Here is a 144,179-nt window from a genome sequence, read left to right on the forward strand (position 1 = left end):
ATTTATAGGTGAGTTATATATTATTTTTATCACTTTATTTTGAATATCTTAAAATAAAATAAAAATTACTGGTGTTACTCTACACCTAGCAAGCGTATGTTATTACTGGCTAATTAATTTTATTTTTATTGATAACGCGCTTCTTTTGATAAATATTGGTTTTAAAGTCGCAATGGCAACAAGCCCGTTGGACATATGTTCCGTTATATGTTTAGTAAATTAAATCATACATCAGGCCACCATTAGTTTCAGATTTGCTATTTTTACCACTCATTTTGAACTTATACTCTTTGTTTGAGTACCATATTTAGTATCACTATCATCTATAGATTTTATTTATTTTTAGTAATGTTACACACATGCAGTCTAACATTAAATATAATTGTTTAATAAGGCCTTTAACTTTCACAACTTAATTAATATTTGTTATGCCTTCAGAAAGTCTGACTATATATTATTTTTCTATTTCATATATTTATTAGTTGCTGATCAGCTAAAAACTGCATATCTTGTAAAACAGCATTAATTGATATTATATATGTATTTAAAAAAATATAAGCATTAGGTTAAAAAAAATATATTTATAATAACACTTCCATCAATTTATTTTCTATTGACATGTTTACATTTAAAGTAGCCACAACAATTAAATAATTTTAAAAAATGTTACATGTTTTTTTTTTAAATAATCGTTTTTCAAGATTTCAACAAAATATTTATTTTTTAAGGTTCGGTGATTATTGCGCACTGCGAAAATTTTAAGCAACAATAATTCTGATCCTATATGATCACAATACACATATAAATATATATTAAAAAATATTAATATGGTATTTATTTTAAAAAAATATTTTTATTTTTGCTGTGTGGAATTTTCGTTTCCGAAAATTTCTTTTGCATATGGTCACCATTTTTTAAGACTTGATTTAAAAACGCGCAAAAATTATTTCAATCAAATTTTATAATGAATATTTTTTTAATATTTCATAATTAAGATTAAAGAGCATGTGTATTATAATTAAAAAGTGAATGTTTTTATCAAAACATTTACAAAAATTTAATATTATTATTTTACAAAAAAATAGTGTTATGTAGAATATGCATATAAATATTATTTTGCTAACATGTATAGTGTTATTTTTACGGCTAGCTGTGAACCTGTGACGTTTCAATATATTAACCCTTTCATCGCGAAGCTCATTATATTATGTATCGCGAAACGTTAACGAAACCATAGACATAATTGGTTAATAACCATAGAGATTAAATATTAACACGGCGAAAGAATTAAAACACTTGCTTTAGACTAGATATTATTTTTTTTATAAATATGCAATATATGATTTTATATATAATTATTATACAAATATAATTATTTGCCATTAGGTACAATTTTTTTTCTTCAATTTTAATATTTCACTCGATTACAACTTTTTACGACATGTAATGATTTACTTTATTGATTTAAAATACATTAGTTTTTCATAGTAAATATGACTTTCTTACTACAATTGATATTATAAATTTTGTCATTTATTAATAGGCAAAATATTAATAATAAATAACTAGCATTTAACTGTAAATATAAATTATATAATGTAATCTTTGTAGTAAAAACATTTCCAATACAAAAAATAGCAGATATTAAATTTATTTTTTAGTCTATATATTGCGTAAATTATACGGTATATTTATCATTTTTATGTTGATGTAAATCCTTCTTAATTAAGTCTAGTCTCTACACTTTAAAAATTCACACGCATATGAAATGTCTTCATCTAAGAGACACAATCACTTATTAAACATCAATACATATGATAAAAAATGGACATTAAAAATACTTTGAATTAAGATAATTAAGACAGCGTTAAAAATATTATCTTATAAAAAAATGTACTTAACTTCAGAAGATAAAAGTTTGGATAAATTATATTACAGAAAGATTTTGATATGATCGGAAAATTAAATCTGATTCACAAATTGTATAAGTATTTAACCTTATCTCAGATAAAGATGATAATTTTAATGTTACAAAAGTTTTTGCTCTTATTCTCATGTGAGTTTGAAAAATAAGTGGTTGTAGATATTTACTAAATAAATTCATTCTAGAAATAAGGTAATAAAGTTTTTTTTAAATAAATAAATAATTTATATTGTTAATGTATATCATTTAAAAAATTTCACAAAAATTTAGTTTTACCTTTTTTAGTAATTTAATTGTAAAAGGGTCTATTGTATGATAATCCTATGATATTTTTTAGTAAAAAATAAAATTATCATAATTAAACCGATTGTAAAGTAAAAAAAAATATTGTACAATACAATAGGTTCATAATTGAGAGCAATCCGTTATCAATAATACGATCTTGTATAATTTAACAAGTCTTAAAAATCATTATTTCTTAAAATGTGTAGTTTTAGAGATAGCCCTCCTTATATCACAGATATATTGTACATACATATATGTATGACTGCATTAAAAAAAACATAGTATTTTTTATAAAAAAAAACACATATTCTACTCAAAAATTTAGAGCCTAAATCTTCGAATTTTACTGAAAAATTCTAAATAAACTGACGATAATTTAAATCCAGACTTCATATTTAAAACAGCATTAATTATTTTTTTATTAAGGTTATATTATATGTTTAGTTAATAAGTATGATAAGTAACTTTGCCATAAATGTTTCTGATTGCAGTTATTAACCCATCATAGGTGTAGTAACAATACCAAAACTTATTTATTTTTTCTTTATTACTCAATGAATTATATAATTTTTTTTAAATCATATTTTCATTGAGCCATTTAATAATGAATTTTGATAACAACATTAGTCAAAATATAACTAAAACTTTAATTCAAAAATAGATTTTCAATAAATGCCAAACAAATAATCTATTTTAAATCAATGCATAATTTTTCAATTAAATATTTCTTGCATAAGAAGTGCAAAATAAATATCCAATCTAATGACTTTTTTCATATAATAATTACGATTAGAAAAAACGCTTTTTTTATGTATAAGATATATTCAAAGTTATTCTTTATACAAAAATTATATAAATACACATGAAAGGCATTAAATTGATTATGTTCCTATATGCGTGTATATTTTTTCGATAGACACACATTAATGTGTAATCAAATTAAAGTGTCGCACATTAAACAGTTCGGTGTTGTGTTTTAAGTAACCGGCAATTGGTGGGTCTGTCCGGGGGTGAGTCGTTTTAATTATGTCGGGGTGGGAATCGGGGCGGAGGTTCGCCCCTCGGGTAGGGGTAGTAATTCAATTTGACACTCTACAGTCCGCCATACAGTGAGCAATCTATTATCTCTCTGTTTTACTACACGGTATTTAATTATTTTAATTAATCGACTACCGATAGACTGAAGAGCTCTGCTTTTATTACTATTGACCAGCTATGATTAATAATAATAAGGTTTGACCACAGAATTGGAACAACGTACTCGAAACAAATATAATAGTCACAAAAAATAATGTAATACAAAGGGTAAAAAGTATTGCTTAGCTCATAAATATAACAACTAGCATTTCCTTGATAAAGATTTTATTAAAAAAATAGTGCAGTAGCATATTTAATAAATAAAAATTAATTCAAAAAACTCTTTGATTGAATTAGATTTATATTTACTAGTTCTCAAAGTAATGTTTTATAAGCTCAATTAATTAACATAAAAAAATTGTATTATTATTTAAATGATAACCTGAAATATTATGATGCTATCAAATACACAAGATACGTTTTTATATATTAAATATGAATTTTCAATTTAATGCATGACATCAAAATAATTAATTTCAATTTAAATTTAACCATTCGATTCAATGGCAAAATTTGAAGAGTTATAATAAATATTGAACCACGACGATTGTCCCAAGTTAAACATCGTCACTCCCGTGTCTCTCTCTTAAATTTTATGCATTGAAACAATAACAAATAAATCTGAACAAATTCGCAAAGCACGGAACGTTAATATTAAATTTGTTTCCAGTCGCTGAATTATCCTTCTTTAAATATTCAAATTACCCAAAGCGAAAAGAGGGCAGCCCGTCTCTTTCTAGCGTCTCGTTTTTGACTCGTTTCCATAGTCGTTATTCTGTAGCTATTCCCGCTTTCGTTAATTCTTTTCAATTCCCAGAGAGATTCCAAAAGTGTGTGGAAATTGCTTTATAAATACATCGAACATAACAGAAAAATCTAAGCAATTATATTAATATTTTTAATTTTTTATGTCGTTAATGTAATTTTTATAAAAGCTTGGAAAAATCAGCACAAAAATATTTTTGGTTGTATATATTATTATTTTATTAATTTATTTAGCTAACGCAACTAATTGTTTATACACTAAACAAATGTAATCAAAACATACACAAAAAAACATCAAACTTAAAGTCAAGATTAATCGCATTGTTGTTAAAGCAGTTCCAAAAAAACATTTTTATTACATGCCTAAAAAATAATTTTAAAGAAATGTCATCTATGTTTATATTATATATTAAATATGCTACCTCTCAAAAGTCTGGTTCTGATGTTGTAACTCCTCTTTATTTAACGAGTATATAATTTATGCAAATCACAGTGAAGACAAAAAATGACTACTAATACTAACAGATCAGAAAAATATCACATACTATTTAAAACATTACTTACAATTTAGCCAATATTAACCACTACTAAGCGGGTGTTTTAAACAGCAAGAACAATCAAAACAAAGGTAAGAACCAAAAAAAAAAAAAGTGTTTATTTTTTATATATATATTTTAATAATTACAATAAAAGTTTGCTCATTTTTATAAATTAATTTTGAACTGTTTTCTTGCTTTAAAACCATTTAAATATATTAAGTCTAACAGCAACTATCGCCTTTAAAACAGGAAAAAAAATATTGGTATTGAAATATGAAAAAAAAATCTTACGCGTTAAAAGCGGCATAAATTATAACTATTAGTTTTTATGATATTGTTATGAATACTGAAAGTAACAACTTGAAGATTAGCTAAGATCATATTTTTATGCAAAACAATACCATGTGGAACCTTCTGCGATGCTATTTTATTACATATATTGTATTGAGAGCACATTGGAATGCAAAACGACAAGTCGCTAAGTTGCTGGTTCTCCAACCTGTCACAATAACGATCACGCAACACAAAAAATGTCTGTAATAAAATAGACGGATTATAACTAAATCAATTACACCCTTAAATCTACATCATTGTCTCTCACAGCGAAAATTGCCTAGCCAAAACTTTCCTCAAGCGAACTATACAGCACCTAAAACTACACTTTTTTTAATTCGCTTTTGACAATACTTTATCAAAAACTTTCATTTGAGATTTTGTCCGATTTTAAATTAAGTAGAACTACGCAAACAGTTGTCAGAGATGAAGAAGACTGAGAAAACAGCCGCTTCTCTCTTAAGCACAATTATTTTTTTAAGACTTTAAGTATGTATATAGCAATAAATAAACAAACTGTACGGGAATTAACTTAAAAATTGTTAAACAAAAATTTAAAATATTATAACAAATTTATTTTGTCATTTTTTTGTTTTACTATTTGCTATTTTAAAAAATGTAATCTTTAATCAGAAGAAAGCTTATAAATTTACAACTACAAAAATAAACATTTTATCACAAAAGTAAATTATTAGTTGGGAAGATACATTTTTAAATATTAAATAAGCTCTCCCGCTTTGCGTTCGCATTTTGAGAACTTTTGATTTATGACGTGTCGCCGTCGGTGTTCGTAGCAATTTCTCGACTCTCCGAAGCGATGACAAACGTCATTACGAGTTAATAAAAATCTCATTTCGCAGAATTGTCTGCTGAGAAGGTATATAACGTTACTACGTAACATCATCCCCCCGCTGCTATGCAGCGCCATGTTGGGGGATGAAATTAATTGAAAACGAAAAACTCAACCCTATAAACAAAACTTTACAACCGTGCCGTTGTTTCGCATTCGATTTACTTAAAAACACGATGTTTATATCACATTTAATTAACTAAATGTATTTTAATTAAAATAATGCGTAATAATTTTCATTTTATTTTGATATAACAATACTGTTTTATTATAACAAACTATGTTTAATAAATATATTAAATTTTATTTTATTATATTAAATCATATTATTAAACTTAGTTTTAAAAGTTATACATTTATGAGTCAATAAAAAAATGATAACATCATTATCAACAACTTTGATAAAATCGTAAGGAGCAAAAATATTTTAGCTTAAAATTGTAGATTCATATACTGTAATACGCTTAAATATAGTGCCTAATTAAACTTGATTTATAAAAAATTATAGCCACTATATTACAAACTTCAAACTAATAGTCAAGAAAAGGACCAGATGGTGATGCAGTCCCAGTTTCTACATTATTGCATTAACTCGGAGCAACTCTATACCATCAAAATACAAAATTGAATCCCGTCTACGATTGTAAATTTCCATATTTACATTGGGTTATAATTCGTCGGTTGTTCACGGTTGTTTCGCTCCTCCATTGTTTCCGCTACACTCGATTCCTCTTGCATTCCTCTCTGTTTGTGTTTCAATTATGCGAGTACCCGAATCTCATCCCCGGCAATTCGCCGCCCCGGAACACGGGTAAACAAGATTACGAAATTAGGGCCGCCCCACGGGGACTGAATTAAATTACTAAATTATATATGTCGAAAGCCTGATATAAAATTCAATCATACCAATCCGGTCCCGAGTCGCTCTCATTCGATTGCGGTAACAACGCTAACCTGAATCTCCCGTTTATACGTTGAAAAAATCCTTAGATAATTTCCACAATATTTTTTTTGAAAAGTTTAATAACAAATCTTTATTATTGAAAAGTATAATGTTCAAATATTTTAATTTTCTGACAGTTTTTAACGTTTTTACATAGGCATGGTATTAGATTGCATTTACATTATGTGCTTAGTTGAATAAAAGCTACAAGTAAGATTCAATATTGTTATTTTTACTGTTCTCCTTAACAACCTTATTGCTTATTTTTACATATAATTTAATGTTTACAAATATTCCTTCTACGACATGTTTTTGAAAGCCATTTTCTAATGGTTGTTGTAATTTTTAATTCTTAAGTCTTTTTTCTCACATTGTATAAGATTCCCCTTAATAAATTTAGTACTTTAGAAAATATAAGAGTCAGCAGAAAACACGTATTTTTGCGTTGATTAGTATTGAATGATTTTTGAAATTTTAAAAATACGTTTTAGTCTTTTTTTATTCACAAGAAAAGAATTCAGGGGTAAGGAGCTTTTGTGCTTTTTATTTGTCCTAATTTAACGATGATTAGATTTTATAGTAATACATCAAAGCTCTGCTTTGCTTTACATTTTCAATTTTCATTATGGCTAAGAGATCAGAATTAGTGATTATAATATAAAACTTTATTTTCTTATTATCAATAATTTTATAATATACATAAAATAATAAAAAAGTTATCCAGAACAATATTTATTTTTTATATATGTGCCATGATGATCATTTTGATAAATGAAATAATAAGTTTAGGAATACATAAACTTATTATAGATCCTCTCACTACAATGTATATTCTAAAATAACGACTTTTTAAATTCTTATTGTCTGATTTTGTCTGAGTAGCACTTTTTGTTTAAAAAAATTTCACTGAAGCTTATTATAAGTATAATTATAATATAATTTCATAATTAAATTTTTGTGTATACACAAATAAATTTTAAGATAAATAGTTTTAAAGAAGTCAATAAATATTTCAATGTTACAGAGCACTAATTAAATAGTCAACGAGAATTTAGTTTGACTTGATCATCATCAAAATAATCATTGATCAATAATTTTTTAATATTTAAAATATCATGATGAATAGATAAAATTACACCAGGTCATTAATATTTGCTTTAAAATATCTAATGAAGAGCTAATTCTGTTCAAAGAGAAATTCCATCTCTTTATATCTAAGATTTCGAAAAACATTTAATACAGTACAAAACTATTTTTTCCTCTTTTGGACGTGCAAATATTTTTTTAATAAGACTTGTTTTTAGATAATGTTTATTTTTCTTTTTTTCAAAACATGCAAAAATCATGTTTAATTTTAGTTTTTTAAATATGTATAATATATTGTGATGCTAAGTACAACTCCAACTAATTAAAAAATATTTGTTGCGCTCAATCCAGTAATTATAAATTTTTAATGTTAAAAAAGCGAAACTTTTAGAATTAAGATTGATACACACTTTTCACTTTTTTCTCCCATCCCCACCTTCCTACTTATTTAGTGATTTTCTTAATATATATTCTCAAAATAATAATGAGAAAAAAATTTCGGTTTTAGATTATTAAAAATTGCCGTTATAAATTTCTGAATCAATCTGTACTTGTTCCTTTTACGTTCGAATTTTATTCCGTGCCATAAAAATCTAAAAATGAAGTACCAAAAATGTTTTTTTTTGTTTTTATATAGAGGTCATAATTTCGAGTATATAATACATATCACAAGATATATAAATAAAGTATATAAATAAAAACAGATATTTTCAAATTTATTAATATTAATTCACAATTAAATCAGGAATGAAAATGTACTGAAACTCTTTGGAATGTCGTCGTAAAATATTCAGAATTGGAATACTGTTCCTGCTTAAAAATATCGAGTTTTATATTGAGATAATTAAAATAATGACTTATTATATGAAGCTCATTTTTATATAAATTTTAACATATTTGTATAATGCTGCAAATGTTGAGAATAGCACGGAGCATTTTTGCCTAAATTTTCCAATTCAAAAATATATGTGAAAGAGTTTTCACGTTAAATAAATAATAAAATATTCAAAAGTGTCGGTTTATTATTTAACGTTCATCTTAAAATATACGTCAATTTTTTTTCTATAGTTCTTGATATGTTTTCGTATTTATTATGTTTTTCTGTGAAACGTGAAGTGGTGCAGGCGTGAAGACATTTATTAGAAAATTGTGAATTGATTCGTCAATGCTGATTTTATTCGAGTAAGAATAAGGGACGCGATCGCAACTCTCTAGAGCATTTTAAAGCTCGCGGCTGAAAGTTAACACCGTCCCTCAGCAACTTATTGAGTTGATGCTACGCCGATAAATCAATTAATTGTATCGCAACACTAATAGCAACAATGTACTAGATTACAAATACGGATACAACCCGTATTTCGTTTTGTAAAGATATCTCAGAAAAATTCTTTGAATTCTCTCTAACAATGGAACCATATTTGAAGAAGCTACGAATTAGCTTATTGCACAGAACGCAAATCAGCAATATATTAATAAAGTAACATGCGCTCCGCATAACGAAGCCGAGCATCATCGACGCCTTAACGCAAATTTTTGAAACATATATCAGCTTAAAACACCTCTGCCTAAACTGTATAAAAATTTCACCAGAAAAAAGGATCAACAAAATGTGACACTGTGACACTTAACGATGCTGAAAGGTAGTCGCTTGTTGATCGGCCACATCCACAATGACTATGTCTGTAAAGGGAGTAAATCCTAATGTGTGCGAATATTATGAAATACTTTTAGGACATCAGCATATAATAAATACCGTGAATTATTAATTGTCGCATATAGTTTTACATTACCAAAACAAGGCTGATTAGAGTAGTTAAGAGAACTGTAAACAATTTTTGGTCATTGAAATACTAACGATTTAAATTACAAGCTTCAAGAAAGCAAGGATATTTTCAAACATCTGGCATGGACCCACTCTTTTTTATGCAGCGGTTGTAACAGATTTAAAAATATTTAATTTTTAACAAAAAAAGGCTCTTTGAAAATTCTTTTCATTTTTATCGAGTGATAATTCTCGAGAAGAAAAATTAATCCATAAGACATTTTTTCACTTTTACCTTTGATTGCCATAATGGCTGCCGTTTCGTATTAATTTTATAATTGTATTTGCTAGGAGTAAGTATATATTGTGCTAAAAAATTTTAGACACAATATTTAAAAATATATAATTAACTAAATAAGAGCAATGTGAAATTTAGTAATTAAATTAATTTTTTTTATGTATAAAAATAGTTAAATTACATAATAATGCCACTTGGCTCAAACATATCAAGTAAGTCTTAAAAAATACAATTATACATCCCTGAAAGCATTTACTGCAAAATGTGTAATTTAACAATTTCGTTCGAGACCTATAAATCTATAAGTATTCACACAGTTTTTTTTCTCCTGTAAATCTAGTAATTAATTAAAGGTTATCGATATATTTACGTCTAAGATAAAATTCATTTAAACTCATTAGATGTTTCTTCGATATATTAATTTAATATATTTTCACAACGGTGATTATTTTATGCAAACATATTGCATATATGCGTGTTTTTTATGATATAATTTAATATTTAATTTTATGATATTAAAGCAATATAATAAAACAATTATTTTTAATGTTATATCACGCGATGCCAGAATACATCAATATTTCAATATGACTCAAACAGTTTGATTATATCTAATTTTAGTAATATATATTATAGATATCCATCATGTATTTTTTGTAATTTTAAAAATATTCGTGATTTGATTATCCACCATAATGAATTTACCGGAATTTATTATTTAAATATAAATAAATTATTTTGTACAATTTCTATATATTAGTTATTAAAATATTATTTATTAATAGCATTTTTTGCCAATTTATTTTTTAAATACGCAGCTTAAATTGAGACAAGAGACAAAGCAAAATAATTAAAGAGCAAGTAATACCACAGGGAGTAAAACCATTGACCTTTTTACCTTACAGACTGTGAAATTACTTACTGCGAGCTACGAGGCTTTAAATAAATGAGTATACTTTAATTATAGCTACGTTATGAAATATCATAATAATTAAAAATATATTACATATTTTTTACAAGTCTTATATTCATAAGCGAACGTCGACGAAAAATCACCTTAGAAAATAGCCAATTATTTTATATAATATTTGTATTTATGGTACACATATTTTAATTAAAATTGCTTTAAGAATCTAAAATACGCATTCTCATTTTTCAGAGTTATATTTTTATTTAATTATAGTAGGTTATATAACTGTTTTTTTTTTACTATACCTTAGAACCCCCAATAACACGGTAAATTGGGATGTGCTATTTGGGTGCCCGTCACTCTATGTGTGAGTGAGCCAAATCTCACACACGCGCCTAATTAAAAATATTACAAAGAAATTGTATGAATATTTTCTAGTCCCCCGACTACATCCACCCAAATAGCACGTTTTTAATTTACCGTGCTATTGGGGGGTCTACTGTATTTTATATATGCTTTATATGTAATAGAACAATATTTAATTTCCACTAATAAAAATAAGTGATAATAAGCTATTCTCTAATTGTTTAATGAAGTGATTCTTACAAATATTTGCAACCCGTTTTATACATTTTTCTAAATATAAAAAACCTTTACTTTTAAAATTATTCTTATAAATTAATAAATATGTACAGAGAGCCTCGGGAAACCATTACACCTATGTAAATAATTTATAAATAAAACTTAAGTACTTAGGCATTATGAAAAAAATTACATGTAAACTAAATTATGATTTATTAGAAATAGAAATTAAAAAAGCTCACCTTTAATTTTTGCCGTCACCGATTTTCTTATAAGGTCATATTCAATAACCAAAACACTAAGAAATTTTCTTGTAAACAGCGAAACGTTTAAATATTGTTGAAGTATGTAAGTAATTTTCGAGTCAACAGTAATCTACGACGTAACGACTACGAGTCACGAGTTATACTGACCGAATAATCGTAGCTTTAGGTGGCCATAGACAAGGCGTCGCCCCTTTTTAATCAGCGTCCAATCACAGGTCAGCAGAGAGGGTGGTGGGCGGAGTTTGCGAAAAGCGTCGAGTTGTGATTGGTCGATAGCGAAACGTGCTTCTTGGCGGAAAATTTTGTACACAACGTAGCGTACTAGAAAACATATTGCTTTACTTACAACTTAAATGGATTTCGACTGAATTATAAAAGTTTAGCGAATACAAATGATTTTTTTATATCGTTTTGTGTTGTTTGCTGAATTTCAATAATAACTCACAAATTATATATGGTGATATATAGCATGTACTTATTTATTTTATATGTATAAATATTATTCAATAAATATGTATTTTATTTTAAATATTTTTAAATTAATAGAAGGGAGAAAGAGTAAGCTTATAACAGTACAAAAATAATATATTTTATTAAATTTAAAGCAAATAGTATTTAGTCAGAACTTTAAAATGTTTATTGAAAAATTAAAGAATAGCATAAAAAACTTATATTTTAACCAAAAGTTGTAACTCATATTGCCTATATTTGTAGCCCATTATTTTTTATAAATTAAAATACTAAGCACAGCATTAGTTCTAAGCTAAATTGTAATTATTGAGGAACGATTATATTAGAACACCAACGAGGTCTAGTGTAGTAAATACAATACGTAGTTTTATTATTTTTTTAAATATAACAACAATTTATATATGGCTATTATAAAAATAAAAAAATAAGAGTACTTCGGTTGTAATTAAAAAAAAAAATTTAAATCGTTCTGTATGTACCTACTATAGTATTTGTACAACTAAAGAGCTTTTTTAATGTGTTTAAACATTTCATAAATACCTATCACAAAATATTTTATTTTATTCAAGATGCGGTGCTTATGCTTTGCAGTCACTGGGGGGCACTCTAGTGACATCGACGCTTTGGAGGCCGCAATGGTGCACATGCTCTATGTGTATATGAGAGCCTAGTCTCCGCGATGTAGATCTAGAAGCTGCAGTCTCTCGAAAGATTTATAGACCCTCTATAATGCTTTTTGTGAAGGACCAGTCAGGGGCGAAGCCCTGGTGGGGGACCCGATTAAGCTGCAATGACCGTTATCGCCCGTCATCTGGCGAAAGGTGAGTTGACTAGTATTTTATCTCTGTACCTCTAACAAACTTTTCTGTTTTTTTACTAAAAAGAATGGGCACCAACTTTTAAATTTTATAACCCCTAATCTTAGGTTAAAGAATTCCCTTTATTACAAAAAAATCTGATTGTAATATAATTATTAAGCCGTGCCTAATGATTGCATTTAAATATATTTTTTTATTTAATAATGAAATATTCTAACCCATGGATTGTAAATAAAGATCGACTATATATATAGTAGCAATAACAGCTATAAAAATGCATTTGTATTGTAAAAAAGTGAAAAAAGAAAATCATCCCCGTTTCATCAAAATTATTTAAAAATTAGTATAATATCTTTCAATAGGTTTGCATTAATTATTATTATACTATACGTAAATGGTTTGCAAAAAATACAATAGAAACAAAACCCTAAAAAGTTTTGTACCAACCACATGTACTAAAAAATGTAGTATGTAAAGAATATGCATTTTTTAGTATTTATGAAATTTTATTACATTCATGCTTTTATTAAATTTAAATGCAACATACTGATTTTATTTTTCTTAAGACCATAAATTATCAAAAACGTTACAAATGTATTGTAGTTTCATTTTCGCGAACTATTTATTTTTTTATAAAATTAAATATATACTTAATATTTTATTATTATGAGAATCTATTATTTTTAGGAAAATTCACGTAGAATATAATTTTATTGAAACAAACTATGTCAAAAATAAGGAAAAACAGTATTTCCAAAAAAAAATTAAAACAATACCTATATACAATAAAAAACAGTTTTTTTTTAAATATTAGAAAAGTTCTCTTTACTGGAAGATATGTAATAAAATAAATAAAATTCTTTGAAGAACATATAGTAGATATATTTTTTTATGTAGTACTTAAATACCGCAGAAGAATTTAGTTACTCCAAAATAAATAAATAATAAAGAAATTTTCTAAGAACGCATTCCTTAGTTTTTGAAATATTTTTTATAAATCTAATTAATCCATATAGTTTTCCAACAAATTTAAAAAAAAAAATCTAGAACTAGACAGGTAATCTACACAGATAATTATATTAGAAAACACCACAACTTTAATTTTTAACGTTAAATCTGGAAAGTATTCCGTATTCTAAAAAAGTACTCTAGTAATTAAAATCTGGAAATAGGCTACCAAAAATAGCAAAGTTAGTTAAAGTGAACCAGAAAAAGATTTACAGTGTCATTGGTCGTTAGTGTAATTGCCAGTAGAAATATATTTTCACTGGCATTTCAGAGAAATCATATCAAAATAAATTTCAACCGGGAAATATATACTTCTACTAGTAAAAATATAATTTATCTGATAGCTGCTCTAAGATAATGCTTAGTCTATAAAACTCAATTTGACAATTGCGAAACGTATATTTGCTGTTCAAGCTCTAACCAAACCCAAACAAATTAACCCAATAAACGTTTAAAAACTATAGTTAGACATAAACGTTGGGTTTTGTTAATTCATTAATGTAAAATTTGTGTTTAAACAGCGGATAGCCGTTTTAAAACAGTAGCAGTTATTGTGTATTTTTAATAAAATTATATTTTACTTGTATAAACATAATTTTACTAACTGTTTCAGGGAGATTATACCTAAAAAAATTTTCACCAGTGAATATATTTTTCTACTAGTGAAAAAAAAAATAGGCGCTAGTAAAATTATATAATGTTCTAAAATATCCACCGGTAAAAATGAATCCGTGTATGATTTTACTTTAACAGTTAGTGAAATTATATTTATATGTACTAATAAAAGTATAGCTTCACTGAAAATTTAAAAATATAGGATACATACAATTTTATTATATGTTTGTACAGTACTAATGTTTTCCCAAAATTATTATAGAATAAATATGTTGTCATTACAGCCATCCTTTGATTAACGCGGTAAATACGTTCTAGGAAATATCGCGTAAATCGAGGCAAAAAACAAAATTTATTATAAAATAATTAATGTACGTGTACATTTTACCGTTTCTTCAAATTATAACGATGAGTAAACGATCAAAATCTTCAGTAGCACACATGCACACACTGCATGGGCAGTGGAAGAGGTTCCAGATGCAAGTCAAGTGAAATTGTACATCACCGTGCTACACTTATGGAACCAAATATTATTTGGAATATTTAAAAAAATAATGTTGTTTTTCTTAATCTCGTAAAAAATTAAGGGATAAATGTACGCTACTAAAATTAAAAACTGTTATACTGCGATTATAGATTATAAACCATATAAAATTAATTAAAAATAATAATAATAATAATATAACGTAAAATAGATACAATCTCCGTACATAATTTAAAAAAAAATTTTTTTTTTAAATTTTTTTTTAAGAATAACTGAAATACAGTGTTAGATAATATAAGTATTATTTTTTTAGGTAATAATTAGTAACAATAGTCAACAACACTTTTACAAACTATCAGTAGAGATCCACTAATTAAAACAAATTAATTTTAATAAACCATACAAAATTACATAGGATCATATGTAATTTTTGTATTAAAATATTTTATATTAGATTTTAACTGAGCCATTTTATTTTCTACATAACAACGCTTATTAAAATTATTTATTAAATTTTATTTATTAAAATTATCTATTTATCTTATCTATTAAAGTTATCTATTAAAATACCTTAACATTGAGTCAAAATATAAATAAGCACTTTACTTAAAAAATAAGATTAAATATAAAAATATAAACTTAAATAAAAACTGACCGTTTAATTAAATTAATTACAAAATTACTAATTCAATAAAAGCAGGTTAAAATAATATGTAGTGCTTCCATTTTAAAATATGTATATTATCTTTAATTATATTGTTATATACCATATCGATTGCCACTAAATAATATAACGATAAATAAAACCATAGATCGACGACAAAAGCAAACAGTTGTTCAGTGCCATGGTGTGAAATGTAACAATGCAAAAATCTGAGGGTGCAATAATTGACAATATCAATATGCCCCCAAAAAGTCGATGTAATTATGTCACGCCAATGCTTGCTCATCTATTCTGAATTGCAGATTATGGGGTGGCAAATAACGATAATAACAATCTGTTACAAAAAAAATATAATCACATAAACTTGTATGTACAACTAAATTTCTAGTTAATTTCCCACTTTTATCTTAAAAAGTCACAGCTGTTTTTTAAGACACTTTCTCTTACTCCAAACCGCAACTCTAAGTCTAGTAGCGCTTGAAATTACCGCATATAAAACGCTTAAATTTGTCTTAAGATGCTGTGAGACAATGCATATATGTTGACAACTAATCAAATCGACTTTATTAAATTCGTAACGAATGCGACAACTTGAAATGTGCAATTTTGCAATTTTCAATTAATTTTTTTATAGAATGGTTCGAAAAATAATTAAAGAGTCTTTAATCCGAGTTAAAACAGCTTCGCAGTGTTGAGGCTACGTAGCGGTTTATACGCGTCCAAGCTGGTGGTCGCTGAGATTATAAGATGCGAAATTAGTTATCTTATATTTGATAAAGCAATTTTAAAAAATATTATAATTAACACAATAACACAATTGCTGCACGCGATGATGTTTAATAAATTGATTGTGTCGCCTCTGTGTCCTCTGGGACTTCAACGCTGAATAGGGAAGGGACAAAATAATGCATCAAACCAAAACTAAATCCCCCTAAATAAAACGTGAGATGTAATTTAGTCACAGCATGTTGACTTTCACAAAAAGCGGACACAATTATCGACGATGTTCTATCCGGAAACTTTATAAATACCACTGCAAAATTGTGGATACTAATTTAAAATATCTATAATTTTAAAAAGTATTCCATGCGGTAGATATGATAACAAAATCTGAATTTTGTATACTTTATGCACATATGTTGCGATTTTTTGGCACTGAAGATAAAAAGGGGTGAGCGTTATTAATTAATGAGAATTTTTACGCTTCCGTATGTTTAATTTTTGCGATTTTAGTGAGATAACCCAATAATATGTTGCCTTTAATGCAGAAGATGTTTGAAGAAGTTGGAGAATTTGTGAATCAATAAAAAAAATAGTTGTGCTTTAAAATATAATGAGCTATTTACTTATCAAATAGGAAACTCAAACTGAATGTAAAAATATTTGCTCTAAACTTAAATATTTTAAATTAAAGCAATAATATAAATTTTATTTTATTTTTAATTTTTATTACACGTCTTACTTGACGTGTTTTTCCAATGCGTCATGATGGCTATAGGTAATACAAACAATAATTATACCAATAAATATTTAAAACCATCTCACATATTCCAGCTTCTCATAGATTTCGCTAAAATCGTACTTGTATTTGACAAGCTTGTCGAGAAGCTGGATGGCTCGTGCAAGAGGAGCGCTCTCTATCAAGAATAAAGGACGCGATCGCGACTCTCCAGGGTACTTCAAAGCTCACAGCTGAATACACATATTGTATATAAAAGTGATTTGTATTAATAATTAAATAAGATATATTTATTTACGGAAAATGCATTAACATACTATGTGAAATATGATATAAGTAGTAGTAGTTGTAAATCTTCCGTAACATTGAAAAGTAGTATAGAATTAATAACATAATTAAAACTATTTAAATGTAAATTTCATACTAACAATAAAATAAGTTTTGTGCGAAGTAGTTTATTGAATAAAGTACTTTATTGAATACAAATATAATATATTCCATAAAAAAATACATAATATAGGTAAAGAATAGTGTGTCGTTTTTAGCGATAAAAACTATTTTTTGCTAATAAAAGTGACACGTTTTAGGGCGGACTTCATTTATATAACGTTTATGGATTTGCCACACAATAGTTGTAAAAATGTGTGGGAATGTTTTATCCAGTGTTCTCTTGAAACACACTGTACAAAAAAAAATACTATTATTTATCAAATACCATTATCTTTGTAATTTTCCAATTGAGTTATCGAAAATGCAATAAGCATATTATTAATATGCATATTAGTACATATTGCATGTGCGACCCTCTTTTTCCTATTGTATACTGAAATGTAAAGATATATATGTATACTACTACATAATGCCAATAAAACGTTGGATTTTATGTTGTTTTTTTTAAAGAATAAGAAAATATTCAAGAGCATATTTATAAAAATAAATATATTATAAAAAAATATGTTATGTGCTTAGTAGAAACATTTTATTATTAACATTTAAAAAAATCAGTGTTTTTATTTTTTAAATTATATGGTTAGTAGGTAGATATAAATCCAAGCGTTTACAGTCAGAACAAAGTGGTAGTTCCTTAACTCTGCTACAAAATTTTCTTTGATTTTTATTCATAACCATTCCATTTCTAGATAATTTTATATTCAAAGCATTAAATTTTTTCTAATACTCGAGTGACAATTTTCATTTCAATCAAAAAGTACATATTTGTTCTTCTATATTGATATTGTACCTTTCAAAGTAATCCTTATCAGATTGAATACATTCATGCTGGCATTTTTTTTCAATCCGCAAAACATTTGTGAAATTCACTATTTGGTAAAGTACTATAGTATATAAAATGAAGTAGTAAATAATAATTATTAGCTCACTCGAAAATGTATATCCTTCATGGTCGTAAAACGCTGTCTTTTCAAAGTCCTCTTTATCCAGGGGAATAGAAAACCTGTTTAATGAGGTTGCTGTGGCATCACAACGATGTTGTTTTTAGCCATTAATTCCCAAATTAGTAGGGAAGTAGGCGGTGCGTTATCTTGGTGTAAAATCAATGGGTTGTTTGTCCACAATCCTGGTGCTTATTTTCAAACGGCTTAAATTTTCAATATATTATATTAATCCGTATTGACTGTACGACCTGATTATGATATACCGTTATAATTGGGAGAAAACAGTACAGGGACGTTATTTAAAGGGGGCAGGTAAAGACACTTGCCCTTATTTAAATTTGGCTATATTGGATTCATAATCTTAATGAAATCAAAATATTAAAAAAGCGACCACTGACTGGTAAACTTTTGTCTATATAAATAACCTACGAGACCTACGACTGAGTAAACGACCACACTGTCGCAAATTTCATACGCCATCCGGACGGCGGCTTCTGTCATGTACAGCCGGCATATTTGCGCGCGATCGAAAAATGTGCCAAATAATCGCAATTTTTAAATTGTTATATTATTAAAATTACGCTACTGATAATTATAAAAGTTTGTGTGGGCACTCACCAATACAATATCAGTGAAAACTTTTCGGTCGTAAATATTCAATTTACGCAAAATCTTTGCCAGCTTTTGCAAAATGCCATAAGGCATAAAAATGATACTTCAGAATACGAACACCACATCTGTGACTATCCTAGAATTGGTCGCCATCGATTCTACATAAAAATTCGTTATGGTGTGAATTCGTTATTAATAAGGATATTAGAAACCATTTTTTTAACAAAATCAAGTACCAATAATTATTTTTTAATTATTTAATTTTATATGAAAAAAATATATAATAACGATATCTGTTAGAAGAATATACTATCAAAAATACAATTAATCCCTTTTGGTGTCCTAACACATTCAAAGATGTCAGTAAGAGTCTGTTGAAGTCCCCGATAAGCATGTGGTATTATAAATTGACCACGTGACCACTATGCACTGCTCGACATGCGTGTTAACCATAGAACGCCTACGCGCATACTGAAATTGAACCGAGTTACTCGATCTATCTCAGTTTGCGAAATACCATATCATTATCTCTCTCACGCTTGTGACTTAACACGCGAGAGAGAGAAAGGGGAAGTGTCTCACCACTCGCGCTCGATAGAGCAGCTTCGACTTCAGTCCCTTTGACTCGGAAAATAATGCCGACAATGTTCGGAAGCGCTTGAAGCTGGCCAAGTCGACTGAATTACCCCCATTTTATCTCCCGTTCTCGGTAATCTCGACAGATTTTGGAGCGTGCAGAACCGTCCTCGACCAAAGTAACAACTATATTCTCCGTCCTTGGCCAACCTTGGCCAGCTTCCAGAGTGTAGTGCAGGCATATTTTTTTAAAATACCTAATATGAACGCTAGATAATCGAGCGTTTCCACTGCGACAGCGACGGCACGATTTTATTACTTTTGACGTGGATTCTAAACCTTGATTTGGCCCTGAAAAATGCATGTTATTTAATGATAATTGTCAATTTTTATTTTTAGCATAGAAGGATGATTAGTAAATATCTAAAGATCGGTGTAACATTGTTTTACGATTTATTAGTAACATTGTATATTTTTTATAATTCAGATGCAAAGTACAGATAGAACAATAGAGTACAAGATGAAAGAAAAGGTATAATTATTAAATAACAATGCCGTATTACCGAATACAATATTTTTTTCATACATATATGTATATGTATATAATATATATACTGTAAATACAAACACTTCCAATTTAAATCAAACAACATTCATACACATCATTGAAACTATTATATAGTTAAAATAGTCAACATTTAATATAAATATATGCATTATGAACTTATACATAGCAATCGGTAGTACAATGATGATAATAATAATAAAAACACGCATTCACAAACACGTATATATCCTTTTTGAGTATTTTGAAGGCGAAAATATATTTATAATTATATAATAGATGTATATTTTGATTAAAATTAATAGGAATATACGCTTGTGTAGATATAAATGAGATAACAGTTCAATCAGCAGTCAAACGTATATATGTATATATATATATTATAGACATCCATAGATTTAACAACAATAAAGCCTTCGGTAAGAAAAATAAATTATAAATATTTATATAGCATTTTTAAATTGACGGAGCGATATTGCATAAGTACAAAGTAGATTACATAACATAAGTTTTGTACATTTATACTTCAAAAACGATGAAAAGACACACAGAATTGTACAAATATTAAAATACATCACACTGATACATGTTGTTAAATTTTTTTATTTGATTGTAACGGTAGTTACAAAAAACGTTAAACGCATTCATGAGTGTTTGACACTTTTGTAACATTAAATTCAAGCTGATTGCGATTAAAATCCATTGATCGATTAAAGTACAGTACGGACTAAGAAAGATTGGAGGATGTTAAGTGGTAAAATTTTTATTATAAAATATACTTCTTAAAGATTTTTTTATTCAATGGTTAACATAACATATTTTTTTATTCAGTATATTTTTATATGGATTAGGTGTCAAATAAAAAAATCACAAAAGAAATACATATTTCTTCTGATATATTCCTCATGATATTTGTTAGCTAAAATTGAATAGCAAGCAATATTTGCTGTTAAAAAATGCTCATAAAAAATGTTTTATAACTAGCTATAAAATATCGCCATGAAGTATATATTATAATAAGAAAAATATACATATAAAACATCCAACAAGCTTTCTAAGTCCATTTTGAATTTCTTTTATAATATATATTACAAGACAGAGTTAAATCATTTTTAAAATACATTCATAAATATAAATTTTAATTTTTTTTTATTTAGTTGCGATGAAAATATAATATATACTTATGAACACCGATATACATACTTTTTTAATTAATTAATTTTCATTAAATCACTATACTTAATCAAATAGGCGTTTATGACACGCCGTTGCTGAATTGATGCATAAACGATATAGGAAATTTCATTAGATTTAGTTATAATTTATACATATAATTACGCACGATAAGTAGAGCTTAGTTATACAATATTAGAACTAGGTATTGTCTTTTACATATGCCAGATTTTGGGGTCGCTTTTAAAATTTTCGATTGGAAAATAAACATATCATATATTATAGGTACTTGTATATATGGCAAACAATTTATTTTGGTAACATCTTAACTTTTAAAAATAATAAAAAATCTGGCATTTTTTTGCAAATATTTTCAAAACGTCATCGTCGTCTAATTAAATACGAAAATGGTTAACTCGACTGAGTGCACATGTGATACTCAAACGTTCCAAAAAACTGCATACGTACCGAATTCCAATATTTTCAAATTTGAAAGTCATCTTTTTTAATTTATGTGACGACGCATAATCAACCACTACACATCAAGTCTTTTTCTTATTAATCATTTTACATTACAAAATGTTACAAATCGTGACCGTGCTGTTGCATATTATATATTATTTACATCACCTCAAAATTAATATATGTATATATACAAAAAAATAAAATCATCTTTTATATTTTTGAAAAACAATTTCAAAATCGTCTGATGGTTTTGACGGACGCATCACTACTTTTTTAACTATCGACGAACTACGCAGACATTTTCTGATCGGCGATGAACGAAAGCGTTCATTATCACAGTATCAAGAAACTGACGATTCTAAAATTAATAGAGCCTTACCCTTAAAATTGGTACAATGCTTTGTGCTAATTATTATAAAATAAAAATACATTTTTAAATATATACATATTTTTAAATTGCAAATTTGGTGGATTAAATAAAAAAAATCATTGATGAAATAAAAATAACATTTTTTAATAAATTAATATTGCTTTTACAAAACAAGAATATGATATTTTAATATGATTCGATAAATGTCTAATTAAAATATAATAATAAATCAGAGTCTCGTGATTTTTTAAACATATCAAATCATCACAAGCTCGGAATAAACTGGAACAAACTGAAACGCAGCTCCATTTCATGCGAAATTCAAAAGAGTATTTTAAACATAAACGACAAATTCGTTAAATTTTCAAATCCATTAAAACAGTATTTCTTGCTCCATTAATTCTTTCAAGAGTCCAATACACCTTTCATGTAGTGATGTAAAGCACTCCGTCAATAGACAATACATTTTAACTCAAATAAAATGAATGTTGTAAATAAATTTCACGTATTCAATATTATTGCAATAATACACAATATACCAGCGTTGAATTTTACACTACATAATACATAAGAAAAGCTAAGTATTAATAAAAATAAAATATACATAAATCATATGTATTTACATTTCAAAAAAACGACAAACGATGATGCCTTATAATAATAATCAAACGTCAACAACTCTTACCCATAATAACTTACGCACCATCAAAATACAATAACGTAATATGATATTTCAAATGTCGCGCAAACAACAATGATTCAAAATCACAATCGTATCAATAAATCCAGAGAGCAAATGCTTATTTTATGGCAAACAGAATCAAATAGCAAAACACATGTACTTTTCTCACACAGTTAACCATTTTATTTTTTTTATCAACGTTAAATATTATTAAAAGTGCATTTTAATCTATCAAGTTTAGTAAAAACACTATATAGAAGAATAACTGTTTTTTAACGTTAAATTAAAAAATAATCATATCAATACTGTGGAAAACGTATCGTATGGAATGTACTAAATCAGTTTACGGTCGTTAACGCAACCCATGGTTAAAAAATAACACAAAAAAGCAGGCACACGCGTCATGACATCGTATCGTTAATTTATCTCATACTGCCCTGCACTTTTATGGTTAAACACTTAACGCTAATGACTTATGACAACCTCCGACGACAAATATCGGTTAATACAACTACATATTAACAACATTCAAAACTCGATCAAAGCGTTTATATAAAATTAAATTTTTAAAATCACGAATTGAGCAACAATCAAATCAAAAAAATGAATAAGAAAAAAATACGCCGAGCATTGTTTTACGTAAAGATTCAAGCTGCATATTTAAAACTTTTACGACGATAACACATATCATTTATCGTTAATACACATAACACAATACATAAAATAATTAAAAAATACATATCCATATTACTTCTAAATAAGTACAAAATATGATGATTTAGCATTTATACAAAAACTCGATAAAAATAATAATAAGCTTGATATTGTGTATTCATAATAATAGTAATAATAATAAATCCATAGCGGTTTGTCAAACTTTCAAAAAAAAATTTAAAACATACACGAACCAAGATTAACGTAAAGTAAAAAAATAAATCAACTATAACAATACTGTACAAAATAATTAATCTCTGCTCTTGTCGATTTACAAAATTAAATTATTATTATATTAAATCATGGAAACGACGGCAAGAAAAGATAATACATTAGAGATGGCTGTCTGTCGACGTTTATGGCAACGGCATGGTGACCTGGACGTAAGACACAGGAAAATATCCAGTGCGGCCGTTGACTGTGCCTTCGTACCAATTGTCGTCCACTTTGCTCACCAATGTGATGGTATCATTTTCCTGAAAATTAAATAGGCAAATTAATTATATTAAACTTCATAAAACTCTCTGCATTAGTTAACGTCTTATTATCAAATACGCCCTCAAAGTACAGGAGTATTCATGTAAAGCAGTGGTTCCCAAAGAGAATGATCCTACGGACCCTCAGGGGTCCCCGGGATCATTCAGGGGGTCCGTGGAAAATTAAAATTGATTTGGGGGTCCCTGAACGTCAAGGGGTCCGCGTAAGGTTTAATATAAAATAAAAAAATTGTGATACATTTTTATTAATATATAAGTTAAAATAAATAGCAATGAATAAAAAAATTCACAGTAATTGTTATTTGCTAAATGTTTGGAAACTGATACGAAAGATGAAACGTTATTTACTGAATTAAAAAGATTTTTCGATGTAAAAGCTATACCCTTGACTAATATCATCTCCGTTGATACTGACGGTGCTCTAGCAATGGTAGGATGACACCAAGGCTTTCTGGCATACTTAAAACAAGCTATACCTAATGTATTATCGGTACATTGTGTCATTCATCGACATCATTTGGTCGCAAAAAACCTTAGTGAACGTTTGCACGAATCACTACATTATGTCATTAGAGCAGTTAATAAAATCAAAAGGAATGCCTTAAATGAGAGATTATTTGCTCAACTTTATTTTAAAAATGATGATGACTTATGACTATAATCGTTTACTACTTAACACAGAAGTACGTTGGTTATCTAAAAGTGCATGTTTGGATCACTTCTGTTCGCTCTTTAATTCAGTGTTGGAATTCCTGGAGAGTAAAAGACAATGATTTGCGTCGCAATTTAAATATCTCAATAAACGACATCGCTTATATGACTGATTTATTTGCCAGATTTAATGAGACTAATTTGAAACTACAAGGTGACACATTAAATTAAATCAAAACTAAAAGTGTAATATCTGCGTTTGTTGCAAAACTTTTGCTGTACAAACAAAACTAGGGAAGATGAGAATATTCTGTTTCCAAATCTTTCAAAATTGTAAAATAGAGATGAAGATTTATTTGCTTATTGTCAACATTTAACGTCACTTCATTCGGACCTTGACCAAAGATTTGAAGACATTCTTCACTTGGATATTCCCGACTGGGCGTTGAACTCTCTTGCAAATAGTCAAACTTAGAGCACAAATACAGATGAATACATACTCATGCAGTAGCAACTTATTGAATTATCCACAAATTAGGAGCTGAAACCAAGGCTTAACCCTTTCTATGCCACGCGCATCATATGATGCGTAACTGAATCGACTCTCTCGCGCCATGCGCATCATATGATGCGTTCGTTAAAACCTTCGTTTTTTAAAGAAAAAGAGAGGTAAAAGTTGGCAAAATATGTTTTAAAAATCAGTTTGAATTCTTAGTAAACGATTTCAGTGATTTTATTTATAGACTTTGCGATGTAATTAAAGTATATACATTTTTTTAACAAGGGGTACTCAGTGTTACGAAAATTATAGAAGGGGTACACAGATGTCGAGAGTTTGGGAAACACTGACCTAGAAGATCGAAATCTAGATAAACAACCGAACTTCAATTTTGGAACCTGGAATGTGCAATATTGCAACCAGGAAATATGCAAACAATAACGGAAGAAATACAAAAACTCAAGATATATCTAGAAGCCCTACAAGAAATTAGGTGGTAGGGCCGAAACCGATCACCGGTTGTAGTGCCGTGGAAAAAGAAGAAGAATATGTATATATTATAAATTATACATATAATTATATATAGTTAAATGTAACATCGTATCTTGCTATCAAGTTTTATTATTTATTATTTTTATATATAAAGAAATATGACGACCCTCAACAACAAACAATTGCAAATTCTTCTTCCACATAAGAGCGTGTTAAATTCGTAAACACCATAGAGCAAAAACAAACGGTTTGGTTATTAGGGTTATTTTTTGTACGATATATGTGATTTTCTATACATCTAAGAAATGTTGTCGATTTGTAAATTTTTATAACAGGATGTGAGTCAGACGACGAAAAAACGCGTTGCAGATTTATATATTAAAATTGTCAGTGTGGAAGCATGACTCTGCGTGTCATTCGCTTGTATAGTGTCGCGCGCGTGCATGTGTGTGTACGTGTGAACACGCGGGCCGGCCAATTTAAGTGCCTAATAAGTTTTGTTTACTTCATATTACCAACAATACGATGAAAAATGTTTGTTTATTGATATAATTAGAATGATTAAATCATGTTAATCATACATATATAATTTTAAAATATAAAAATTTAGTATTTCAGCTGTAATGATGTGTTAAATAGAGTAAGTAGCCGAAAAATTATATCGCTAAAAACACATGGCGTACAGCGAATAATTAAGAATTTACCGGTCGGCGGTGTAAGGGTTAAACAAGGATACGACAACGTTCTGGTTACAAAAACAGATCCCAATTTTATATCCAGCATTATGGGTTATTGTACAGAAGCTGTTGATTGCTTTTCCGTCTTCCTATTTGGTAGAACGTGGATTCAGTGTCGTTATGAGCCTCATCACAAAAAAAGAAACCGACTAGAAATTAGTACTCGTGGGGATTTGCGGTTGCTTTTCACAAACATTGAGCCGGACATAAATACACTCATAACATCCCATCAGGTTCATCCAAGTCATTTAATTTATTTTTTTTATTTTAAAACAAAAGTTATAATTTTAATAAATACTTCTTCAACAAAATGTTTTATTTATATTTTATTTTTACGTCACCATTTACCATTCAATACATGAAAGTTAAATTTGTAATTTTTCTATTATGCATTTATGTAGTTTTTCGCCCAGGGTCCGTGGGCAAGTTTTGAGTATGAAAAGGGGTCCGTGGGAACCACTGATGTAAAGGAACGCCTAATTTTTGATGTTATTTTTTAATAATAACCCATGACAAACCTTGTCGAAGGCCTTTTCAAAATCTGTATATATTATAAATACGTCTACTTGAATTCCCGCATCGAGAGATTTTGTCACCGTTTTGGTGAAAGACAGAAGATAAGTAACAGTGGAACGGGTGGGACAAATATGTAAGAGTGTGCAAAAAGCTATTTTTAGATTCAACGATTTTAGTTGTAGTGTTTAAATTTTATTTTATTTTTTCATACAGTAATGTTAATAAGATACGGTATAATATAAATAAAGAAAGTTAAGTTTTGTAACAATATTTGTTTTACTATCATAAATTAAACATTAAGCGCCACACTTAAAGCACTCTACCCTAAAGACGTCAATTAGGGCCGGGACCGGGTCCAATATTTTGGAAACCCGATGGGTTCTCAACAACTATGCGGCGAAGTCTCAACAACTATGAGTTTCACTATATCCAGTGAAACCTACGACGATTGTAAAATTTCCGGCTGAATAAATTATAACTAATGATGATAATAAAGAATATCAATATTGTCAAAAGACAATTATTTATTAAAAAAGAATTGTAACAAATGATTACCTTGAATCCAAGTTCACCAGGATTTTCCGGTTCAAAGTCGTATAGAGCAGTGCAAGCAGGCGCTTTGTTAGCAGCGGCCGGTGGCACCATCGGCGTCCTAGCGGGAGACTTCATCGGAGACGGAAGAGGAGACGCTGAACAAATTATCAAAATAATCAATAAACCTTGATAACAGTTTTTGAGAGTGAAATTAAAATTGAAAAAGAATTGCATCAAAATTTTAGAAGTTTGACACACTTCGAAAGACATGCGAAAGATGATGTATCATGCATTATATTACTGCGGACTGTGTCACAAACATTGCTAATTTGGTGTTAAATTTTATGAAATATTGAGATATTAATACAATACACAAAATGTATATTAGTAAAACATTACAAAGATGATTTTCCCAGGTGTCTTCAGTCTTCTGTTTTCATTATTAGTGAGGTGATATCACAAGACAAACACGTAAACATTTCACAAAGTAACAACAAGAGATATATAAAAAAAATACAATTGCACAATAAACGGTACATACAAATATACATTTAGAAAATGTGCTTTAAAAATATATCGTAATAAATTTCATATCAAAATATATCATGTTGACAATAAATATAAATTACATTTCAATGTGCATAAAATTTAAAAAAATGTTATATATAAAATACATCACATTGTACTATTATTAACATATTTGATTAACATTGTTGGCTTAATAGAGTGAAAATGAATTGAAATACATCAAATTTATAAACAAAGTGAATCATATAAGGTTAGAATTAAGCCGATGATATGCCATGATTAAATCTAGAATATACAATACATATTGTGAACAATAAAATTTAATTAAAAATATTGTCTATTACATCTAAATTAATTTTGTATCTATTATCAAATTACATGCAATTGTGATATACAGGAAATATGCTGTAAAATATAATTTCCAAAAATATTTTAATTGCACATTTCAACATAGCAAAATTTGCCTAGCACAAATTTTTAGCGTGTAATATGTGATATTAAAAAGCTGATTTTTATCTAAATTTAGCTCTAAAATACAACCATTAAAAAATAATTAAATAAGAATGCCTCACACAAACTCTCCAAATGACAAAATCATATAATTATACAAATTTTAATCAGATTTTTTAGTTTTGTGAAGCAGTTCCCAAATTCAAATAGTTACAATTTCTCACAGTGCATGCAGTGTCTAATTTTTCACATACATTTTTTTAATTGTATATTTTACAATTTTTAAATATTACAAGTTAATTTTTTTTTAATCAGTTATACAATTTTTGTAACAATTTTACACAATTTTCCAAGCACAGGATTTTTCAATTTACTGACGAAGGAGACGAATTACATAAAAAGTGAAATTAGTTAATGAATTATATAACGTATCAAGTGTTAAAATGAATGCAAAATCTATAAAATTTTGAACATTTATTTTCCAAAAAACAAATACAAAAAAATCAGCAGGTCTCCGAATGTAGTATTTATTATTTTTTTCAATGCAACTACCACTTAAGGACCAAATGGTTTTACGTTATCAGTTTAATGTAAAGCGATATAATTGGCATTTTTATATTTTACCGTTGGTAGAGCGTTGCGCGTTTTGAGAATTTCCACCCGGAAACAGCTCCAAGTTGTTTGGTTTGTGGACAGGAGAGCCAGCATTGGAACCTCCTATGGAACCAAAACACTTAACAACACATTCTAATAACAACAATACGTTGATTTGATTTCCATTTCTTGTATAAAAATAAAAATATCTTTTAAACCTAATTCACATGAGACATATGTTTTTAGGAATGCATTGACACAATCTTTTCATTTACACTTTTTAAATAATACATGATAATTTGACAATATTTTTATAAGTTTCATGGTACATCATAAGATTGACACATTTTCTTTATGAGCACGTAAACAAATAATAAAAAATCAAAGCTTCATAATATACACACGAAACTGGTTTAGAGAAACTAGAAGAAGCTACTCTGTAGGCAAAAATTAAAATTATAGAGCTCGAAAAAAATAAAACGTCACAAAGATAACATCAATACATTCCAAATAAAATAAAAATAATTTCATGCCATTATTTACCGACAGTGAGTGGAAACCTTGATATTATACCGTAAAATAATAATAATAAATAAATTAATAAATAGATAGAAGTAGACTATAATGAAATTTCACCAATTTTTAATTTCGTAAAATTTCAAATACAAATGAACAAATCACATATACGTTTATACATAATTGGGTATACGTTACAGTGAGGAGCGGGATGTGACAACGGGACGTGGAATTTGAGTCTTCACAATAGATTATTCAATTGATCCTTAGATAATAATTGCATTTGATTCGTAGTACATGAAATAAAAAGTATTTGTAATTAATTTAGTTCAATATCATCAGCACTTGGACCCGTGTTCATTGTAATAAAAATAAAAAATATGTACAAATATAAAAATAAAATTACAAAATTTACATAATAATAATAAAATAAAACAAACAATATTTACAAATAAATAATAAAAAATACACTTTGATTTTTTGTATTTCATTTAAAAAAAGTTTCAGCATTTACATGCTCATATTATTTTTTTATATGAGTGGAATAAAAGTAAAAACAGTACTGTACTTCTAAAAATATTTTAACTAAAAATATTATTAACAATATTATTTTTCTTTTATTTATTTGTATCAAATAAAAAATACCACAATCAACGCTATTTTTTGATAATAATTACTGCATGATATTTTTTTTACCATTCCAGTAAGATTAATTTTATGGCATATATTACAAGAATTTAAACCACTTTGTAAAAATATATATGCAGCTATTTATATAAGATTTTAGATTGCTGCCTTTTCTTTTGTACCTCTCACATAATATGTACAAACATGTTTCGAAAAATAGAGAATTTGTTAATAAAGTGTCATAATAATCCATAGATTGTGATCTAAAAAGAAGCGTTATCAAGTGTTGTGCTTATAAATTCATGAATGAGCGTGAATATTAATCAAAAGTGCATATAAATATTTTTTTCATAACTTCTATTTATAAATTTCACACAAAAATATTTGTCAAAGTACAAAAATAATAATAATAAAAAATTGATAAAAATATATAAAAATTATCCCAACACCGAAACAGAGCATTTATTTTTCATTCATGAAAGTTTTGAAACATCACCACGAATCCAAATAACCCGTAAACCAAAACCAATATATGATATAAAAAAATGATATGTGAATTCCTCTAAAAAATTTTTCGCTATTTTTATATAGCTATTATAAATATGTATGATTTCATAAATAAATGATAATAAAAAAAATGATATCGCCGTAAGGAAATCAAAATCAAAATAAAATCACCTGACCACGGATCCAAGTTTAAATTCTGTTGGGCTGGCGGTCGACGGGGTGGCTGTGCCGCCCGCGCCTGCCACGCTACGTTAGCGCCATTACCGCTTCTCTCCCATGGAGTGTTGAACGGATCGTCCCATGCGGCGTTTTTATTAGAATTATTATTAAAGCTATTCCTATTCGCCGCTTTCACGTCGTTAAACGACGAGCTTTGGCTGGTCTTAATCGACGACGAGTTGTTGTGTACCGACCACGCCGTCGTCGCCTGTTTGGACGAAAGGTTACCGATGGACGAGCTGTGCCTCAGGCTGGAGTTGGACGAGGACTTGGAGGAGTTGTTAGGATTGGAACCGAATGTGCTTCCTATATCAGTGTTATTGGGTTTGTGGGATTGTCTACCGTTATTGAAACCGTGCGGAGTATCGGATATGCCGTCGATGTGCAAATCAGCCAGGGTCTTTGGAACGAATTCCATCTTGGGACGTGCCGCAGCCTCATCCATTCTGTTGGAAAAAAAATTTTAGATTAATTACACGGATTTAATCTATACGAGAGTGAAGCAAATGAAAATCTTAAAACACTTCTATTGTCATGTAAATCGAGAGCAGTTTGAAAAGTGGTCGACAGGTTAAAGCCGAAAGATGAAAATCATTAAAATTCATGGACAAATGAAAGTTCAGTATGGTGATGTATGTTGGTCTCTCCAACAAGTGTACAAGTGGAATAGAAAGATTCGAATCGGTCTTTGTGGTCTAGTCCAGTGGTCTTCAGCCTGGTGGTCCGCGGACCGGCACTGGTCCATAAGAAATTATTACCGGTCCGTGAAAACTTTCACCTGATTCTGAGAATACAAAATTCGGGGAATCATCTACTGGTGCAACACAGCCTTAGCAGAGAGAGAGAGAAAACGATTGAAGAGTACTGGTCTATTCAATTAAATATTTTTATATCTATTTTTTCAAATTGGCACAAAACTGTTATGCTCTGCACATGTATTTAAATAAATAAATATAGTTTGAAGAGTGATCGACAAATTAAATTTATAATCAGGGATGCAATACGAAGACACAGCAGTAGCTTAAAATCATCGCCGCACTTGCAATGTGCAGCAAAGTGATGCAACACTGTCATACACGTTTTGAATAGTGAAGGGGTGAAACCCATTGAAATTCATCGACGAAAGAAAGTTCAGTATGGTGATATTCAGTTCTCTACATAGGCGGATCCAAGGGTGTTGCCATGGGCGCCATGCCCCTCCCCCCTTGAACTATTTCAATTTCAAAATTTTATTTTTTCATGTTTAAATAATCACAACAGATTTAATTTTTATAAATATATTTAAGTTTTTATTTTAATTTAATATTCACCGATAGATACATATATATTTTTACCAGTGAAAATATAATTTATCTGGTAGGTACTAGTCAAATTAAATGATTTCCACTTTTTCGTATGTAGTAATGTATACATTTACATACTTAACATTATTTATTTACATGCAATGTATAAATGTTACAGTGAATGCATATTTTTCAGTGAAATTATATTTTCACTAGAGAAGTCCAAATACATTTTCACCAATAGATATATATTTCTACAAGCGAAAATAAAATTTAACTGATATACGCCAGTGAAATGCTGTTTTAAAATGTCCATGAAACTCAATTTTAAAATTGCGAAATGTCCATTTGCTGTTCAAACCCAAACCTAACCTAATGAATGTTCTTAAACTAATTTTTGTTTTAGAACTTTTATCAGAGCAAGTCCAAAATACAAACTAAGCCAACTCATATCTCAAGGGAAAATAAGCGAAAGAATAAGGCCGGTTTCACACGTGCCGGATGGATTCACCCGGCACCGGGCCGGCGCCGTGTAGTGGGGATGGTGTTGTATGGGCTAGTACCTACCATTTCAGACCTGCCGGACGAATCCATCCGGCGCCGGCCCGACGCTGCCCATACAACACCACCCCCACTACACGCCGCCGGCCCGGTGCCGGGCAAATCCATCCGGCACGTGTGAAACCGGCCTAAGTACAGACAGATATCGCATCTCACATATTGCTCCATAGTTTGCCTGCATTTCGATATTATACTATGTTTTAAAAATATGATAGCTATCCTTACCGATATTACTATGGACTTCTAATATAAGAGGGCTGATCAAAATATATTTAAACCGAATTTTGGTCAATAGAAGAGCGCAAAAAACAATTATCCCTTCTCAGAAGTCAAAAATCCACGTCAAAAGCAATAAAATCATCTCGGCGCCATCACAGTGGGCACGGTTTTATTGCTTTTAACATAAATTTTTGACTTCTGAGAAGTGGTAATTGCTTTTTGCGCTTTTCTATTGATCAAAATTTGGTTTAGATATGCCTCATTCGATTCTCACTTACTGTAAGTGGTAATATTATTATTAAAATGTTCTCACAATGGGAGTGATTCTAAGAGAAGCAGAGCGCAACTAGCCGTTACTTAAATCCTCTTTAACGCCACTTTGAAGCTTCCTAGGAAAAACTGCGACTGGAGATAAAACTCGAGTAAGCTTTCTACCATCAACCGGAGCTTAGAATTTCTGAAATTCCGCACACAGCCATCTCTTTTGGGATGAACATGAGATGATTTTATAGCACTAGATTCCCAAAGAGAATATTGCTACTAATACGACATATGAATCTTCAACGAATCATCTAGAAATATCTATGCACATTTGAGTCTAAATTTTCCTTTACCTCGCCCTCGTTTATATAGTACATAATATATATGTATATAAAACTACATTACTTACTTCTCTCTAAGATTAACTGCAAGAGTGTTCAAAATTTCGGTACACTGTTGATGATATTCCAAAAGACCGTCGGTGAAGGACACCAATTGAGCCAATTGTTCTACCTGAAGTTCAATGCAATATAATCAAACATATGACAGCATCAATAGCATTAAAAGAGGAATAATGTCACTCACTTCGTTATCCAATAAATTAAACATTCCCAGCTGCGCTAGTTGTAAAGATTCGGCAAACTTCTCTTCGGCCTGCCGTATCTCATCATCTGTAACATGAGAACCTTATCAACATAATTCCATTCAGATTACGCATAGAGAGGTAGCACCAATTTTCATAATACATCCGTTGAATTTCAAAAAATCATAAAAAAAAAACAAAAAATACAAACCAGATTGTCCGTAAAAAATAATAATAAAGCATTTTACAGGTCCAGATGAATGGGCGCAGTTGTTAGGTGTGATGAATATGTGTTTCCAAAATTATGAATAAAATCCAAAACGATACCAGCGTACAGTAGGGTCCATACAAAAAATTGATCATGAAAAAATCAAGGATAAAACAAAAATATTAGTACTAAGAACACAAAAAAAAACTGTTAATCATAGCGTTTTATAATTTTTTAAAGCGAATACATAAGCAGGCAAAAATACAAGAATTTCATTTTTACATAGACAGTATTTTTACCAGCTTGTGCAAATAGCTTTATTTGTTAGCGTTTTAGAAACTAGCAATTAAAAATTATAATCAAACCTAATTTCATTTAAAAAATATGTATATTTCAAATATAGGAGTATCAGCATAAATTAGAAAATGACGAAAAGAAGGTGTCTTTGTTTATAATGTATTTTGCAAGTAGAATACATATATACATTGCACGTGGGTGTCTTGAAAATTTATACTGGTAAACCTATTTACTTTAAATAAATATGAACACAAAATATAAATTTTAATTCGGGGACGCTTAAAAAAGTATAAAATTGAACAAAACACACTTATTAAATGATAAGAATAATTCATGAATTTACTATAATTTTTCCTATTTTTTAAAAATTATCATACACTTTTTGTGTTTTTTTTTCAATGTTACAACACAATTTATTTACTATAAAAAACATTATAAATTTTACAAAGCAAAATTGTTTCTTACTCTTTAGGTTTCTAGCAATAATCCGAATTCAATTATTCAAGTAATTCATTATAATATAAGGGAACAGAAAAATACAAATAGTTATCGGTATCCAGCATCTAATTAATCTGATATTTTAGATACGAGTGCATCTTTCTATAGTATGTCAGCAAACATACCCTGTCTCGGCACGTTCTGATTATGCGACGGACTGCAATACGGACTGACGCGACCAACTGTCGTACGTGTAAAATTCAAAGTCAAATAAAATCGTATGGCAGTGAGCAAAGTTAACATTATTATCCTGACTGTCCAAAAGCGACATAGATGCGCAAGTGCATCTAAGTATCACCAAAATCGTATAAAAATAATCAAGATTTACCCTTCGCTTGTCTCCTTCGCTTGCAGTCGAAGTCGAGCCGTCTTCCCTGCAGTTTCTTTCGATGGTGCTGAAGTTATAAGATAGATATGAAATATACAATAGACTTAGACACTAGAAGAAGAAAGACTCAATCAACCAACCATGACTTCTTTCAAATCTTTGGTTTGTAAGTGGTGGAGTGGCTCGAGGAAGTTTTGCTTGATGTTGTCGTCCAAGGAATATTTGACATCAGCCATTTGCTTCATGGCTTCTCCCATTTCGACCATGCCTTGGGCTGGAAGAGTATAGATGGTAAGCAACGAAACCTAACAAACATAATACATCTAACATCCAAAGACATACCAAAAAATGTGCCAAAAATGGAATCTTCTCCCAATTTTTTGCCATAGAGGAGCATACAATCTCCAAGGACGCCTTCCGGCTGCGGATAAGTATTACTCTTGGCCTGCCCGGACAGTTTGGATATACCCTTAACGGCGGCCATCTTGGCTCGGGCTGTGGGATTGGGTTGCAAGAATTCCTTGGTCTTCATTTGCAATTCTTCTACTAATTCGACGGTGACGTCAGTTTTCTATTGAGAAATGAATCAACATTTATTTTATAGTTTTAATATATTCCTATACATAATATATTTTAAAAAGTATCATATACCCTTTCCATATCCATAAAGTCCAAATCCAGTTTCGTGCCCTCGGCACCACCCATTTTTTCGGTGACATACTGTAAACAAAAAAATATATAATATTAAGATAATTCACTTTCGCCGGTGAGTAAAATAAATTAATTCTACTGAATATAACGTAACCACTATGGCAAGTGCATGAGTAGGGATTGCAATACCCGTAGTACCGATACTAGTAATACCGGTATTAGAGCGAAAATTAATTTTCAGTACTACCGGTATAACAAAATGAAATACGAGTAGTACCAAAAATTATTTGTTTAAATATTTGTTGAAAACAAAATCTCCACGGCTTAGAACTATAATACAAAACGACGATACCGATATTGCTTGAAAGTAAAAGCGTATAATAAAATCGAAGTAGAACATCAAAGTAGAATAATATTATCTTTTTTAGTCTAAGATGTTCCCAAGGGAAATATCGGCCCACCCTACATATGCGAAAAATCTCACCGGCCGATATTTTAAAAATTTAAAAAATTTAATTTAACATGTTCGATATTTTTGTATAGCGCGACGTGTCAACATAAAAGGAAACATTTGCTTTAAATCAGGCAAATTTAACGACACCTCCCAGTAATTATGTTATGTAACAGAGAAATGACCACGTCCTTTTTTATGATAAGGATGGCTGGCGAAGTGAAAACAAAAATATGTAAACAAACACGAAATTCTTTCTACTGTTTGTACATTTTTCTTTCCATTCAAGTGTATTTTTACCCAAATAGTACATGGAATATGCTTCACTAAACATTAGTTTTAAATATTAGCAATAAGTAAATCTCAATAATCATATTTAAATAAAAAAATATATTTGAAAAAAATGGGTTTACTTAGTAAATAAATATGAAAAAAAATTTCATTGTTGTAACATCTAAATATTATTGCTTTTTATTATCTCACATCATTGTGAGTACACAAAAGAAATTTTTAATTTTTAAAACACATACATATGTATAAAGCCAAATTGTCTGGAACTAAAAGGGTTATGCAGTATTTACGTATTTTAATTCTATAATATTTGCATAAACATTTATAACTCAAATTTAATATGAGTAGAAATAAATACATAGGTAAACAAGGGATAAATCTTTCGAAAATATTTTTTTTTTTAATTTTCTACGCATTTCTTTCTCATATGGTTCTTTAGGATAATCGTAACTGACTAAAAATAATGAGTAATATATTTTATTGGAATAAATTGGCGAATGGTGCCCCAGAAGCGATTGATCAAAGACGATGTTGTCCTTAATTTATTGTTCCAAAAGAAAAAGATTTGGTACGCAAATTTTCGAAAACATGTTTTGTTTATAATTAATGAAAGTGTTTTATTTGTAATTAAAATATTAAATATATCGAAAGAATAGTTACCTGGGTTTTGCTAATCAATAAATATGGTGAATCATACGAGCGGTACTCGGATTTTTTTCGGTCAATTAATTATAATAATAATAATAATGTCAATACCGGTATTGACTGTTTTTCTCTCGGTAATAGCGGTATTATTGCAATTACTATGTATGAGATGCGTCACTACGCCAAGCTAGTAATATATTCTTAGAGAAACCAGAGTATGTGTTATGGATGCTCCGCTTATGGGATTACGACATAAAAAAGGCAATTTTGATCGTACTGAGGGACTGTCCGTGTGGCTTATTTATTATCGAGGTAAAGGAAATGCGAATTGGGAATTGTAGCCGCCAGTGGAATTCTGAGACAAAGCGTCAGCTGCCTCAATCGCATGTGTTTTAAATCCCTGCACAGCCAACCGTGTTCCATTGCAATATGTGTGTATAAAATAAACGTGATGCAACTGGTATCATCTCTTGAATTGAGTAATTGATATAATCGCCCTTTATCCTGATTGGCATGAGTAATCATCAAAGCATCAGAACGTTCTGTAAAATTTTACTTCGCTGAAGTGTTTTACAGTAATAAAATATAATATAGATGATCAACTTTGGATTACAATTTAATTCACTTAATACTTCAATAATGTTTCAACGTGTACACCATTTACATTCAACTAGATTCTCAGTAGATTTACTACTAGTTGAAGGTCATAAAACATAAAAAAAATGTGGGTCAAGAAAAATAAAACAAAAACATTTCCGCCCACGAACAGCGAGATAGTCCTTTCATTCATATCATCAAAGTATTACTATACCCATTAAGAAACAACACGCACGAAAGAGCCTCGTCGATAAATCAAAGGCCTACTTGGTCCTCTGAGCCTGAAAGGAACAACAGGAGCAAAATTGCGCGTTTCATCCCCATTCTCCCCCCCATTCCTCCCATCCCATCACATGAATCCCGAAGGTTCGTGTCACGGTCACGTTGGGAACTAGGCTATCGGGACATGATGAGAGCGTGGAGATGACGACCCTAGCTGCTCGTCCGTCGGGAATACCCTGGTTGCCCACGGCTTTTGCGACTTTCCAATGCATATACAGGTATCTGTGTATATATCCTTGCAACGGCGTTAATTAACGCCTCGTTAAACGCCGATTTACGCTAGCGACGCTATCGCGCAAATTGATAATGGAGATAAGGAAAACGATGGCACATCATCGGTCGTCGATTAAATGTAATTTACGGCGATGGGAGCCGATATGTATATTGTGATTGTGCGATAATTGGTGCGTGGTTAACTAAAGTTAATTCTGAAGACGTGCGAAATAGTATCAATAGAAGAAAAACAGGTTTTGGAATAAATAGTATTGGTGGTCTTTCATACTACTTAATTTGTTTGTAAGATAAACCTGTTTTGCAATCATGGCGTACGAACAAATAAATCAGATCTTAACTCTAATTGATTAAATGCGTGATATGTTTTTGAAAAAAGTAGAAAGAATAATTTGAATCATCACGCAAATATTTTTTTGCAAACGTATACACTAACACGTCAAATTGGCACGAAATCTGATCTAGCACTTTTTTATACAATCGTATGCAAGATATAGTATGTACAAACAGATAAAATATTGCGATTTCAAAATGTTACTACAGTGATGACACCGTGAAAAGGAACTGATAATAAAAGTGATTAAAAATTATTTGCAATATACAAGTTTGAGAAATACTAATTGACTACATATAGCCAAAATAATTATCGACTACTTGCATGCCTAATAATAATTCTCTAATACTATTATTATATTGTTTTATCGCTCACGAACAAGATACATGTTAACACTAAAATATATTTGCGTTAACACAGTCAGTTCGAGAGCTATATTTTGAATTTAGAAAGAGGTGGAAAGTTTGGGTTTTGGGTATTATCCCTAAAACACACGATAGGGATATACGTTCGATATACTTATCATAACTCCGGTTAATTTTTGAACCCATTTATAGAATAAAATATATAAATGTATTAAAAAAATAAGCCGGAGTAAAGATAAGTATATCGAACGTATATCCGTATCGTGTGCTTTAGAGCTAATACTATGAGTGTAAATCCAAACTCGCCATCTCTTTCTAAATTATGAATAATGATGAAATGGGTAGCTCTCGAACTGACTGTGTTAACGCAAATAGTTGGATTTTCATCACAGTTTATAAAGCATTACTGAAAGTTTAGGATTAATTCGATCATGTATACCAGTGATCGTAACATTGTCCGTACCAAGCTGGGCGATTCAAGCTTCCATGGTGGGCGATGGGTGTTTTTGTCCAGTGTTAAAAATGTTGTTTTTCTTTTACGAATCGAAACATTGCTATATAAAAACTTAGCATGTTTGACTATATGTGTATAAATAAAAATACATATCTGAATAAATAATTTTTACAAACCTTCCCCCATTCTAAAAATGCTTTCATACTAAATTGAGTAAATGCAACCTTGGCGGATGGTAATGAAATTTTCCACAATATACAAAAGAGGGCGGTGGGTATAAACAATTTAACGACCCCTGTAGATATACAATCTTTTAGACTTTATTTTATTTGTTTATTTCGTAAATATGATATACATATGTACAAGACCTTATATATAAACGCCAATATGTATTGCACAATATCATTAAATTAGGGTATGATACAATATATTTAACTATTATACTACTCAAACAACATAATTAAAAACTTCACTAACGTCTATGGTAAATATGAAAGATATTTCTTTCAGAAGTCAAATTGCTCTCGTTAAATGAGAGTTAAGACAAAACAGTGTGCAAAAATGCAATGTTCGAGCGTGTCCACGAGCATAAAACTGGAGTTTGGCAAGTATATATTCAAGAGGGCTACAGATTTCATCAGAAAATATAACATGTGCAATAAAGAGATTTGTTTTTCAATACGAGAAGCTCGAGGGCACTGTGTGACATGTATAATCAACTAGTGCGCAGTACACCTGAGCAACGGTGTAGTTAGGGAGTCGGAGGGTGGCAGACCGCCCGGGCGGCACTTCTTTAGGGGCGGCATTTTCGCGATTGTAAGACCATTCGTGTAATGTGGTTCTTAAACTGAATGCGCTAAAAAATACATATCCACGAATAGCTAAGATCTAAGTTAAATATTTGGAAACAATAAACAGTTTAACAAATGCTACTTTTATGAAAATTTGACTAGTTTCTTAGAAATGGTAAAAGTCAAAGTTACGCCAGATGTTCTCCATTGTTTGAGTCAAGTACGTTTAAAAATAATGAATTGCCTGATAACCATTAATTTGAAAACTGTTTTGCACATTTGTGTGTAGGTATGTAGCGCGTCTGGGAAGATGTCAAAGGAGCCGCCTGCCCCGAAAAGTTTTGACATATTCAAGACATGCAATAATTTAAAGATTTTTAGAAGGGTCAGATTTTGTATTAGATTATTGTATTGCAATACAAAAACTAGTTGCCAAATAATGCAACTGATTCACTTTGAATAGAAAATGTCCAAACAGTGATTCTCGGCTAACTATACATAAGATAATATAAATATTGATCATTTTTATTTCCCACAAATTTCCTACGAGATATGCTGGGATATGATTCTCTCGAGTCGCATTGACGTAGTGCTTGAAAAAGCATTTTTTTAGGTTGTTGGTAGATAATATTCACAATACACAAGAACTTTATGTGTGCCATCTAATTACCAGCAGAATATTGTTTGAAGAACCGCATGCAAGAACAGGAGTATTGTACAATTCCCTAATAAACACAGCTATCCGACTTTAGTATTCATTTTTTCTCATCCATGTAATCACAGTTGGCTGACGCGTTGTGTTCAATCTTTATAAAAGTATCTAATAGTTCTGTAAATACATATTTTGTTATTATATATTTTTCCTGTGCAATATGCATTAGCGTAAAGTTCTGCACATGTATTTAAATATACAAATAAAATAAAAGTATATAGAGCAATGTCCCTCAATAAATAGAGATGTGTAGTTTATTAATATCTATGTACTCCTAAAATAATCTTACTTAAATGCTCAGACTTTATTATCCACATGTATTTAGATCCAAATATAGAAAATGTATTATTATATTATATTTTCCAATAATCATACTGAAATTCTATAATAAAATACGAAGAGAGATAATTGTGTTATCACGAATATCACATCACAAACATATGTCATTTATTGTAAATCTCCCGTTGCAACATGACAGGCCTTAGTATAATGCATTACAATGATGGGATGAACACTATTAACAGTAGTGAGACACAAGACTAAAATCAAAGTCTGTAAAATAGTGACATATATTATTAAAACTAACAATCAATATATGTCACAATAGGCGACTAGCTTGACATTTATTTTAATTAAAAGCACGATATTCATACGTGACATTAGGAAAATCTAGGACACCCTAATCTGTAACAATCGATCGATTATATAATTATATAATATCACTAATTGTGATTTCTTAGACACGATACAAATTGAAATGCACTAGGATCTATATGGGATGCAAACTCAGGTCTTTTAGGTATTTGTAGCTAATCTTAAACGGTGTTTTGGTTATGTTATATTAGAAATTTTAGCCTTTAACCAATATCATTCCTAAAATGTTTACATTTAAAAACAATGATATCATAGGAATATATCGCAGGTGTTAGACACTACAAAATATTATATTATAGATAAAGAATCAATAGTTACTTTAATCGATTAAGAATTATTAAATATAATAATATTTTAGAGTTTATACAATTTTATTTATATTGCTTAAATATCTCACATTCTAAGAACGTTTTTTCCCACTATACAGATAATTTAGTAAATAATAACTAGCAAAACCAATTACTAAGACACGATAAAACAAATAAAATAATATTATAATAAAATTCTTGAATACAATTAGTATAATATAAACCGATGTTTTCTTCTGAGACATTGTTTTATAAAAACAAGCGACACTAATTCGATGAAATTTTAGTACGCAAACACAGACACGACACCCAAGGAACAATTAATTATTGTGAGAATTTCCATCTGTTTTTCTAACTAAGCTTAAGCCAACGAACAGTAAGTAAATATACATGTTATAAAATATATTTTATATCAAAGGCGGTACCAGGAACAAGCGGTAAATCTAATTGCTATTAAAATCAATTTCAGCGTACACAACGTGCATTTTGATTAAATTTTCATATGATAGTATATGCAGCATATTATTTGATATTTTATGAAATATGCAGCACGGATTTTATGCACGTTTAAAGAAAAAGTCGCATCGTATCTCATAAAATACACTCGGAAACCTTATCAATTCGCAATTTCCAGAGGCGAACTCTGCCAAGAAAATTTCTACTACTTAGCATATTTTTTAACTCTAAAAATAATATGAGCATGAACACGACTCGTCCATTAGAACGCTATCATACCACACTAAAATTATTCCATAGAACAGTTACTTTAGTCACTGTTAGTAATAATGCAATATCCATTATTTTAATGTATTTTATTTGGATGCTGAGCTCTAAATTTAAATTTCAGAACTAGAATTTCTTAATAGGAATCATCTCAATATTTTGTTTTTCACTAACACATATTACACATTTTTTTTCTATAGTCGATTAATGAGCTCATATATTTACTTGATACCATATATTTTATCTAAAGAAGATAATCATTTACTTTGACACATCTGATAGACTCAGTTGTATGCTTACTATATATTACTATTTAATCTAACTATAGTTTCAACCTAATCATCAAGCTAAGCTGCCTACCTGCAATGTATGCAACTATTTCCATTATATTTATTTATATTGATAAAAAGGGAGACCATTATTATATGAAACTGCTGAAATCTCTTTTCTTGAAATTTCTTGAAAGTGATTAACAAATAATGACAATTCACAGCTACCTGCCATTTCTTTAATATTTGGGAAATGCACGAAAGACTTCATCTGCAGATGTGATACCCACAAAACCAGTTTTGATTTAAATGAGCTTACAGAGCCTATTATTATGCTAGCAACTTTTCCTCGCAACTCCAAGAATTCCATTTTCCAATTCAGATAACCCAAATGCACCAGCCAGCTAGAGTCAGTTGTATATCAAAATTTTTATTTTTGGCGTTAAGATATATTTTTATTCTTTCAAATCAGAGAATTCGAGCTATTATATCGTTAGATTCGAATTCCCATTAAACAAAGTTTCAGTCTTTCAGTCTTATTCTCTTTCATTTCTGGTTGAATCAGATTAAAATAATATCCGCGTCACTCATTATTTGATAATCTGGATCACACCTAGAGATATTTCACTTGTTTCAGGCTCGATAGAATCCAAAAAATCACTTTCTACATTTGGTAGAAATTTCCTCGACGATCGAAAACAATACAAAGACGCAAAGGTGATAAGACAAGACAAGGACGAAAGCTAAGGAGGCAACCGACAGGAATCGAATATAATAAGCACACCCAAACAATTTTTAAACTTAATACATTAAATGATATTTTGCGGGCTAATGTTGGCGGGCGCATAGAAACAAACAAAAACATATTTACATCTCTAGGGAAGATATCAACTGAAGTACCTCAAGGTAGAGTTCTAGGACCGATGCTGTATCTGTTATGTACATGAGTTATCCCGCGATGCGGATGATACTGCTATCTTCTCAATTGTAAATATGATAGAAGAATCCACCAATAAATTACAATGCGTTATTGACAAAGACAAGTGGGTGTGATGTGGCATATCAAATTAAATGAGACTAAATATCAGAACCGAGAAATCGAGAAAATTCCAGAACAAAGTGTTACGTTGTATGGCGAAGGCGCCGCGATACTATATATTTATAAAACATACAGGCTCTATATGAAAATATGTATAATAATAAGGGTTGTCTGCTTGAATATTGTGTCATAATTGCGAATAAATTACTTAATATTTAACATGTATTTTATTTAACACGGTTGGTATGGTACGTAATTTCACAATCTTTCGCTGTGACATTGACGCTGCATGATAAAATAGAGTTACTCTAAAAATAATTTTAAGAATCACTGAACTAGAAATAGCAAAACGCGTGCAATTCTACAAATAGACTAAATAATCCATTCACACCGGCGCACAGTATACGATTTGACTAATCTAGGTGGACAAAAGTCTAAAATTATAATGTTCAGATATTGCTTTTTTTTAATATTACTATACCCTTGAATGTTCCCTACAACCGGTAACGTACTCCAAAACAGTTTTTGAGTCGCGATCCCTTCAATAAAAATGGGCAAAGTTACCGTTTTGGATCTAGGTAGCCGCGATTAGCCGCTTAGTGCAGCTGTGAACATTGACGTTTGTGCTTGGTTTACTGTGTTTTGTGTGATTTAAGTACTTTTTAGTGATGGATTCTTCAACTAGAGGTAATTATCAATCTATCATTGCATTTTAATCCACCAAAATATTCGTGAATACTTAGGAATACTGTCTTAAAATATACCATTTTCAAAACAACAAAAAAAACAAAAAAAATAACTTTGGATGGTCTTAAAGTATGTAGTCAAGTTGAGTCAAGGCATGACAAAGCTCTAAACGTATTCTCGCATCATTATAGTTTTTTAAGAACATAATTATTTTTTGCGATTATGTGCGATTCTAAAGATTTTTAATTTGTTTCATTATAAGTGCCCAAATTTCACGAAAGTCATTATTTGACTTTTGGCGTTCTATCCCTTCCAAAGGCAGATTAAACAAAGTTATTATGTTTGTAAAGTCAAGATTTGTTGATTTGCTCATTACACAAGATCAGGAGAAGCCCTTATGGACCTTTCTGAAAAAAGAATGTGAGAAGATTCGTGTGAAATGGCTTCGTACGATTAGACTTATTTTTAAGTGTCTATGAAAAATGGTTAAATTAAGAATTAGTGTTTTATATGTTCCACGAATAGTCACCGAAACCAAGTTTCAGTATTGGTAGACCGAAAAAGCGTTTTGAAGATAGTTGTACAAAAACGAAAAAGCGCAAAGTTCAATTAGAAAAATATAACGATGCACAGCTATTTTTTGCTGCACAATTAAGTGTGCGAGCCAGTGGAAAATGAGACGCTGCTTATTTAATGGAGGAAGTATCTACAGTTTTACCAAAACGAGCTACTGGTTATAAAAAAGCTCGGAGATGAATTAGCGTGAAAAAATAACAACGGTCTTACACCCCGGAAGAAGCGTTGGCTTTATTTATTGCAAACAATTTCACTGTGCAAATGTATGCTGAAGAAGAAGAAGGATGAAATAAAGGGTAAATTCAAAGAAATCAGTCTCATAGTAGACAAAGTTAAACCAGATTTTGGTACGAGCAACGATGGGAACACCGCAAGGGCGTTTTACACAATTTTAAAGCAACGGCTCGTATCACCAGTATCAAAGAAAATTTAATTTATTTACTATTCTTACAGTCATAGCGTCTGGCTATAAAATGGACCCGGACAAATTTAAGCAATATTGTTTGGAAACACGAGACTTATATATCATCCTATACCCGTGGTATAACATGCCAGCTACATTGCATAAGATCCTGATACACGGAGCAGAAATAATAGAACAAATGTCTGAAGAGGCTTCAAAGGGCAAAAACAAAGAAATTAGGAAGGTCAAATTAGGTCACACATTAAAAACTTCTCGTGTTCGCACAAAATATGATTTATTTAAATATTTATTAATGTCGTCTGATCCTTACATTTATTTGTTACGGAAACTGCCTAAGAAAAGCAGCATAAAAATTTTTTCTCACATAAAAACTTTGTTTTTTTTTTTTTTTTTTCACATAAAAATCCAAATAAATTTAGTAGGATTAACAAAATTGTGTTTTATTTGCTGCCACATCTCTAAATTGTAATTTGAGACCATTTAAAATCCTATACGTCTGATTCTGAGTTTTGTCCAGCTAGATTGGTCAAATCGTACACTGTGCGGCGTTGAATATTACTAGTGCGACAAACACATATACACATAGGCTCGTACGTAACACCAATCAATAAAAGCCGCAGCAGTAAACGCCTCGAGTTCTAGAGTCCAAGAGAATAAAAGTAAAAAATTGAACCGATTGACTGAGAGGAAGAGAATATAAAGCGTTGGGGAAGGAGGAGAACAAATAGCGCAGTTCGCAAATTACGTCTACGGCACGACGACGGTGGAGTATCGCGGAAAACCCCCAAATATAGGTCAAGGGAGGCTCGCCGGGGGGCTAGCGTTGGGGTCGGGGCCGCCTGGAAGGGTGCAAGGAAAAGGCGGGATCAATATAACAAAGTTGGATTTGAATAAAATCATTGAGAAAAAGGAGCTACCCCAGCCCCTCTGCTGCGCTTCCGTCTCGATGGTTGGAACTTTGGCAAACGATTTTTTTAACGTTTCGCCAATTACTTTTATATGGTAATGTGATCCAATCTTAACCTCTATATAGAGTGTGGTTAAGATGTGCATAATGTCACAACAAGAAAATTAATAGGAAAGTTACAAATAAATTAAAGTTTTAAAGAAAGAATGACGTATATATACGTGCTTCGTGCTCCAGTGTTATATAATTAAAATTAATAAAATGCATACACATAATTTAGAGTAACTGTCAAACGCGCTGACTTCGGCGCAATGTGTTTAACGATGAACACTACGCTGACTAGCCACATGCGGCTGTTTTGAAATATTAAATGAGCACATAAAAAATAAATGCATAAGTTTTATTTCATGTTTTTTAATTTCAAACATATTTTTTTTTGTGATACGCAAAATATAAAGTAAAATGACAGTTTGTTAGTAGAACAGATAAACAAAAATTGTGCTGCTCGGTTAAATTAACTTTGATATTTTCGTTAAATAAAATAGCAATTTGTAAAACGGCAATTATAAGTTTAATATAAAAAAATCGCGCTACACCAACAATTTGGCGTTTTAATTTTTGTTAAAAATCAGGTTAAGTAAAAAAAATTACTTCGGGGCCTTTCAATATAGAAAATAATATGGCAGCTTGAGAGCAAAACATCCAAAAATTATGACCTACTCGGATAAATAAATCCCAATATTATAAATAGGTATTGCTCACAAAATAATAAAATTAATAGGGTGCGATTTATCAGGGAATTATTTTAAGAGATATGTGCATTTAAATAAATACTTTGTTCCACAAAAGAATGTAACGTAAATCTTCGGATTTTTTCTCGGAAAAGGATCCGTTGCAGAAAGTTATTTATAAAATGCTCACTATGCTGACTCGCACCTAATCTGTGCACAAACAATTCATTTTATAGAACAATTATTTTTATTAATTGTTCTTTTTCTCAAATGAATATCGTCATATTAATCTAACATTTTTTGGTTTAAAAAACCTTTTAAACTTTTCTGTGCTAGACGCCAGAGATACTAACGAAAGTCATGGCCCGGGAATGGAGCTTTAGTCCTCGCTGAGAAAAGGCTGCGCATCACAGAGAGAACATGCGCTCTTGGGCCCGACGCCAGGGCTCTGCCCTTGGCCGGTGGGGCCACACAGAAGACATTTTTCAGACAGAACCTAGCTCAAAGAGATTATTCGGATGACAGAAGACACTAGACTACGCCTCACCAACCGCAGGCTTAGCTGCCAATGGTCTACTTCCCTGAATACCACGTCTACAGTAGCTTTAAGTGTTGCCGCAAGTCCAAGCTATTTTGAATTAAATAATTTAATGATCATTATATATAATAAAAAAACTTCAATATTATATCTTTTTATATGTAATATATTAACTAAATTTTATTTTTACAGAATTAACTAATTATATATTTATAATATAAATAGTATTGTATAAATTTAGAAAATATTAACTATTTTTGTTTTATAAATTACTTGCTTCTCTAAAATGATATGAAACTCAATTTGACAGTTGCGAAACGTCCATTTACTGTTCAAGCCCAAACCTAGCCTAAAAGTTCTAAAACTATAATTAGTTTTAGAACTTTTATTAGAACTTTCAAAAGGTCAGAATACATTACATGAGCAGTGGAAGAGGTTCCAGATGTAGGTCAAGTGCAAGAAGTAAGCTATTGCGTATTTACATCGCCGCGCTACCAAAAAGCAGGGTCGTCATTTCAGCTATTTCCAGAGGGGGGGGGGTGTAGTCGGCCAATCAGTGTTTTTTTTTAATATTTTCATTTCATTAAGATTCATAACATCGTGCTGTCGCCGACGCAGTGGAAATGCTCTGTTATCTACAGTGCATATTAAGATTTACAATAAGTGAGAATCAAATGAAACATTTCTTAATCGAATTTTGAGCAATAGGAGAGCGCAAAAACAATTATCCATTCTCATAAGTCAAAAATTCACGCCAAAAGCAATGAAATCTTGCCGACATGATGGCGACAGCACGATGTCATTTAATGAAATACTTTGAATCTTAATAAAATGAAAATATTAAAAAAAAACACTGATTGGCCGACTACCCCCCTCCTGGAAATAGCTGAAATAACGACCCTGATTTTTTTCAGCTCTTCATAGCTATCGCAAGCTCGTTGAGAAGCTGGGTGGTTCGAGTAAGAGGAGCGTTCTCAAGCACTGACATCCTAGCCGCGACAGGTAAGAATAAAAGACGCGATCACAACTCTCTAGGGCACCTTAAGCTCGCAACTGAAAGTCGCCAATCTCATATAATCCCGAAATTTAAAATCAAAACCTATTAATTAAAAGTTTACAGACGCCCGCAGAGTTTAAAACTGATTTAAATCTACCCGACATGGCTCTTCTGTCTTAAAAGTTTACTGAACGCTGATCTGGGGGTTTATATACGATATATTATTAAACGAATTACGAAATTTCAATATTGTATAGATATACAGATATCTGTATTAACATTACGTACTTAATCAATGTTTGTCCATCAACATATTTAAATAAATATAATAATATTATTACGCTTCAGTTGCTAAACGTATTTTAATAAAGTCATATATGCTATTATTACATTTTCAAATGCACTGGCACAGTACCAAAATACTACAGTAAACATCTAAAATGCAGAAAGCAATTTTCCAAGGTAATTCAATAGAGCACAAGCCAGCGGTGACCATTTAACAAGTGCACTTTATTATTAATATTAATGCGCGACAATTAAGGTTCCAACAGATGCAACGCACGCGGACTCCCGAACCTAAAGTGTCCTTAAAACACCGCAGATTCATACAAACGTTTTAAAGCGATGCCACTATGTCGTACGATTCCAGTTTAATAATTAAGAAGGATATTGGATGTAACATGCGATGTCTATAGGTAGACTTGACCGGATGGTTTATATCGTCCTGCGATTCTGTAGATTTTGTGAACAGAAAGATATTGTAACTAGAGTCTCCAATTACTCGAACCATCAACTACTCGAGTATCGAATATTAAAATTTTAAAATACTCGAGTACTCGAGTACTTTCGAGTATTTACCAAATGTACCAAAATAGCTATTATTCAAATTCGTGCACATATAAATAAATAAATAAAATACTTAGTATGTTAATTTTTACAATTATTTTAACTTCACGAACATACTTTTTAAAAACAATAATGCAAAAAGTGTCTTGAATTTAATATTACTGCTAACCTTTGGTTTTAATATACCCGTTATGGAATAAACCCTTTCCGTTGCTGTTGATGTTGGACTTATTGTCATTAACGCGTTGGATAAGGCTTCTAATTTATATCTGTTCGCTTTTTATAGATATAAAATTTTTTGAACTCTCTTTTTATGTTCTCTTCTTTCATTCCCTTCTCTGCTTTTCTCTTATTTCTTTCGACTATTGACAAAATAGCATTTTGTAATTCTTCTTGAATATATTTTTTTTCTTAACAATATACAATATTCTACTCCTTTTGATTAATGCGAAGAATTTAAATCTATATCCTTCGAAGATGTATTTGGGTGAATACCTTTCACTCTAGAGCTAAACGGTTCGCAAAGAACTGACTTTACTTTAAATGCCTTTAAAACACACAATTGTTTTGATTTATATTTTAAGTTGAGGGATCAGTATAAACAATTTACAACACTTTACGCTACAACTGCATAGTCATAAAACCTACAATTTTTTTTTTGTTGATATTTCATATTGTTCATTGCCATAAATTAGATAAGTCGGGACTGTCGAACAGAAAACACAAAAGAAATTTCTCCGTCGTACCCACTAACATAGCCGACGACCGGAGCTATGCAACTATGGAACTATGAAAAATTTATACCTGATAGTAACCGCTCTAACTCGGGACTTCGAACATAAACGCCAAAGAAAAGCAATTTTTCAATTTCGAGTATTAATCGAGTAATTTTCAAAATACTCGATTATCAAGTACTTGAAAAATAGACAAAAATACTCGAGTATCGAGTACTCGATTACTCGAATTAGAGACTAATTGTAACATGGTAAAACCGACATCTTCCGGCTACTAAGAGAATCTATCTGACTTTTGATGAACTAGTAATAATTTAGCTCTCAAGAGCATTGCCCAAAATGGAATATTTTAAAGTGATGACAAGAATTTAAGATTTATCTATGAACAACAAAACAATTTTGGCAATGGAAACAACGAAAGCAAGTACCACTAATGTTGCTATTCAAGTGAAAGAAATGGGAAGTAATAACGAAGAAAGTCGCGTCAATAAATATATATCATAAAATAGTAAACTATATTGTAGGCTCTATAAAAAAATATAATATAAACAATGCTGTAATATGTATAAAAAATTATTGATATTTGTGAAAATAGTAATTTAACTAACAAATTCAAATAACATACATTTGTATTACATTTTGAGAAAGGGACAATTCCTGGACTCGTAGAAGCAAAATACCCATTTAAATTGGAACTAATACAACTATTGTATTGAACATGGTTTCAAATACACGAAATTAAAAAGCCTTCATAAAACCATTGGACACGTATGTATCTATTTTGATTAGAAAAATGTTTACCACGCTCGTTATATTGTATTATATAGCAGCTATAACAACACGAGGCGTTTTACGCCCAATAAACTCTAGCGATAAAACAAGAATGATAACAAATATTTTTTATACACAAATTTATTATATGTATTCATACATTATGCACACGTAGATATTAAATAATATACATACATACGAGTATTGTTGGTTTATGTTTTTTCTCGAGATGCTGGAAGACTTTTCCAATTTAGATATTCTTGAAAAAACATGTCAGCTAAAATAGCTTTTATACAGGACGATCAATCTTGAAGACACTTGAATGTTTGTTTCTTCATATCGGACGTGCAGTTCATAATAAATTCGAACGTTACCGCATAGTGTTAAAAATAGACGACTTCACTCCTAACGTTTATAAGCCAAATTAATCAGTATCATAATATCATTGTGCACTTCAACGTTAATGACCTTTATTTGAGATAAAAAGACAGTTTTTATCATCAAAAAATGTCGCTAGTAGCAAAACACCATATAACATAATTTTGTTTCAACAGATTTATTTGAAAAATAATATTCCAGTGGTTTTAATGCAATTTTATATTACTTATTAATATTTATAAACTACCTGTATCGTTTGGATTCGTTCAAACCTACTGTAATATTCGTTAAAAAATAATTTTATGAATTTCTACGCTGCACAGCTTAATAAGTGTCACTTAAGTAAAATAGCAATTTGTTAATAAAGTAAATTAAATAACGAATTGTGCTACCGAATATTACCTCAATGTTACCATTAGACAAGAGAAAAAAATAAATTAGTTTAACAAAAAAATTGTGCGTTTTTTTCTTTAACCGTTAATGTGCCCAAGTAATTTTTCGTAATACGTCACCTCAATGATACGTACTTTTAAAATGAAAATATATATATATCGAGTGTTAAATATTTTTTAAGGGCTTTTATAACTTAAAAGAAGTCTCTGGCTGTCGTTTCAAGCCATTTAAACACTATTTGGGGCTAGGGTTGTCACAACAAACCATTATTGTAATATTTTTTTTATACAGAAAAAAATATACAACTACGATACTATTGCTTCATACAAATTTTATTTGAAAAAATCTAATTCTGATTTAATTATAAATTATTATTAAAAATTACGCTTTATACAATAGAGGCGCAAGTGACTAGTGCAACACTAATTTTACGTTAATCACAAAGATATTTAATTGGTATTAATTTTAAACATGTCTTCATAGTTGACTACACCAAAATAATACTGTAATACTATTTTTTATCGTAGTGAATTTTTGCGAGAGCCCCATACGTGGCTCTTGGCAATACGATCAGAGCCCCATAAGTGACTTGTTGCATTAGAAAGGTTAAATAAAATATTTATTTTTTTAATAAAACATTCTACTCCTCTACAGTGGCGTAGCTAGGGTATGTGCCACTCATGGCAATCCTTAACTTCGACCCCCCCCCCCACCCATACAAAATCTGACTTTCCTAAAAATATGTTACTTAATGCACGTCTTCAATATGCCAAAACTTTTCGAAGCAGCCATCCCCATTTGACCTTCTCCCTCAGCTACGCTACATACCCTTCACATATGAATATGCATATCAAAAAATGTGCAAGGCAATTTACAATATTAATATACATATGTTAATGGTTATCACGTATTTTATTTTTTTAGCACATGCTCGATCCAAACAAACAATGGGGGACATCTGATATTACCGATTCTAAGAAACTGGCCAAATTTTCGGGCCGGTCAAAAATATTTTTATCTATAGGGGCGGCGTTTTAAAGCGGTATGTTTAAATGTTATTTATTAATTTCACATATTCAACTTAGTTCTCTATTTTTTTAGCGCATTTAAGAACCACATTACACGAACGGTCCTACCATCGCGAAAATGCCGCCCGGGGCGGTCCACCCCGTCACCTCCTCCTAGCTACGTCACTGCCCCTCTCTCTTCGTTATTAAATTACCTAAGACCCCAACATTTAAATATCTACAATTATGTTACAATAAAACTAATTATTAATATAATTAAAAGATTTAATAAATATTTTTGCAATTATTCATATTAATTATATTCCATTTTTTAACTTATTTATTATTTTTAATTGCATACAATATTCAAATATATCCAAAGTATTCTTCAAATCGTATCTATTAAGTGCATTATTAGATTAGTAAAAATAGAGATCGCGTCCCTTATTCTATATTAATCGGGAACATAACGTCAGCGCTCACAATCTCCTTTCCGACTCGCGCCATCTAGCTCCTCAATTCGCTATACAGGCACAAATATGTATTTCAGCAATGAGCAGATGAATATAGTGACTCTAATGTACAATATCACTTTGATTAGAACCAAAATCGTGCGTGATAGCAATGCCGCCATTAACCTCCAATGTCAATATTCTGCTCAGTGTATTATTACAGCGATTCAAAGCACGCCGAGAGGTTTTCGAAATAATTTTCATTTAAATGAAAAAATCAGTCTTTCATATAAATTTGTAAGCGTTCTACTGTATAATATATGTATACAGAAAACTGTATATTACGGTGATGTGACGCGGCACGCCACATTCGACCCATAGCCTGCGATAAATCCTCACATTTTGGTCTAGGTGTATAATGGACTGCCGGGCAATAAGCGACTGCCATGACGTGCGGCAGTTTTCCAACCTTTTGACAGTTAGGGGTGATTAAATTTTAAATTATAAAATAATCCACACGTAAATACGCGTAATCTGACGTACCCATTTAGGAAAATAAAAGCACTTCGAAGGCCACATCTTTCGTTGGAGAAAATAAGGCATTTTCAGCATAAATAAACATTAAGAAACGTTCATCTCGTATTAATGAGAATCAACTCTCGTTAAATTGCAACATCCTTCAACCGAGACGACAAATCCTCGATTACCAGCGATTTGAAGGATATGACATAAATACGAGTGATCTCTCACATCGTGATGGCTACGAATAAACATGTAAACGCTTGAGGAAATGAGAAATTAAAAAAGTGTCTCTTTAAATTTGAAAATTAGGAAACGCTGAAGAAAAAATATTGAGTACATGCGAGTTAAGCTTGTGCAGCTTTTCGTAGTAAGATTTGACTAATCAAACTTAATATATAAATGACTTGTGGGAGATCTTATTCTTGAAACTCGCGTTAATGACTGTGACCAAAAAATTATCATTCATAAAAAATTATAAACTAGACAATAGTGTAAACTGTAAAGGATGGGACAACACAAAGGCTCTCGTTACGACTAGACTAAATGTTTCACAGAAATAACACGCAAGGGTTCTCCGGTGCATTGAACGGTCACGGAAAACAATATGACACCGGAAGACAAAAAGCACCACACAAGACAAAAGGCCACAACTTTCCCGTTGCAAAATTCGACCTCGGAGATTTCCATCAAGCAAATGGCACTCTCTAAAGGCGTATACATATTTCTTTGTTCTAAGAAGCGAGTGCAACGATTGGCTGGATGATCGCTGCATGATTGTGATTCGTCGCAAGCTTTGCAGCCTTGAATATTTAAGACTGGTCTCCAATGAGGAGAGGGTAGACACTCGAAGACACTCGCAGATTCGGCCCGCACGGCAAACGCGCCTCTACTGACAGACGCAAAGATACGGCCTGAGACTCCCGAACACGATAATCGCAGCAAGAGGAACTGACCTCCAGAGACTCACTGCCACCTACAAGACCCCTGAGGATCTTCCACGGACATCATCCCTGCGCTAGCTTCTCCACCACTGCTTGGAACAAACGATACTCGCCCATCATAGTAACTCGCAATATATGTAATATAAACTAATAAATTATTAATAGCCACCTGCGTCTTACTGGCTGCGAAGTCACACTCCTTAGGGTTACTAAACCTTAAAAATGTATGACTAATCTAGAGGGTTTCCGTCTAACAATAAATATTTTCCCCATGTGGTCCCGCTTATAAAACGAAGCTCGACCGTTTAACGGGTTTCCGCGGTTTATCTGATTCATGTGGTTTCGGACAAAGCTACACAAACACACACATTCAAAAGTAGAAACAATCAAAAGGGAAATAGAACCGTTGTTTTAATCAACGCATTCCGCGCCTGTCAATTATCGGCAGACGCTAATGCAAACACTAATTTGTGTAAACGGACATGAAAATATAATTGTTTGACTTTGACGCGAACGTCGTTTGTTCAACTAATAATAATAACACCATCGACACATTGACGGATACGCCGTTTGATCCACGGCACGAAATTGATCCAATGCTGTGTTTACACAAGTGTGTCGTGTCAATTGAGCCCGTGACGAATGACGGAGATTCTCAAAACGTGTGTAGTAATTGAATCAATTCATTACTTCCATTACGTTGCGAAATGATGGTTATCGGCATAAATCGGCTGATCCTGGAACTGTGATGAAAAATATGCTAGCGGCATCTTTGACCCATTAATAATGTCTAGAGATGTTGCCAGATGCAACAGTTGAAAGGCCTAATATATTCGTTATAAATGAGATTGTTTTTCCACACTATCTATTAATTTGCGGTAAAAAATCATGTTACAACTCGTCTTAGTTTCTAAGTAGCGGAGCAGAGAAAAACATGTTATCGCAATATTATAAAAATGTCAACAAATCAAAATACAGAGGGGCAAAACGTGAAAAATGGGGTTGAATATTTGTGTTTTAGTAGGGAGTAAATTGAATAACTGCCGCGTGAAGGTCGTCCGGTTGATTTGCTAACTCCGGAAATAATCGCCATTATTGAAGAGGAGATGAAAGAGAAATGACTTAAGATTAGATCTTGGCAAAAATACCTTACGTCGTGCCATGTAAAATTACATTCACGTGAATAACGAAACTGCAGAATAGGCACCAAATCTTCGCTCTTCAAAAACCTTCTGTGTGCTACCGAGTTGAAGAGCTCTGCTTTGGAGATGAGAATATAGGAATCGATAAGAGTAGCGTTATATAACAAGGCTCGCAAAGAAGTTATTTCATAATTGTAAAAAAACAGGAGCGGTTTAATATTTTTTTAGAATGACCTTATTACGTTTTATGTTTTTAAAAGGAGCTAATTACGTTTCCTTTGTACATTAAGTGAAATTTCATAATAAAAAAAACTCAATAAAAGTATGCTATTGTTGCTTATGCCTACACTACACTCTCTGGAAGTTGGCCAAGGTTGGCCAAGGACGGAGAATATAGTAACCTTTCGCTCTCTCGCGTGTTAAGTGACGAGAGTGAGAGAGATAATGATATGGTGTTTCGCAAACTGAGATAGATCGAGTAACTCGGTTCAATTTCAGTATGCGCGTAGGCGTTTTATGGTTAACACGCATGTCGAGCGCTGCATCGTGGTCACGTGGTCAAGTTAAAATACCACATGCTTATCGGGGAATTCACAGACTCTTTGAATATTTTAGGTCCTCAAAAGGGATTAATTATATTTTTGATAGTATATTCTTCTAACAGATATCGTTATTATATTTTTTTCATATAAAATTAAATAATTAAAAAATAATTAGTGGTACTTGATTTTATTAAGAAAAATCGTTTCAAATATCCTTATGTATTTTCCTAGATCGGTTTATATAAATGTCACACCATAACGAATTCTGATTTAGAATCGATGGCGATAAATTCTAGGATAGTCACAGATGTGGTGCTCGTATTCTGAAGTATCATTTTTATGCCTTATGGCATTTTGCAAAAGCCGACAAGGATTTTGCGTAAATTGAAAATTTACGACCGAAAAGTTTTCACTGCTATTGTATTGGTGAGTGCCCACACAAACTTTTATAATTATCAGTAGCGTAATTTTAATAATATGAAAATTTAAAAATTGCGATTATTTGGCACATTTTTCGATCGCGCGCAAATATGTCAGCTGTACGTGACAGCAGCCGCCGTGCGGACGTTGTTCACGGCATATGAAATTTGTGGCACTGTGGCCGATACTCGGAAGTCGGCGACCTTGGCCGACTTCAGTTGAACTTCGGTTCGGACAACTTCCAGAGAGTGTAGTTCAAGCATTATAGTTCTGATATATTGTCCAACGGTTATTTTATGTTTTAGAATTAAATGGCAGAAAATAGATATTGAGCTCCATTTGAATACTGCGATAATACGAATTACTTAAGTATAATAAATCACCAAATGTTTTAACGAACAATTATATAGAATAGAGTTTTTAAATGAAAATTCAAATATATTTCCCGACAAAAAAGCTGAGTGCGCAGTCACTCGTGCTACGCCTGCTACAACTCTTCTTCAGACCTGAACCTCTTGATTCTCGAAGTTAACATATGCAAAAATCATTGGGGAGGCAAGATCTTCAAGATACTTTAAGGTCAGATGATATTTGATAATTGCAATCGTTAATATTTGTTTTCATCCAGGTGCTTGCAGTCGGTGGATGCATTGTGGTCTAGACATTTTATATATAAATTTATTTAATTATTTTTTTGTGCATGAGCACAAAGCTTTTATGCCTGCAAGTGTATTTAAATTAATAAATGAGGCCGAGCAACAAAATACCTGTTCACGTCATTTTAATGCACCAGCGGGGGGGTCTGGACCCCCTCCCCCTTAGCGGCATTTTATGTTAATTAAATATAAAATAAAAAATGATCTTGCCTTTTTTCTTGACAACCCCCCCCCCCCTTGACAAAATCCTGGCTACGCCACTGTATAACACTGGTGACAGGGCCCAAAATAACATTCGTCCAGCATAATATTAGATATAACGCGACGTTTCTTGCTCGGTTTCTTGTTTTCCAGCTAGTAGTAATGAGCCCAGGTTTCATTTCTAGTATCAATTCTACTTGTAAAGCCATAATTTCCATTTCAAAATGTCTAAACGGCATGCCGTAATTAATAAACAGTTACACTTAATCATTATGCCTCTTATTATTCTTGATTGCTAATTAATTAACAGGATTGAGCCTTTATAAACTGTCTGGTCCACTCATACACTTGCTAGTGTTACAAACATGCATCACATTACTGAACTATCATTCTATTTATTATTATAATACATGCATTGCTAATACATAGAGCAATAAAGCGATGTTTTCAATCTTTATCGCACTTTTGAGGTTTTAATTTGTCCTACGTCGTATTTAGCGTTTATAATTAAGTCATTTGACTCAAATGTTAACACAAAAAATAACCGGTAGTCTGTTGATTTAACTCAAATGCCTCAATTTTGAATAAACAGTAATATGAAAAAACAAACATTTTCCTTATCATATTTTAATTTGTGTTAATAATGTATCTTTCGTAATATACAGTGACTACTATATTTCGTCTATGCCTTTTAACCTGGATAGATTTTTTTATTGATTAAATCGTCCTTTTTTTTGAAGCAAATACAAAAAATATATCGATTATTTGCCAATCTAAAGCCCTTTTCTAATTTAAAGGACAGCGTTTTTCATGATAGAAAAAACGCCGTTGATTTTATCAGATTAATCCTGCGGATTTATACGTTATATCTATAGCTGTAGGTTAATAATCTGCGGGGTGTTTCTCTATCTATTTTTGTTCGGTACATACTATTTATTTATATTTTCTCTTCCACGCCAGCACAGAAACGTGACTAATAAATTTATGGAATAATATATTACTCTACATATACATACATGTCCGTGTATTTGAGGTAGCGTTTAGGTTCATACAAGACTTACATAATACTAACTAGCATCGCATTTATAATATCGTGCTATGTGCCCGTAATTTAAAATGTCTTCCAATTGGTAAAATCAAATTAAACAGTTTAAATATAACTCAAAATAAAATTATCTAATAATATTAATTAAAGGAGAAATTCTCTTTTTTAACAATAGAACAAATAATCCGTTAAATTTCATACGGAGGATTAGATTGATCTTTATCAGCATTTATTTTATTTAATGACAAACAAAGATATATCGTTGTTTAGCATCCAAAGGGTTAAAAAATATTAGAGAACATTTTAAGAAAATAAAATAAATATTTTTAATGCTTGTTTGGGTTAAGTTTTATTTGACATATGGAGGATTATCACCCAATCAATTTTCCAGTAAAAAACCTTTTCATGGTTCATAGGCTTTGAAAATTATGGCAGTGTGATTACCATTGAAATACCTGCGCAAATTACTGGGCACACAAGCCGAGAAATTAATCAACCTCAAACATTCAAGAGCTAAATATTATAATTCCACAAGTCATTCCGGCAACCGTAAAATTGCTACAATTCAGCAAAATAATATAATAACTATATAATAGTATATATATACATATATATTGCACGAGCAATAATAATAATGATTCCGTTTCGCGTAAAATATTACGTAATATTTGTATTAATATATACAACAAAAGAAGATAAATACGTGAATTACTTTTGCAAAGTATTTATTACTTTAGCGAGATTACCAATATTTTATTTTCAGAATCAGAAACAAAATTTCCCAGCGCGTTTCTCGTAAAATTCCCTTGAGGAGCATTAATTCCAAAATACAGATGAATTCAATCTAATCCTTAAATCGAAAAGATACATAAATACTTTATTATTTACTTACACAGGCTTTTATAAATATGTGTATATAATGTCGCAGGCGTTTTTATACTTGTCTAATTTTAAATAAATAAAGGAGCATTTTTGCCTAAATTTTGAAGAATAATATCGAAACACAAAAGAAACCTTGGTTTTACTTAGTCGAATTGAAACTTTAATGTTACCAAACTGGTCAAATAACGACGATCCATTTAATGGACAAGCAATGCCCCTTAACAAGATTAGCTCACCTGATTAGCCTTGTTGATCTGCTTCTTAAGCCCCGCGAAAGCCATGGCTAATGCTTCTGCAGATCACCGTAAACACCAACTATCACTCGAGGAAGTTCGATTTCAGTCTGAAAAGAAAAAGAATACATTAATTATACATACAATGAAAAACATTATTAAATCGATCGTATTGTAACTGAATCATAATACTTTAGAAACATGGTCTTAAAATGAGCAACTTGATAGAAAAAAGTATATTATTATTTAATTTTGCTGCAAGAAAAACTCTTAGGTGGGTAATTACATTTTTCACGAGCGAACATAAACAAAAAGGGATGCTCTCGAACAGAATTAGGCCTCGCTTTTGCTTTCATAAGCTGAGTGAAACATTAACATGTGCCTGAATTTGAGCGAGCAGCTTATGTGCTAAGGTACGGTGTGTAAATTGTATTAAGACCGCAGGGTATGAATTAATTTTAGATTCAAAAGCCATCTGAAGGATCCGCGAAGAGAATGGCATTATCACATTTTTAATATAGAATGGGCTGCGAGTAAAAATTAACGCATCGAAGACTAATCTAATGATTTTCTCATTGTTATTATTATGTAATTCAAGGGTAAGAATACACCTTAGATAAAACGATGTTACATAATTTATAAAATCCCTTGATTCGGAAATCAAAATATCATATACACTAATTTTAGAAAAAGTCTTCGACAAAGTTTTTCATGAATCGTTGGTAAGAAAATCGTTGAAACTCGTTTACTCAGATGATTTAACTCGGTTATTCTTGAGTTATTTGACTATGGCGGTCGATTATCGAAAGAATATTTTACCCATTCGAAAATTCCTCAAGGGTCCACCTGTACGCTCTGCTCTTCTAGTAATTCATTAATGACACAAATACAGCAGTTACAAATTTTATATAATAATAATATAAAATTATTTAAAAGCATTTGGTTTGTTGCGATTTTTTTCTCTCTACAGAATGATTTAGATTTACTGTAGAGAATGACATTAATTTAAAAAATGACATGTCATTTTCCCGTTTTTCTTTACCGTCAAGATATTTATACGCTCTCAGTTAGAACGTTTGGTTAGAAAAATCTGAATCACTTTTGAGAGCAAGTGGAAGATCTCTCTACACATAAACGTCTGCGAAAAAATCCAAGATGCTCAGCTTTGTTATGAGAAATGAACCATCAGTTACGTATCCTCTATTGCACTTTAGTTTGTAGCATTCTAGAATCGAGATATTTATTTTAAATACCCCGAGTATCCAAATAAATTCGAATCAAAAAAGTTCAGAAAAGTTTCTTAGATATATGACGATATTTGGTTATCAGGCGCGTACGGTAAGATACGTTCCCTTTCGCTCGCTCGCGTTTTAAGTGAAGAGAGTGAGTGAAAGATAAGGGCGTGCGTTACATGCGTTCCGCACGCCCTTATCTCTCACTCACTCTCGTCACTTGAAACGCGAGCGAGCGAAAGCGAATGTATCTCACCGTACGCGCCTGGTTATTATCTGTCTTTTATCCCAGCGCCTTTCTTAGGGGCGTCGGAATATCTAAGCTCTCTCAGATACACATTGATATATTTAATATCAATTTTTTTAAAACTAACGATTATGAACCGATACAAAACAAGTAGATTTTATATATTATACTACAATTGCACTTATGTTAAACTTAATACATAAATAAATACATACATTGAAAACGAGTTTAATTTTAAGACCTTCATACAGCATGTTCGAAACATAAAATTTTATTAAAAGCATTAAAGTGCTTTGTACTCGGAACGATCGTGAAGTTAGAGTTAGCATGTATGGTGTTGTATTTTCGAATATTAATTCAATAAAAAATAATACACCAGTAAACAAAAAAATAAAGGTTAAACAATACGCTAGTTAACGCTCTGGGGAAACGATAAAACGTTTCCCATATAGCGTGATACAGAAAAAAATTTAACCATTTTCGCCGAATTTGTGAGATTGCCTAAACAGGGGAAATGGCAATGAAACCAGCGCCTTCACTCGGTTTATGGGTTAAAAAAACAGTGGTGCTTTATTATTAAATTCCACCTGTGTCGGATTTGATTAGATGGTCAGGTTTGCCTCTTTTTTATTTCTTAGACAAAATATTTTCTTTAGTACAGGATATTTTTCTTAAAGAAAATCTTGTTATACGGAGTATAATAAAATGTTATAGATGTGAACGTTTCTCAAGTACAACGCAGTTAGTTGGGACAATGATACTTAAAGCGAGTTTGTTTAGATTTAACTGGATCGTTTAGTTCATTATACGCCCGCTTTTATCTTATTTTATACTCATCCGAAGTAGTTATTATGATTTTATCTAATATTAAATAGGTAATACGGATTATTATGTAGTTTATATTATATAATACTTTTATATCATAGATATATTGAAACATACATACAGGTTTGTTTTATAAACTAACCCATAATTCTCTATATTTGGAATTGAAATAAAATTAATAATACTAATCTACTTATATATAAATCTCATTAATTAATTTTTAGAAAAACACATTCGTGTGTATGTTTAAAGTGAACCCAATAAATTATATAATATGTATTTTTGTGAGAATATGTATTTATAAATATGTGCTAATTCGTTAGTTTAGAATAACACACAACAATCTATTTTTTCTTAAGAGCCAGTGCATTAAAACAAATACACACAGAATACACGTGATCACTGAGAACAAAGTAAATTTTTATTATCAAATAAATAAAACAGTAAAAATTAGTAAATACGTATAATTATAACAATAGTGAAAGGATCCATAAGATAATCTCGACAACCTCACTGCTCTGTGTACTTCCACATACCGGTACCGCCCCTCAGGATGACTGACCAATCACAGGGCAAAAATTTAAGAGCATGCTATAATGACGCGTTGAACAATCTTTTTGTGCACTGATTATTAAAAATAAATAAGTGTTATTTACCACCGATATTCATTCACGTGATAAAGAAAAAGTAGAAAAATCTGTAGTGAATGATATATATGTAATTTAATTAAACTACATGAAAAACAATGGTAGAATTAAAAAATATATAATAAGCCCCTACTTAAAAAATACATTATCGTATAAAGGGAAAAATGTGGTAATTTTCATATATCATTTTTAATGCTACCTGCCTAATATTGTAATTACATCGAAAGCTACCTCCTTTATCCGCCACCGCGATTAATAGTGCTTTCGTTCAACATTTTAACTTTACATCCTATTCATTTGTATGGTAATCGAACACAATGGAGCGTATACAACAATCGAAACCACACGCACACAACTATGTTCCGGACTTTATTGGATTTGATTTCAAACATTAACGTTTCCATCAACGATAACTGTCTTACCCTTTTGCGTAATATCAGCTATTTTGGTATTAATACCAAACTGGTGGTAAAATGATACAGAGTATTCTATGTGAGAAAGTGAGTATGTACATACATAACTACGCCGAAACCTTTCTAAATTTATTAACTAAGGAAAATACAACTTATTTATAATTCATAATTAAATTTAAACAAAATATTAATTTAATAACCCAGGAGCTTCTCGGAAATATTATCGTCTTTTATAAAAACAGATGGTATGTTATTATATATTATTATAATATCAATGTATAATTTAATTCTATTAATATTTATATATGTATGTAGACATATTTTAATCTGTATAAACTTTCCATTCATAAAATATATTATTTCATTCGCAGTATTTCTTATTAATAAGAGCAAAATAATAGCCACTTTTGTAAAGGACCTATCTTGAAACTCGCCTAATTACTGTGACCAAAAGTGATTATTTAAAAACTACGATTACACAATGACTCTCGTTACGATCTGAACTAAAGGGTTCCTTCATAAATAACACTTTTTTCTTTGTTATGAGACGCGCACAGAAAACACTATAAGGCCAAAAAATCTCATTACACAGACGCAATTCATCTCGGAGATATCTATCAAGCAAATGTCACTTTCTAAAGGCGTATAGTTATTTCATTGATTCTAAGAAGCAAGTGCATCGATTAGCTGGATTATCGCTGCATGATTGTGATTGGTCAGCAAGCTTTGCAGCTCTGGATACTTAAGCCTTGACTTCGATGAGCAGGGCAGTCACAAGCAGCCACTTGAAGAGACAACATACTGTCATGGGCGTTCACATCCCAAGAGGGACTTCTCCATACGAGCACCACTGTAGCAGAGGGACCATCCTTCGCTATACTGTCACTACCACGCCACCTACAAGACCTCTGACGATCTTTCACGGACATCATCCCTCCGCCAGCTTTTCCACTACTGTTTGGAGAAAACATCTCGTCGTAACATATGTAAATATAATCTAATCAAACTCTAAATAGACTATCTATCTTACTGGCTGCGAAATCACACCCCTTAGGGTTAAAAAAACAAAACCTTAAAAAAACTTAAAACGTTTCTGGCACAATGAGCTGTTGAAATGTGATGCAAGAAAACGGTGCTTAGTATATTTTGAAAAGAATAGAACAGATGACTGCTTAATGAAAAAAATGCGTATACAATAACGGCTGTCGACGATCAATATAAATATAACTAAGGACACAATCGCTTAGGAAAAGTGACGTAAACATTAGAAAGAATTTAAATTGTCTTAAATATGTACATCTGGGATATTTATCATGAAAAGTTACACCATTCAGTGAGCATCAAACTAGAAAGCGCTCCGCATATTTCTCGAAAAAACACAAAATCTAAAATTTTCATTTCTAAAGGTTGTTTTTGTTAAAAATTTAATTTGTACGAATGTTTTACAACCGCTGCATAAAAAAGGGCGGGTCCGAGCCTTGTTTCCTTGGTAGCTTCTAATGAAGGTTGAATGACAATTTTTTTATGATTTTACTACTATAATCGACCTTATCTTTGATTTGATAATCTAATAAATACAATCAGATAAAAAGAAATCGCTCCGCGCGAAAATCAGCAGATTACAAAAATCTATGGGGCTTTCTAGAGTTACACAATAACATCTCGTTTTTTCAATAATCCAAAGAGGTTTCTTTATCTTATTTGAAATATAAAAATGTAAAAATAGCAAGAACTGTTTTAAAAAAAAATCTCTACGATTCGTGTATAAATACGGAAGCCCGAAATCGATATAGATCGATCCGTTCTGGTCCTTCAATTATTCGTGTCTATTATAACAAATTATCCAGAGAACAAAAAATTCATAATGAGTGATGATATTCGTTTCCACATGAATATGAGACACCGAAAAAATACGCTAGCGAGAACTACACACGTTTAGATGTATGTACGTCTAGTTAGAAGTTACTCCTCAAGGGATCATAGAACCAACATAGAAATTGCCGAGCATTATACTGTTTTACGACCAGCTCTTACACTCCAGAGATGTGGCTGGTACTGCACGCACTGTCCGAACTAGAAGGGTATTTTTAAAGAAAATTTTCGGTGATTATTCCCTTTAGGGCTATATTAATGTGTGGATATATTATGTATGTTAACAGACCTAGAATGGAATATTCAAATCGAAATAAAATCATTACCAACATATATTCGGACATGGAAAACACACTTGGAAGAGCGAACTTAATGAGTCATTTTCACACGTAGTTGAATAAAAATCTCCATGAAATAATCTTAACATCTGCCTCACAGTAACGAAAAAGCTCAGGAGATTCTCTTCTGTATTCTCATATTAAAGCAATCGATTGAAAGGGGTAACAGACGGTCAAGTACATGCACTAGATGACTTGATCCTATTATGATGTACAGTGAAGACTACATTAATTATGAATCTGAATAAACTAATTGATATTTGTTTTATTATGACGTTGAAAGGTTTCCGTTTATACTACCAAAAATTAACAGATAATAATAAGTTTAAACCTGTAAAAGATAACGATCTGTAAACTGCCGAATTTGTAATTTAGTTTGCTTCTCAGCTCAATTTTGTCGATTTTCCCGGTTGTCTCTTCGACATGCACATGACCTCTGGATAGTAGTTTTATATTCGCTCGATAGCGATATCCTCCCTAGCTTCCGTCGCCTGGCATGTCATTGTACGGGCATTCGCCGCTGTTCGCCACATTCAAAAGGTCCGATCGGACCCGCAAAACTCGATTTACGACCAGTGTATCTATCTATCTCGCCGAGCGTATTCGTTGATTTATTGGAACATTGGTGGAAATTTAATTTTCCCGAATGGCCGCATAGTATGTGTCGCGCGGAATTCGCCAAATTGCCTAAAACGCGAAATGGAAGCGAAGCGATGGTTTATTATCGCAAGGGGAGCAGTTACAGTAGACTACGACCTTTTCGCGTCAAGCACTTTTACGTAATTGCGTTATATGGTTGATGTTATCTTTAAATAAAAACACAACCTAACCCAACTGAAAATATCGAGCGATTTCGACCTGTACGATGATATTACTAGTTAGGTCACGTAGGTTCAATTTATGACTTGGTCGCTTTAGTATTCTTAGGCATTTTATAAAACGTTTTAAAATTAAATTGTCTTCGGGACCGGTTTCGATATCAAAACATAAAAAAGCGAGTCATGATATTACATAAGAAGAGAGGGAATTAACAGTTAATTTAATTAAAACATATACGTATTTTAACTAAATCAAAAAAGCAAATATTTTGCCATATATTTTTTTTAACTAAATATGCCTTTGAATAGTGTTAAAAAACTGGTCAACTGGAAAATTTAGTCTAACTATTAATAAAATGTATAGTAGGAGTCAGAATCGATACATTTCTACTAATCAGGCTCTATATAGGGACATTTAAGCCCAAATTGTATTTATCCGTTTCTAAATATAGGCTATGAATATTTAAAGCAAAATATAAAAAGAACTAGAAATGTAACAATAGAACCGTAAAGTTATAAATAGTAAACTTTATTATCCATTTGATCTTAGGGATGTATCATTATTTACAAACAGCGTAGATATTTTGTATGCATATTTATTTATTTAGATTAAATTAAGACCATCGTAACCTAACAGGTTACCCCAATGCGTCACGATGGTCGAACACAATAATTGTATTATTTCAATACACAAAAATATATATTTATTATATATACAAATACATAATTAAAATAATAAAATAAAATGAAAAATCATAAAATATCAAAATTAAATTATACGAACTGGACCAGCTCCTCGTAGCTAACATTAAACATGTCAATGTGTAATGCCAGCGTATTAAGGAGCCGGATGGCCACAACAATAGGTGAGTCGGCAAGTGCGGACGTCCTAGCCCCAACGAAAAAGAAGACGCGATCGTGATTCTCGAAAATGTTCCGGAACCCAAAACTGGAATTCCTTAAGAATAGCTGGATTGTCGACAGCACCTTTTAGTAATTTGAAAAAATGCTTAGCGACAAACAACTTTCTGCGAGAACTCAGCGAATCGTATCCCAACGCTCCTAAAAGAAAGGCGCTGGGATATATGTACGGATAATAACCAAATGTCTTTTTGTAAATGTATCTTAAATACCTTTTTTTAATTTTTTTCACTAAATGGGAATATTTGCCTATTCGGGGATTCCAAATTATAGATCCCGATTCAAGAACGCTACGAGCTAAGGTGTCATAGAGGACGCGAATAACTGACTGATCGTCAAAGTGAAAGGCGTTCCTCATAACAAAACCGTGCATCTTGGAAGAATCACAGACGTCGTCTATGTGTAGAGAGAACCTCCACTTGCTCTCAAAAGTGATTCCAAAATCTTTAGTGAAAGTTTCTCTAGTCAAAATGTTCCCACCGAGATCGTAGGAATAAAGCGAACGGGATCGAGAAAATGACATAGTATGGCACTTTCCGACATTAAAAGGCAGACAGTTAACGGAAGCCCGTTTCCATAGAGTCTAAATCATTCTGTAGAGAGGAGTCCGTAACAGATCGAATGCATTTATACAATTTTAAATCATCTGCGTACAGAAGAAAACTTGAATTTGTAACTGTCGTATTTATGTTATTAAATAACATAAAGAGCAGAGGGCCCAGGTTGGACCCTTGAGGAACCCCCGAGGGGGTGAAATATCCTTTCGACAATCGGCCGCTATAAGTTAGAAACTGTCTACGATCGAGAATAACCGAGTTAAATCATCCGAGCAACTGAGGTTTGACAATTTTTTTTAATAATAACCCATGACAAACCTTGTCAAAGGCTTTCTCAAAATCTGTATATATGACGTCTACTTGAGTTTCCGTATTGAGATTTTGTCGCTGTTTTGGTGAAAGACAGAAAGTTAGTAACAGTGGAACGGGTGGGACATAAAGATTTTTCTCTGAAAACTAACTATTTCCCATAATCATCCAAACAAAAAATTATCTCTATAATTTTATAGAGAGAAATTGAATCAGTAAACAGTAAAGCTATTGTCTCGATTGAAAACAAAAAAAATCTGTAATATAATAATGAACAAAACTCAAATGCGTTAAGATGTACTGAATAGAACAGCAAAACTGTTCTTCTTACTAAAAAAAATACCGATCGGACTAACTCGATTTAGTTTAACATATGATGACGCAATAATACACCAGTTTTAACCCTTTTCACACCCATAACCAATCGCAGTACAATGAACGATGCATCGCACATGAAATTACACAAAATCAATACTACCCAACAAAGGCGAAAAACCGACACAGTATTACATTCCGCGGGATTCAATTACGATATTAATATTTGAGATTTCATTATTACATACATATGTGCGTTGCTAAGAAACGCTCCCAATTCTTACATTATTCATAGATCTAAATCTAAGCTTTACGAATTTTCATTCATAATTGATAAAATCAAAGACCTGCGTAAATAACGTACAACGTTAATACAATTTGTAAATAATCTATTCTATCAAAACATGAACTATTAATATTAATCATTGTTAATCAATTAAATATATTTGATTTAATAATAGTTTCATTCAGTATAAAAAAAATCCCGATATATTAGTAGCTTGGAACCGATGCGTGGATGCACCTGTAGCGGTGCTCGAAAATATTATTGTTGGACGAGCTCAAACGAGCGATACATAACGTAACGTCAAACAAAGCGAGCGTGGGCGTAGTGTATATGGACAGGGAGAGAGACACAAAGGTCACAGTTCAAAGCCCACATGGCCATCGCAGACGCCGACTCGCGTACTGAGATCGATCGGAAAAGTGACATTCGTTCGATTTACCTGGTCGAACGCGCGCTGGCTGCGTGAGGATGTTCACGGGTCGCGAACGTAAAACGACACAATCACATTATTCTCTCCGCCGGAGACGGAGATGACGGCTACTCTGGGGGCGACCAGGGGCGGACTGAGTGCGACCGACGGCTACGTGGGGCGTCGCGGTTCTGGCGGGCGACGTAAAACCGCCCCCAGGGGGTGGCGCGCGCGCTGCCTTACGTAACTCGCTCTCTCTTTCTCTCTTTCCTTCACTCCCTCGTCCCTCGTTTTGTTTGCGGGGTTCGCGCAAACAAAAACACGGTTGTTTCGAATTAATAAATCATGGCGAAATTGTGTTGATCTAAGTAAAAATTAAACGATTAATTTGAAAGAGGATTCGAGAACGCGCGCACTGGCAAACGCGCATGAGCGCGATAGCCGCATGATTCATTCATTAGACGTTCCGAAAGAAAATTTGGATGTAGCGTGCTAAGTTGTACGTGTATTGGTTTCATTGAGGAGCGATCTGTAGAATTGTACGCTCGATACATTTCTTAAATCAATTCCCGCCTCCCCCTACTGTAACACAATGTAAATTTAACAACGGTGTACCATTGTTCCTGATTTGTATCCATGTACTTCAATAAATTTTATTTCTAAAATTATACAATATAAAAAGCATTGATTTTTTTAGATTTTAGAACTTCTACTGAATACTCCTGAGACTAAACTGCAGATGATTTAACAATGGGAGTAAAAATCTTTAACTTAACAAAACATCGGCAGAAATCGGCATTTAAAAATACCAGATTTGAACTATCGCAGACGAAAGTCGTCAATTACATTAGAATTACATTTGTTCAAACAACCTCAAATGAGCAGTGTATAGCAAGTAACACTTAGTAACATCAACAATCACAATCAAAATCAATCCCGGAAGGATCGCGCAATTTGACTCAGCTGATAAACAAGGAAGCAAAGACCAGAGCAACTCGATTTTCATAACTGCGAGTAATGGCTAGTCGCGCTCCGCTTCTCTTAGAATCACTGCCATTGAAAGAACATTGCATCAATTTATTTTGCCATTGAAAGAACATTGCATCAATTTATTATTTTAAATATAAAAGCATGTCAATAAAGTGGTACAAGCACGTCGATTATCTAGCGTTAATATTAATACTTTTTTATAACAATAAGTGAAAATCGAATGAAGCATATCTTAACCGAATTTTGACCAATAGGAGAGCGCAAAAAACAAGTATCCCTTCTCAGAAGTCAAAAATCCACGTTAAAAGTAATAAAATCGTGTCGGCGCCGTCGCAGTGGGAACGCTCGTTACCGAGCGTTCCCACTGCGACGGACCTTTTGACGTGGATTTTTGACTTCTGAGAAGCGATAATTGTTTTTGCGCCCTCCTATTGAGCAAAATTCGGTTTGAATACACTTCTACAAATACTCTCAATCAGAAGTCCGTAGTAATATAGGCAAGGATAGCTAGCATATTTTAAAACAGTGTATTATCGAAGTGCAGACAAACTATGGAGACATTTCGGACTGCGCTATTTCGACCTCAATATGAAAAAATACACAGATAATGAATCCATTAGTGTTTTAATGGTTAAATTAAATTCTACTGCTGGGAGTCGATAGTGAGTTAAAGTCCAGCACCTCATGAAGAAGAAAGGGGGATATAATAGCCCACTGGCGGACACCAAACAAATACGCCAGCTGCAACTCATTCATCTATCAAAGCTGCGCGCGAAACGGTTTTAAACCTAAGATCTATTTTGTTTCCCATAAAACGAATTCAATCCTACATAACCGGCATCACACAACGATGCACAGACACAATCACTCCTGCGCGCTATTTCGGTACTAGATAATTATAGAACGTGGATTTTCGGGTTCCCTCGGTGGTGTGACGGAGGCGGCGGTTACGTATATCGGATCGACGTAGGCGGCGGGGGAGATTTCACCCCCCACGTCGTAGGTAAACAGGGTGGGGGATGGCGCATGCGCAAACCGAAACCGGCCTTCGATCGTCCGATGTCGCCCGTTGAAGGAAGGTCATGGCAGCCTCTCTCGGCACTCCACTGACCGACAATCTCTCGTAGTAGTAGGCTCGGGCGATTATGTAAGGCCTTGTGCTAGTGTGGTAGTATTAGTGGAGGAGAAGACATTCTTCGGCGCGTCCCTCGGGAGGTGTAAAGATATTTGCGTTAAAAATTTTCACAGTGACGCGCCGGGTCCTGACTCGAATAGATAATAGGGTAGAACAATCAGATGCATGACTAGAAAGCCTGGAGGTCATTAATTGGCTATGATAGTTAAAGCCGATTTGGTAACATACATGATTCTTGATAGAGTATGCTGACTATGCAAATGCTGTAACTACTAGTTTATATAAACCTATTTAACTTTTTATAACATTAAATAAGGAAGAGCTGGGACCTTACAAACTGGTATGTTTTATAGTTTTTCTTGTGGTATAGCAATATTCAAGAATCCCCTTGTGGCACATAAATCGGAGTAAATCAAACAGTGTTTAATATAATAATATTTATTGTAATTAATGAGAAAATATTATAAGAAAAAAGACCATGTAATTTAATGAAATACTATGAATCTTCATGAAAACGAAACATCAAAAAAAAATCAACAATCCACTCAACAACAACAAAAAACAATCCCTTAAACAAAATATAAAAAAGCAGTCTCTAATCCATCCCGTTTTTTTTTAATATGTCATTTCAGTGAAATCATATCGAAATACATTTTCATCAATAGACATTTATTTTTAATAGTGAAAATATCATTAATCTGACAGGTGCTAGTAAAATTATATGATTTTACCTTTTCCTTATATGTAGTAATATAACGTTTACATACTTTTCATTATTAATTTACATGTGATGTATAAATGTTGTAATATATTTTTACTAGTGATGTCCAAATACATTTTCACTAGTAAATATATATTTCTACTAGCGAAAATATAATTTAACTGATAGGTGCTAGTGAAAATATATGCTACTCTAAAATGTCTATGAAACTCAATTTGACAGTTGCGAAACGTCCCTTTGCTGTTCAAACCAAAACCTAACCTAATGAAAGTTCTAAAACTAATTATAATTTTAGAACTTTTGTTAGGTCAAGTTCAAAATATAATTTAAGCCAACCCGTCTCACAGGGGGAAATACGCGGAAGAAGAAGTACAAACAGACGTCACATCTTGCATATTGCTTCATAGTTTATTAAGAAATTACAACTATCCTTACCAATTTACTACTGACTTTTGATATAAGAGTGTTGGTCAAAGTATGTATATTCAAACCGAATTTTGGACAATAGGAGTCAAAAATTCACGTCAAAGGCAATAAAATCGTGTTGGTGACGTTGCATCGGGAACACTCGGATAATTGTTTTTGCGCCCTCCTATTGGTCAAAATTCGGTTTAGATATACTTCATTCGATTCTCCTTATTGTAAGTCATAATATTGTTATAAAAAGTCCTTATATTAACCTTATAACCGAGCGTTACTACTGCGACGGCGACAGCACGATTTTATTGCCTTTGACGTGGATTCTATAACCTGGCCATTAAATATAAAGTCCGGTCATATGGAACTATGATTTGAGATTCTCAATGTCGAAAATGTCGACTTCGATAATGGCTAAAAAAAAGTCAGTTCGCCTTCATTGCATTAGGGAACTGAATATGATTTGTCATAGACGGAATAAAAAATAGTCATCGCGATGCCTCACCGTCGGAGCGAATTGTGTGACTAATCTCCAAAACCTTTCGAGATCACTGATAAGAAAATTTTCACAACATCTAAAGAATCTCGGTAGCATAATATCATCCATTATGTTAGTTTGAACTCGCAAGGTTCGGAATTCTAAGGAGTGAACTTCTTAACGCTTTAAAAAAATGTAAGACATGTTTTCATTTAATTATTACAATCACGTCCATAGAAAATCATTTTTGGTATATTTGGCGCACGTGATATCTTGTTTTCTGGGAAAACATAGGTCGAACACACTGTAAATTTCATCATATTGAGCGGTGAGGGTTGTGTTTAAATTGTCACTCTCGTAGACTCGGGTCCAATTGCATTTCGTCAACATTTAGAAATTAAAAATTGACATTTTCGAATATCCATCCACGCATGAACAAATATACGATTATTTTCTGAATGAATTAAATATAGAGATTATTGTTTTAAAATTAAGTATTTAAAATGCATTGTATTAAAGCAATAACTGGTAATAAATGAGCAAACTACCAGCGAAAGAAGAGAAAAATTCCGTATTAACGACCACAATGTCTATCATCATAATAAGACGTGGATATGTAGCATTGAATAAAAATTTCATAGGATGAAGGGAGTAACGAAATCAATAAAATCACCATGGATATGCTCTCGAAAGGATCTTAAATGCTTCAGAATACAACACAATAATATTAAGATCGAACCATCGTAAAATTAACCGACCAAATAAAACCCATTACCATAAACATAAATAATTACTGTATGCTGTGTTTATATACGATACATAACGATAAGGCAACGGCGACCGACGGGGGCAATGTAGCGAAAGAGATAATATATAATTCAGAGTGGTATTACCGAATTGGCAATAAAGGAGGTAAAAACGATTGCGTCTTTTGATGGTAAAACTCTGAACTCATCACTGATAGACAGGAAAGGTAATCTATCTCGACGAATAACCACGATTCAATAGAGTTGAAATTACACTAAGTCTTAATATATGTAGAATGCATGCTAATTTTGTAAGAAACTATCAGTTATTCTTGAGAGTTGAATAGCCAAACTTGGAGCAAGAACATGCTTAAAATTACATTTAGATACCAATTTTGTCAACGTCCTTATTGATCCAATAAAATCTCTTATATCAAAGAACAGGTATAGCTAACTAATTATTATAGTTACATTTAATATTACGATCTTACAAGGTCTTTGTCTAAGATTATACGCACACCCAAATTAGTATTCCAGGTAAGCAAACACGAACCTTCGAGTCCTGATATCAATCAATTCTAATCCTGTAATGTTGTTTCATTGTATTGGCAATCAATGTTTATGCTTTTCTACGTAACCTTTATTACAACAAGAATATAGTAATCTCGTGCAATAACACTAATTGAAAATAATCACTTGTATGTGAAAAGGTATGTTAATTAAGTATTTCAGTATTGTTTGAACCATCAGAAAATACAACAAATATCGACAGGCGCCAGTTGTTCAAGTTCAAGTTCCTAAGAATCGTATATTTGATTAACGATCCGAAGCGAAGGTTTTCAGATGTTTCCAAGTATTTTCCAGAAAAATATCACGCCCATAACTTCTAAACTCTTTTTAAGCCACACACGTATCGTTTAAATATTCAGATTTTTTCAGAAACTGCGCGTTTTCAGCTACAATTGCCGGTTTTCAAAGGTACGCGATAGTTAACCACAAACGCGCATAGAATACCCGATTTTTCGGCAATTCGCGGTTTCACCCTCTCGCTATGAAACCAGCGTTTCTCAAAATTTCTGATTTTTAGAATAATGTATTTACGATAGATGGTCGCCTATATTTAGAATAACTAATTCAAAATTTAATTTTCAAAAAAGTCCTGCTCAACGATACAAATGCAATATGCTTAAATAAGATAAAAGCTAATACAATTACACCGCAGATAGCCATACTTTTTCGTGGCAGCAAAAAGTGGGCGAGCACTAAGCCTCCTTCAGGCTGGCCAAATGTATTAAAACGTAAACACAACGCTCAAACAACAACCTCTATTCGAGACCCGCTTCCGACAACATCATTAATAACTTCGACTCACTGAATCCATACGAGCTCGAACCAAGTGGAGCCGCCGATCATCGATAGATAGAGAAGAACGAAAAAGCAACCGCTTCCCTCTTAACGCCGACCCTAGACTAGCTTGACATCCAGAATCCAGTGTTCAATCCGCTTTGAAGACGACTGGATCATTCTGATCATAGACACGGATAAGAGGATTTCACGTATACATTAACATACTTATGCAACTTCATGTGAACGTATAAAGTATAACGAACAAGGGCGTAAGATAAAATAATAACGTCACCACAGAGCAAGAATTATCAAGTCACTATTGGCAAGAAATTTAATTCCATGGTGTTGGCAGTATCTGCATTACACAAAGAGCATTCTCATTTCTCCTATCGATTGCGCAGCATCCTAGACGAGATCCGCAGTGTCTGGCGCCGCCGAACACATTTTTTGTTGCGCCTGACCCCACACCCCAAATCCGCAATTTGGCACGTCTGACCTCTATTCCACCCCCTAATAATTCTACATACCCCAATTTTATTTAATGATCGTATAAATCGAAAAATCGAAAAAGAATCACTCTTTTCGCAGTCTCCGTTTTTTTTTTTTTTTTGTAAAGTTTGAGTCCCGCGGGCGTCGTTGTTTACCCGTATATCATTGGCGGAATTCATCGCGGAAAATGCGTATTTTTAGCCATCGCCATGGCGACGCATCGGGATGTCGAATAAAGAGATCGATTTTATTGAATGCGTGTCGAGAGATAAAAAAAGTTTGACGCATTCGTGAATACGAAGATTTGCCCATGGTCGATCCCTTTTTTCGAACACGCAAAATAACTTCTATGATGACAGCAATAATGTTATATATAAATCATACTTAAATTATAATACATATTCAAATTGAACAATCTAATCCTAAAAATGTATAGAACAATATTAATAAAAAATTAACATTTATGACCTCTGAAAATAATTATTTAAAAATCACACTATTGTATTATATATGCGCGACGTAATATAAAAATAATACATTTGCTTTATCACAGGTAAAACTAACAGTACCCGACATTTTCTAGTAATTCTGTTATGTAATAGAGAAATGACCGCGCCTTTTTTATGATAAGGATGGCTGGCGAAGTTGAAACAAAACAAGGTATTGCATACACGAAGTTATTTCTACTATTTGTAGATTTTTATTTCTATTCAGACATATTTTTATCCAAATAGTTCACGGAATATGCTTTACTAAGCATTGGTTCTAAATATTAGCAAAAAGTAAGTCTCAATAATTATATTTAAATAAAAAACATTGCGGAAAATGCATGTTTTTAAAAAAAAAACATTTTCATTGACAAATAATGTTATTTTTTCTTGTACCTAACTAAAGATGGATTGTACTAGACGATATAAATAAAATAATTAATAATTAAAATGTTTTAACGGATGTTATTTTATATCAAACTTGATTTATATTTTATTTTTTTAAGTAAATAAATATGAAAAATATATGTTTTTGTTGAATTATTGCTTTTTATTAACTCACATCATTGAGAGTACACAAAAAAGTTTCAAATTTCCAAAATATTCCACATACATAATTTTCTTAAAAATGCAAATGATTTTTTCAATAAAACATAATTCACATATGTTAAGCCAAATTGTCTGAGACTAAAAGGGTTAAGCAGTATATACGTATTTTGTATTTTATAATATTTACATAAACATTCATAGCTCAAATTTAATTAATGTTACTTTTAATATGCGTAGAAATAAATAAGTATACGAGAGATAAATCTTTCGAGAAGAAATATTATTATAATATTCTAAAATTAATATTATATGTGCAATTATTAAAATAAAATAATATAAAAATAAATAAAACCTCAATCACAAAATGGTTTTTTTTAAGCACGTCGCATTTCGAACAAATAGATTTACAATTTTCTTTCGAATAATCGTAACTGACAAAAAAATTATTAGTAATATATTTTATTGCAATAAATTGACGAATGGTGCTCTGGCCCCTAGTATAAAAATTTAGGAGGTACCAAGAAACTATCGATCAAAGACTGTCTAGATTGTCTTAGATATATTATTCCAAAAGAAGAAACATTTGGCACCCAAATTTTCGAAAATATTTTTTTATATATAATTAATGAACGTGTTTTAATTAAAATATTATATAGCAAACGGTACTCGAATTATTTTTTCGGTCAACTAATTAAAATAATATTTATAATATCAATACCTATAATATCGGTATTTACTGGTTTTTCTCTCAGTGATACCGGTATTGAAAATTCCGGTATTATTGCAATCCTACACGTAACATGTCAACTGCACGAATTTATTAGCAGAAACTTTTTTATTTATTTAAATTAAATTAAGATCAATATGACAGGTTACCCCAATGCGTCACAGTGGTCGAAAACAATACATAGTATTATTTCAATACACAAAATAAATATATAGAAAGAAACAATAAAAAAATAATTAAATGATACGAACAAGACCAGCTCCTCGTAGCTGACATTAAACAGATCAAAGTGCAATAACAGCGTATTAAGGAGCCGGTTGGCGACAGTCATAGGCGATTCGGCAAGTGCGGACATACTAATTCTAACGGGCAATACAGTGAAATGAGAACCACTATAACTAATTATTTTTCTGAGAAAATGCATGTGCATTCATACATTTAAAATTTAAAAATAAATAACAATAACTTCCGAACTTTCAAAAATGAGTGTTACGCTATCAAATTTATGACGCTATTTCCACTTCATCAAGAATGTTAATTTAATACTTAATACTCAAATACGCGCCGAATATATGTACTAAGCTATGAGTGTTATAATATTCATGCGACAACTCACAGCTCACTGTATTAAACGTTTAATACATAATAACGGTGTGAACAATGAAATGTTTTACATGCCACGTACTCACTATGAGCAAGTAGCAAAATACGGAAAATTTATACATTGTTTAAAAATTTAAAAATAAAAAAACACCAAATTTCACTGCGTAGACAATCAAATTTTTTTATATAATATAATTATTAAACTTCATTCGTATTTTTTAAATATTGGTTATATGCGGACCCGTGTATAATGCAAAATGGCTTATGCGACCCGTACAAAAAAATTGACATACAGAACCAATTAATAAATACGCTCTCCAAGCACTTTATTTACACGTACCGTTGTTCCAGCAAATTGATTTTGAAGATCCATAAACCGTTTGCTGTAAAACTCAATTTATTAAACAAATACCGAAAAATGTAAACGTCAAAAAAATCAAAACATGGATCAGGTCAAACTAAACTTTAACAATTTTCTGTCAGCGTTTCCGCTCGTTTTTATTATTTTTCTTTCAAAAGTACGATCTTTCAGTGGAAATGCGTTGTATTGCATGCAACAAACTCAAAGTTTGAATCCAAAACTTAAATACAAAACCCCGGGGCCATATTTTATCCATGCAGTTGCGGCAGTTAATGCGCACAACTTAAGAAATTAAACTGTCTCGTGTCTTGGCGTGTAACGAAAATGCGCGATAACTAAACCGCACTATGTGCACTGAAACTAATTTGAGATGTAAATGTGCATTTGTCCTTGTACACATACATACACTGGAAAATATGAGAATAATGATGTGCAAGTTGCAAGGCGAGGGGTGGGAGATTTTGCCGACTATTGATTCTGATTGAAGCGAAGTAATGAGAGGCGATGGTTTTCAATATAGTGACCCCCGCCGCCTCTCCAAGCATCGCCATTACTCACTCATCACGTATTTGTGAAAATCTGTAAAGATATATTTCATGTCTAAGGGTGTTTATTAAAGCATGAAAAGCTTTCGCGCTGCCTTCCCTGAATCTACAAATGGAAAATTCCGCATTTAATGAGGAACGTCGGCTTCTATTAAATCTCAAAGGTCGCCTACCATCGGGTGTTTTTCTCGGGACTCGCGATAAGATTTCAATATTGAGATTGCGTCAAAACCCTCCGTAGATATTGTACTTTATTGCCTCTAGTATATTTTACAAAAACGAGCGTTATTCACCATGTATAGGATGGATACAAACTAGTAAATAAATATAACTGAAAAAATACCAATCCGGTCACAAGCTCAAACAAAACAAGATTCACCTCGCGTATACTTCAAAGCGTTCCGGAAACAAAGACACTATAAAGTTGAGTGCTAGTGAGAATATTGACTTAAAAAAGTGGAAAAGGGATTCTAGATTAGATACGGAAGTGGGTCGATAAATATGTAGCATTCTTATCGTTAGAAATAAAAATTTAAAAAAATTGGAAAAAGCGAATGTAAATTCAAATGTCACATTCGAAGCTTTGATTTATCAACGTACCTATCGTTCGAGGCGATATTAATGAGCTGCCATTTTGAAACAGTTCATGACCTTTTTGGTGCTTACAGTGGAACAATGCTTTTGCTAAAATTTCAGAATAGGCAAAACGTGGTTGGTGGTTTTAGAAATAGACCACAAGGGAATCGACCATAATTTAATGTAATATGTTACTTTACGTATACATCGTTAATAATCTGTATTGAAAAGTAGTTATATATTCTGATCCCTAACACATTTTGCAACAATTATCATATTATTTATCGAAATATTTTTGTCATTTCAGATTTTTTCAGGAAGGGGAAGGGCAAAAATTGATTAGTCAGTGGTAGTTTTCTTAACATTTCAATTTCAGTAAGATTCATAGGATTTCATTAAATGACATGCATTTCTCTGGCCAAATTCAAGGCAGGCAAATGTCCCCACCTGCCCCCCAATGACGTCCATGCAGCTTAAAGATTGGAATCCAGAGTTCAATTCGCTTCGGAGTCGATTGGATCCTTTGGACGCAGACACGGAAAGAGGACTTCGCGTATACAAAAACATAAATATATAAACTGTACGTTAAAGTTATTCAAATTGTTGTAAAATAATAATTATTATCAACAATATTTTTGTCTTATATCAAAATAATAAAACGTTATCTTTAGTTTTATTGATAAAAATTACATTAACTTTGAGTATCATTATATATACAATTTATTCTGTATTTTTATTTGCGATAAAAAAAATAAGCTGTGCACAAATAAAATATTTGTTAAAAATTACTAATACTTAAAAAGCCGATTATCGAACAAAAATATCAATTCTTACTACAAAGGAAATAAAAAGTAAATATTCAATGAATTACTACTTGAAAGGTAGTGGAAAAATTAAAACCTTTAAAAATTTGCATTAGAGGATAATTTGACTACAAAAAACAAGCGAAAGAAAAGTATGTACCTTAAACACCCCAGTTCTTGATATGTGTACTTTCAAAAACGTGTTCGTTTCAAAAAAATAAAACATGGATAAAATGCAGCAAAAGCTTTAAAATCACACAAAACCACAACAACACAACCTTAATCAAAACATTCAAAGACAAACTTATAACGACATCTGCTGAAGTACGTCGTTTCGCCAAAGTTCGCTTAATTAACTTTAAAATGTCACACCAACAACCTTCCGACAAGTTTTGAAACTCACCCGAGTTGACTAATTAATATAGAAAAAAACGCGAATGAAGCACAAACGCGCATGTCTCACTTGAAAACACACACACATTGAAATGAATTTAGCGAAATCAGAAATCACTTAGCGTCCGAGCGACGCCCGTGGGCAGGGATATCCTATACGCGATTAGATTATTTTTTTCACGTTATTTTTGTACCGAGTCGTTGTTACTTTTGCCAGAGACGGGGAGAGGAGTAAATCTGAAAGCATTAAAATTTATCGAGCGTCCTTAAATAACTTCCCGAATTAAGAGAGCGGAGGCTACGTGCTTGATTTCGCGAAAGGGACACCAAAGCTCGAAATCCTCGAAAAAAATAAAAAATATAGAATAATAAAAGAAATCAAAACACTAACGCGATTGTAAAATAAAACGATAACGTGCTACCCAGTACAGGACATGACTCCATGCCATGTGTTACAAACGACAGACGGGTTGTTCGCACCAGACCTCAATAAGAAAAAAACGTGAGCGAAAAGAAATTTCATAAAAAATAAAACAATAAGAGGTTGTCAACGTCATGTTGGTTATAACTTAGTAGCTCTCACTAGATTTATTAAATATTAGGTTTAAGGAGACACTCTAGCAATTGAAATGTTTTTTCTAGAAATTATCTAAGAACGGAATAGCGGCATTTATGAAAAATACGCTATTATTAAAAGCCCCTATTATTGCTTATAAATTGTATTACATATAAAAATTTATAATTAATAATATAAATACAACCGATTTCCATACCTTTAATCTGGTGGTTAATACTTATTTGTAATTATTTATTATGTCTAATTGACTCACTTCCGTTAGTACAGATTTACCCCGTTGTAACGCATTGGGCTTACGCTTCAGGTTACAATGAAAAATCTGAATATGTATTTAAGTGTATACAGATTCTTTTTTAAAACAAAAAAGGTACCGCAACTAACTTCTTGTCAAGTATTTTACTAAAGAAAATGACATTCAAATATCATTTAAATTAAATTAAAAGCAGCTTTTTCTATGCCACAAAGCGCATAAAAATTAAATAAAATATTTATAAGAGTTTTATTCATTAAGAATATCTAAATAAGTCATTTTTTTTTTTGATTTCGCAAATATATATATAGTAGTAGCAAATATAGTAGTTTTACCAGTGAAGATATATGTCATCTGGCAAGTTATATTTTCACTAGCGAAGTCCAAATACATTTTCACCAATAGATATACATATATATTTCTACTAGTGAAAATATAATTTAACTGATAGGCGCTGGTGAAATTACATGCTGCTCTATAATGTATGTAAAACTCAATTTGACATTCGTGAAACGTCTGTTTGCTGCTCAAAACCAAACCAAACCTAACCTAACGTATTATTAGTACAAGTCTAAAATACAAGTTAAGTCAACTGATCTCTCAGGTGAAAATAAGCAGAAGAAGAAGTGCAGACAGTCGTCGCATCTCGCATATTGCCACATAGTTTGTCTGCATTTGGATGTTACACTATGTTTTAAAAACATGATCGCAATCCTTACCGATATGTCTAGGGACTTCTGATACGAGAGTATTGATCAAAGTGTATTCAAACCGAATTTTGGTCAATAGAAGGGCGCAAAAACAATATCACTTCTCAGAAGTCAAAAATACACTTTTTTTTATTATTCAGGTTTTTTTTGACGTGAATTTTTTACTTCTGAGAAGGGATAATTGTTTTTTGCGCACTCCTATTAGGCAAAATTGATGATAAAAAAATCCTTGGGTGTATATATGTATCGTCCCTCGTTAACATTCTGGCACCAAACGTTGCACTGTTACATATGATCACTATGTTTTTTAATGCGAGATCTGAAATGATTTTTACAAAACGTACAAAGCGAATTAAAAATAATATATTATCTAAATATTTTTTTTTTAATTTAAATGTAACGTGACAGGTGTAAGCCCAGTGTGTTACAACGGGATAATTATGTACCCACACTGGACAAATCAATTAGACATAATGAATACCTATAAGTAAGTACCTATTAACCATCAGACTGAAAGTCTGGAAATCAGTGACATCTATATAAATAATTATAAATTGTGTTTTGTGTAATATAATTTATACTCAATATATGTCACTGGAGCTGGACCAGTTTTTAGTAAAGCGAAATTTTAAAAATAAAAATTCGAGTGTCGCTAACCAGGGATCAAACCCTAAACCTCAAAGTTACTAGTCTAAGACGTAACTGACTGCGCTATTCCATCCTTGCTTATAAATTTTGATACAAATATAGTATTGATTCAACTTCAAGGAAATTAAAAACACCCCGTTTTTTCAGAACTTAATTTAAATAAAGTATAACCAACAAATTGTTGCATAAATGAGCAATACTTGCGCAATGTAAAAGATTTTTTTTTCATTAAAAAGATGATGCCATTTTGTAGCACGTTTATTTTACTTAGCCGACAAAATAGCCCAAAATCCAAGTAGATTACAACAGCACAAATTTTATTTATTATTTATTAAAATATTTATTAAATTATATTTACGATATTTATCTGTAAGATAAGGAAAATCTAGGAAAACCAAAATGGCATAGTTTACGACCAATACCAAAAAGACTGGATTCGAACCCAGGTTTATCGGATATTAGACACTGACTATATTACTGGTCTATCGTGCTCCTTAAATAATTCTTAAATCAAAGATCTTTGAAAAATTATCGAATCAACAATAAAAACCTGTCTTGCCCGAGGAACACCAGCGCTGAAGAGCTTGTTTGTGACCGATTGCAGTGCAAGAAAAACTATGATTAGCAACGCACTTAGCACTGAAAGTAAGAAAGATTTAGTGCTCGAGTGTAGCTCGAATAGTCTAAGTCTATTTTATTACGTTTCTTAAAAGAAGCAGAGCATCAATCAAATATATCGTTTCTTAAACGGCACAAGGAGAAGCTGCCGGTCAACCAATTGACCCATATTATCAATCGGACCCCACAGCGTCCTGCAGAGGGTCAAGAAAATTACGGCGTTGACAGTTGACAATGAAAAGTAGTACAAATTACAAAAAATATGCATTGGAGTCAACGACTTCCTACACAAGATTAGCTACTATAAATAGTTTAAAGGGTAATACACCAAATGCGTGACAAATCAACCAATTGACCAAATCTAACGATTTAACCCTTAAACTGTCTAAAAAAAATAAACAACATAAACATTTTAGGATAGGTTCCAATAATCTCAAAACAAGTCTCTAAATCTAAATCAAATTATTTGGAATCGCATTAGAGCGTAAAATTGGAGAAGATCCTTTAATTCCTTGTCGAAACGGCTCTTTTGAATAGAGATTAATTTTCGATTGTTCCCCAAAAGGCATATCGTTTTCCCAAGAGGGAACAATACCGTAAAATACAATATAATATTTCAGGCGTTTAACGTTCAACTTCTTACAGACTTGAAGAACCCGTACAATGTGCTAACGGACAATTTTTAAGCGATCGGTTTATTTTTATATAGTATTTAAAAAAAAACTTTATGAACAACTTCGTAGAAAAATTAAATAGCAGATACTTTTAACAATAAGTAAAGGTCAAAACAGATTACCCACGGGAATACACGAATAGAGCACGGAGCGATTGGTATTAATTAAAACTCTGGAAAATGCCTTTTGGTTATTAAAATTTCGAAAAGCATACAGAACACGCAATTTTAATTAACGAATTATGATTACGCTTTCGTGTCCAAAGCGAATATATATTTTAGCATGTCGAATTACAACGCTAGTAACCTTCATTGTATATTACTAGTACGTTAGATCGTTAGTCTCAATTTAAAAAAGGACATGGAGGTAGCTCATTATTTTATTATAACTTATAAATTTAATATTTAAAATCAAGCCACAATATTCTAATGCTTCATGACGGCCTAATAAAATACATATACATTTCCACAAGCAGTAAAATGGAAATAAGATATAGCTTTTATATTTTACCTAATTTTCTAGTAGTACATCTAAACTAAAGTATAAAGCAAAGAGCTCCACAATTGTATTTTTCATCATAATTGAGAGCTCAGAATATTTATTATATGTTTATGACCTAGTATTGATAAATGATCGATTGTTGGCCAAAAATACGAACAAAATCATTGGAGCAGTTTTCTTGGATTTCAAAAGAGCTTTCGAAACAATAGACAGAATAATAATGTTGAAGAAATTAAAGATTATAGGCAGTGAAATAGTTTTAAAATTGTTTGATAATTATTTAAAAAAGAGAAAACAATTTAAATATATTATGCTTATTCCAAAGAGAAAATAATATCTCACGGTGTACCACAGGGGTTCAAATTCTGACCATTGTTGTTGAGAATATATATTAATAACATAATTAATTACATTAAAAAAATATAAATCATATATATTTGCAGACGAAACTTTAATTTATTGCATGGGTTATAATGTTAAAGTAGTTGTGGATAATTTAAATAATGAATTAATTATATTACAAATATGGTTAAAAAAGAATGTACTTAAACTAAATGCGAATAAAACTAAATGTATCATTAATTATAAAAATATGTTAGATAACAATATAAAATTAGTTAGTTATACCTAAACCGAATTTTAATTTAATTTTTGGCAACGGCGCCGACACGATTTTATTGCTTTTGACGTGAATTTCTGACTTCTGAGAAGTAATAATTATTTTTGCGCCCTACTATTGACCAAAATTCGGTTTGAAAACACTTTAACTAATACTCTCATATCATAACTACATAGTAATATCGGTAAGGATAGCTATTGTATTTTTAAAACATAGTATAATATCAAAGTATAGACAAACTATGTAGTCTGTCTGTACTTTTTCTTCCGCTTATTTCCCTTGAGACTTGCGTTGGCTTAGTTTATATTTTTGACTCAACTTTAACTATAATTAATTTTAGAACTTTCATTAGGTCAATTAGTGTAGGTTAGGTTTGGGTTTGAACAGAAAATGGACGAAGCATATAATTTGAATAGCGCCTATCAGTTATTATATTTTCGCTAGTAAAAATATATATCTACTGGTGATAATGTATTTGGAGCACCTGCCAAATAAATTATATTTTCATTGTTAAAAATAGATATTTACTGGTGAAAATGATTTCACTGAAATGCCATAGACACAGACTGTTTTTTTAGATTTTCTTTATGGAATAGGGTTTAGAACCTGGGACATTTTTTCTAGATGGGGAAAGCAAAAATTACCCAGTCAGTGGTCGTTTATATAACATTTCGATTTCATTAAAATTCATAGGATAACATTAAATGACATGCATTTTTCTGGGCGAATTCAAGGGGGGCTCCCCCACCTGTCTCATCCCCCAAATAGCGTCTCTACGATCGATATCCTACTTTTCAGCATTGGCAAGTGTCACATTGTTTAATTTCCTATATATTTCTTTTCCGGCGAAATTTCCATATAAAGTAAATATTTGTGACATAGGCAAGAATAGAGGCGTCGAAAATGATCGGCTTCGTTACGCGGAGCTCGTAATTTTAACATATTTACATAATTTTCATTATGTATAATATGTTAGGTGATAGCGTAGCTTCATTGTATGGAATCTCAGTGAAGCGAAGTACACAGGATTCAGGGGTAATTTCTCATATATCTCAACAAAAGTGAGATCGTATCCGTATTTGTATTCTAATCCCTTTGTTAAGAGCGTTCTGATAAAATTCATTATGTTATTGACTTTTTTATTCAAGGGTGGTGTCGACAATCTGCCGATGCTCGGATTTTTAACTGAGAGCTCTATTGAGAGTGCCTAGATTCTTAACGTTGCGGCCAGGACGTCGGCGTTTGAAAACAATCCAACTTATCAACGAGTTTCGTATGATGTTGCATTTTTTTAGTGTGTGTCACTCATTTTTTTAATCATTCATGCGCATTTAAAATAAATGTAGTAAAATTTGTATATACTTTTATTTTTTATTTTTTATTACAAACCTGACCATCGTGATTTGACCGGCTATCCCAATGCATTTATATATGATGGTCATTATACAAAAAATATGGTACACAACTAAAATAAATAGATGAGCACCATGCCACGTCATCAACAGTAGCGAATTTTGCTTTTGATTCGACACACCTGTAGATATATACAAGTTATATTTATTTATTCGATTTTTTATTTTGTCTATAGTGGAACTTGTATAACGTTTCTTTTCCACAATATCAATGAACCTACGCGTTCGTTTCTTTGTAAATATTCTCAAGAACTTCTACGCACATAGTATAAACACACTTTTTACTCACTACACACGACATACACCATTACTTCTCAGCCTTTATTACGTTTTCATCTATCAAACTAAAAGCACCCCTTCAACGCCGACACTTCGGCAAAACATCACGTAATGCGCGAAAGGGATTTTTAATTGAATAGCGAATCCCTCCCGATATTTTCCGGACCCTACGACTAAAAAATCCCAAAAGTGTCTTTACATCAAATCCACAACATACTCATCCGCCATTAAATATTAAGCTTCCGATCGAAACGGACCGTTGCGTTGCCAATGACGATTGTGGGAGTGTATAAGTGTACACACATCTACACAAATACACACACTTCGTCGTCCAAATTACTTTTCGTCGAGAGGAGAAAACTCCGTCGACAAACTTAGCTAAAGTAATATCATTCCAGATCGCTTACTTACGTAACATAAGCTGAAATCATGGCCAGCAAAATTGGCAACGACACTCACGACAAGCCGTACGTGTGTTTGTAAGTATTGTAACGTTGAAAGAAAGCAGATTTTCTCTCCAGAGGAATCTTCTTCAACATTATTTTAACAAAACTGACATTTTTATTAGACGGACATAATGAAAAAGGCTATGGTGTCAGAATAAACAAGTAATATATTCTGAATAATAAAATGAGCAGTCACAATATTAGAGGGTGTACATCTTTTGATGGTTCTCCAGATGGTACAAATAAGTACATAACTCAGCCAGAAATAAAACAAACAAACAACCATCTCTGCCCTATACATTATTTTTTCGGTCGCTCACTGAACATCTTGCACAAATATTTTTTTCGGCATTGACATAACCTTTCTAAATAATATTAATATACCCCTTCAAGAAAAAAATATGTATCTAAAATAATTCAATTATCATCAACCTTACTGCAAATCGCAAAATTTTGCGAGAACCTTAGTGGCCTAAGCAATGGGATGACTTTGTTCATACGAACTTATGAACACGGTCATCCATGCATGCGTCACTAATCAACAAATCCTGTTTGGAAGATTATGGGAAATAGTTAGTTTCCAGAGAAAAATCTAAATGTCCCGCCCGTTTCACTGTTACTAACATTCTGTCTTTCACCAAAACTATGACAAAATCTCTCGATGCGGGAATTCAAAATGAGATAGACGTCATATATATGTATATATAGATTTTGAGAAAGCCTTTGACAAGGTTTGTCATGAGTATCATTTAATTTTGATTTTTTTTGTTTGCTTCTTTATATGTATTATTTTGATTATAAATATATTTTTTGTGTACAATTATTATATTCAACCACCGTGACGCATTAGGATCGCCTATTAGGTTACGATGGTCTTAATTTAATTTAATTTAATAAATATAACATAATTATGCCTCAGCATCACAGTTACAAATACGAGACAAAATATTATATGTATATATTGTATAATAGTAGTGTGACGTAGATACAAGATAGAGACGAATTGTAGCGCTCAGTAAAAGAGGAAACAATTTCACCTTCACCATTTCCTAGATAAACTCACTACGTGACAGTTCCCTGCTACTTTATCGTACATTTTCACGGTGCTGAATATAGAGAAAATTGAACTAATTCTTGGAAAAAAAATCATATAATATAGAACTTATATCAAATAGTTACGCAGCTTTGCGGCCAAATATTTAGAATAGGCACACTGCCAATGTGCTACGAATTTGCACTCGCACTAGATCAATGTTATCCAAAGTAACATACTAAAATGTAACCCAGTTTATCGTTAACTAAAAAAGACTATGACAACTGAACTTACTTTTGAAAATGTATGTAATTCGCTGTAAATGTTAGGTGCAAGCTATAATTAAATTTCCAGAGTATGACTGTCCGATGAACTGGTCGATTTAACCGCAAAGGCCGATTTAAATATTGGCTGCACTGCGTCAAATCAATCTACTGGAAATAATTAAGGCTTCGAGATCGGAGTCAGGAGGTAAAAATGGTCAGTAGGTCAGACCAGTGACCATGAAATATACGATAATTGAAAATACGCCATAAAATAGACTTTTGATGTCAGTATTATATGCTTAGTAGATACTCCTTAACCAATTTAGCTCTATTATGAAATCGTGAAATTTACATATATCAATTAACTCTAAATCAGGTCTTTCCGTTACGACGATTAGCCAGGATATATTGTTTCAGTGGAACATTAAGTAATTGCCGTTGTAACTCGCGGAATTCTCTTTAAATTAATCGCAGTAATTTTTAATTAATAAAGAGGATAAGTAACAATTTCAGGAATATCTGTAGCGCAGATATTCCTATTTATATGTATCGACCTGGGTGATGTATATTTATATTTATTAGTTAAAAATCTATTGTGTTAATGTGGTTTATAATTAAATGGTTGATTCAATTTAATTTATAAATTGGCAAAAGTACTGAAAAAATTCTCAGAGTAAATTTTAATGATTCTTTGTAACAGGAATGCAAATTTAGAAAAAAAATCAATTGATGCAAAACTGAGTTGTCTATTGAGCAGTTGAGATACCCAAAATAAAATTCAAATTGAAGTTGGAATGTAAAGGTCAAAGGCAACTGGTGCAATAAATTACTAATTCGCAGTGCGTGGTATAACCACCAAACACTTTGGATCAACATTTCCCAAATTATGGTCCGCCGCCCAATATAATAAAATAAATCACGTAATTTTAAGGTAATTGAACATTTTTTGAGGAAAACCCTCTTCAAACATTTTTTTTAAATAGTCCAGTATGTATTCATTTTACAAAAATATAATTTTAATACATACTGTTATTATTTATAAAATAAAATTTAGTACAAATAAACATTATAATACATTATTGAATCAGAAACAGAATTCGTCCACAGCTCTTCGCCACATACATTGAAAAAGTATACATATTTTTAGGCTAGAACGTGTCAACTGATAAAGTATTTGAGATATTTAGACATTTGCAAATAGATCTGTATATTAAAATTTATAACAAATTTAAAATAAATATAATTTTGCTAAAATAATATTTATTGTATACATATTTATGTTTCGCCTATTTTTTATATATTTTCAATTTTTTTAGAGACAAATGTCAAAATATATTTATTGCAAGAACATGTACAGTAGCATCCACAAAATCTTAAATGTTATAAGCGATTGAGTTGTACAGAAAATCATAAACAAAAATACACATAAAATAATAGTGTAAATAAGTCAAAACAGTGCAGATTACAAAGTATGAGCGTGTTCCAGGACAAAAAACTTCATTTTGGCATATTTAGGACAACATCTATGATCCCCTTAAATACCTTGTAGAATTCTAAAATTAATCCCATCTGCATGCTTCTAAGTTATTACTGCCTGAATAATACCAGTGTGTTTTTATATTTCTATTATGTCTAGATCAGAATTAGTGATTATTATATAATTATAATTTGATAAATCTAGAGGAGGCAAACTTGGCATTTGCTTGGGGCAGCAAATTTAGGGGACGGCAAAATTCGCTGAAAAGAAAAAAGAAAATTTAAGAACACTCCGTAGATACTTAAGAAGTTGGCCGACCCTCTGATGATATGACTTAAAATCAAACATTAACAGAAGGTCATTCCGGCGCACATCTCAATGCCTCTATATCCACAATATAAAGTACTAAAAACTATTTTTAAAAACTTTTATCAAAAAGGTTTATATCTCTTATCCAGCGTGATGTTTTAATGGATTTATTTAAAATTGTTTAACTGATAGTTTTGGACATTTTTTTGTAATCAGCAGTTAGCAGCCAGCACTTCCATTATAAAAATATTAAATACATACATTATATATGTAATGTGTGTTAAATGGAAGAACGTGGGGGCGGCACGCATTCTGAGAACTTCGATATATACCCCGAAATTATATTATTTTTATATATTATTGTGTATATATTTTTTCATTATTGTCTATCTTGATTTTATGAAACCAAATTCCTAAATAGATATTGTATTTTTTTGTTATAAGTTTCTAATTTTTTTAAATTAATTTTGTGTTTATATTTTTCATTGATTTTTAAAGATATTGTCTATTGTACTTTTACTAAACCAAATTCTTAAATGCACTAAATATACATAAATATTTACGTACTTATCATTATTTATTCACATGCAACGTTACAGTGAATGTGTATTTTCCAGTGAAGTTATATTTTCACTAGTGAAGTTCAAATACATTTTCACCAGTAGATATATATTTCTACTAGCGAAAATATAATTTAACTGATAGGCGTTAGTGAAATTATATGCTGCTTTTAAATGTCTATGAAACTTTATTTGACAGTAGTGAAACGACCATTTTCAGTTCAAACACAAACCTATCCTAATAAAAGTTCTAAGACTAATTATATTTTTAGAACTTTCATTAGGTCAAGTCCAAAATATTTCTCACGAGGGAAAATAAGCATAAGAAATACAGACAGACGTCACATCACGCATATTCCTTCATAGTTTATCTGCACTTCAATATTACACTATAATTATAGCTATCCTTACCAATTTACTACGGACTTTTGATATAAGAGTGTTGGTTCAAGTATATTCAAACCGAATTTAGGTCAATAGGAGGGCGCAAAAACAATTTTCACTTTTCAGAAGTTAAAAATTCACATCAAAAGCAATAAAATCGTGCCGTCCCACTGCGACGGCCACTTTTTTATTTAACTTTTATACAATCCTGTTATCGGGGAGTCATAGACTACTTGATTATTAAGTACTACACCTATAATTCATATCAGAGTTATTTCATCCATCAAGATGGAAACTGAGAATGCACAACTTTGCGATAATTTTGAATGTATATATAATATATAATTATATATAAGACATTCAATATATAAAAAAACACCCTTATCAACAATAAATAATAAGTACATACGAAGAATAATTATGAGATAAGAATTGAGGCCGCAAAGAATGTTCCTAAACCCACACCTGCTACATTGACAAATGATTCTGACGACAAATTAGGTATATCTGACGGTAGACTAATGTAGATAAGTAGAGGTTAAGTTATTTACAATGTAATGACTTAATAAATACTTATTACTTATTAGATTGCTAGTCATTATCGTGACATCATTGATTATCAAAGTGAGATCGCCTGGGAAAAAATGGAATACTTTCACTTAAATCATCTCTAGAAAACGAAGACTGAGAAACTAACAGAATTACCTCAAGCGTCAAACGTGCTCTAGAAACTAGACACGAACTCGGATTAATTCACCAAACGAATAGCATAACATACGTACAATTATTAAAAAATAAAAAGCGTTCTCGTAACGATTTTAGCTAAATGGGTCGAGGTCGGCATCACATCGGAACAAGGAAAGGTCGTGACCTATTTATCGACGGCGTACCCCTAAAATTCACCCTTAACTCAGGTGAGGGTTGTACTCCATTTTAGTAAGCGCGGTACATCGACATATATGATGGAAGTAAGATCATTACAAAGTACCAATATGGCCGCCATTTTGGTGTTCTACAAGGATTTTCAGTGTCTCCGTTTAAAAAATACTATTTATAAACAATTTCAATTTAAATTTAACTGTAATTTAAAATCTGATAGGAAACTATTTAGAATTTAAATTTTAATAAAATGAAATAATCGATCAAAAATGACATAACCGGTTTTAATTTGAAATATGCGTGAGAATTAATATTACCGATGATCAATAATTAGTATTTCATTTAAGTCATGGCCACAATTGAACGTGTTTGTTACGTGACGTTTCATGAATAAAAAAATCGCTTTCACGCATAGGTCGAAGAAAACAGCTGCGAATCTTCGACTATCGTACACTGTATACACACGACAAAAAATCGATAAAAGCCGATAGTGAATTAGAGACGCGCAGATCACTCATATTTGCTCGTCTGTTACACCGAGTGTTTCAGTGGCGTGATCGAAAAATGACATAAAAAAGTCGTTTTAGACAACCGCCAACGGCTCCCAGATCCTGTTGTAGAAACGTCAAAGTGGATTTTGTTCGCCAGATTCACGGAATGTCGCGAATCTTGGTTACTATTAATGTGAAGTTTGCACAATGGTCAGTGAACCGTTTTCTGTCTATGGTTACTGTCAAAAACCGTGAAATTGTAACGAAAAAGGAAAAAGACACTCACCCAGCGGACGCAGCTGCGCGACACTCGCGCTCTCAACGCGAACACGGCTCATGGTCGCACTTTTGCTAACTTGCGACCAAATTTGACGTGACTCACTTCTAAATTCGTTTTTATGTTTTAAAAGCACCATAAAATGGCGCAAATGACAAAAATGCCATTAAAATTTTTATTTTGTAACAATTAATATTTATAATAAATTCTAATTGAATGACAAATATAATTAGTATTATAAACAAAACACTTTAAATATAATAAAACCGAGTATTTAAAAATTAGGAAAACAATTACTTAGCTTAAAAACTATTATTTTTCATATTTTAAAAAGGCCAAGCTATTAATTAAATCATTTAATACAAATCTGATCAGCATGACTTTTTATATTATTTTATTACGTCATTAAGTTCTATATATTCGACGCATATGCTCATATACACACCTACATATATTGGTCGAAGCAATGGACAAATTTCTGAAACCACCCATTCCTTCGGATTTGCAATGTAAATATATTTTTCATCAATAAGGAAAGATTTCATTGGGTATCTAATTAGATTAGAATCTGATTTGCCGCGCAGTCGACCTGCCTACAGAAATATCACCTGGCCTAATGATTAAAAATAAAGTACCATATAGACTGGTACCTTGGTATTTGTTGACTTTGGTTATCGTCGTTTTCGATTTTCGTCAATTTTTTGGCGAAAATTTTGTCTCGGTTTTTGTCAGTTGCCTCGGATTTCGTCAGCGTTCGAGACCCACACGCTACGCAGTGTTGCGTTGTTTCTCGTGTGAGTATCTAGCCCGCCCGTCTAGCCAAACAATTCCATTTCTTACCAGTGTTAGTGTTTTTGTGTTTTTTTTATTAATTGTGAGTGTTAATACATACTACAATTACATGCATTGTAATGTTTATAACAAATCATAAAACTTTTTAAAAATAAAAATCAATTTATTGTAGTGTCAAGACTACTTTTGTGTTTATTTTTGATACATTCTCAAAGTAATAAGGTAGTTATACACAGCGAGCAACCATTGGTATTAGAGTTGTATTTTTTCACTTTATATAGAAACAATAATAAGAAATTTTTAAAAAGTTTTTACTTTATTAGTACTGTACTGTCAAGTAAATTTTATTTGGTGTTAGATTACAAAAATATTTTGGATTTCTATCTTTGCGCAACATTTCAAAGAGTAGATGGTTAGCAAGGATAGGTCTAGTAGGACCAGAAAAATATTTTTTTTGTTTTGTTATATAAACATTTTTGACAAAGTCATAAAGAAGTAATAAAACATCTAAGTGCTAAAGAGTGAAGAGTTTACTAAATGGTTTGTCTTATGTACTAGCATTTGATATTTTATTTTTCATTGTTTTTTTTTTATTTTGAAGGGCTTTAAAATTGCAGATGTTTTACACATATATGATATTTTTTATAAACTGAAGAATTCATTATTTTAATTTTTATACTAAATATGTAGGACCTAGCTCAACTTTAACTTGTCATCGCGATATTTCGTGAGATTAGAAAAAATAGAAAAACCTTACTTGTGACGATCGATCGGAAATATAATTATTTAATAACAAAGAATTCTAATCTCCAGATTCGATAGAAATTGAAAATAAAATTTATGTAATGCACTTTAAGCAACGCAGATCCACCGAGCGTCTCATTGACCTAAAAAATCACTAAATGGGTTTTAAAAACCGAAAGTATTATTTTTATTAAAATCTACATAAGAAAAATGTGCAGCACCTAGTTTGACACACATATTTTTAATAACTATCTTAAAATAAAAGAATGGCCGTACAATTTGTGCAATAAATTGATATTATGGTATATATACCCACTGTGTTGCTGCAGCGTTGTAAATAGTTTTTAAGTCATCATTAAGATCGAGTTCTACTCATGGAGATAAAAAACGATTGCTTGTCTGAATCAGATCAGTATGTTATTTTGGGCTAAGCTATTTTATATTTCAAGTTAAAAGCGAAATGATAGTTTTGATGGAAGTGATTTTTATGGCAGTGTTTCGACTTAAACATGTATGTTCAACAACCCTATTATTTGACCAATATAGATGACTTAGAACGGTACTAGAATATTTGTTTTTATCTGCTAAGTATATTGTTAAACTTTCTATCTATATTTTATCTTAGTTTATGTAAATTCGGCAATATTGGAAGTTGTATATTTATATATTAGGAGTACGAGTATTTGTATTTAAATTAGCAACTGTCTATTAAAAGTGTATATTTTTTCGTTATTTTGTGACAGCGCAATATATTCCATTTTAACGTTAATTGGTTTCGGTAAGGATATGCATATCTAGTGATATATTGTCTTACGGTAAAAGCCAAATGTCATTTTGATTATTTGTAAATGCTGAAACTTATTTTCTAGCACTAGCAGCAATGTTCATTTATTTATTTTAAATAATCATCGCTTGAAGACTACATGAGTGAATAATTAACTCAGCCAAGATAGTTTTTCAAAAGTCGAATTAATTTCATTATTTAAAAATAGTTTATATATGCTCGTTAGATCTTAGCTCTCTTTTTTAGACCGCTTAATTAAAATGCTTAGTTCGATAATGGCCAAAGGTTTAAAAAAAATATATTGTATTAGTATGAAATTATTATGCAATTGCCCAATCTGTGTGCGACTTAGTGCGTCAAGTTGTCGTCAGTGGGGCGCTTCGATCGACGAGTGTTGCCAGTGCGTCCGTCTGTCGCCGGAGACGGCCAGAGCGGAGGGCCGAGAGGCCGAGCGGCCAGCCGAGCCGTCAGCCGAGCTGACGAGCCGAGGCCGATCCACGAAGAAGGGGCTTCGCCCCCTCGACTCTCGCATTGCCCCCGCCCCGCCCCCCTCTGACGTTCCGCCATGGACCGGCACCAGGTGCTGAGCGGAGCCTGCAACCAAGGAGACACCTGCTTCGCCGCCGGCTCCGTCGAGGGCGTGCCCTTCACGGTAACGTTACATAATCCGTCTCTACTCTATTTGACGTTTGTCATATCGATGCGTCAGTGGCTGCCAATAAACAATGCGCTAGTCTGATCGTCGACGCGTATTTATTTAATAACAATACGATACGAAACTTCACACAAACGTCACATTCTTGTTGGAATCCATTACTACTTGTCTTTCACATTTTATGTATTCTGGTACCAAATTAAATAATATAAAAAGTAATAATAACACACGGTATACTGGATTATTTGTGCATGAAAAATTTCAATATATTTTTTTATAATAAAAAAAAATTATTGATACTGTAAATAGCAGCAAAACCAATTAAGGAGAACTGATATTAAATATATTCCTGTTGATTATTATAACTAGAGAGGTGCAAGAATAGATCGAGGGATCTTTAAAGATTGCTTCAAAACCAAAGTAAGAGAACATTTATAAAGTAAAGCTATATTGATATTAGATAATACTCATTCTCATTTAAATAAAAGCATATTGAAAACAAATGACTTTATATCAGTAAAATCTTCAGCCCCAAATGTTACATCTTTAAAGTAACCCATGGACCAGTAAGTTATTTCCTCAATCATACTACAATATCTTACTAGTCTTCTTAAAATTGCTTTTAGAATCACATGATATGGTCTAAAGTAGAGTCAGTGACACAAAATTTTTTTTTTAATTCAAAAAGGATAGTCTCAAAAAAGAGAAAATAAATAAACTAGACATTGACAAAAACTAACCTGAACCAAGTTTCTCATGCCAAAAACATAGATTATTTTGACTTATGAAATTCGAGGTATTAAATCATACATCTGCAGTTACACCAAAATCAAAAAGTGTGAGGTTATATCATTTTATCTCCTGCTTTTTTAAATTTAAGTTAAGAAAACTTACACACTTTTTTTAGTTAATCCTTATTATATGCATTATAATATTTTCATCAGGCATTGAATAAATTATATATTATTTATTTTTTACAGCTATGTTAAATTCACTAAAAACCCAACGTATAAAAAGTATTATTATACATATTAAAAAATATATATAAAAAGTTTAGAAAACACTAGACATTCTATATCTGTAGTGTTTTTAAGCGTCTATTTTATTTTATAATTAATATTACTTTATAATAAAAATTATATTTATGACAATTCAATATAAAAATATCAACCATAGTTTGAAATCTCTATACACAACTTACTAATCCTAATCATGTTCCAAGACAAACATGGAACTAAAAGTCTAATTAGAAACCATTGCACAACATTGTGCGAATTCGTTCACCTTCATAGTCAATCAATGAGTTAACCTTTGAGGCCTTTTTTGTGTATACACATATCACTCATCGCTACAAACTATTATTTCGATTTATACTTATTATTGTATTCTTAACCCATAAGTTTTATTTTATTTTACACTATGTGAACGTTATCATATATTCAAAGATAAAATGAGTGTGTGATAAATATTCACGATAACAAAAATCTATGCAAATAAGAAATATCGTTTTGAAACAATGCCAACAAATATTATATAAGTCTTATTTTTTGTGTATGTCTGATCAATTGCATAATTGTATTGTTATTACATTAGTTAAGATTGCCCATCCTCATTTCGGTAGCATAAATATCAGCCGTTGACAGCTGTTCGTCTCATGACAATGAATTATAATTAAGTAAGAGCAATTTGCATATCAAGGCGTGACATGCACTTATTCGAGCCTTGGAGAAAGATTTTATTATATTGAGGGACCGGAAAGAAATCCATTTAAGGTGTGAGTAAAGTTTGTATACAAAAAAGTATCAAATTTGTTATAGTGCTAATTTAATTTACACTTTGGCTTCTACTAGTGGATTCTATAAATAAGTTATATTTAATTAGTAATATATTACATATTACCTAATACCTTATTTTTCTTATTATTATTGTTCTTGATCAAACATTAAATCTTCCAAACCGTTTACTTATCACTAATTATGAGTTCTTTGACATAATAAATAACGAATTGAACTTTTGAACTGGCTTAAGTAATTCCGATTTATCGACAAATAATTTCCAATTACAAAGATACACTTTCGGGTAGTGAATATCAATATCATAAATTAATCAATTTGATATCTATTGAAATATAATTTAATTATAATATCTATTGAAATATAACGTATTTATTAAATTTTATCAATCAATGCTGTCTAAATATTATCTTAGAAGCGACGATATTATCAGTATGCTCTCAATTTTGTACACCAAAACAATTCTAGGTGACTCAACAAAATTATTGATACTTTATTAACATATTGTTTATAATTTTAGGCATACGCAGCAGGATGCAACATAGTAATCCTCGCCTCGAACTTCGAGCGAGTCCAGATAATACCTGGAGCTGTACACAACTATGTCAGGATTACATCACTGGACTGCAGCATGGACACGGGGAAGATCGCGGCCGCTTACGACAGCGAAGTCTGTATATTTGAACCCACCCCGTTGATCCACACCAGCTGCTCACATGTAAGTTTACTTTATCTCTTTTTAATCTTAAATACAAGCACAAGTAATTCTAATTTACACGTTGACGTGATTCTAATAATTCATATCACAGCAGATATTTTTAAGATGCGCAAAATCTTTCTGTTGATTAATCAAATACCTTTCGATATGAAATATACTTAGATATAACTAGCCATACCTGTCTTTGATATTTTTTGCTGAATTATTTTCATTTACTGTAGTGCGGGTATTTTGGATGTGTTTGCAAAGACATACTATAATATTGCCGTTTAAATAATTATTGAAATATATATCTACTTAAAATATTAATTTAAAAAGAGTAATGTTTATCTAAAAATTCGCAGCAGAACGTTCTGGAAAAAATCATTTCAAGCGGCTGACATATTGTTATAGAGAATAGAAGATTTCGGATACTTTGGTCAATTAATGACTATACTGTGCCTATCCTCGATTTTAAGTTATTTAATGTCCTTAAGAAATTGTGAAGTAGCCGGCGCCGACACCATATTGCAATTGCTTAACTCGGACATGTCCTTTCCGAAGTCTGGTTAAATTATGATGGAACTAAAACTGCCATTGAAATAACCGAGCCTGTCGCAGAACCAATTTGTAACGCTTGTGCTTTGAACATCACCATATTTTTTGTTCTCTCGCTCACATTTACGCCCGATTTGTCACAGTCGTCTGGTTAAGGTCTTCAATTTCGTAATCGCGATTAACATACCTGCATTCATTATATATTATGACGCGTTTTCATGCTGAGTTTATTGCTGATTATTTTATTATATTGCAGGGTTTGGAGTATCGCTGGGTCGAAACCGGAAGATTGAGCGCTGCCGGACCGTTGACGGCTATTTCTTGGAATTTGGAAGGCACTCGCCTTCTCACCGGCGGAGAACTTCTACAGTTGTGGCATCAGGCTAATGCTCACGAGGAAGAACCAGGTATAAAATATTTTTTTAAATACTTCCCACTAATATTTATATGTATGTAATTCAAGAATTGTTGTTCATAATATTATTCTTTATTTGTCACCAATTTGGGGGCTTTCTAAACCTTGAGATATTTTTTAGAGCGGACTGGAGTCATATTCGAAATAGGTGGCGGTGAAAAAGAAGGAAAGAACGAAGAAAATGAAGCCGTATGTTGGAACATTTGTATATTATGAAGTAATTTAAATGTATTTTAATTGTGAATAATAATTTAGAGCTGGACGTGCGTTTGGCGTTGCCATACAGCAACTCCAGCTTATCATCTGGCTTTCTCTCCCGATGGCACACTATTTGCTACGTCGGGAAAGAATGACCGCCTTGTCAAAATTTGGTATCAAAACAAAGGTACACATTTAAATATTTAATGGGGTTAAACCGTCTTTAATGCATGTAGTACTATAATTTTATATTATTACAGTACGCTTCACAGCGAAGAGCGTCGATCATTCTAGTCCGACTGATCTAAACTATGGATTTATCTACATCGCTCATCCTAGAGCGCTTACACACTTGTCATGGAGGAAAACCAGCAAATACATGCCCAAGTAATTTGACGAAATGTTAAAAATACGTATACTTAATGAAAAAAAGCTCATCAGAATATGTTTTTAAGGGGGAGTGTAGGAAATATGCTGGTGACGTCTTGCTTGGATAATATATGCCGAGTTTGGGCTGAAACACTTCCTCCTGAAGAGGGCTGGTGGCCGGGAGTCGGATGGCTGCATACCAATATGGGACGACATAGAGCTCACAGGCATAAGCATCGCTTCATGCAAAGATTGAAGCATATGAAGTAAGTATTAAGACTTAAGTTTATATTCCATTATGGTATTCATAATTTCATTAGTGGAGTAGAGATTCAATAATTTTCCAAATTTACTGCACTGTTTTATCTCAAGAGTCAGTGGACAAAAACAAATACATGCAAAATTCACGTTACCGCTAAGAGAGTAGAACAGAATTAAAACAATTTTTTTAAATAAATAAAACATTAAAAAAAAATTAAAAAACCTGTATAAAAATAACGGCATTATCATCAAACTACAGTAAAACGTTTTTTAAACGACTTTTCGTCCATTTGTTCGTCATAATTGTCAGACGTTGGATTCAAAAGCCCATAGCAAATTATATTTTTAAAACCTCATTTTTCATGTTTGTTTAACAAAAACTTATTTTATTTGCAGAACATGTTTCCATATTCGGCGAACTGCTCAATCATCAAAAGAAGCAGGACCTCCAATTCCGACACTTCCTTCTACTTACAGTGTTCATGATTTTCACAATAATTACCAAGCAAACGCACCATCAGCTGGTCAGTAGTTTGATCAACTTCTAAAAAAATATAAATTTGCAAATTATTATTATTATTTAACACGTTTACAGGATTACATTTCCATCTGGCGGCTTCGATCAATGCCGAAACTGATATTCCGCTCGTACCATCTATGCGAGCAACAAGCACCAGTAACAATTTGCTAAGGCCACACTTCATCTTGCATTGGCTGCACAATAAAGAAATGCATTTTACTCTTCAGGCGGAAACTTTACTCCACGATCTCACTAGAAAGGTTATATTATATTAACCTGCAATATGATTCAATTCTGTTTTACTAATACAATGTTTTCTAATCTTTAGATATTGAAAGAGGAAGCTGAAGAGAAATTAGGAGACGGTCATAATCAAAACCCTCATAACATGGAGGATGAAATGAGTATGTTCCTCTATTAGCTGAATTACTTTGTTTAAATTTATTTTAATTAAATAATTGAGGATAGCTTTGATAAATATACTTAGTAGTAGTTATGGATCTTTGGTAACGTAACGTTATTTCGGGGTTTTGTCTTTCAGAACCAAAAAAGCCAGCAAAAATTAACAAGTCTTGTTCGCAAGACGAAAATAGCAACAGCGACGAACAACAGCATACAGGTTTCAGTAATTAGTCAAAGTGATCGCAATTGTGTGTTCGAGATTCGATTGTGTTTTCCTTATGGTTTTGTTATAGTTTTTGTTAGTAGGCACACGACAGTACTTGCAGCATATCGACTAGCATGTAAAATAAAAAGTTGCACACTATGTTCGCGTTGCACATTGAAAAACTGCCAACACTAGTTATATTCTATGGCAAAATGATAGATTTTGTGATATCACCATAAACATGTTTTGATGAATAGAGTTTAAACGCACAGCACTGAGTTTTACGTCCGCTGAGACGATCTGCAAATCAATGGACAGTTTGAACATTAATATTTGAGCGATGATAAAAAAATATAACTATGTAACAATATAAATACTTTCAAATAAAGAATACTATATTTACTTTATTATCCTTTAAAAGTTACTATAACAATGAGATTAAATAACCATTGATTTACGGATGTCCTATATTGGTTTATCTACGGAGTATTTGTTTTGATTTTGGATAGATTAGTTTTTTGTTTAGTGTATTATGTATTCCTCCTTTTAATTAATTATTCATATTTACAGGTAGCGCAAATCATAGTCTTTCGAATACTACATCAATGAATTCGATGGCGACTGATTTTACATGCACAAATATACCGGATTCTCTGGACACAAAAATTGAGACGTTACTCCGAGATTGGCATCACAGTCCCGACTTGCTTTTCTCTATTCATCCCATTGATGGCAGCTTTTTAATATGGTACGTGATATGTATCACTGTAATGTCTTCCAATGAGAAGTATAACTTTTGGTTTTTCCGTGAAAATGTCATATTGAACTTCACTCATTCGTGTTACATGCCTAGCACACTAAATTTAGGTGAAAACAAATAAAATTGGATCATTATACGGAGCTGGATCTATCACTTTTTTGCTACACTTTTATATATCAGGTTAACTAATTGGTCTGTGTTTCTTTTCTTATATTTTCAAAAATGTATAACTTTTAATAAATTAACAATAATTTCACTATTCTTTCGTTGCTTGTATCAATGATGCTATTTAGTAACGGGATGTTATTTGTTTCGATATTTTCAACCCAAAATCAACATAATCTTAGTTGTCGCATTATGATCGAGTTTTGACTTATAATGCGACAATCGCAGTTAAAAATATTTGTAATGTAATGGGCAGGGATGCCATTAAATTTAGAAAATGTCAAATGTGGTTCTAAAAATATCGTTCTAAAAATTTTGACAATAAATATCTACGTAAAAGCGGGTAGTCCTTAGGGGTTGTTAGTGAGGATATTAGGGCTGCCATCAAAGCAGGTCCAAGATTAACGATACAGAAACTAGCACAAAAGCTCTAAAAAGTTTGGATAGGTGTAATTTTTCAGAACATGGGTATCTCATAAATTGTCATGAAAAGCTTGCGCAGCTAATCTCAATATGCCAATAATTTAATGATTCTAGAACAGAAAGATTTATTTTTGAGTCGAATTGTTACTGAAGATGAGAAGTGAATCCTTTACTTTAACCCGCAACGTAAAAGGCAGTGATTGGACGCCAATCAACCCCCCCAATTCCAACCTCGAGAACAGGATTACACCCCAATTAGATAATGCTATGCATTTTGTGAGATATGAAGGGTATAATTCATTATGTGTTATTGCATTATATGCAGACAATTACGACGACACATAGTGTGCTCAGCTAATTTGTTTAAAAGCCACTCGAGCCATAAAACAATGATATTCTCTTATAAATTAAAGAAGGGTAAGTGCTCGCCCTCATGTATCAAAAAAGACGATTAAAAAATCAATGGATTTTTTTGGGAACTCCTTTCTCACCCACCGTATTCTTCAAACATTGCTCCAAACGATTATCATTTATTTAGATCCCTGCAACAATTTTTACATATGTGGAAAAAAATATTTTACAAAAATGGATATAAAAAACGACATTTATTGCTTCCAAAAATTATTTTTGAAATCAGATATGAAAATATTGATTAACATCGGTAGAATAATTGTAGAAAAAGATGGAGAATATATAATTTAGTAAAAGTATTACACGTTTTAATTTTTAATTCCTTTAATCCGCACATAAAAAACGCAAAGACTCGCGGAACAACCTGATACTTGGTTTAATCATTATTTATATTCAAACCAATGATATCCAACATTGAGTTAAAGTGCCACCTTACGTGCTTCCGATTGTACTTAGATTCTGAAACTTTTCTTGAACTCGTTATTTGGGGGGGAGACAGGTGGGGATATTCCCCCCCCCCCTCTTGAATTTGGCTAAAAAATGCATGTCATTTAATGAAATATTATGAATTTTAATGAAATCGAAATAATAAAAAAACAACCACTGACTGACTAACTTTTGCCCCTCCCCCTTTAGAAAAAAAATTAAATTAAAAAAAACAGTCAAATCTATCCAGAAAATATTTTTTATAATAAGTCATTTCAGTGAAATAATGTATAAATGTTACAGTGAACGTGTATTTTTCGGTGAAGTTATATTTTCACTAGTTAAGTCCAAATACATTTTCGCCGGTAGATAATTATTTCTACTAGCTAAATTATAATATAACTGATAAGCGCCAGTGAAATTATATGCTGCTCTAAAATGTCTATGAAACTCAATTTGACAGTTGCGAAATGTACATTTTCTGTTCAAACTCAAACCAGATCGACATTACATGTTGACATTATCAGTTTTCTTAGATATACCTAAATCATACATGCTGAATCACTATTTCTCTTTTGATGCTATCATACGATGATGAGAGTCTTCAAACACATTATGACTGTGAATGCCATATTCCCTAGTTTTTTTTTATGGATAGAGCCTGGGAATATGGTATGTATATACATATATGTTTAATAAAATTGCGCTAAGCATTAACTGATAAAACCATTAATTTATCAAATATAATTGTTGCTGTGCTAAGGTTACGTTTTTTGATGCAGGGTAGTGGAATGGTTGGACGAATATCACCCAGGATCTTTCCGACAAGCACAAGTTTCCTTCAGCACTCGTATTCCAGGTGCTTTTCCTCTAGGAGACGCTACCACAATGTCTACTTCAGTATCTTTATATCACACTGCTGGATTGTTACTTCACGTACGACAACGAGCAGCAAAAGCTCAAGATCCTCACGCTGCTCCTGGTATTAAAAAAAAAAACAATTCGACAATCATGGATCGATTATTATAATTATATTTTTGTATAGATGCTAACACAAATGAAGTCTTAACGCCGTTGGCGAGCGTTCAAGAAGAAAAGGAGGAGGCAGAATGGCCGCAGCCTGGTGATAACGCGGAAACAGCGACAGATTCCCAAGGTTTGCCTTTTTAACTGAACTCTTATTGAGTGCTTGTCATTATTCAAACGATGACTATTCATATTCAACAGGCAATAAGGACAATAATGCGGACAAGGATGCTGATAAAGAAGGCGACGATTCTAATGATAACAAGGATGATTTGCTGAGTGCTCCTCCGTGTCCCGTAATCTCCATGGTCACTAACCACACGAACGGAACGTTGAATTTATGGCAGTTGACGTTTGCCGACAAGTCAAAGTTTTCTCAAGTAAGATTTTGCAAGTCTGTTATATTCATCGAATAAAGACAATTTTAAATTGCGATAAGAGTAATTTAAAAATTATGTAAATAAACAAAATCTTAATTCAATGGGTAGATAGTGTAATTGTCGATTAATTGAATACTGATTTGTTATTGTTTTTAGGTGCTATCTATAGGTCATGCATCAAGAGCATCTGGTCACCGATTCAGAGTCAATGACATCACTTGTCATCCCGTTTTACCATTATTATTGACGACTAGTCATCATAACACAACAGGTATGTTTCAAAAGTGTGAATTAAAAATTATTAGATTGTGATAATATGATAATATTATTATAGAAGCAGTAGAAGATGCAGAAGGGCACGATTCCAACATACAAGGTGATGGAACACCTTATAATAATAACCTAGACAATGGTGGCTTTTGTTCCGAGCTTATACTATGGCGTGTCGATGCTGTGGGTCCTTTATCGAGATCCGGCGGTGTTGGCGAACTAGCTAGGATCAATTCACCTCATCCGTCGGCTTTCAGTAATGTTGCTTGGATACCTACTCTCCTTCCTAGGTATATATCAATTATGCTCACCATTAAATTAATATGAACCTAGTTTTGATTATAGTTCATATATTTTAGTACGACTTTGGGAAATTTATCTAATTCTCCATCGGCTTGTTTCGTGGCCAGTGACGGTGAAAGCTTGAGAGTCTATCAAGCGGTGATTGATGCGAGGACTTTGCTAGCCGAAGTCGCAACTTCTCAAAGGCGCTATCAAAGCATGGTGGTACGTTTAAATATTATATAATATTTTTTTAAAAGAATATATGTTAATAGGCATATTGTTGCTAGGATTCGATGATGTCTATATCAACTGAGTCTTCAATGGAAGGCGTGCATCCGTCACCGCTTCACGATCGTGTAAAAATCGTATCTCAACAATCGACAGCTAGACCTGGCTGTGTTATTCAATTAGACGCAATCGCCGATGCAACACACGATTGGCACAATACACAGTTCTTGCACGTTTTCCAAGAACAACTCATCACTGGAGAACGGCTGACCTTGCCTAATACGACCAATGTGACTAATAACATTGGAGCGCCAAGTTTGATGGAGTCGGAGTTGGACGCTATGGTTGATTTGCAACAATCTGCTATATTTGAAGAACCGTTTTATATTGTCATATTGGAAAGGACAACAACTGGCACTACGGTGCACATGTGGAGATTGATCATAGCTTCGCAGCCTGATAATAGTGGTAAAATTTGAAATAATAATAATATTTTTAAGTTCAATTCTAATTGTATTTTTGTAAAATAGGTGATATTTTGACTGGTAGTATGATGTACGTTCCTGACAGTGCGTTAGTTCAAGACGTCGAAGAAGGAGAAGATGGCAGAAAGAGATCTGTGTCAATAGCCGATCCTGCCGGAGGTCCAACTCCAGTGCCTCCGTCATCGCACGTCGTCATTAATACAACAAAAGTATTATTATTGTCAACTTATTATAGCAACGTTAAATATTATCATTTAATAATGAATATAACATAGGTGTGCTCGTGTGAATTACCGTTGCCTCCTGGAGTCGAAGTTATTCATGCTAGTCCAGCAGCGGGTCATTTGAGCTCAGCTTCCATATATCCAGCTTGCTTTGCTCCATACATAATTACAACAGCTTGTTCAGATAGTACTATACGGTAGTAAAAATCATATTTAATAATATATTATACTCATTTTTTTATTAATTTTAATGTATTATTAAATATGATTTTTATTCTAAAATTTCAGATTCTGGCGATGCAACGTATCTAAAAAATCTCCCGGAAAATTCGAATACAATTGGTGTGAATGGGAAATGATCAATAAAGATGAAGAATCTGCTATCGATATTTCTGGACAACCATTGAATATAAGCGCAGCTTATTCCGGGCGTATAGCCGTCGCCTATAAACATGGAAAATCATTCACAAGACCCGGTCGGCACGGTCCTGATGGCTCAAATGCCGATCCCGCACGCTACGTGAATCTTTGCGTAGCTGTTTACGAATGCGAGAGCACTGGTGGATCTGAATGGCTGCTCGAAGACACTATCCATCTTAAAAACATTCATCTACCGCGCGTCAGGATAGATCCGCATCTTGATCTAAGCTATCTATATGATACGAGGTTCTTGCAGAAAAAACATAAAGTGGCACAAGTAAGTTACAATTAGCTTAATTAAGATTATATATGATTTGCTTATAAAAATTATGTTGTAGGTTTTACAAAACTTGTCTCATGAAGATCTACGCACACCCAGAAACGGTGATAGCACTATTAGCTCTGATTCTACCAAAGCGTCCGCCGGACTCTTGGCCGTTCCATCATTCAGTACTTTACAATCTTTGAGAAAGAGTATAACGGAAAATGGTAACACATGTCCGCTCACACAGAAACATTTGGTGCAGTTGGATTGGGTGTCCAAAGAAGACGGATCGCATATTTTAACAGTTGCTGTCGGTTCTAAAATTCTGCTGTTCACTCCAGTTTCCAGTGATCTTGCTCAAGCCAATATGAAAGTAAGGAATCTATGATTTATAAACTAATAAATAAGTGCATTTTTAATATATATTTTTACGAATAGGCCATGAAGGAATCAATCAATGCAAACAGACCTTTATTACGTAAAGCATCATCTTTAGCCGTACCGCATTTCGTCGATGAAATCAGATGGATGAAGCTTCGTGTGATTGATCTAAAAACAGCTGATGGATTACCACCGTTGCCAATGCAAATATCTTGGGTCAGAGATGGAATATTAGTCGTCGGAATGGATTCAGAGATGCACGTTTATTCACAGTGGAAACCTAACACTAACAACTATGTGACTAATCATAGTCTGATGCATCAGGTATTTTTTATAAAAAATTGACTTTTATTCAGTTATAAAAATGTATTGGGTGCTATTAAACAGGGAATTATTTTAAGAGATATGTGCATTAAAATAAATACTTTGTTCCATAAAACAAATTATTTGTGCATCAATGTAAGGTAAATCTTCAGATTTTTCTTCGGAAGAGTGTTCATTTCAGATATTTATTCATAAGGTGTTCACTGTTCTGACCAACAGTAATGCACAAACAATTCGTTTTATAGAACAATTATTTTATATATTGCTCATTTAAATTGTCCTCATTTGTATTTAATCAGGAGTCTGAAGATGGGCCCGATACGAGGAATTTACGTGATGAAGATTTACGCCCGGCTGGCGAAAACAGACGACGATTGGCTCATGTCAGTTCGATGCCTCATTTGTCAAGGGTTTCATCTATCAATCTACAGCTTATGGATCGTGACGTAAAAAAACGAAAACCGAATCAACCCGAGCAACAAGTGTGTTTTTAGATATGTGATGTTAAGATGTTAAGACTGTGATGTTAACATATTAAGCATACTTCTAGCCCGTTCTCGATTACATGCCTGATTACGGCCTGTTTGAAGCGTCTAGGATGGCATGTCCGGTTTTGCCTCAGTATCATCCCAAGCAGCTGATGGAGTTGCTCAATAGTGGTAAAATCCGATGGGTCAAAGCTATATTGGCACATTTGGTTAGGTAAGTGTATTCTATGAGTGATACCCAAAAAGTTACCAGAAATGTTTTTTTTATCTTCACGAATAAGCAGCAACTTATCTATACGTGGTTTAGAAGATCTTGTTGAATTTTTAGATTCAGGTGACTTCTTAGCTGGACCTGATCTGACGTGAAAGTGGGAAGCAGCTGCTGGGTCGTCTTGGTCTATTATTGTCTAATAAATATCTATTCTTTGCGTAACTGCGATTCAAAAATCAGTAGAATTGACAACGATATAATTTTATAAAATGCAGAACTGACTCTTGAAGGTGCCTTGCACTGACCTTTTGACTTTTCATTTTGGCAGCAAATGAGAAAAACATTTCTTAGATGAAAATAAATTAAGTTATTAGTTTTATAGGCTTTTAGCAAGTCTTTGTTGTAGTTTCTAATTCAAATTTGAAACCTACTAGCATATTTTAAATAATTCTAAAAGAAACTGGAAACTTTTGGGTATGTTTTTGATGATCTAAATAAATTTAGATTGATGTTGGTATATTTGTAGATGCATTGGAGGTAACTTTAACTCGAGGAGTTCAGCTGGAGATGACGACAGTGTTAATAAACAGGTAAAATACTCAATCTGATCATTAGCATGCTTAGATCACGCATTGTGTAAAGTTATTGCTAGACTTAATGGCTGTATATGTTTTTATTACGATAAAAATGCACAGTTATTCACTCAATAAAGATATTGACTAATTAGTCATGGCAAAAGTGTATTAAGTTTATGAAATTTATTATGGCACTGTTTCTACATAGGTAAATCGTATTTTTGCTATACAATTTTTAAATCAAGTCATCATCATCATCGTCGATATGAGTTCTACAGAATAATATGCTAGTACAGTGTTGCCTTGACTTATGAGTTTAATTCGATCTTTTTCCCCATTGAAATTAATTGAAATGGCATTAATCCATTTCAATGGGGAAAATTGAAATAGATAAATGGTAATACATATCAGATTGTCCCATTAGTCTTTGCGTCTTTTTTCTTGCATTTGCAAAAATGTATAATTTCACTATTGGTACTATTTAGTAATGGGATATTTATTATGGCAGTGAAGATAAAATAATTTCAGTTAAACTATATTATGCTTTATAAGTTTCAACTCAGTCATAATGCGATGATAACCGTTAAAAACATATGTAAAGCAATAGGCAGTAATATTTTTTAAGTCATTTAATCTGCGCTTTAAAAAAGCTAAAAACTCATGGGACAAACAGATACTACATAAATTAATGATAGTTTTTTTTTCAAGTTAAGCAATATATTTTTTTGCTCGTATGTCAAGTCGTATTTAAAAAAAAAATGTTTGTATATAAATACTCGAAATACTCTAAAGTCGAGGTTCCACTGTATAATCTTTTGCCAGTGAATTCTTGAAATCAGGTATAAAATCCTTATTAACTGTGCTGTATATTTTAATTGGTTTTATGTTAATGATAAATTGTATAGCAAAGATAAATAATGCACTTAAAAATAGTTGTTTGATTTCACTGCAATAGTCAAAATAAAAATATAATAATGTCAAGTTCAACAAAGTTATTTAATTTTATATAGAGGTTTAAATCAGTGATGGCTCGTGGTTTAATAGTTGAAGGTGCTGCAATGTTATACGCGTTAGAATTATATTTATATTATATAAATAAATATAATTTCAACACATATTACGCTCGATAGTGTACATTTATAAAATAATGATACGGCAATACTCTCAATTGTTTAACCATGAGCCGCCACTGGTTTTAATTGTATATATGTATATATCAGTCATGTCGAATTTTCTTTTGCTTATTTATTATTATAATTAGTTTTCATACGAGACTTTTATTAACACTTGATTGTAGAATGTAGACGATACGTTTTATTCAAATATTATCTCTACCAGTTTGTCGTCTGATATCGGATTAGACCATTCTTTTGACAATTCCTCATATTGAGCGATTAGGAATTCAAGCCATTTGAAGCGAAAAGACAAATCTCTGGGTAGGAAAAGGATTCCAGAAATAAACGCATTCCATTGCATAATATTGGTGAATCCAAATTTCCCAACAGCATAATAGAGGGTTAGTTTGTGCATTTATTGGATTCAGAATATTTAAGAGCTTAACTGGATAACCCGTAGCTTATTTTTCGAATATTATCTTGTCGATTGAGTAAAATAAGTGCTGCAACTGGCATAATCTCTTAAATCGAGAATTTCTTTCATTGAATTTTATGAAGAATTGCTCATTTTTGCTGCCATTAAAGTTTTAAATTTCAATTAACGAATCTGTTATATTGTTGTAATTTAAATAATTATCAAAGTACCTACCTACATAATTTTATTTTACAAAATGTATTAATCTTGTATTTAATGCAAGGCTCAGAATGGACCATAGTAAGATGGAGCACAGCTCCAATTTATGATCTAAATTTCAAAAATAAATAATTGAGTAATTAAAATTTACACTACACTGCCCGATATATTTTATCATCTCATTTGATTCATAGAAATAAATAGTTCTTTAGAAGAATAGTTACTTTATAAATTTTATTGTGGAATTTTCTGTAAAGATGTATTAAATTCTTGGTATAATATATTTAAAAATTTCTCATTGCAGGTTCATTTTTTAACCTTTTTTACAAAAAATTAATATTTTTTCACTAACCGGTCATTGAATAATTTTTTGGCATGACTGATACACACGTTAACTAATATACTGGATGTTTGCTTGGGGCTACATGTTTATCTATTTATGCATGTGTCAAAGGTTAAATTAGCTCAAGCATAAATAAAATTTAAAGGTCTTGTACAAAATGTACATAAATGTATGTATTATATGATTCAAAGAAATATTGCATGTATTGCAATATTATAAAACAAAGTGTTTCGTTTATAAGTCATTAATTTTATTTATTTATAAAACAAATATTTATAAATAATGTATGTACATTCTATTCTGCTTGTTCTTCTCCATAAGTTTGTTTCTCTTTTCTTTTTATATTATATTATATAAATCACAACCCATTATCTCGAAATAAATAAGGCAAAGTAATTAAATAAAATATTTAAATTTGTAATATAAAGTAAAATCAAGAACGAACGGATAAGTAGTACGTCTAATGGCTGTTTGTTTGTAGTATGAGCATGTTTGTTTCAGCGCCAATGGTCTCGTTCCCGAACTTTGTCCGTTTCGTTTGGACCAGGAGCTGCTTCACCTTTGGATAACGTGACGCAGGTAACTAAAAAATTACGGTGTTGTCAACTATCTATTGATACATAATATACATTTTTGACAACTAACACATTAAATTCACTAAAATTATTAACGTACGTCGATTCGGATCAAAATTAAAACAAAATAACAACAAACAAACCGCATGAATACTCTTCGAGGAATCTCATCGTCATTTTTACACTTTCTTCTGTCACTTTATTATCATTCTTTTGAATAAAACTTCTTGTATTTCGTCATTTTATATATTATATAATCCATCACTGCTTAGATATGAGCTTATGAGCATTAGTAGAATGCAGTTGCACGTTATTATTATTTGTGTGTTCTATATAAATTAATAACAAGTAAGTCTACAAATGATTTAAGATTAATATGCCAAAGAGTAAAGTAATCCATTACTTAAGAGTTAGTCAAAAATCGCTAGCTCCCAAAACGCATGCTGATTGTTTAGTGGATCAATGTTATCGAAGACTTAAGAGCAGTTTTTAATCTAGTTTGATTTCTAGCAAACTCCCGATGATTTCCAATTGGATTATGCAGAGATCACTTCCATTCCTCCCCTTCCATTGTGGACGCTTCTCGTGGCAGATAAAGAACGTCCCGGACACATTTCGACCAAACAGGAAGCCAAAGTAAATTATCTGTTATTTAATGTAAGACTTTTAAATATACTATAAATTAAATTCAATTTTATAGGATTATAATGAACTATTTGACGGTAATGTATCTGGAGAGGACGATCTCGACGATATACTCCAAGAAGAACTCGATAGTCCGAGACGCGGTGACCGCAGGCCTTCCGTTCCTGAAAGACAAGGCCTCTCACACTTTGGACCTAGACAAGGACGTATGCTATCGAGACTTCTTACACACACTCATCTACCTGGTCTCAGTTCTTTGGATCAGATGCATCTGCTCGCTCTTGCCGACACTGTATCGACTTGCAACACCGACTTTGCTGAGAGATTTGCTATTGATGCCGCTAAGACGGCTATTGCTAAAGAAAATATGTTAGGAACACCTCAAGGAGATGATATATCAACTGGTATTATATCATAGATAAAGTTTTATATAAAAAAACTATCGTTTTATGATTGATATATTATATTGAAATAGATGCTTTGGACGATTGCGGCTTACGATTTTTGCTCGCAATGAAGCATTATTCATATCTGCTCCGTTGCTTGCCGCTTCCTCAACGAGCTCCACTACAAAGACAAGGCGTCGGTACTGCCAATTTGGCGTGGGCTTTCCATTCAGAGAGCGAAGAACAGTTGCTCATGTTGATACCGTCATACGCTAAGAACGAACCGAAATGGGCTACTCTCAAAGAATTGGGTAAGTTTCTTATTGTAGATTTAGTATTATTTTATGATAGTCAATTATGACATATGTGTCTTGTAGGTGTCGGATGGTGGATCAGATCTCCGTCTTTGCTGAAGACCTGCATGGAACGTGTAGCGCGCGCGGCTTTTAATGAACACCAAAATCCAATCGACGCTGCTCTCATATACTTGGCAATGAGGAAAAAGGCCCTCCTCTGGGGTCTTTTCCGTTCAAAGGGCGACCAGAAGATGACCAGTGTAAATATCCCACATTTATACTAGATACATACGTATGCATTATTAATCTTACATTTATGTTATAGTTCTTTGCTAACAACTTCAACGAAGAACGCTGGCGTAAATCTGCCCTCAAAAACGCATACTGTCTATTGGGAAAGCAAAGATTTGAACATGCAGCTGCTTTCTTCCTATTGGGAGGCGCCCTTAAAGATGCTCTTGAGGTATAAAAGTACCATTGTCTTAAATCAAGCATGAGCAAACTTTTCTTGTCTGGGGCTTGATTGCCAATCTTCCTGTGATTCGCGGGCCGAAATATTAAAATATCCATCCACATATTTTTTATATACGATGTTCACTTTTCACAGTGAACATCGTATATAAAAAAATACAGTGATTTATTTGTGTCAAATTGCAAACTAATGACATTCAATATGGGCGGTGAACCTCATAGTTAAAAAGCTATGTTAAAAGTCATGTGAGTTTTACGATTGCCTGGATCTTACAGGACATTGAAAGTACTATAAAAGAGTGGTGGGCTTATTCTTTTTCCAAAATTTTATGAATCATGCCTTGAAACTTCACAGAAAACCATCACGGCGTATTCTCATTAAAAACGATTTGATTTAAATGAGATTTATGATAAGTGAAAATTTAATATTTTTTATAAATGTATTATTGTGATCACTGCTGTACGTTCTCCACTTATATTGAATTCATTAATACTTTTTTAGATTTGTAATAGATTTGTATTACATAATAAAATAGTTTTACATAAAAAAAAACACACAATAGAACCTAAAAAATATGTATTTTTTAGGTTCTATTGACTCGCTTGAATGACTTCCAATTAGCTATGGTAATAGCTAAACTTTATGAAGCCGACACTCCCATGTCAGATAGTTTCAAAAAACTGATCTATGAAGAAATATTAGGGTAAGCACTTTCTATTATATTATGTTGAGCTATTTAATTAATTATAATATTTACATTTAGATGCGACGCCGATGGTACAAATCAAGATATAGCCCGCGCTCATCCAGATCCATTCCTTCGCTCTATGGCTTTGTGGTTATTGAAGGATTACTCCGGAAGCTTAGGCACATTGCTAATATCTCGTGCGGGACATTTGCATCAGGCTTACGAAAAAGATTCTGCACACGCGTTAGCCGAAAATATGACTGAAAGTCCTCAAGCAGATCCAAATGTATTCAATTTCTACGTCTATTTGAGAACTCATCCTTTGTTAGTGCGACAGTTTGTTGCGACGCAGGTGATTTTTTTATATGTCAAAATTGGTGTACCACATCTTATCGGGTTAAATTAACATATTTATTATAGGGTGGTGGTATCGGCTTGCTACAAGAAGGAGAGGAAGGTATTACTCGATTAGAACGCAGATTATACTTCACGACTGCTCATGGACACTTCAAGGCCGGGTGTCCGGCTTTAGCCTTAGAGGTCCTCAGTAAGTTGCCGTCTAAAATAATAGACGACGCTCGTCCCGAAAGCAGTCCCGTCAAACAGCAAAAGAAATTTGATAGTCAGATTGACACTGGAATATTAGAATGGGGCGCCAAAAAAGAAACTCCTAAAAAAAAGGGTGAGTCGTTATTATTATATATTGAGTGTTTTATAAATCAATAATTAAACCATGGGATGAATAGAAGAAGAAGCTGCCAAAACCGAAGATACGGATTGGGGTGCTCCTGCTAAAAAAGCAGACTCGATGGATTGGGGTGCTCCATCTATGGAATGGGATGCTGCGCCTAAAGGAATTGCTACTGATGATGACGATGATTTCCAAATCAAGTGGGACGATGAAGATAAAGCGTAATGATTTTTTATAATACTATTAAAAGCCATAGTTCAATATAGATTGAGATTGATAATTTATAATCTAGCTCTGACGGATCTGAAACGCCACCGTTAGAAATGAAGCTGGATTCCAGGAAAAAAGAAGAGCCGGAAGAAGTTGAACAAATTCCTGTCGACGATTCGAAAAAATCAACTTCAAACATTGATATAATGGCACAGCAACTCAAGTTTGTAGCTTGTTTGAAGATTTTGATGGAAGAGCTTTCAACTTTGGCTACCGGATTTGAAGTTGACGGTAATTAATTTAAGAATTTTTAAGTTAATCTTATTAGAAAATGTTTATTAATGTATGAATTTTAGGTGGACATTTGAGATATCAACTTTATATATGGCTCGAGAGAGAAGTCGACGCTTTAAGAAAATTATGCGGATATTCCACTGGTCCTGGATCGACTCCTGATGAGCCGACGGGTCGTTTGAATCTTCCCGATATTGTAGAAGCACTTATGCAACAAAGAGATAATCATCCATCTCACGAGAGGCCCACTTTGCACCAGGTGCTACTTCAGGAGAAGATGGACTTTGAGGCAAAGGTTCAACGCGCATTTAGGAGGAAGAAGTGGTTGAAAGGTATTTTTATTACAGCTTATAAAATGTGATTCAAAGTGGCAAAATTTTCACTGTTCATATTTGCAGCGAATGAAACTCTTCTGCGTACTCTATTATCGTACTGTAGTCTGCAAGGAGCCGGAGGAGGCGGATTAGCATCGGTCCGTATGGAGCTTGTGCTGCTGCTTCAAGAATTACAACAAGACAAGAGCCACCAACAGCTATTAAGTCCGTTGCCTTTCCCGACAACGTTACCTTTACTATCTGCTACCGTTGCGTGTTCTAAAACTGTGGTAGCAGATCCCGTTCGGAATCTTCAAGTATGTGCTTAAAATTATCTATCTATAAACTCAATAAAAAACTAATTAATAAATTATTTATTTTTAGTCTCAAGCACACGATATGCTACAGACAATAATATGCCTTCAAATGCCATTGCGTAACGCAAACAATTTGGGCGTAATTTACATCTTAAGAGATCTAGCTGTGGCTCTATCCGCTTGTATCTATCAAAGTTTATGCGATTCTGATACTTTCAGTGTGAAACATTCACACGCTCAAGATCAGTTAGTAATATTATTGACTTTTATTTATGCTTATTGAAATCATATTAATTATTTATGAATAATCAGCGGAGGAATGGAATCGTTATCCAAATTGAGCGGAATGTCAACGCATGGATCTCACTTGATGGGCGGTCGTCATCGTCGTTATTCGTCCACTGATGATTCCATGACTGTGACTACTCCGCCTAATAAATGGCCAGGTAAGATTTTTTTACATTCTTATATCTGAATTACTAGAATAGTTTAGTATCAGCTGATAGACAACCTTTTTTTGCTTGATATTCTGGTGAATGATATTTTGATATGAGGACAATTTAAATGAGCAATATATAAAATACTTTGTTCTATAAAATGAATTATTTGTGCAATAATAAAAAATGAGCATTAAATAAATGCATAGATTGAGCAATATTTTATTCGTAGTGCACTAAAACGTTTTTTTTGTGCATTTAAATGTATAAACAGCACTAGCATTTCGTTAGTGTAGCGAACAAACGAAGTTAAGGATGGGTGACCGCTTATTTTTATTATAATGTTGCTCAACCTGTGGATTTATTTAATGCACAAACAATTCGTTGTATGGAACAAAGTATTTATTTAAATTAACAAAAATCTTAAAATAATTCCCTGTTAAATAAACACCATTTTGGTATTGTTAGGGATACGCAGATGTAAAGCCATTTTTTTTAAAGCCGAAAACCAGTTGTCTTTGGACTGCAAAAACAATGTTACATCTGGGTATTATTTAATATTATAATATGTTATGTTTTAGTAATGAAGGCGAACTATCATTACCAAAATGGTATAAATCAACAAAAAAAGTAGCTAATGGTTAAAATATACCTCAAGCATAAAATGCATCTTCATGACTGCTCGCATTTTGATATATAATATTGTTTTAAATTCAGGTGTTACAAACTTGAGAGCTCTCATTGCAAGAGAGGGCGACGATGACACACCTAGATTGGGCATTTTACTATGCGAATCTCTAGTGGCTTGCTTCTTGGCGTTGCTCGTTTACGGATTGCGAGTCTGTGATTCGCACTTCCTATATAGACTTACTTCCAAACGTTTGACTGCCGAAACTTGGGCTACCTTGTTCGGTGGCGGAGTCAAGAAACTTCTGAGAACTGCTTCCGTTAGCGTATGTGAATTTCATTAATTAAATAATCCGCTTATAAATAATTTTAAAATATCTATTTACTTTTAGACGACCGTCACTAGTACTGAAAGACAAGAAGGCACGAGCTTGTGGACTTACGTTCAAGCTCATCGCGCCAAGCTCAATATGCGCTTGCTAGGAGCGACTCCCATGCCTAACACTGCATCGGGTCCTATCAAAGAAGGACGACCGACATATCGTGAACAATTTGTGCCACCGGCTATGAGCATAGTCTCACACTTTCTTATAAAAGTATGTATTTAATTTTATATAATAACTTTTGAATGGAAAATGTATGTTTATATATTTTACAGCCAACAATGCAAGTAGATCCGGATGTAGATGAATACGATTCTGCCGAATCTATGCAATCGGATTGTGAAGATTCCAACGAAGATGACGACGAAGAAGACGTCTTTGCGGATCCGCTCGCAAACCCTCAAACTAATCAACCGTACGGAAAGATAACTGGAGCCGATCGCGTTAAAAGGAAAGATAATATGGAACACTGCGACTCTAATTCGTACTCTTGGCTCATCATGCGATTGGCTATCCTCAAGATCGCTCAATCGCAACTGCAAGATTTTCTGAATATCGCCGGCATTGAAATGCAAGAGCTGGCTGTCAGCAGTCCGTTGGTGCATGGAGCGTTACGGGCGTTATCTCAATGGCAGATGCACCTCACTGAACAACTAGCATCGAGAGAAACGCCTCCCGGTTTCATTCCCGGTTGCTTTCCAGAAGAACAACTGTCAGGTCCTCCTATCCATAAATATAGGTTAACATTGTTTGATTAATAAATATTAACAAATCATGGAGTATGTAATCAATTGTTTATTTTTTGTAGATGTTTGTTAGAAAAGCATAATACACCTTTTAATCCGAATTTGGGAAGTTCAGCTCCGGCTAGAAGGCTGTGGAATTTCCTCGTCAATCAAGAATTGGTTCAAGTAAGCGCGTTTGATATAATGTAAAAAAAATCAGATAAATAATATGTATTACTTTTAGGATATATTTATTCGAGCGGTGTTTTCAAGACATCGACCACCGGCAATGTTAGGAGTTGAAAGCTATCGCGATCATTACACGGAGAGTGTTTCCGAAAACAATATAGCATCTTTACATCACGGAAGTCACATCGATTCCATAGACAGCGATCTATTCCAACCAGTTAGGATCATACACAAAGAACAAGATTCTATTTTGGCTTTCTGCCTCATTAACGTAATATTATACGATTATTTTTCAGTATACACCAATGTTTTTTTATTAAATATTATTTGTTGTTACAGGTCAGCGGAGGTTTGTTAGCCGTATCGAGTCCCAGAGAAGTTCAAGAAATAGACATTTCACTATTACTGCGTGGTGCTGTTTGCTGGGCTTCTGACGAATGTGAAGTCGATCTCCTTGCCTTAAACAAAGATCCGGCGTCTCTTCCTGATTCCGGATTTTTGCTTATACAACATCATAGTGAAAAGTAATACTTTAAGAAAATATTAGGGGGATATGTAAACAGTGGCAGTAATATTTAAAGATCATGTTATGTATAAAATTTATTAGTGAGTCGAGCATAATTTTAATATTTAGATTTGAATAGAAATATTTTCAATTTGTTTTCAAAATATTTTTTGTAATAGAATCGTTGAAATTAAAGAATTAGGATATAAATTAAATGAATTGGGTACTGGTCTTTTAGATGACAGGGCTATAACCACACATACAATGAAGCAATTCGGTGCACGTTGCGTTAACGACAAAAATTAAAATCGTAAATTTTGTTTTACTCTACTTTGTATTCTTTCTGGTTTAAAAAAATATTTATAAAGAATCTCGATATAAATAAAAAAAAATGTTGGTTTGGAGAATTAACTGACGAAATGCATTGATTTTGTTTGGTACTTGTTTATTATCATGGCGTCACACTTGAATTTAATAGTTGCGAAATGTCCATTTACTGTTCAAACCAAAACCTTACCTAAACGAATGTAATAACGGTATAATGGTTAATTTGCTTAGGTTACATTTAGGTTTAAACAGCAAATGGACGTTGTACCACTGTCAAAATTGAGCGTGGCGCTGTGATAATAAACAAGTACCAAAATTTGGTTTGAATAAAATAATTAATATGTTAATTTGTCAGTACTCACTTATTATCGAGGGTCAAATTTATTTTTAAAAATATTTATTTATCATATATACAACTATAAATGACATTTTTTAAATAAATTTGAGGATGGGTCTCCACACGGCATCTAATAGACCAGTACCATTTTTGTTACAGACAGACATCGAGCTTTTATTATGTTAATGTTTTTAGATGGGAAAAAGCGGTCACGTTTTTTTACTATATCTTCTTATACTAATGCATGCGATTGTTATATGCTTTAATCTAATCTTATAATCAGAAATCAACTCACTTCTTCTCCAAGCAATATGGGCGGGATGTCACCTCCGGCGCCGTCAACTCCTCAGCCCCCCGTCGGTCTCGCCGGTCAGACTGGTCGCGGAGCTAGCGTGGTGAGTCTTGTTCGAAACAATACCTATCATCGTAATCTGAGTAACTAAAACTGAATAACTTACATTGTGAGAGAGTAACGTCTACACCATCGAGTCTTTATTGTTTTGCACTTAAATTTATATTGACAAACACGCGTCGATCGTGTGTGTGTGTATGTATGTACGACTTGTCTCTTATGCTCGAATGTATTCTGCTAATCGCTGCTAAAGCAGATGAAGGGACTGCAATTTCCGGGATGTCACGATGCAAAATATTGTCGCCTGATTATCCATCGCTCCAAACTCCTAATGAAGCCGGTCAGTCTACTCGTTGACTTATAATGTTAAGATGTTTTAATTTAACTTTTTTCATTTTTTACTGTCGATACATCGATATCATACATTGTAACGTTAGATCTTTTTATTTTGTTTGTCATCAGTAGTGTGTGTAAGAAAACATCGACAGATCGCAGTGGATGGAGATTACATCCGTGTTTTCTTGTCTGATTGTCGTATTAGAATAAAGTGCGTTGTCGCATGTAGATAAATAGATGTGCACCACATACTCATCAAATCACGTGCATGTAATAGATAAATGGATACGTTTTTTATCATTATTATCGTTTCAGTGGAACCAGTTCTAAAAATATTTTCAATTAAAATCATCGTCATTATTATATCATGTTAAATAATAATTTAAAAAGGTGACGTCATCAATAAGTTGGTGTCATTGTAGCATGTTTCAGTTTAGTTTGTAAATATTGTTTATACACATTTTACGACACAAAACTTTGTAGACTGATTCTCAGGCGATCAGAAGAAGAGATCCGAGAAGTCTACATTTTTTTGGGTCAAAACAAAATAGCCAACATGGAGTTGTTATTTTTTATTTAATATATACATAAATAAATGTGTCTTTTATATTGCTTTGTATAAAAATAGTTTAATTGATAAGGTTCTAGCCGACAATTTGACAAAAATTATTGCAGTATGATTCTAATATGATTATAGTAATTTTATTATTGAAGGCATACCCAATTATTGGAATATTGTTATAAACTTGTATAATAGTAAATAATAACAAAAAATATATTTTCTGAGAATTGTTAACTTTCTCAATATTAAATTAGGATCGATCCAAATTTGCCATATCGCACTTACGAAACTGAATATAAAAATCATAAATAATTCAAAACGTATAATAAAAATGTAACATTATATCCAGATGTGTATTATTCAACTTTCGCTATGTAAGAAATCAGTCTACTATGTTGAAATGGCCTGCTCTAAATGCAAATATTTACGACTACAGATGGGCGTAGATAACGAAATCCCAACATCACAGTACAAAAAAATTTTCGTCCTTTTCTCTCGCCTTTTACCAATAAGCGTTGCTAAATTAAGATTCTCATCTCTTATTAAAACTTATTTTGAAGCAACCTGATTATATCATTAATAAAAAACTGATTAATCTACATTGTTAATCACTGCAATAACTCAATGAGTTCAATTAATTAGAACCTTATCAAAACAAACTAATGTAATTTCACAACTATTTTCATCACTCAAAATATAGCTCAATACTACATAGATGTAAATTGAAACCTTAGTTGGTAACGGTTCGGTAATGAATCTATTTAAAAGTCTGATGGTTAAGCCCCATCAGAATTATCAATGGATATGATTAATTTTTATCTACTTTCATTTATAGGTGCTACGGCACAAAGTGGACAACATTAAACGTATGTGCGCTCATCCCCATCTGCCTTTGTGTAAGTATATCTTAATTATATACTTGAATTTCTACTGTTCATCTTACCATATACTTAATTTACATCTACAGATCTTACCGGAGGACAAGATGGATCTGTCCAGATGTGGGAATGGGGCCACAAGGCCGCTGTTTGCTCTCCACGTCCACCCGGTACTTACGCTAAGGTCACCAGGGTTAGGTTCTCTCAGCATGGCAACAAATTCGGTGTAGCCGACAGCGATGGCAATCTGTCGCTTTGGCAAGTCGGCGTCACTTCAAACGCCGGCCGCCCGTATTTTGTAAGTTTCTTCTTCTGTGTTTATATATTATATAATAAATATCTTGAGTTATCTTTTATTTTTATATATAGACATACCAATGCCATAATAAAGGCATAACCGATTTTGCCTTCTTGGGGTCTTGCAGTCTTGTTGCCTCAGGTAATGTTAAAAATATTACCTTCGCTCATACATATATTGTTTAAAATATATACTTCAACATCTATTTCAGCCGGTCATAGTTCTGAATGCAAGAATGTCGCCATTTGGGATTCTTTGATGCCGCAGGCGAAATCACTCGTTGTCGGTCAGTATATAATAATTACACTTTTAACTTTGAGATTATGTACTTTATAATATTTTATTTTTATCTCTAGCCTTTACATGTCACGACGCCGGCGCAAATTGTCTTGGATACGCTCCTCAGCACGGCTTATTGGTGTCCGGCGGGAAACGCGGAGAAGTGTTTATAATAGAAGTTCGCTCTCAGAAGCAGCGTGATCGAATACCAGCTCACGATTCAGCTGTCAAATGCTTAACGATCGGTCCCAATGAAGATATATTCGCGACTGGTGGAGCCGACGGGGACATCAAGGTTTGTATACTTTTTTAATCATTGTTACGACATATATTAAGACAACCCATTGGTATTTAGGCAATTATCTCTTACGGATCCTTAGAGGCAATGATATACAGCATCTAAAATTATTCCTATAAAATAACAATGGTCCTTCATTACTCCTTTAATGGCTGGGTTATTATTATATACAGTCGACTCCCCGATAGCGTAGAGTAGAGTCTCCAATTACTCGAACCATCAACTACTCGAGTATCGAATATTAAAATTTTAAAATACTCGAGTACTCGAGTACTTTCGAGTATTTACCAAATGTACCAAAATAGCTATTATTCAAATTCGTGCACATATAAATAAATAAATAAAATACTTAGTATGTTAATTTTTACAATTATTTTAACTTCACGAACATACTTTTTAAAAACAATAATGCAAAAAGTGTCTCGAATTTAATATTACTGCTAACCTTTGGTTTTATTATTCCCGTTATAAAAAAAACCTTTTTGTTGATGTTGGTCTTAGTGTCATTAACGCGTTGGATAAGGATTCTAATTTATATCTGTTCGCTTTTTATAGATATAAAATTTTTTGAACTCTCTTTTTATGTTCTCTTCTTTCATTCCCTTCTCTGCTTTTCTCTTATTTCCTTCGACTATTGACAAAATAGCATTGTGTAATTCTTCTTGAATAGATTTTTTTTCTTAACAATATACAATATTCTACTCCTTCTGATTAATGCGAAGAATTTAAATATATATCCTTCGAAGATGTATTTGGGTGAATCCCTTTCACTCTAGAGCTAAACGGTTCGCAAAGAACTGACTTTACTTTAAATGCCTTTAAAACACACAATTGTTTTGATTTATATTTTAAGCTGAGGGATCAGTATAAACAATTTACAACACTTTACGCTACAACTGCATAGTCATAAAACCTAAAAATTTTTTTGTTGATATTTCATATTGTTCATTGCCATAAATTAGATAAGTCGGGACTGTCAAACAGAAAACACAAAAGAAATTTCTCCGTCATACCCACTAACATAGCCGACGACCGGAACTATGCAACTATGGAACTATGAAAAAATTATACCTGATAGTAACCGCTCTAACTCGGGACTTCGGGCATAAACGCCAAATAAAAGCAAGACGTTAACCTTTACCGGACCGAGTTAAAGTTATTTTTGTTTCTGAAATATTTCAAAATTTTTCAATTTCGAATATTAATCGAGTAATTTTCAAAATACTCGATTATCAAGTACTTGAAAAATAGACAAAAATACTCGAGTATCGAGTACTCGATTACTCGAATTGGAGACTCTAGCGTAGAGATTGGGACTGCGCTATAGGAATAGTACGTTATAGGGGACTAGGCACCCAAACAAAATGTGAGGTAAGGTTCTTTCAACTGTATTTTGTGAATTTAATGAAATCAGCAAATAATTTTTTTCCCCAATTTTTTTGTATTAAATGACCTTGTAATTAGTTTGTAAACAAGATTTGTTGCGACACATGCGCAAAGAATGTCCTTGATTTTGCGAGTGCCTGGGGAGTCAAACGCAATAGTTCTTTTAGTTATATTTTTAAAATGAGTAAGCCTACAATGAATAAATAATAAAAAGTAAATATAAATTATCAAACTTTTTCTGCAGTATGTTTTATTTTAGGATATTAATTATATTAAAAACAAACAATAATGGTGGAAATGAAAAAAGTTAAACGTCTTAAATCGTGTAATTATGCATTTAATTACTGTCAGTGTCATCTAATATCACATTCCATCGAGACCTTTTTTGAATACCTTAATTTTTCATCATCACTTTCATTAATAACAAGACTGCATTTCTTCTCGAATTTTTTATTATGGTGCTTGATATTATTCTAATTGGATTTTAAATGCACTAAAATTTGAATGATGGATATAAAGTGTCAATAAATTAAATAGATGCTCGCAAAATTTACCAGACTAAATCACACTTAGATCGTCTATGCACTAACACTTGCATAGTGCAGGGGAGGATTCCTCATTTTTCTCCTATGAAAATTCATATGTTACTCAATCTGTAACTTAATAGTAATTATAATATTTCAGATATGGCATCTGGTCGGAGTTTCGATTCATGCGCCGATTCACAACTTCCCCGGCGAGCACGCTCGCAGTTCGTTTTTCAAACACATCGGTCAAGGCGTGACACAACTACTGCTGGACGCTCAATCGAGGCTTTTCTCATGCGGTGCTGATGGAACTATGAAGGTTCGTCAACTGCCCGAAAGACCCGCTAGTCAACATCAATACTAGGTATATATAGCGTACATTATTTTTTAGTAAAAGGACCGTTTTACAAGTATATAAACGTATTATTTAATTTTCAGGAACAATTGTTATACTTTTTATTCGTAACGTAGGATACTAATAAATATTTAAAGGGCAACATCTAAAAATGTATACATATGTTTCTTCTTATATTAAAGCTTGTGTATTTATTATTATGTATATATTTTTGTTTCTTGCTATTTTTTCTTCGAAATTTGTGCAATGTGATGTGTTACCTTGTTATTTTCGTGTCATTTTGAATTGTGATGTGCTAAGAATGGTTCTCATTGTAATGTTTCTGATCAAATGAGTATTTTAACAGTTGATTCTTTAACAATCGGACTGTTTTTGTAATTAACTTTTTATCATTTTCACAGTGAATTTTGTACACACATGTTAACAAAAAACCGCTGACCCAAGTCTGATTGCTAATTAATCGATTAACGTAAATTGATGCTTTCGCTTTAATACATATTCCATTGATGAGTTACTTATGGTTTAATTAAAAATGTAATAATATATCCGTCCCATTTTTGATATACCCAAGTATTACGATAAACTAGTTTTATCTTTTTATTGGACGGCTATTAGTTTTTTAACGAGTTTACTTTATCAATCTCCCTATTATTTTAAAATAAGATTATGTGTGATGTTAACTCGATTGGGGCATATTTGCCATAAGGTGGTCGGCAATCTTATCCTTAGCACAATCCATAAAAATCAACCAAAACATAGGTTGTCGATCACTGATCGATCTATTACAATAATATAATATGTATTGCCTTGTAAAAAATATTTAACTCGAGGACTGGCCGTCAAAGCCTGAAAAGTAGGATAATTTTTTGAAGATTTTTCTGATGTGTGTGAGATTAATCGTTGGATAATAGGTGTTAACATTTTGCTCTTTTAACAAACTGAACTCATGTAAATTCAGTAAATTATTTAATTTATTTTTGTAATTTATATTATTTTACTTGTGTATAAAATATTTTTTTGTCGATGCAGTATGATTTCGCCAAAAAGTTGTTGTCGAAGAAGGCCTAGAAGTAATGTTTCATGAAAGAAAATCTTTAAAAAGGCTGTTTTATAATGTTGATTTCGAGTCATTCCTATATATCGATAGAATTGTATATCAATTTAACAAATATGATAAGTATTCTGATCGTAAACATTGTGATTTATCAAATGAAAAAAATCTGTATTGTTAGTGAATAAGTTTTTTTTAATTTTTAAAAGCCTCACCTCATATATCAGTGATGCACAGTTGATGATTGCTTAATTGGTCTTGGCTCTACTCTAGTCGTGTAAATTTGATCTTGTCTCGCAGAATATGAAATTCTTTTATGTATCTACAATATTGAAATATTAATAAGAGAGATAGAAACACCTATAATATGTAACATTCGCTATGCTGATGACAATTATATTGATGAATAAATTTGTGATCTATATTATAAATCAAAAGCCAACCTTATGATGAAAGTATAAAAATAACATCTATTTATTTATTTTAGATTCACAAAAATACAGGATAGTGGAGTTACCTGATTTTGTTTAAAAAACAAACGTAAGGTTGTGCATCACTGAAACAGTATATACTTTTCATGGATTTGAATATTTTTAATTGCCATACATAGTCATATTAGAGATATCTAACATTGTTGATATTGTTATTGTATTATTACTATTTTAAGACATGTTTAGTGAATTTTAAAGTAGCGCTAATTATTATATATTTTTTAAGTTTTATTTTATTATTATATATATCATATATACATACATATTTAAAGAGATCATCTTATATTATAATTTTATGGGAAACATATATTATAAATTGATGTATTTATTTTGTTGCTATTTATAATATTTTTAAGTGAAATTATATACAAAAAATGCGTTTACCGTATATTGGATATTCACGACATACATGTGTATAAATTGCAATAAAAGCGCTGTTTAAACTATTATTTTACACCAAATTGTTGATTTATTCGAGTGAAAAGTGATGTATGTATTATATAATATAAGTAAATATTTATAAAGTCACAATTTTACTATATATATTAATTATTTTTTTAAAACACTTTTATTAACACTTTATCACATAAACTCTTATGATATTTGCGTTTATTTGCAACTGAATTTGGTGTTTATTTTGAAAAAAAATGTTGCTGTTGTTGAATGTTGAATCTGATCTATTTCTATATCTACTCTATTATAAAAAAGCCTGTATTAAGAATTAGTAATTTATATACATATATTCAATGTTGTAATAATTGTAAAATTAAAATAATCCAAACGTACGATTGTTGCCCTCGATCACGGCCTTTTAAAACACGTTTGATCCGTGTATTGATCAAACTCATCAAATAATACTTATGATGTGCGTTTTTAATCAAGTGTACGCTTTTGGTTGATCTTATGAACTTATATGTACCTCAGATTGGTATCCATGATGGTATAATAACAGAAAAACATACTTTACATTATCCGGCTTATTATACATGTGTATTCGCTTCGTCGTGAATGTAAACGATTCGGATGATGATAATCGAGAGTTATTGGTAATGTTGAACGGTTGAAAAAATAAAAGTTGTATGTATATATTTAAAAACGTTACTATTGTTATGGAATATTTATTATCTAAATATTCAAAAATATATTTCAATAAAGATAAATCGTGGTTAAATTTTGTGTATGGTTTTATTTACTTTTATAAACATTTGTTAGTCACATTCTCAATGTTACTGATTAGGCCGTCTCCCAATATGCAAAATCCTTCTAATATGGCGTCCAAGTCTGCTATGATTCCGTGTTTGTCTCCTCTGGTGATTGATTTTCGACCGTTAGTCAAAGAAGTCTGAAAAAAAATAAGATCAATTATATAAGGTATCATTTCTATTAAGTAAAATAAATTATGAGCTTAAAATTTTGATTTTCAATATTTTTTTATAAAGTCTACAATTGTTTTATTTAAAATAAAATTGAATTCATCACAAAATGTAAAGTTGAATACTCATAAAAATTGTGTAATCAAATGTTAGTGCAACTTTTTTTGAAAAAATCATCGTTCTTTAACATTTTTTATGATTATAGTTTTTGGATATAATGTATAGATTTTTTACAATTTTTACGGGTATTTGTGGTGCATAGCTATTTAATCAACCATTAAACAGTGGCTTAATTTATTATTTGATTAATATCTTATCATTAATTGTCGAATCGTACATTTTTCTTAGAATATAGATGCTCTTTTGTAATTGTAATTCTAGCAGTAGGTATAAAAAAAGAATCCACTAACTTACTATATTTTAAAAATTAAAATTGCAGATAGGTTTATTATTAGTTTTACTTTTGTTCTTGGTACATTTATTGTGATTGATTGATTAAAGTTTGCGATGTAACTGAATCTTTTACAAAGCTGCTACGGGCTCCAACACCAAAAATTTAGTTTTTATCTACGTTGACTCGAACTGTTTGGTTGCCAGCTTTTGGAATTGGGTTCGAGAAAAATGTTATTTAAATCTAAAGCAAATGACGTCGGATCCAGCAATTCTCGCTAAGGTAACAGAAGCCAATATATCCAATTACAGCAACAAAAGGGTTAAGTAAGAAAAATATATGAGTTACCTTTTTATTGTAACAATTATATTGTGTTAGGTTTTGCTAATTCATTATAGGGTCATGCATTGAAAATTAAAGTTTTATCTATGTTTACATCTTGTATGCGTTATTTTGCTTGAATTACCATATATGTATTAAGTTAAGGTTTTTTTCAAGTTTCTTCAAGATATGGCAATATACATTCACATATTATCGATATGTAATAAAAAAAATTTTTTTTACTATTTTTGACGGAAGAACGCCATTTTAAAATTTCGTAATTTTAGCACATATAAATTAGATTTAAATAATATATTTCATATAAATAAACTTCAAATCATCGACATTATGCTTTTAGAAGGGCAACATTATTACAAAGGTGACTGACCTTCGAGTCACTCTCTTAAATAACAAATTCGAAATAATTCGAATTATAGATATTTTAAAAATAGACAAATTGTCTACCTTGGATACAAATTATTTTTTTTGTAATCGGAGCTGCATGACATTTTGTGCTTTTAATCCTTATGGTTTATTATCCATGAAGCACAACATTCAACTTGTTTGGATGCATTTAAAAATATTTAAAAAAAAAACAGTTTTGCGACAACTGTCGTTAACGGGCGTATAAACTGTGTTTCGTTACATTTTTCTCGAATAAGTGTTTTAGTTCATATTTTTTATAATAATATCCCTTTTAATGTTTTTAAATATTATGCATAATAAAGTGACTATAATAAATATTTAACCATTTCAATAGATTTTAAACTACAATAGTGCTTAATTTTGTGTTATTATTCTAGTGTTTTCATTCATAATTTAAAAATAATTCTTTTATTCCTTATTAAATTATTGTGTATTATAAAGTGATTTTAAATATTATCTAACCCAGTGTTTCCCACGTTGGGGCATCACGCCTCAGAAGTGTGTTACGTCGGCAATTATCAACTACGGTTTAATTAAAAAAGAAACCGGTGGGGCATATGACTTTTGAAAAGACTACGGTGGGGCATGGCATAAAGAAGATTGGGAAACACTGATCTAACCATTGCTATATATATTACAAAATACGTTAAGAATTATTTGTGAAATAATTTTAGTGATTTCGTTAAATTATAATTTTCATTCCTACATTTAAGTGGTTGTGTGTTATAAAGTGACTCAATATTTAAAAACATTTTGACATACTCGGGATTACTTAGGCTTATAATATTAAACCCTTACATTTTATAAAGGATGACACTGGAGATAAATTGTTTTTGGAGGAAGGGTATGCGAATTCTGTCAGATGTTCCTACTTACAATGAGAATACTGGGAATTCAAATGATAGTGACCCTTTTGATCAATTGAGGGATCGTCCACATGTCATGACACTCGAGAGTGATTCTGAGAATTCAGAAGAATGCGAATGAATATTACCCTTGATTGGAATGACAATGATCCACCCAGACAAAACGAACCGTTTGAAGGATTATTGGGAATATATTATAATATGGGACCGGAAGGATTTGTGGAAAAATTTATTGGAGACGATTTATTTCACACGATTGCAGAGGAAACAAATAGATACTACGCCTAGAATTTACACTTAAATAAGTCTGAGAAAAACGCCAAAAATGGGAGAATGTATCAATTTCGGAGCTAAAGATAGCTAGTCATTATAACTCACTTGGTCTACAAATCCGTTAATCGAGACACCAATATTTTTCAAAACCATGCCATGGAACAGATTCATTCAAATTCTCTGAAATTTACATTTCTCGAATAACCTGGATATCACTGATAATGCAGATCGGCTATTTAAAGTGCAGAGAATTATAGATTATTTTTCCGAACGTTTCAAAGAACTTTATACACCCAAACAAAATCTTTCATTAGACGAGAGAATGATCGCTTGGCGTGGAAGATTAAATTGAAGAGTATATAATCCTAGCAAAATTACAAAATATGGAATTCTTACAAGAATGCTCTGTGATTTAGGATATATATCCAACTTTAAAATATATTCAGGAATTACAACTCCGTTACTAAACACCATATCGAGCCTTATGGCAAACGCTATGGGAAAATGGCATTATTTATATATGGCCAATTTTTATAACAGCGTTGAAATTGCCAAAAATTAATTTTTGAAAATTGTCTGCAGGGCTAATCGGGGGCTTTCGGATATTCTGAAAAAGGCCAAGTTGCACATATTCAAAAGTAAGTTAAAGAGAAGAGGGGAGATTACACTACAGCTTTGGAAAACGGTCAAAAAAAGGGATACACGAATGATATCTACTATACATAACTCTGATATAGTAGAAACCAGAAAAATGGATCGGAAAACCGGACTTCTTATAAGAAAACCGATTTGTATAGTAGAATATAATAAATTTATGAAAGGAGTAGATCGTGCAGATCAATATCTTTCCTACTATCCCATATTTAGGAAATCAAAAAAATGGTCGAAAAAGGTCGCCTTTTATTTATTTAACTGCGGGTTTTTAATGCGTTTACGGTATATAAAGTTTCAAATTCCAGCAATAAATTCAAATTTTACGATTTTTTGCTAAACATCGCAAAACATTGGATTGAGGGAAAAAAGCAAATTGAAACGGATAACGAAACCAATTCTATATGTTCTGCTGCTTCTTCAAGAACTTCTGTTGTTTCTTTAATGTCTACTCCTCCTCTTTCAACACCTTTTGCTATGCCTTCTATGTCAAGAACTTCTATATTACTACAAAGGCTTTATGAAAATATAAAACATCATCAGATCGTGAGGATTTGCATTTCAAACAAACGTCTGAGAAGAAAGTGTATAGTTTGTGCTGCACACAAACTTTGAAAAGAAACAATTTACATCTGCAAAGAATGCCAAGTTCCTTTGCACATCGAGGAATGTTTCTCAGCATATCATTTAAAAATTAATATGTATTAGTATTTTGTGCTCTAAATTTAAACAAATTTCAGATGTGTAAGAATTAAGCAGTGTATAACTAAAATTAGTGTTTATAATAAATTTTAGTGTATAACAATATAATTTAGTGTATGTGTTAGAATCAAGCAGTGTATAATTAAAATTAGTGTTTATATGTGTTATTTGTCTACCATGTGCAAAAATATGAGGCGCCTGTTTCTGGTGAGTGACATTTTTAAAATAATCTTAAAATTTTAAATATATAAGCATATACACAAGTTTTAGTTAAATAATCAAAAATTTGACTAATCTAATGTGTTTCCAATAATTCGTTGGTAAATACAATTTCGAATTATAATATTTTATGATTTACTTTAATTTTCCACGGACCTAGTGTTGAGAACCGTTGAATTAAAGCGGAACTCGATACCATGATATATTTTATACAATATCTCAAATTTTATGTGTATTGGAGAGCAAAAGATATATAAATGTAATCCAAACGTGCTAGTAGTTTGTGTAATCTTTCTAATTAAATGTAGTGGTTGGTAAAGTGTTAGAATGTTTGTTTAGTTTTTGTAAAAAATAATAATCAAGTTTAATTTTTTTATTATTTTAAAGAAATATATAATATTTTCCAGAAGAAACCCAAAGTCAGATTTTAATAAATCTATGATAAAAATTATTTTTTAATATCTTATTAAAGCAAAAGTAGAAAAAATCCCATCAAAAAAAGAAACATTTGGAAAAACCTAACAACAACATATTGCAGGCCGCTGACGCATTTATGCGTCATTTGTAATTCTTATAATAATGACCATTAAAAACTATTGAAAAACAAAAAATATGTTGGTTTACATAACATATTATTTACATATATTTCAAACAATATAATCATAAAAGTTTTACATCTCGCTCGTAAAATTGTAAAACATCTTTTGGCAATAAAAAAATAATAACTATGATTCTCAAATTATTTCTTTTTAAATGCAAAATAAAAAAAATCAGATTTATATCAAAAGTTGAAGTTAATAAGAAATAATGGTTATTATGTATGTGAACGCGTAATTTTACATTTAAATGTCTCATCTTTACTTAAAAAAATCTGATTTACCTTGAATTCTTTAAATTCTAATGCAGCGGGTTTCCAAAGTACTCCGATTACATCACCTCCATATGAATTATGGAAGAACAATGCGAATTCGTCGTAACTTGACTGAAAAATAAAATATTTTAATATGGAAAAAAAATAATTATATCATAATTAAAAACTCACTCGCAATTGCTTCAAATAAATCTGAACAGGATCGAAATCGACGATCGGTATAAACTCATTTACTTTCTTCTCATAAGCTTTAGTGATTTTCTTAACACTATTATTTTCATTTCTATCAATCTTTAAGTAATGCAAAGGATTACAATTATTTTTGAGATTAATCAAAACATCGAATCCACGCATGTTCGGATTGAATACAATCTATAAAATAAAATAAAATTAATATGATTACGTTTTAATACAGTTTTAATACGCAATATAAAACATACATCAACATCGTTAGAAAACTGATTAAAAATAACATCGTTAATCAGCTTCAAAGATTCGACTGCCAAAATTTTGACTCTGGCTAAAATCGGGAAAGTCGGTGCATGTTTGCTCCAAACACTGACGTTATTATCTTCATAAGGCGTTACTAAACATAAAGCCGGATAATTTGATCTGGATATCGCGAAGTTAGATTCGATCTCTATCGTTTCCTCCTCTGAAATTAAACAATGTTTAATTATGTTAAATTTATGATATTCAATTCGGTTTCATACTTGTTAAGTCGTTGTTGAAGTTCAAGATAATCATCTGCGAGTTCCAATCTGTGTTTGCTAGTAAATATAAAGTTCTCCAAAATGCAACTTGCGGTTGGATCGGTACTTCGTATGGCTCCGGTCTTATAAACTGATTGGCAACGAGCATGTCTATGCAAACGTCTGGGAAGAAATGGGAGTCTATCATGTGAGATCGTAGCCATCTTTTCGTGAGGCAAGCGGCTGGGCCGAAGCATTGATGATGATGATATAAGCTGTAAGAATTATCATATTATAAAATATTTATATTTATTCATAGATGTCTACATACATACATGTAAACATTATAAAATAATTTAATTTATATTGAAAGTAAAACTATATAAATACAATAGTATACTGTTTAATTTTATAAAACACAACAATATTATTCGCATGGGACACAATTTCAATTTTTCAACTAGCCTGTTTTTATAGAAATACAATATTTTCATTTAAGATTAGATTTATGTATTAGAAATATATTCTTGATTCATAAGATGTATAAAAAAATGTACATACCCATTCAGTGCAACTCTCAACTTCGGTAAGCGCAACAATCGATATTCAACTTCTAAGCTCTCTTCTGAATCCCTATATTTTGTAATGCCATCTTTATCGACAATTTTTTTCATCAAAGCGACTTCTTTCTGGTGACCGATCTCCAATCTGAATATATATCCATCTTTTAACACGTCTATATAGCTTTGATGTGGATGCACAGTCAATTGACACTGCTGTTTCAATGCTTCGGCTATTTGGACGTAAAACGCAGCCTTTATTCTATATAATGCATTCAGATCTTCAGGCCATTTTCCGCTGTGTGCTATAAGAAGATTTATGAAATAAATATTTATAATAATAATAATATATAGAATAATCGCAACGTACTCAATTGAAGAACTACTTTCATAGTCGGTATAAAAGCAGGGCAATAAAATTCAGTTCTATTATGACGCTTTCCCGGTACGATTTTAACTTCTGCAGACATTAATCTATAGTTTTCTGAAAACATAAATCCTTTGGTGTCTGGGGGCGAATACGCAAGCGGTGGAATCGGATCAGTGTAACTGAATACTGATGATATGCCTTTGGAATAAAATTATATTATAAATTGTTTCAATTTATGATGTAACATAAAATACAAGTGATATATACCTTGTACGGAATTTACTTCTAGAGGCATCTCAGTGAGTGAACGAAAATTTTTCATCAATTCATCTAAAGCAGTGCTTACTTTTAAAGCTGCTTCTTCTCCGGTGCCGTACTCAAAATTATACGGTTGAAATTTCTTGTTATGTAATATAAATTCAAATTGATCTGCTACATAAAAAATCTTCTCTTCGGCACCTATATAATTATTTAAATTAATTTAAAGTGGATGCACTACAAGGCGCAGTTCTGAGACCAATTCTTAGCAAATGAGTTAGTACTTTATTTTGTTTCCTAATATAAAAATATATTTATCTATGAAAAGGTTGATTGACACTTAAATGGATATTAGATATAAATTCTACAAACACTGCATCAATTCTTAAAATTACTGGTAAAAACTCATTTGTAAGCATCGAGTATTGTATTGACTAACCCAGTTTAATTTGTAAAAGATACGTAATAATCTTGTTTACAATCAAACGTTTCGCCGCAATTGAAGTAGAAGTTTCCCAAACGCAAGCTTCCGATATAGACCCGTCTTGAAATCTCCGCAATTCTGATTTCTCACCCCAAAATTCCCTAAAATTCGATAAAAATATTTTAATAAATTCTTTATTTCATATTAATAATATTCTCATACCTAAATTTCAAAGCTTCTGGAATATTCGCTTCAGGACCTTTGTCTATTAAATTAAAAGCATAATCTGGATTCAATTTGATGCCAATCAAAATACGTTTTTTCAACGGATTATTTTTCTTTAACCCGCAATCAGTGGACCACTGTTTTTCTTCATCGCTCAAACATTTAGGAGTCAACAATGCAATTCTATTCGCAAGACCTCTTCTTAAGAGATCGCACAGATAATTCTTAACAATCGGATACTTATCTGGCCCGTGATCTAATTTTACACAATTGTCTACTTTATCCAAAACTGCACTTTCTAATTTCTTAGAATATTTCAATCTAAAAACATAATTGAAAAATCAATAAAAATTCATTATTAATAATATAAATAGCTAAAAAAAATATTAAATACATTAATATGTGATCATATTTCATATCAAATGTGACTGAGGTCATAAACAGTGATAAAAATCCATTTGTGTTCTGATTATCCAATAAATTCACAGCCAATTGTGATTCGTATTTGATTGTGTTATAAACATCGACGCTGAGATTTGTACAGATGTTGTAATAACCGGTGAAATCCACAAATACAACAGGAAAATGTGTATGAAATTCTGACAATGGTGGTAAAGTATTAGCATTGGAATTACACAGCGAAATTCCATTTTTATCCCATTCACTAGAAGCTGAACATACATTGAGTATTAAATAGTGATCTAAAAATATATTTATTTTATTAATATTTTTAAAAACATACCTAATGCTGTCCATACATTTCTAATAACTTGATAGCTACTCATTGCATTATTAATCCTTCTAATCTTGATCAGATAAGCAACAAACATGGTCATAATAAAGCCAGAAAAATTATATATATTTCTCTGCTTCAACCAAATCTTCAATAAAATGACTCCCTGCTTAATATTATTACAATCGTTGAACAGCTCCGATAAATGCTTATTATTTTGATCATAGATCAAATCCAATAATATAGCAGAATTATAAAACGGAGTACTGATAGTAATACTATCAGCTCCACTCAAATTACATCCGAATCTCCATTCTTCTCGTACATTATTTTTAGACGGTGTAAGTCTGGACAATTTGAATGTATTTTCTTCAGCGCCAATATGTAGAATGACGTTCACGTGTTTATTAGCTTTCCCAGTGGGTTTAAATAACAAAACTGGCTTAGAAACCGATTCATTTAACAATTTATATTTGACGTCTTCAACCAAACTAGATTCGATCAATTTAGAAGCTAGGTAAGCCAAATAAGATGCTCTCTTACGATTATATCTATCGTTTAAATAATCTTCTTTATAAAAAGAAGTCTTAGACATTTCGACTTTTATATCTACGTTTAACTCAGGACCTAAGCTGCATCCAATATTGTACGAACCCAACAAAACAGTAGCTTTACACAATGAAAACTTAAACATTCCTTTAGTCTCAAGAGGGTCTCGAATAATCGGCGCTTTGATATCAACATTATCCATCCATGTTTGCTCCGATAAAGGAAATTCGATACTCTCTTCTAAATTTTCGATGAAATTATTAAAATCCGTGAACCACGTGTTAAAGTATTTTATGTATTTCGGCTTGACTGATACTTCTTTCAAGATTTCTTCAATCTGAAGGCGAAAAAAATTGGAACTGAATAGATTTTCCGTTTCTCTCAATCTATTCAATTCTTCAGTAGTCGGCTGTTTGGTGAGTTTACCCGATTTGAATTTTTTACGGCTAGTGTCTTCTTTTTTGCTCATTTTTTTCATCTTTGACGGTTTGGAATTTTGTTCAACTTCAGAAGCACTATCTTCCATGGTACCGTAATCGGACGAACCAATATCAGTAGTTTTCTGGTTGTAAAATAAATATAATACTTAAAATACAATATTTATATTAAAATATATACATAAATATAAATTTTTCATTTAAAATAATAGATATTTTGATTAATATTTTGTATACATAACCTATAAATTTAGCTCAAGTATAACGGAAAATAACAATGAAAAACTTACATTTGAGCGCTTTTTCTTCATTTTGTACCGTTTTTATTAGAATAACACTCTTTTTGTTATATTTTAAGTTATATATTAGTGGTTTGATGACACCAAAACACGTGCGGCAACACGCTGTCAAAGTGAAGTTTGTTATATTTTGGCCTTAACGCAAAATAAGTTGAGTATGAACATTTTATTTATATTATTATTAATTTACTGTTATCATACAATACTGTAATTTAAGTAGTGATTTTTTGTTTAATTAAATTATTTGAGCAAATCAATATACACTACTGCTCAAAAGCTTAAGACCAAAACCTACAACGATGTTCATAGTCACGAATTCCAATGATTGCATCTCGCTCACACACGTACCAGCGAATCAGTGCGAGAGAAAAAAATATATTCTCGCCTATCTTTCTCTTGCGAAATTCTCTGACAAAGCAGTATAGCATGGGCGCGTGAAAGTTAAAGATACAAGACTAAATTGTAATAAGCCTCGATCTGGAAGTCCTAAAATTACTAAATTAATTAAATATATAAAAGGTCCAAGACAACAGAATTATTACTTAATTATTAAATATATAGAAGGTCTACGACAACAGAAATTTGCTATGGCTTACGGCAACAGAAAAAGAGGGGTGTTGAAAAAATATCAGTGTCAACCGTTCAACGTCGAGTATGGGTAACGAAACTTGAAGGTTGCATTGTTGCCAAAAAACATTTGTTACGACTAGAAAATGAAAAAAAGAGGTACGACTGAGCATTGATATTATAATATTGAAGATTAGTAAATTTTATGGTTTGATGAGGCAAAATTCGAAATGTTTGGATCAAATCAGAGAATATTTGTTAGACGAACAATCAGCGAAAAAATGAGTCCTAACTGTATTGTGCTAACATATATGAAACTCTAAACCGACACAGCTAAAAAAAGTAATTTCGGATTTTTTTACATTTTGGTGAGAGTTAAAAAAAAGTTGTTTAGAAATTTTTGTGCTAGGTTGAATGACGAGATGCTGGGAGAACAAAAAAAAGGTCATCTCGGAAAATTTGCGTAACCGGGACGTATGGTAAGCGTAGTTATGAGAGGTTGTTTCTCAGCAGCGGGAGTTGAAAACCTAGTAAAAATAGACAAAAAAATAAAACAATTTTAGAATAGCAAGTGCTACCTATGGAGAGACGTTTTAATAGGCCAGTGTTTATTTTCCAACAGGACAACACTCTTTAATTGTGCAGAATGTTTCTACAAATAAAAGAAAAATAAGGAACATTATAAAATATGATGATTTGGCTGCACCAATTGCTAGAATTAAATCTAATTGAACTTTTATGGGATGAGCTTGATCAAAAAATTCACCAGCAATCAATAAATTTCCAAAAAGTATTATGTGAACGACTACAGAGTAAGTGAGCTAACATATGTACGTATTAACATATGTGTTATCCAAAAGTGGTAGAATTTTTTATGTTAAAGGAATTAACGATTTTTTCTTTCAAAAATACTATTTAATATTGTAATTTTAAGTTTAATGATGAATATGTATTTGATATTTCATATAATATTGTATTTTATAATTTATCTAATTTATGTTAAGATATCAACATAAAATAGTTTGGTCTTAAACTTTTGACTGGTAGTCTACATATTCTATATTATCGCCAATATTGAATTCTAATATGTTTTATTGATAAAGTTAATTAATATTATTCTTAGTAGTTTAAACCAAAGAAATTCCATTTTACCGTTGCTGGTAAAAGAAATAAAGCACAATAGAAAACGACGCTAAAGCAATTAACGCTAAAACATGATCTATTGTGCTAACACTAATAACAAAGGAATATGCACTTTAAAGATTGTACTGCAAAAATATTCTAACCAAATACTGTCTCTGATTCGGTCAAGCACAAATTCCACTGTTGCTGAACTTATGACATCCCAAGTAAAAGCAGCTGCTCAAATGGATAAAATAGTCTAATAACATATTTTATATCAGATAAAAACAAATATTTCAATTTTTCCCCCAAATCTTCCAGATTGGTGAATGTAAAATAGGGATGTTAACCTCCTCCCCTTTTCCTGGTCGTATATAAGTTGTAAGGCTGTTATAAAATTACCCTTCCACTTGAACTTGGAATTCGAATCCATGCAGAGCTTTCACAGAACAGGCGTAGACAATACCTTAAAGTCCAAAGAAAAGCAGCCGTTCTCATATTTATTTTTATGAACACAGCATGTATTTTAGCATTTATGATATAGATACAGCACAGTTGTATCTATATCATAATAACAATTTATTCCTCAAAATGTATGACTATATTTCAATTGTTGTAATTTAAATAAAAATATAAATGTGTAGGTTTTTATTAACTACTAAATTGTACAAATTTGCGTTATAAATTGACAATAATTTATATTTACGTGACAACAATTTATCTTAAATATTGGCCGTAGTTCTTGAGAGAAGTTCACGGATAGTGCTGGATGGCCAAAATATCAGCTGTTCGGCTCGCGTTCTAAAAAGGGTCGGTCTTGGCTCGGCTCCTGTTGTGGTGGATGCTCCTTGCGGACATCCAGGGGTTCTGCGATAGGACGAAGTTCCAGGCAGGCGTCTCGGAAGTCTTCGCTGGCGTAGGATGGACTTTGGTGAAGTTGCTTGCTCCTGTGCCGATGGCAAGTGATGTGTTCTTGTATGGAAACTCCAAACCCTTATATGGTGGACTTCCGTCAATATTATTGCGCAATATCGTCCTTTTTTCCACAGTTTTTTGGTCCTCACGCAAGTGTTATATTTTCTCACGATACCGTCTCCCTTGCAAGGTGCAATATTCTTTATCCTGGATTTTATTATAAAATAATCCGTGACGTATTAAAAGTAAGTTGTCGTTTCCCTTTTTGCGTAGGATTGTCGGTTTTGAACTAGTTTGTTTACTTTTAATCCAGGAAGATGTAAAATGTTATTGCTCTGATTGCGAATTCCCCTAATTCTTGGTCGCGCTTGATTAGCAGATCCATGTGTGGGAGAGGGGTCGATTATATATGGAAAACTGTTTCATCGCCTTCTCTCAAGAATATTTTAATTATGAGGACTTAAAATAGCAGTTATTAATTTTTGTATCCCTGTTCCAGAAAGCTCCCCTATTTCTTTGTCGCGCTTGATTAGTAAGTCCGCGCGTCCGCGAGGGGTTGATTAGACATGGGAAACTGTTTTATTCCTCGCTTCCATATCCAAATGTGATCGTCTATCTGTGGTCCCCACAAATGTATGTGCCTTAATTATTAAAAAACACAAATTGATAGAAAATGTTTTATTTTTTTAAAATTTTTACTTCAAAAATATCATTTTTACATCGATTCATATTAAAATATAAACATTAGTTACGAAGTTAATTAATACAATCATCCGAGAAGTAATTTAAAAAATATTGTAATTATATTGAAGAATATCAACGGAACTGAAAATAAAAATTACGAATTAGTTACCTTGACTAACATAAAAATATTTTATCATATTAAATGCATTTATACTTCTGGTAACTGTTCTAATTGAATGAATTAAATTAAGCATTTGACCCTTGAACGTGGGTTGATCACCATATCCTTGCATTTGATTCGTACTGCCCCATCCAACTGAAAACAAATTACTTGAAGTATAAGAATAACTTACTTTAAATGATATACAGTAGTTTAAGTTGTCACAGGTAGATTGGTTAGTTGTGACTTGTAAAGAATAGAGCGTTTATTGTAACATAATGTTATGTTGTAATACCTTTAGCTAGGAATCTATCTTCGTTGAGAATGCAAATTGCGTTAAAACATAGTAAAGAAGCTTCAAAAAGACTCCACAAAGTAAACATTTTGACAACTATCACCGCATTACACGCGTAAACGTCAGACAGCAATTACGTCTTAACGTCAAAAATATTGGCTATAGACAAATATTTTAAAAGCGTAACAATACAATAATATTTTTAATTACAATATAATTGTTTAATGTATATTTAATTATTTTAAGCTTTTAGTAATTATAAATTTAGAAAAAGGGTTATAAATATAACGTAAACTATAATAAAAATGACAATATGTATATCAATTAAACATAATGTTTTATTAGTATTTTTTAATTAAATAAGTTTATTTAAAATTTAAAAAAAGAGTGAAATATATTTTTAATGCATATTAAATAATAATATTAACCCTTTCTATGCTACAGATAAATATAATATTCAGCTATCATTGCGATATATTTTTTGGAATAATATTTTATGGGAAATTTTAGAATAAGGCACTAAAAATAAATAAAAATAAAAGTTTTGTTTGCTGCTTAGAGCTGTCATATAGTGAATTGATTTGCTGCATATCATTTTTTTATAATAATAGTTTCTTTATTGTTTATCTCTAATTTCATTTGTAACTGCTGACGCTTACTACATATGGTAGATGACTGAATTTAAAACATAAAAAATTAAAACACTATTATATTTTACAGGCGTTGTTATCCTTTCGCCCGATATTCATATTTCAAGTTTTCTAATTGTTTTTAAAATAAATATATCACTATATTTGGAGTTATAAGTTGAAAAATTAGTAATAATGTAATGTTCATTCTTAGTGAAATTATCTTTTTATTCTCACATATCAATCTGGCTTCTTTTCAAAACTGCCTTCCATAATTAGTTAAAACATACAAAAATAACAATCGAAAACTATAAAAAAAACAGAAACGCAACGGTCACGACAAAAAAACGCATACTGTGAGTAAAACTAATGTTATTCAATGAGGTAACATGATCAAAATCGTCAATCCCTCGTATTTCGGAAGTGTTTTCACATGTGGCAGCACTGATGCGCGAAGTTTGTATAGGAGCGTCATGACGAAAATAAAAACCAATATATAAAACCCAAATCTCATCTTTTCTTCAGAGATGGCACTATATTTCCTTCCATTATTTTTTCAATATGACGTTCCTAAAACTCATAAAACGCTCGTAAAACGGTTGACGTCAATAGACGACTATAACAAGGGTCGAACATCTTATGTTGACATCATTTAACGTCCGTAGCATTGAAAGGGTTAATAAATTATAGATGGCTACTAATGTATTTATTTTTTATTTCATTATGGCCGAAACTTGGCGGCATTCTGGTAACAATGACGTGACGGCAGATTCTTTGGCGGAATTCGACAGAAGTACGGCGGTGTCTCGTTCACCGAACTTTCACATTGTTTTAAAGTATAACTATTATGTAATACTTGAATATAATACTGCATTGGCCCAATTTATATCTAGGTGCCACACGTCACCATCCATCCGTCAAATCAGCAATACAAGAAAATATAATTGAGTTCTCAAACCTTAAACATTAATATTGATACTCATATATTAATTTTATGGCTAAAAGATTAGTGATTTTTCATTTTACAAAAAAACTCTGAAGCGACGCATTATGTGTAAGCATGAATTTGTAGCCTCTTTTGATATTGTTTTAGGTTTTCGATATACTTTTTTATTATAAAAGTTTAAAAAACATAAGTATCATTTCTTTTTATTTTTGGAGCTGATATTTTATTGTGTGCGTAGCCATACACGACTAAGGGCTGGAACGGAGTGTGCAGTGCTTCTTTTGAGCATTGGTGAAAATGTAGATTCAATGTAAATTTTTAAATTATTTTTTTATAATTTGTAGTTAAAAGCTTTTCCAGGGACCATCGAAAATATACAAAACATTACTTTGCAATGCCGAGAAAAAACGACATTTTAGTTTTGTAGGATTTTAATTTATCTAGTTCACAAACCTAACATTTTCATCGACTGATTTTAATGTGTGTTTATTTTTAGAAAATAGCTAATGGAATAATATATTTTAAGAGAAATCTTTTAAATTATTATATCAATAATAAGTGAAAAATTTATGCTTTATATTATTAATTTCACCTACTCAAGAAGTATTCCAATTCACTTGAGCTTTAACATCAGTGCATTAGAGTATATTACATAATATATAAGCACATAAAAAGTTAAATACCTGTATTAACGTAATTATTATATTACGTTTATCCCATATGCATGGATAATAACTAATGGTTCGTGATATAATCAACGTTATACATATTTTTTAATATAGTATAATAGTATAACGAGAATCCATTCTGCCTCTCTTTTTAACGATAATCATTCGCTATTACAGAGCGCATAAGAAGAAATTGAACATTTTAAACTTCACGCTTACCGATGATGATGGGTGCATATTATCCAAGTAGAGAAAAAAAGTAATTTCCATTCCGATTGATTCTTCGACGAGTAATGGCGGTTACGGAGAAGGATGAAAGTTACGATTCACTTCCTATACAATGATCGTGCCATACCAGTTACTGTTAATTATCTAGATAACGAGACGTAACTCCTCCAGGAAACCATCAGATCTCCTCGACTTTGACGCTAAAAAAAGATACATTTTTAAACGTATTCCTAATCCGATTTGAGAATAATAAAAGTTATCTTATTACAAAAATTAAATGAAATGTCATAGAAAGTTCAATTGACTTAGATGGGTTTGTGTCGAAATTAAAGTCGTGATTGAATTGGCCGAAATGAGTTCATTGTGTAATTTTCATGTAATGGTTACGCCATATTTTGTAGTAAGGGAGAATTTTCCGAGCGGAAAATCTTTTTTTTTACGTAACATGAACGAAAATTAGGCACAATCGAAGTTTTCCCTTTCTATGATGATGATGCTGGAAAAAATGCATCATTATCGCTTGACTTCAACATCACACGTTCAATTGTGAGAAGAATCTCACTCTTCATTAACTTTCTAAATATTCATATACAAATATAATCATTTGGGCTTATGACTTATTATTAAGTCGTATGTTATAAAATTAATAAATGAGATGAACCATTATGTTTGAGTTTAATAATTGATCAATAATTATCCATTCTCAAGATAATATCGC

The 144,179-nt window shown here is 31.7% G+C and overlaps 4 protein-coding genes across 12 annotated transcripts; 1 reads left to right on the top strand and 3 right to left on the bottom strand.

The window, feature by feature from the left end:
- Positions 1–22,473: 22,473 nt before the first annotated feature.
- Positions 22,474–93,198, bottom strand: EndoA (SH3 domain containing GRB2 like, endophilin-A). 9 transcript variants are annotated; one of them, XM_088188605.1, is made up of 12 exons: positions 93,154–93,198; positions 60,181–60,287; positions 36,007–36,075; positions 35,698–35,926; positions 35,496–35,629; positions 35,356–35,422; positions 34,027–34,112; positions 33,851–33,954; positions 31,460–31,563; positions 29,279–29,371; positions 27,698–27,831; positions 22,474–24,226 (listed from the first exon to the last, which is right to left on the bottom strand). In XM_088188605.1, exons 2-12 carry the CDS (start codon positions 60,223–60,225, stop codon positions 24,107–24,109), a joined length of 1,185 nt encoding a protein of 394 aa, XP_088044731.1. In that variant the 5' UTR covers positions 60,226–60,287; positions 93,154–93,198; the 3' UTR covers positions 22,474–24,106. The 9 variants fall into 9 exon arrangements, with proteins under 9 accessions (XP_088044731.1, XP_088044728.1, XP_088044729.1 ...); XM_088188602.1 differs by having other exon boundaries at positions 34,027–34,127; XM_088188603.1 differs by lacking the exon at positions 93,154–93,198 and adding an exon at positions 80,745–80,823 and having other exon boundaries at positions 34,027–34,127.
- A 2,659-nt stretch (positions 93,199–95,857) lies between these two features.
- On the top strand, positions 95,858–126,077 carry Rbcn-3A (rabconnectin-3 alpha). Its single transcript, XM_088188971.1, has 55 exons — positions 95,858–96,116; positions 98,433–98,630; positions 99,424–99,574; positions 99,704–99,771; positions 99,838–99,967; positions 100,041–100,167; positions 100,236–100,415; positions 100,807–100,934; positions 101,006–101,190; positions 101,259–101,334; positions 102,108–102,285; positions 104,505–104,704; positions 104,768–104,878; positions 104,950–105,128; positions 105,285–105,399; positions 105,463–105,688; positions 105,758–105,905; positions 105,971–106,379; positions 106,442–106,605; positions 106,672–106,817; positions 106,909–107,317; positions 107,379–107,678; positions 107,744–108,010; positions 108,310–108,492; positions 108,561–108,712; positions 109,236–109,299; positions 111,878–111,955; positions 112,462–112,587; positions 112,652–113,000; positions 113,072–113,293; positions 113,360–113,538; positions 113,604–113,741; positions 114,338–114,453; positions 114,514–114,790; positions 114,859–115,120; positions 115,185–115,350; positions 115,422–115,630; positions 115,696–115,965; positions 116,032–116,264; positions 116,332–116,510; positions 116,577–116,710; positions 117,419–117,654; positions 117,721–117,924; positions 117,987–118,450; positions 118,520–118,622; positions 118,681–118,896; positions 118,965–119,149; positions 120,078–120,189; positions 121,880–121,940; positions 122,012–122,220; positions 122,292–122,361; positions 122,432–122,506; positions 122,577–122,794; positions 124,868–125,074; positions 125,149–126,077. Exons 1-54 carry the CDS (start codon positions 96,030–96,032, stop codon positions 125,072–125,074), a joined length of 9,879 nt encoding a protein of 3,292 aa, XP_088045097.1. The 5' UTR covers positions 95,858–96,029; the 3' UTR covers positions 125,149–126,077.
- A 1,696-nt stretch (positions 126,078–127,773) lies between these two features.
- On the bottom strand, positions 127,774–137,400 carry Mat89Ba (nucleolar protein 6 Mat89Ba). Its single transcript, XM_088188972.1, has 13 exons — positions 137,239–137,400; positions 135,972–137,073; positions 135,624–135,900; positions 135,227–135,550; positions 135,020–135,165; positions 134,590–134,781; positions 134,323–134,520; positions 133,954–134,257; positions 133,414–133,667; positions 133,141–133,355; positions 132,872–133,072; positions 132,710–132,811; positions 127,774–127,949 (listed from the first exon to the last, which is right to left on the bottom strand). The coding sequence occupies exons 1-13, from the start codon at positions 137,257–137,259 to the stop codon at positions 127,803–127,805; spliced, it is 3,483 nt and encodes a 1,160-aa protein (XP_088045098.1). The 5' UTR covers positions 137,260–137,400; the 3' UTR covers positions 127,774–127,802.
- A 3,114-nt stretch (positions 137,401–140,514) lies between these two features.
- LOC148233718 (immediate early response 3-interacting protein 1) lies at positions 140,515–141,137 on the bottom strand. Its single transcript, XM_088188710.1, has 3 exons — positions 140,991–141,137; positions 140,750–140,851; positions 140,515–140,676 (listed from the first exon to the last, which is right to left on the bottom strand). Exons 1-3 carry the CDS (start codon positions 141,076–141,078, stop codon positions 140,621–140,623), a joined length of 246 nt encoding a protein of 81 aa, XP_088044836.1. The 5' UTR covers positions 141,079–141,137; the 3' UTR covers positions 140,515–140,620.
- Positions 141,138–144,179: the final 3,042 nt, after the last annotated feature.

Source organism: Plectrocnemia conspersa, unplaced genomic scaffold, assembly GCF_051122295.1.
Source record: "Plectrocnemia conspersa isolate PC_06_02 unplaced genomic scaffold, ASM5112229v1 ptg000007l, whole genome shotgun sequence".
NCBI lineage: Eukaryota > Metazoa > Arthropoda > Insecta > Trichoptera > Polycentropodidae > Plectrocnemia > Plectrocnemia conspersa.

Bases quoted from the DNA above. Each gene is read 5' to 3' on its own strand.
- Rbcn-3A (XM_088188971.1), top strand. From the start codon at position 96,030: ATGGACCGGCACCAGGTGCTGAGCGGAGCCTGCAACCAAGGAGACACC. The intron at 100,416-100,806 runs GTAAGTATTAAG...TTTTATTTGCAG, and splicing joins CAAAGATTGAAGCATATGAA to AACATGTTTCCATATTCGGC. The intron at 115,631-115,695 runs GTAATTAATTTA...TATGAATTTTAG, and splicing joins TACCGGATTTGAAGTTGACG to GTGGACATTTGAGATATCAA.
- LOC148233718 (XM_088188710.1), bottom strand. From the start codon at position 141,078: ATGTTTACTTTGTGGAGTCTTTTTGAAGCTTCTTTACTATGTTTTAAC. The intron at 140,852-140,990 runs GTATTACAACAT...ATTTGTTTTCAG, and splicing joins AGATAGATTCCTAGCTAAAG to TTGGATGGGGCAGTACGAAT. The intron at 140,677-140,749 runs GTATAAATGCAT...TTTTATTTTCAG, and splicing joins AATTAGAACAGTTACCAGAA to TTCCGTTGATATTCTTCAAT.
- Mat89Ba (XM_088188972.1), bottom strand. From the start codon at position 137,259: ATGAAGAAAAAGCGCTCAAAT. The intron at 135,551-135,623 runs GTATTTAATATT...TTATGTTTTTAG, and splicing joins AAATATGATCACATATTAAT to ATTGAAATATTCTAAGAAAT. The intron at 134,782-135,019 runs GTTAGTCAATAC...ATAATTATATAG, and splicing joins TCTTTTACAAATTAAACTGG to GTGCCGAAGAGAAGATTTTT.
- EndoA (XM_088188597.1), bottom strand. From the start codon at position 60,225: ATGGCTTTCGCGGGGCTTAAGAAGCAGATCAACAAGGCTAATCAG. The intron at 35,927-36,006 runs GTATATGATACT...ATTTCTCAATAG, and splicing joins ACTTTATGGATATGGAAAGG to AAAACTGACGTCACCGTCGA. The intron at 31,564-33,850 runs GTAAGTAATGTA...TTTTTCCAACAG, and splicing joins GCAGTTAATCTTAGAGAGAA to AATGGATGAGGCTGCGGCAC.